This window comes from Hydra vulgaris, chromosome 14 (genome assembly GCF_038396675.1).
Source record: "Hydra vulgaris chromosome 14, alternate assembly HydraT2T_AEP".
In the NCBI taxonomy this organism is placed as follows: Eukaryota; Metazoa; Cnidaria; class Hydrozoa; order Anthoathecata; family Hydridae; genus Hydra; species Hydra vulgaris.
The window spans coordinates 38,066,503-38,190,246 of NC_088933.1; the positions used below are offsets into that span (position 1 = coordinate 38,066,503).

The following is a 123,744-nucleotide window of genomic DNA, read 5'->3' on the forward strand; positions in this document are numbered from 1 at the left end:
ATAATTCTTTTTTCAAAACGTAGCTCTGGTAGTAACTGTTTCACTATATAAAAGTGGTTTTCACAACTCTTAAGATACCTCCACAATTACAATGTTTCATGGTGCCCCACTCTCCCCTACATCTTTTATTACGTTAGAAGACGTCTTACAGTAATTTTTAATTCATTTGTAAAAGAGTTTGTTTTTACAGTTTTTTCTAACGGGTTTTTAATGTATTTAATAGCTGATGATTGCCATATACGGCACAAAACTTTAAGTACTATTAGTAATGTTGTTTTTCATTTAAACAAAATTTAAATATTTATTGCTCTATTATAGTAATATTAAGCATTGCTTTACGTTCGAGAGTTTTTGTTATAATTGATGAGATTATTTTAATATAATAAAATACATAAACAACCAATCGATATATATATATATATATATATATATATATATATATATATATATATATATATATATATATATATATATTTATATATACAATCCATTTTTTTCTACAACGTCAGGTTTTCTCACAAAAAAGGGATTATTTTTGGGTAAAATAACAAAATTCTACCAATTTTTCTCATTTTTCAAACGTTATAGAATTTTATTTTAAGCATAAATTATCGTCTAAACTATATTTCAAGAACACTTACATTTCTCTTTCAGCTTATAAGTCCTTATAATAACGTTTTTGCTTTCTGTCAAAGCTTCTTTTATTGCTTTTCTAGCTGTGGACTCGTTCAGGATAATCTTTCTTCAACATCCAGCAGTAGTCCGCTATTATGTTGACGTTCCATCTTCCCTGACATGGTCTTTCCATTTCCTTGATGTCTTGGTGAAATCTTTCGCCTTGCTCTTCACTTTACATCACCAAGGTTTGCAGGAAAGTAATCAAGATGTGAATGGAGGAAATGAACTTTAATGCTTATGTTACAGCCCAGCGTTGTCGAGCATGTCTGTGACAATGGTCTTGTAGTTTGGATCTTTGTTGTTTCCTAGGAAACCGGTAACAACCAATTTAAAGGATATCAATGCTGCCTTTTCTTTTGTTTCCATTTTGTCCACAAAATTAGGATCTCTCATAAGTTTTCTAATGTCTGGTCCGACAAAGATTCCTTCCTTTAGCTTTGCCTCGGATAAACCAAGAAACTGCCCACAAAGATATTTGAAAGTCTCCCGTTCTTTTGGCAATGCCTTAACAAATTGTTTCATTAGCCCCAACTTAATTTGAGGTGGTGGAAGTAACACCTTTATGGGATCCACAAGGCTTTTTCTCTCAACATTTTAAACCCCTGCTTTTAAGGTTTTTCTCAAGGGCCAAACTTTTTGTCTCGACTGTCCCATTCACAGAGAAAGCAAGGGAACTTTGTATAGCCACTTTGTTGACCAAGCAGCATTGAAACAACTTTTAAATCCCCGCACAGTGTACATTTGTGGTCTGAGTAGCTGAGTTTGTTTAAAACCAGTTCAAGGTTTTCGTAACATTCTTTTAAGCGCATTGAGTGCCCAACTGGCATAGAAGCATACTTATTGCCATTGTGCAGAAGTACTGCTTTGAGGCTTCTTTTTGATGAATCAATAAAAATTCTTCAAAATCAGGAGCATATTCTATTTTAAGACATGACATAAGTCCAGGAACATCACAGCAAAATACCAGGTACCTTCTTGAGAGAAGAAAGATACAAACTCCTTTTCCCTTGATCGATACTAAGAAAAGGATGTACCCGGAGCCAACATACTTTTATCTTTCAATCTAGATCCTAAAATTTCTTGCCGAGAACAATTCAGTTAGAGACCTAGGTCTCTAACTGAATTGTTCAGTTCAGATTGTGAGAATGGAATGGGATTGGTTGTGCCAGGATCGCAGCAATCACTGTCTTCTTCACTATCACCTTGCTAAGCCAATGTCTCGTGATCATCTAAAATATCATCCAAAGGCTGATCTAAAATATCAATCCGAATGGCTGATTGAATGTTAGGGTAAGAAATATCCTTTTTGTTTTTCAAATTGAAACCTTGTACATTGCAAGAACAAAAGTAACAGTCATCACAAAGATTTTTGGGCTCCCTCCAAACCATTGGTATTCCATAACGTAAGGACTGCTTTTTACCTTGAAACCATTGTCTCAGTTCTTTAACACATATTGAACAAACTTTGTGTGAAGCCCAAGACTTATCTTGATCGCCTAACTTTATACTAAAATAGGCAAAATATATCTTTTCAACAAAATCGGAGATGTTTCTTTGTCGCTTTTTTAATGGTATAGTTACCACAAATGTAGCAGAAGCAATCTGGTGAGTTTATACATCCTCTGGTAGCCATTGTCCATATAACAACTTGTACTTTAGGCTAAATAACAGTTTGTGGAGATCTTAAAAACCAAAATTCAAACTTACTAGAGTACTGAACTATTTATAAAAAATTTCGAAAAAGCTAAAACTAGACAAGCAGTTTGTGAAATAGCTGTACGTGGTGGAATTTTTTCACTATTTTTCCCGAAATCAGCGTTGAAAATGCTATAAAAATCAGTTATTAAATTTGAAACAATTTTTATGTCGCAGACCTGTGTAATTAGTAGAGCAAATATTATAGTGAAAACTAAGTAATTATTAAGATATGAAGAGCTTATTTTCAAAACGTGGTAAGCGCCAATTTCGAAAAAACTGCGTTAAGTGGATAATTTTGAAGGGAAAGTTAGATACTTTTAAGTCATGTTTGTAACTAATTAATTAGGTTTAATTTTTTTTTTTTAATTTAGGCTCTAAAAATTATTTATTTTCAAAACGCTGTATAATTTTTTTAGTTCATTTTCAATGTGCTGTATATTTTTTTGACCAATCCGTGCTTATATAAAGTTAACTCCACGCAAGCGCAATAGTCATATTTAAATAATAATAATAAAGATGGCTGATTTGGATGGTTTAGATCGTTAAAATCACGAGACGTTAAAATCACGAAAAAAACAAAAAAAACAATGCTCTGCAAGAGAGAAAAATAAGTTATTTGGACATTCAAGCGGAGGAAAAATTCCTACTATATCATGTAATCATGTTTCAGGTTACTGCAAAGTGAGTTTTTTTAATTTAATGATCTTCGTATGTTGAAATTATAATTTAGTTATGAGTTTAAAGTTTTATTATACACAATGTAAGATTACTTGGTATAATTTGTGTTTATGGCAAAATAATTATTTATTGATTGACTTATTTCAGGCTCGAGATATAACAAAGGATAATTTGCTAAAACATCATACAGAATTCTATAGTATTGCAAATAAAGATGCTACTATACTGTCAATGCTTAATATAATCAGTGTTAAAAGAGTCAGAGTGAAATATAATAATCGAATAAAGTTAAGAAATATGAGTATTAAGTGCTTTTTATGCTGCGAGGGAATTAAAGTACGAGTTTGCCAAGCTTCATTTTGTTCAGTATTGTGTAAGTATAAAATTACTTCACTTTTAATTCAGAAATAGAATTTATATTTTGTTAAAAAAAATTAATGAGTAAAAGTTAATATTTTATTAATTTATTCCAGCCATAAAACCTGATAGAGTTTTAAGAATTGAAAGACACTGGTATGAACATGGAACAACCAGACCTGAAAATAGAGGAGGAGACAGGAAGAAAATAGCTTTTTCTGAAAAGAAAAAAGTTATTAAAAACCATATTCAGTCTTTTAATTGCAGAGCAAGTCATTATGGAAGAAAAGGTGCTCCAGGACATAAATATTTGCCGTCTGATTTAAATGTAAAGCGGATGTTCGAACTTTTTTTGGATAAAAACAATGCTTATACTGTAGCTACTGTAGGCTACCATTATTATTATGGGGTATTTATGAATCATTTCAATTTAGCTTTTGGATACCCAGCAACAGATACATGCTCTACATGTCAAACATATAAGTTGGCTATGAAAAACCAAAATATTACTGATAACCAAAAAAAATTAAAAACTGCTCTTTTCATTCTTCATCGAAGGAAAGCCAGAAAATTTTATAGTCTTCTCAATGATATTCATCCCAATGAGATCACTATCTGTTTTGACGTGATGGAGAACCTTGTACTACCAAAATTATCAATTGGAGAAGCCTACTATTCTAGACAGCTTTATTTTTATGTCCTTGGTGTTGTTATTCATAAAGGTGATAAGTCTCAGTCTGTTAATGATATATATTTTTTTACTTGGATGGAGTGTGAAAATAGGAAAGATTCGAATATGATCTGTTCAGCTATAGAACATCTACTTAAAAATGTTTTAAAAGATAAATGTTTCAACGCCTCATCACTTTGATTGTTTTCTGATGCATGCTATGGCCAGAACAAAAACATAAATATGACATGTATGCTTCTAGCTCTAAGAAAACAATATTTTAATAAACTGCAGATTACACATACTTTTCCAGAACGAGGTCACTCATATCTGCCAGCTGATCGCGTGTTTGGTCGAGTTCAGCTAGATATTAAAAAAAGAGACCAAATTTTTGAGCCTAATGAATACATAAACATACTTAGCCGGCATGGAAAAGTCATGGTTTATGGGCAGAATTGGTCAGCACATGACTTCAAATCAGAAGTCAAAAAGTATGTCATGAGCAAAAAAACATTTAAAATCAGTGAAGCAAAAAAACTTCTTATAAATTCAGACAAGCTCGAAGTAGTTGCATTTAGTTACCATTCTGAGCCAAAATCGCACAGTATCCTTAAAAAACGGAAGAAATGGGAGACATTTAGACCGCAATGTTTGGAATTAAATAACTGTGTTAAACTTGCTAAGAAAGACGATGTTTTTCGTCTTCTCGGTCTTGTAGGAGCAGAAGGCAGAATACTTAGTATGTATAAAACACTACTCTGTAATGCCACTGAAAACAATACTAGCCTTAGTGAAGAAGATAGTTCATAATTTGATTTAAATGTTTTTTAGCTGTGAATTTTGTAAACATGTTTAATTTAAGATACAAATATTTAAAAAAATTTCCAGCATAACATGATTTATTTTGTTTTTTTTTTTATTAACGTTATTGAATACAAGATAAAATACTCATTAACACCTTATATATTTTTATAGTTGCACTTGTGAGTTGTTTAAAAAAAGTTGCTGATTTATATTAACGGAGAACAAAATTTTAAGGTAGATCTTAGAATGCATAATAAAATAATATTATGTTTCATTAATAGATATATTTTATTAATGAAATGGATATAAAGCGTTTTGTTAATAAATAATACTTGGATATACAGCGTTTTAAAACAAAACAAAAATAACCACTGAAAATATACATCGATTTCATACCGCTCGATTTCAGTAGACATTATAGTCTTATTAATAAAGTACATGTTTAACTAAATCAATAATAACTTATTCCAAAATACTTAATTTCTTTATGCAGGAGAAAAGTTCGATTTACTCAAAACCCAAAAAATGGATTTACAGCGTTTTGAAAATGAGCTCTTCATATATTTAAATTGCATAACTAAAAGTTTCACGCAAAAGCGATCATCAGAAGTAAGGTTACATCTGATGATCGCTATTGCAAATATCAGATGTAAGGTTACATCTGATGATCGCTTATGTATATATATATATATATATATATATATATATATATATATATATATATATATATATATATATATATATATATATATGTATATATATATATATATATATATATATATATATATATATATATATATATATATATATATATATATATATATATATATATATATATATATATATATATATAGATAAATATATAGATATAAATATTTCTTTTCTTATTGGAATTGTATGCATCAGATTGTAACCAAATTAATTTTATTTGCCTAAAAAATTACCTTTTCTTTTCCTTTAAAGTCCTTACGGTCTTATCACAGAGCACAGCGGAAGAGCATTTAACTAGGAAGTTCATGCCTCCTTCCTTACCAATGTTGCTTATTGGATTATAGTCGGCGTCGTTTTTAAATGTAATTAGTTTTTTTTTTCTTACTCTGCAGAAGAGTTCTGGTCTCCTTTCTACCCCTTTGACCAAAGGAATCGGTCAAATCCAATTTGTTTTTTTTTCTTTCCCTAACCAGTTTCTGTATATTCTTCTCTCCCGCACGTAACTGGGTACCGCGAGTTGTCTTAAACTTCGTCCATAAACGATTTCCTGGAGTCATATGAAAAATAACTTTTAAAAAGTATTCAAATCCACGAAGTAATGTATGCTTTACTTTGATGACTTACTTACACAGACCTAACATTAGATTTTGGATTTAGCTGTTGTATTTATTTGCCCATGATGCACATTATAATTATTTAACTTTCTAGATAAAAAACCATCGACTTGAACAAAACCCAGGAATATATCTGATGCACGGTTTCAGTTTATAACGAGTATATATTTAATTTAACGAGTATATGTTTAATTGTTTAAACAACGTCACATCTTTCCTTAAATAAATTACGAAAATCACAGTAAGGTCCTGATATGTATTTGATGCTTTTCTGTTCAAACTGTTTAACACAATTTTCACTTTGATATTTAAATAATGTTTGTTGTAGATAATAATGAAACCTTGCTTTTCCATTGTTTTGATATTGACATAAAAAAAAGTTAAAAACTGGATCACTTCATGTTTCTTTTCTGGTCAGGGTTATCAGAAACCACTTAGAAAAACAAGTTTTGACATTTTTATTTTCCTTATCGAGTAATTTATGAAGTTATTTCCATCAGTATCAAGATTAATAAGTTTCAGATGGAAAAAAAGTTGCCATTAATTTATTATCGGTGTTAAATTATGAAGCTGATTATACATTTTATGTTTTCTAGTGCCATCAATTTTTTGTCATTTTAATTGCCAACCAAATTTTATTTAAAGAATTAACTTTGATAGTTCTGACAATGATATTGGAGTTTACTTTAATGTATTGATCAGAAAAGGAAATTATTCACAGAGGAGTGATCAAACTTTCGAACTATTTTCCAATATGTGTAAACATCATGCTATTAGGTTTTAGCATTTTTTTTCAGCTGTCTGTGTGCAAGGAAATTACTTAAAATATTTTTGATTTCAACAAGTTTATTTACATTTTCCCGAAGTTTTTATGTTCTTTGAACTTTTGACTTTTGAGAGATCTCAAAAGTCAAAAGTTTAAATCTTTTTATTTATCTTCCTTTGCGTGTATATCCTCTGAACTGTAGTCATCATCTTGATCTAATTTAACTTCATTAAATGATAACAATACCTACATAAGCAAAGGTAACAGAGATGTATTATTGATATCAATAGTCTAGAAGACAGTCAGCTTTAAGTTATCTAAAATAATTGAAAGAGATTCTTTAATAGTTATGCTTGCTCGATTATTTATTCTATACATTTAAAGATTATGTATAGATTGATGCTTTAATAAGGTTAAAAAATATATTTATAGTAAATAAACTTATCCTTGTAAAACTCTTTTAATATAATACAATATTTCTAGCGGTTGTATATACTCTCGTTATTCAAGTAATATAAAAAACCATTAAAAAAAGTTATACTTAAACTTCAATGTAATGTAATAAAATAAAAACTTCCATTATGGATGTAACTTTTTATTTTTGAATTGATTTTATTACAATATTTCAAGGGAGTATAGATACCCTTGTTAAACTCTTTAAAGATGTTTTTAAAATTCAAAAAATGTTCTTGCATCTAATAAATTCTTGCATCAAAATAAGAAAAATAGGGTTTCCAAAGAGACGATGTGACGTAATCACCATCATATTATTCAAACCACCTTTCTCACTTTTCTCTTAAAATAATCTGCCTCTACTTTAATTGTATTGTTTTTATTATAGCCAAAGGCACCGTGGCAAATTCTAGAATGTCCCTCCACGGCTGAATTTTTCCATATTACCTCAAAAGTATGTTATTGGCAAATGGGTGTTGAAACTTTGAGCTTTGTTTCACCAACATAAAATTTTCAGCATTTTCCAGTTTGCAATTTATGTTTCTTTTCCCATCTGGGTTATCAGTGATTTGAAAAATGAGTTTTGGCATTTTTATTTTCCTTATCAAGTAATTTATTAAATTATTTCCATCAGTAACAGGATTAATAAGTTTCAGAGGGAAAAAGAGATGCCATTATTTTATTATTGGTGTTAATATTATGAAACTTATTATGCATTTTATATCTTCCATTAATTTTTTGTCAATTTAATTTTCAATCAAATTTGATTTAAGAATTAACTTTGATAGTTCTGACGATGATACAGGAGTTTATTCCATCTGTAAAGATAAACTCCAATATATTGCTCAGAAAATGGAATTGTTCTAAGAAGAGTGATCAAATTTTTAAACTTTTTTTTTAGTACTGGGGTCTACAAGCACAGAGTAAACATCTGTGCTTGTAGACCCCAGGATAAGAGTTGTTGGAAAGTCGAGGTTTGTTTTTTTAAATTATTAATTGCTGAAAGTTTTTTGGTGATTTGATAACTGCAGCATACCCTGCATTCTTAAATATCTTTTTTAATTAAATACTTAATTTTGGTACCCATGGTAGAGAAATATAAATTCTAAACTTTTGATGCCATTTGTTCTGTTAATTATTTTCCTTATTTTTTTAATATTTTTTGACAATGTTTTGAAGTAAGATGCATAAAACACATTACATTGAAGTTTTATAAAAAAAAAAAAATTTTTTTGTAGAAAAAAAAGAAGCTAAACATTACTTAATAACCAACATAAAAATATTCAGTACACCATGGAAATCAAAAATGAAAATAACACGCTAAATCTTCTTGACATAACTGTTATTAACAATAAAACTGGTACGTACCATTTTAAAGTTTACCGTAAAGATACTATAACTAACGTCGAATTTACCCCTAACTCATGCCATGATCCAAAAATTATAAACGAAGTTTTCAAAGGATTTTTTCATAGGAAACTATATTTATCCTCTGATAATAATATCGAACAAAAGTTATTATTTTTAATTGATGCTTTTGTAGAAAATGGTTATAAAAAAACAAGCCTGGAAATTATTATAAAAACCACTAAAGAAGTTTACATAATATAAAACAAAATTTTGAAACTCAGCATTTATTCATTTCATCAAAAAATGTTGTATCTTTACTGTGGATTCCAGGAACAGGCCCGAAGTTAGGAACAGTTTTCAAAAAAGCAGGTTACACACCAGTCTTTAAATCACCAAAAAATTTACAACAAATACTTACCGCAAAAAATAAACTTCCTTTTCCTATAAATTCTTACCCAGATGCGTACCAACTTGAATGCTCTTGCAAAAAATGTTATAAAGGTGAAACAAAATTTAAAATCTCATCTCGTATTTACTAACATCAGAAAAATACATACGAAGGAAAATGGGATTATTCAGCTATTGCGGAACATTCAAAAAATTGTCATAATAATTTTGCATGGAACAATAAAAATACTTTAAAAGTAGAGTTCAATAATTTTATCAGAAAAGTGAGGAAGAAACTCGAATGGACAACGGAGGTTACGTCAGGACTTCCATTTGGAAATCTATGTTTCGATATGTGAATCAATAGAAACTATTGCATTAAGGCTACCCACTATAAAAAGTCTAAAAAAAAATTTTTTTTTTTTTCTTTTTTTCGGAAGTTTTAACCTTTATAAACAATAAAATATATAACAATGGAAGAAAAATTTATAAGTTTGCTCTAATTTTGTTCCTTAAAAAGGGGTTAACATCCAAAAGTTCCTTAGCAACGGCCTTAGTGACAGTTGGAACTTTTTTTCTCCAGAACTAATATGCACTTTTCTCCTTATTTTTACTGTACCTTAACCAAGTTCTTATCTACACTGTTAAGTTATTCCCTAGCTAAATGACATTGGTCAAAAGTACTAAAATCAGACCATATTTGACTTTGTAGCTTTTTATTTTTGAATTTTTTTTTTCCAATGCGTTTTTCTTCATTTAAAGATTTTGTACCTTCTAACAAAGATATCTTTGGTTTTGTTCAATATTTTTCTTTGAAATTTTTTACAAAGATAAAACTTAGTTAGATGAATGTGCTGAGTCAAAAATATATACTATGGTATCTCATTCAAATTAAAATTTGTGTCAATGGGGTCATTTTTTAGGGATTTATACTAAATTGTAAATTTCAGAGAATTAAATAAAAATATTAGTTTTATTTTTGACTCAGCACACAGTTCATATAAGAAGCAAGGTTTTTGAAAAGATTTACTTAATTTGGAAAACTCTGCAACTAATTATCCTTGTTAGAAAATATGTTATTTTTGAGTTAATTATGCGCATAATTAATGACGTAATATTAAAATTATAAATTTTTTGTATTGTTTTGTCTTATTTGTTTATTATTATTATCCAATGCAATTGAAATGTTTAAATATGGAGGGATAAAAGGGTTCATTTGAAGATTTTATTTAAATAGTGGGTAGCCACCTTAAATTGTTTTTGTTTTCCTTTTAACGGTTTTTTATATTTATATTACAATTCATAACGAGGGTATCAATACTATATAGTATAATAGGTTATTTAAAAGTAAAGAGTTACATTCATAGTCGAACTTTTTATTTATTTAATAATAAAATTTCAATATGTTCTTGCATCTTGACTTTTTGATGACTTTTGACTTTTTTGATGACTTTAAATGACTTTTTGCGTTATAACCCCTCGAAATATTGTATTATATTAAAAAAAATATTATAAGGATAAGTTTATAGACTATAAACAGATATTTTAACCTTATCTAGTTGTGTAAAAAAAAAAAGACTTATCAAAGATTTTAAAAATTGTACAGATTGATACGTTTTTCAACAAATTTCGACCTTTTTTTTGCTGCTCAACTGCCTAAACGTAATTATAAAAACTAACTTGGAATATGCATCAAGACATTGATATTAAATTATAATTTTTACCATAAAATTGTTTTGAAAAGGTCTTGTTCTGTGAAGCGAAATTTTTTTTCATGAAAAGAGAAATGTTCAGAAACAAAGTAAAGTTATTTTTTTTTGCTAAAAAGTTTCTCCAAAAAAGTTTTTTTGTTTAAAGTTTATACTTGTTCGAAATGTAAATAAAATGTTTTGCAAATCAATATCAATATTTTTATTGTCTTCAAAATCATCCAAAGCATTCTTATTTAACATAAGCATGAATACATAAATGTTTGGAGTTCACTCCATGTCTAAATATTAGCCATTTTTTACACAATTGGCGACGCTACTCCTATATGTATGTATGTATGCATGCATGTATGTATATAGTGTTGACTATGTTTAGCTGTCTATAGATAATCTCTATCACACGCAGCAGACAAGATTTGTATAGCTTTCGAAGAAGTGTTTACAGAAGTTAATAAAAAAATAGTAGCAATCTACACAATAAATAGTTTATTCTTCTTTTAAATTATGTATCTATAGTAATATATTATCCACTTATAAAAAATACTTTACTCACGCTACAAAATTCCACAAGAAATTATTCAGCTAATAAAACTATTTGAGGAGGCCAGAAAGAGCATGTTACAAGAAATATATTTTTACCAGCATCAAGCATCTAGAGAAAATACAAGCAAACACACCTACAGCAAAAAGACAGAACTTGTTAAGGCTCTGAAACTAAGATTTGTTATGCAGGGTTGTTCCCTTCAGTGAAAATGAAAATGTTGAAATTACATCTTAAAGAAAAATAGTTTAACTTTATTTTAAGCCTTGTCTAGTGTAGAGTTGAAACTCAGAAGATGATTCGATGTCTTGATACACGTCTTCATCGTAATGATTCCCTGATCGAATCATTACGAAGAAGACATTTGTTACTTGCTTTAAAAAAGATGTTTATACTATATTTAATTTAAATAAATCACGCTTACTTTTATTTATTTTATTTTAGCAAAAGTAGAAATCAGCAGAAAAATACGTCATTTTCTCATTTAATTTATGCAAAATAAATATCACTTTCATATTTAAAAAACTTATTACTTATTTGATTGCGTTTGAAAAAACGCATTTTGAACTTTCTGATTACTTAAATATCTGACAATGCAACAAAATGTTGCATTTTTAATAAATAATAACTTAAAATAATTGGTTATTATGTAAAAATTTCTCAGCGCAACGACTTTGTTTAACAAGGTTCGTGTTTCGTATAATAAAAAAATTAAATTAAAAAAAATGAACTTTTTGAGTGAGAGCTTCAAACCTCTTAAGTGAGAGGCTTGGTAAATCTTAAAACTGTTATCTAGTACCTATCAATTTTTTCACATTTATTTCGTGTCCACCCTTTAAATATATTAGGGGCGAGCAGATATTTTTTAATCTATCATATTTTCCTAAATACAACTTTAAAAGTAAGATTAAATTTGCATAGCACTAAACAAGTAATCCAAACTTTAAAGTTTGATTAAAAAACCTGTTTTCTCAATTCTTGTTAAACAGGTGTTTTAGAGGACAAAAAAGATGCGCCTGAAAAAAAACAAAAAAAAAACAATTATTTAGAACTAAAAAACTTTTGTTTATAAAAATAGTATCAACTATATAGTGAACAAACATAGTGTGAACATGGAATTAAATTTGTATAAAACTATAATAACTCGGGTAAAAAACATAGAAAACAAACTGTTTATGTATGTGTATGTATGTATATATGTATTCATCAATGGGCATATGCGTGTGTGTATGAAACTTTATAATACGGACTCTATGAAACTTTAAATATATAAAACTTTAATGATAAATAAATAATCAAGAAAACGAAAAAAAAACAAAAAACTTTTAAACCCATAACGGAAAACATGCATGGTACACAAAAAAAAAAAAAAAAAAAAAAAACAAGAGAAGGAAAAAACTGAATCATTAAAAACATCTACAAATCTATATTTAAGTGTGCATGTATATATATATATATATATATATATATATATATATATATATATATATATATATATATATATATATATATATATATATATATATATATATATATATATACACATACATACATACATATATACATATATACAAATATTTGAATATAGATTAAATAGTACATTTAAAAAATACACGTTCTTTTTTTTAGATCGATTTGCTTCCATCGAGGAAGAAGACTAAAATCGCTTCTTGACACACCAAACAAGTTCTAAACATAAGATTTTTATTTTTTATTTGAAAAAAAAAATTAATTTTTTTAATGCAATTGTACAATTCCATTAAGCAATAACATAAAAAATATATATATTAACCCTCGGAATTAGGATCGGCATTCGGCAATGGCGACCTAAAAGTGTTTGAGATCGGCAATTTATTGCCGACCTTTTTTTTCTAATTCCGAGGGTTGATATATATATATATATATATATATATATATATATATATAAAGGTGGAGAAGTTAAGGCCATCGCTCTTGACATTTCAAAAGCTTTTGATAAAGTTTGGCATGCTGGTCTTCTCCATAAGCTTTCTTCTTATGGTGTATCCGGCAACATCTTTAAGATTATTGAATCCTTCCTTTCCAATCGTAGTATAAAAGTTGTCCTCGATGGACAGCACTCTTTTTCTTATTCTGTAACTTCAGAGGTTCCTCAAGGTTCTATCCTTGGCCCTATACTCTTTTTAATTTACATTCCAGATATTCTCACATCTAAGGTGGCATTGTTTGCTGATGATACTACCATTTATTCTTGTCGTGATAAAAAACCAACACCCTCTGATTGCTTGGAGGGGGCATTTGAGCTTGAAAAGGATCTCACTTATGCTACAGCATAGGGCTCACAGTGGCTGGTGAACTTTAATTCAGATAAAACTCAATTTTTTTCAGCCAATCGTTATCGCAATAATTTACATCTTCCTATATTTATGAACGGTGATGTACTCGATGAGTCATCTACTCTTCATCTTCTAGGATTAACTCTTACTTTCAATCTTTCTTGGAAACCATATATCAAATCAGTTGCAAAATTAGCATCTGCTAAGGTTGCATCTCTTTATCGAGCTCGTCACTTTCTTACTTAGGATTCTATTCTCTATCTCTATAAATCTCAAATCCGGCCTTGTATGGAATACTGTTGCCATATCTGGGGCGGTTCTTCTAATGATGCCCTTTCTTTTTTAGACAAGGTGCAAAAACGCATTGTAAACATAGTTGGACCTGCTCTTGCAGCCAACCTCCAACCATTGTCACATCGTTGTAATGTTGCTTCTCTTTCTCTTTTCTACAAATACTATAATGGGCACTGCTCTAAAGAGCTAGTGTCTCTTGTGCCATCTACTAAAATTCATTCTCGTGTTACTTGTCATTCAATTAAGTCTCATCCTTTTTCTGTGACTGTTCCTAAGTGCTCCAAAAACGCTTATTTATCTAGTTTTTTTTCCTCGAACATCAGCTCTTTGGAATTCGCTTCCTTTATCTTGCTTTCCTGATTCATATAATTTGCAAACCTTTAAGTTGTCCGTCAATCGTTATCTTGCTCTACAATCTTTATCTTTTCTCTTACAGTAACTTCCAACTTTAATTAGTGGCTGCTAGCAGCCTTGTTGGAAGTAAAGATGTTTAATAAGAAAAAAAAAAAAAAAAAAAAGAAAAAAAAAATATATATATATATATATATATATACACACATACATATACAGTTGAATTCATCTAATTCGAATCCTCAAGGGGTCTTGTATTATATTCGAATTACAGGAGTTCATTAAACCCTGACGGACCAAAGTATTTGTTAGATTTAAATGATCTTTTGTACTATAGGAGATCGAATAACAAGAGTTCAACTGTTTAATTTTCTTCAGTGACAAATTTTAAAGAAGTTTTAAAAAAGAAAAAAAATACTAGCTTCGTAAACATAAAAGTTTATCAAAAAAATGAAATCAAGCTAAGACTTATGTTCTTAGCAAATTTGAGACTTTAAGGACAGAGTTTTTTTTATCGGTATATCATGAGCCTGCACAGTATTACTTGCCATTTCTTCCGTTTTATACTTTTATTTATATAGCTACAAATAATAATGATACAAATATCTCTGATTATCTCAAATTTAATTTAGGCAAATGAAATCAAACAAAGTTTCGTAGAATTCCAGATCTCTTTTTCTAGCCTTAAATTGAATTAATCGGCAATTTAATATTAGGTTTTACATACTGTCTAAAATAGGTTTTGGTAACTAGGTAACTAAAATTTTTAAGTGAAATGTAGTAAAAAAAGAGAAGATTTTAATTGTATGGGCTAAAATTCAAAAACTTAGTTAAAACTACTATCCACTTTTTATTTTCACCAACTTTAATAAAACATTTCTCTATCCACTTTTTAGTTTTACATAAGTTAAGTATTTAGTAACGTTCTCTTGCTTTTTATGAAAAAAAGATAAAATTTTTAAAAATAATGGATATAACTGAATTGTTTTTTTGACATATTTGAATACTTTCTTTGATATATCCGAATAAATATAAAATATGACTATATTTATTACTTTTACTAAAGGAACCTTACCTTAAGGAACCTTAAAATAAATTTTAATATTCTTTTAAAGATTGGCCACTCAAACTACAAAAAGTCTTAGTTTAACTTGAACATTAAGTCAAATTATTTCCTCTGGATTTTTAACATATCTCATTCTGGCCATAACACTTTAACATATCACATGGTCAAGTGATTTTTAAAAAACTACTTTTAACATATCACACGGTCAAGTGATTTTAAAATATTATTAAGGTCAACATTATTTCACAACTTTATTACATTTGAGGAGGTTAAGAGAAAAATCGTTTTCTTATTTTTTCAGTGGATTATATCTATACAGTAATATTTTTATAAAATAATTTTTTTATCTTTTATAAAAAAAATTAGATAAAAAAAACTATAGATGCAAAACAGTAAAACAAAAAAATTTACCAAAAAATCAACATTACTCAAGTAGTCTTCAATTCGACTTGGGTCAACTCCTTCAGGTAAAGGAAAGCTGCTTAACTCTTCTAAGGTATATTCATTTCTGAAAAAAAAGAATTTTTTTTAGTTTAGACACCAAGTCATATACATAATCCATTGCTAATTCTACTTGTTCTATTTTATCTGAGTAGTTTTATGAATATAATAGTACCACCAACGTATGATCCCGACCTTCAGTGCTTGTATAATTATTATTGATTTGGGAAAGAATAGTTTACTTATTATTTGGATTAAGCCAAGTTTTAGTTAGACAGGCAATGTCAATGTTTGTATCAGCAAGAAATTGATGAAAAATCTTGATTTTTTGTAATGGCATGTATAATATTTAGGCAGGCCAAATCAACCAACACACCTATATAGATGGTAGTGAACTGCATGGTTCTACTGATGGTGCAGCTCAATCAATTGGTCGAAGCAAAGATAAAAAAAACAAAGTAAAGTTATTGCCCTTGTTAGCATAATTAGCAAATTTGATTCCAATTAAATCTATTAGGGCTTGAATGAACTTTAGTCAAAAAAAAGATTTAGTCAAAGTTTGAATAAAACCCATAAATAGCCTAAAGCAAGAACCAGATACTATTTAGAGAAGACACAATATAGATGCAATGATGCAATTTGATGACCGATTTTGTGACGCAACAGTTTACTTTTTTTTTTAGTTAAAAACTTTTGGTTATAAAAGTTCCTAGCCAAACATAAACTTTCAGTTGATCTAAATTTGCTGCGTAAATGTTTTTTTTTTTGCTGATGGTGGGTCAGTAAAGCATGATAATATATAAACACAAACATACACACATATACAAAATTTTTTTAATACATATAGTTTAAATTTATGTTTAAAACTATATTTATTAATTTTTTATTTTAATATAGTTTATCTATACGTATTAGACTTTTTTAATACATATAGATAAACATTATAGATTAAAAATAGTAAAAAATGAAAATCTAAAAATAAAAAAACTATTATAAAATAAAATCTTGTCAAAAAAACCTGCCATAATCTTAGCTGTTCTGTCAAAAAAATTATCTTTGATTGTACTGTCAACAACCTGTCTGAACCTTGACTGTTTTTGTCAAAAGATTGGCTTCATCTTTAATGTCCTTTTAAACATAGGCTGAGAGAATTTTAAAAACTTTTAAAAATTGCATTTTGTATCCAAAGATTTTAGCTGTTTATATTTGAAATTGTCAAAACATAACAAAATTTATCTATACTGTAGAGGTTTTCAATAACATTAAAAAACTACTACTATTCTATGAAATATATTAAAACAACATTATTCCAAAAAATGACTTTCAAGGTACTATAGTTAATTTAAAAAACTTTTGCAATGAGAAAAAAATCTTCTAAAAGGTAATATACAATAATAGCAAAATAAAATACTTAAATTACTTTTCAAGTTTTGAAAGGACTTCTTCCAGTTGTTTCATTTCTCCCATTTTGTAACCTGCTGATATCTGTATTTTACTTATTTCTTCATTTGGATTCCAAAAAGGAAACAAGTTTGTAAACTCTAAAGGTTCGCAGCCAGCATAAACAACATATGTCTTAGATAATGGACAGTTTTTTTCTAAACAATGAACAAAATAAACACTAAATGTATATGTATGCAGTAATTGTAAGTGGCCCTGGTTAAATATGGAGCATTTTACAACCTCAGCCCAGGCTAAATTTTTTTTTAACTTGTTATTTTTTCTTTACTGTTTTTTTTTATTTTTGTTAAGCTAAGCCCTTTTGTAAAAGTTAAAGGGAATAGGAAAACCACACAAATATAAGTATATACTAAGCATATATTTCAAAGTATATTATTTTTTACTTATAAAAAACACAATTCAAATAAAATTACAAATATATGAACTTGAGAGTAAACAGATTTTTTTAAAGTTGCTAGCAATTTTCCTAGTATTGGCAACTTGTATTTCATATTTTCAAATTCCAATATAATAATGGATCTTTTGTAGCAATTCGTTTTATTTGCTTCATTTTTGAATACCTTGGAAGCTCTATTGTAGCCGGTTTGGTTGCATTTAGATAAAACCCATCACTTTTTTTTGTTATCTGATTCATCTTCTTCTAAAAAATGTCCCACATTGATTTCTCTGGCAATGATTATTACATAAAAAATTTTTTAAATTTTACGTCATATATATATCATTCGATAAAAATATAACTTTATCTAACAATTCGAAACATATTTAGTTTTAGATTTATTCAATTTATACTTCCTAATCATCTTTATAAAAGATGTTTACGAATTTATTTTACAAAGCTGATTTATTTTCCTTGCTCTTCAGAATAAACTTCTCATTTGCTCTTCAGAATAAACATTCTCATTTCAGAATAAAACTACTTTTGAAAACCTGCAGTTTTGTATCTAGTATTAAGTAATGTACTCCCAATAGCTTATATGCATCAATATTTGGATAACTTGGACTATAGTCTTTTTCTCTAAGATAACTTTAATTTTTTTTTTTTGCTAAACCAAACCACTTACAGTATCTCTAATAACAATATGAATATTATTTAAACCAAAAATTTGATGTTTTTTAAAGCTTCTGAAATATTCACCTAGTATGAGATAGTAAATCATGGAATACATTGAAATGAATTACATCTTAATTGCAATTTTTTGTTAAAGTCCTTCATAATCCAATGAGCAATAAATGACATAAAAGATTCATTTTTAGATGAAGTCTAAATATAAGTAGTGAAAGCATATGATATGGCATTTAGTATTGCATATTGGAATCTTGATGATTTTATCAGCTTTGTCTAAATTTTTTTCTTCTAATTTTTAACTTTAAATTTTTTTGAGATGAAAAGATGATTTATAAATTTAAAGAACTGGTCATTTGCAACTTTCTACTGAACAAGAATACTATAATACTATAACTTTTTACCCAAACATTTCATTTTAATGCTCATTTTATGCCAGCTAAAAATTTAAGAAGTCAGACATTTAAAAAATTTAAAAAAATCTAAAAAGACAGACAAATAGGACACAATATTAGGCTGCAATAAAACAAATAAGAGATAAAAATGTTTTTCTGATAATTTTGAAAATAAAAATTTCTTTATTTATATTTTTAAATTAAATGCAACACTTCATCAAACATTTTGTTTTTGTTTTTATCTTTATTATTATTTTTTACAGGACCCAGATTGATAACAACTGTTATATATTTCATCAAAATATCAATCTTGTATAAATATTAAAAAAAAATCATTGTTGTTATCAGTTTATTTTTGTTGCTTTTCATTAGAAAATTTCAAAATTTTCAAAAATATATATTTTATATCATGAGATGTATTGGAACACAAGGAGCTCTTAGTATTGTTGGTTTTAGTGAATACAGAGAAGTCAAATTAGAGAAAAAAAATAAAATGTGCTGGAAAGATAAGGTGTGTTGGTAAATTTTGTTAACTTGGAGAAAAAAATGGATCAGCTAGTGGAGCAGAAGAGGTATCAAGAGCAGAAGTAAGATATGCCTGTGTCAAGTTCTGAGAATAACCTCGATGCCTAACAGCATAAGGCACAATAATTTTAAACAGAGATTAAGAATAATAAGTGTATATGTTAGTGTGTATCAAGATCTGTTAATGTGTATCAAGGAAGATTAAGGTAGTTTGATGATAATCATAGTAATGACAATGATGATTAAGATGATGAGATGATATATATATATATATATGTATTTAGTGACCTAGCCCGGGTATGTGACTGGGGTTGCATAAATGCAGATACATGCTAAAGAATATTTTTTTAATTCAAAACTCATGTTATATCTCGATATAACATAAATCTCAATATCTTTATATGCTGATACTTCTCTACATGCTAATACTCAAACCATTTTATTCTTCTGTGACAAACATTGCTATTTTTGTTCCTGTATCATTTTTCATAATTTTTCTAACAATCATAAACTTTCTTAAAATCTTTGCTGATAACTTAACTTTTAACTCAATTTTGATAACTTTATACTTTTGTCTTGACAAAAAATCTTCACTTTTTGAACACTTAGAAAAAGCAGCCAATCAATGAAAAGAAAAAGCAGCCAATCAATGAAAAGAAAAAGCAGCCAATCTTTGACCTGATCTCTCTTCTGTAACAGCTTGAGGAAACCAGTGGCTTGTAGATTTTAACTACAAATAAACTCATTATTTACTGCAACAAAAAGTTTACTGCAAATAACAATTGCAATATTGTTGATATTCCTACATTGATGAATAACTTGATAATAAGCTCTCACTCTCAGATAAGGTCCAAAAGCACATTGTAAATGTAGTTTGAAATGTTTGAGTCACTCTCCCATTTTTGTAAGGTTGCATCTCTTTCTTTTTTCTACAAATACAATCATGATTGCTGCTCAAAAGAGCTATCATCTCTAGTTTGATCAGCAAAAACTCATTCTCGCTTGGTTTGTCATTCAGCAAAGTAGCATCCTTTTACTATATCTGTCTGTCCATGCTATAACATTTTTTTATTTATCTAGTTTATTTCATTAACAAAATCTTAAAACTCTCACCCATCTTTATGTTTTCCTGACTCATACAACAATACAACCTAAATACCTTAATAATAGTATTTACAACTTTTTAAGTCTTTAGTTAACTGTTTTCTTTCTCTTTAACATTTTTATTTTCTAGTAACACAAAACATAATAGTGGTTATATATATATATATATATATATATATATATATATATATATATATATATATATATATATATATATATATATATATATATATATATATGAATATGACAGTGTTTAATAAATCGTAAATGTATGAATAAATTTATAATATTTAAAGTGTTATAAATTTTTTCCTAGCCCCAGCTACTAACACCCTGCTAAATCTTATGATTTTTCCAGGGCCGAACTGCGTTCGTAAAAAGTCCCATTTTTAGCTGCGGCTGGGGCCCAGTCACTTACCATGTATAATGGATTTTTTCAATACTTATTTCAGCCCTCGTCATAAACCCTACCCCAGATAAATTTTATCAAACCTAGCACAGGTCAAATATCAACATTGGTTGCTTACTAATATACAAGTATGCATATATATGCATGTACGTACAGTTTGGGAAAAAATAACGATAGTGTTAAATAATTATTTATAATAAAAATCTTTGTTTATTTTAAAAGTTAATTTTTTTACATAATTGTAATACAAATGTTGAGTAGGGAAATAATAACATTATTTGGTAGCATTGTGAGTTCTAACATTGGTAGCATTGTTCAAGTTACTGTAGGAATCCCCAAATTTTATGCTTAGATCTGTTTAAAAAAAATTACATATCTGTTGTTTGCTGCCGTTTTATTTGTATTAGGACATTATTGACATTCATCTAAGGTAAGATTACTATTAGTTCTCTCTTAAAAATTAAAAACACATAAAAATGGAAAAATGTTGTTGAAAGGGGATAAAAAAACACAAACAATAGAGCATACAAACTGATTATGAGACTGAACAGACAGTGCTGTTGTTTCCAATTCTTTGAGACTTCCTGCCAAAGATGCTTTAAATTAACCCATTTGGGACCAAATATATATATTTTTAATTTTTTTTAATTTTCTATAAGAATCCAGGTATGTGAACACAGGAAAAAATATATTTTCGCAAAACAAGAGTATTGATAATGTCTTTGGAGGATATAAATAAATGTTCTCATTTGGGAACACTAGTCTTTATAGCAAGTAAATAAAATTAACAGAATTAGCAAAACATCAAATTATTTATTTGCTCCCATTTGGGAATGCTGGATCGATATGGGTCAAAGAGTTTTCTCCAGAACAGTATGTAGGTGGTTATTAGCAAACAACTCCCCAGTCCAAGGAAAATTATCCTTTTGAAAAAAAAGCACATTGCAGCAAGAAAGAGTTTTGCAAAAGAACACACACAAACATAGATTTATGCTTAGTAAGGCAAAGGAACTTATGGTATCTTAATTGTAAATCTTATCATTTTAATATATGTATATATATATATATATATATATATATATATATATATATATATATATACATATATACACATATATACATATATATATATACATATATATATATATACATATATATATATATATATATATATATATATACATACATACATACATATATATATATATATATATATATACATATATATATATACATACATACATATATACATATATATATATATATATATATATATGTTCATAAATATATATATATATATATATGTTCATAAATATATATATATATATATATATATATATATATATATATATATATATATATATATATATATATATATATATATATATATAAAATACTTTCATATTAAAATTACTTTTATACATACCCAAAGCATAATATTTTATTGATTGAAGGGCCAGTTTTTTGTTGACATCAAATCTATGCTTCTCTGCTTTGGTATTTGGGCCAGTTGTATCAACAGTTTCATCAGTAACAGGCCACCACCCTTGCCATAAGAACATTTTAAAACCATTGTCAATAAAAACCAATCCTACATAAATAAAGCTAAAATAAGTGAATAACATTTTAAATAAAAAGTAAACAAAAATAAAATAAAACTGTCTATCTTGTAAATTAATAATCTAAAAATGAATACAAAGACATTAAAAACAATGTAAAAATAATATGTATAAAAAATTTTTTTTTTGTCATTATTTGTATTTTTATTTACTAGATTTCACCCATTGTAACACCAAAATGATACCTGAATCTTTCAGTTAAAGAGTTTATTATTTTATTGTTTATATAAAATAAATTGTTACTAATCTGAACTCAGTTAAGCACTAGTTTCTAAACTGATTGAACTCTTTGATCAGTTTCCTGTCTGATTGATAACAACTATTTTTTGACACCCACCACTTATTAAAATTATTTTCATTATAAATTTAATTATTTTAACTGTTTTTCATTATTATTATCATTATTTTTGTTATTATTATTATTATGATTATTATTATGATTATTATTATTATTATTATTAGCTAATTTAATAATTGTAAAGAAAATTAATTGCCAACAAAGACAAATGTTTTTTTGTGATGTTAAATAATGATAAATTAGTGTTTTGAATTGTAAGTATAACTTTTATTTGATTCTATAATTTTCATATGAATTTGAATATGTAAAGTGGAACCTTTGATTCAGTACTTGATACTGGTCAAACCACCCAAAAAATAATTTTTAAATTAAAAAAACTCATTTTGAAAAAATAAAAGTAAAAAAATACTTTCTCTAATACATTAATGGAAAAGACCAACATGACAAACTTTATAAAAACTAAAAAAAACTGGCAATGGCCTGTTTTTCAATTAAATAACCAAAACAATATATATATATATATATATATATATATATATATATATATATATATATATATATATATATATATATATATATATATATATATATATATATATATATATATATATATATATATATACACACACACACACACTTTTAAAGAGCATAAATATTTAAAAATGAAATTAAAAAAACTTTTTTTATCCATCATTTTTTTTCAATTTAGACTTAAAATTTTCATTTTTTGTCAATACAAGATTCAAGTTTAATTGCCAACCCTAAACTTCAAAGTATAATGTAAAACATACCTGGTTGGGAAAGCTCATACAAATGAGATTGTAGTATTGGAAAAGGGCATGTATGTTTTGGATGATATGAAGAGCTTGATAATTCTTTATACTGGAAACATCCATTCAAACTGTCAAATGCAAAGCAACGCATTGTAAAGTTGAATTCTTTTGAAACTAAAAGTAATTTTTATATAAAAGTTTTTTTTAGCCGTATCCACAATTCCAGTGCCGCAGAAACCACTACAGTTCACCTTTCCAATGCCGTAAAGACCACTACAGTCAAGACAGCTACTCAATTTTTTTTTTTGCATCACTGTTACAACCCTTAACCCGAAAGACAAGCCTTGATTAACAAGACTGTTGCCTGAAAAAACAAGTTGATAATAGCACTACCAGGGACATGATGGAGATCAAATTTGGAACTTCTTGTTTATGTAGCAAGTGCTCTACCACTACTTTACTAATAAAATTTAAAATATTTAAAAATTGAAAACAAAATCACTTTTCTACATACTGCCTAAATATGACATGTATTCTTCTTCATCTCCTAAAGCATCCCAAAATTCATCAGTCTCTTCTCCTTCATCATACTCAATAAGATGCAACTTTAAATGATTTAACCTATTAAATATAAAATAAATTAATATAAACTAACATTACTAACATATTTAATAAGGCACAAACTTTTAGCAACAAAAATTAAAACCTTTTAATAAATGATTGTGTAGCAGTTTGAGCTATTTCACGACTATTTCCGACAACCTTGCAACCATGCCATAAATATAATTTATGCCTACTTGTCACCAAAAATGAACCACGAGATCTCAATGAAGCAGACCTAATAAATTTGTAATAATAATAACAATAGTAATAATAACAAGAACAACAATAGCAATAAATAAAAATACTAAGTTTTTTTCAGGAACAAGAACTTAATATTAAAAAAACAACAACGTAAAATAAAAAATGAGTAAAAAGTAATTAACTTTAAATTGTTGTTAAATCCTCCTATTTTTTTCTCAACTTACAACAAAAAAAGTTTTTTATGTTTGTCGTGCTTTTACTTTAATAATTTAAAGTTGTACTTTTTACCATCCTAAAATATTTTAATACCGAATTTAATGCTGCTCTTGCTGTTGCTCCTGCTACTCATTTGTGCATATTTGCACAGATCTCACAGCAGCCATTACATCCAAGAAAGAATTGCAGCACTTTTTGTATAAGTAAATGTAAACCAAAGTGTATGCAAATCTAACTTATGTAAACTTCAATTTATGTAATCTTAAAACATATACCAAGTTGTACAGTTTTTTTTTTACTTCAAAATTGCATTGCGGTAACATCTTAATTTTGAGTTATTGAATTTATTGGTTTTATATAATCTTTTGTTTATTAAAAAGTGTTAAAAAATTCATTGAACAATACGCCTTAGTGACCGAAGTGGTTAGCTCGCAGCGTTTTTAAGTAAAATGCTGTGGTTTCCTTTTATTTTCACATTAAAATTTTTTTTTTCGATTTGCTAAAATAGAAAATTTTTGAAACTCTATAGATATTTTTACTTTTATTTAGAAATTGCAGCAAAATCTCCAAAACTTTCATTAATAGCATTTATTGCTGTTTCATAAAGTTATTCCATCTTTTGTTTATTAAATTTAAAATGTTTAATAATGTTAAAAAATTGTCAGATTAGTGTGCTTAAGTGGTTAGTTCGTTTTTTTAAGTAAAACGCAAGGATTCAATTTTTGTCAAATTTTAAGATTTTAAGTACATTAATTTTTTATTTTTAAATCATTTTCAACTTTCTAAAATACAAAATAAAATATTTTTAAAGCTCTATTGATGTTATATACATAAAATATACAAAGATGTTATATACTATAACAAACAAAAGTTAAAGAGTTTTTAAAAAAGTTTAAAATTTCAATAAACATTAAAACAGTGGTAGAAATATTTTGGGCATATGCCACAATAGAAATACTTGAGCTATTTATGTGCCAAGGAAATAAGTAAAGTCTGCGTGTTTAACACACATTAAAGAGACAACTCTTTTTCTTATAGGAAAAAAGATTTTACATTCGAACTTTTATATTCTTCAAAATTAATTAGCAAGGCAAGAGTCTTAATAAGTTGCTGATAGTCTGAAAAAAAATTATTAAAAACCTAATAGAAAATTAATAAAATAAAAAAAAGTATGTACCCATTTTTCTTTTTTAGAAGTTTACAATTTTACAACAAGAAGTTAAAAAGTATTAAACATTAATCATTAATTAAAACAAAGATTTGACAGAATTTTATTTTCTGCCACTTACTAAAAATTCTTGAAAAAAAATGACTATATAAAAAATAACTATATAAATGGTTGGTGTGAAATAGACCATGACCTGTGTTACACATGTAAGTTCATTACTCTACATACTTTTAAGTTTAGTTCCAAATGTTTTTAAAACTTTTTATACCAATTGTAATACCCAAATTTCAAGTGGATATTTTATATATTATTTAGAATACTTGTTTTACTGATATTCAAACCGCTGATAAATAGCGGTTTGCACGACTATCGAAGTATTTAAAAATTTTTAAAGTTAATTATTTTGTTAATTTTTTTTTATTACCTTAAAAGGTAGACAACATGTATGGTTGTCTACCTTTATTGCATAATAAAAAAACTAGAAGTAAGAAATAAGTATAGAAATGGTCAGTGTAAAATAGACACATATTTTACATAGACCAATACGCATATTTTACTTGAGTTTTATTATTTATTGCCAGAGATTCCACCAGAAAAAAAAAAGAAAAAATTAAAAAACCAAGACTTTACAAGATGTTTGCTTCATTATTTCTAAGATTTTCCTGAACTTACAAAAAAAAGTTATAAATTTCACAACAATCTTGAATTTAATTTTATTAAAGATAACCAAAAATAACATAATATACCAAAATGTTAGAATAACTAGACATATTTTTATGAACATTTTTTTTTTTCATTTTCTGCAATTCCTCAATCTCATTTTGTTTAGTTCATTTACTGCTTTTTTCTTATTCTCCAAAAGATTCTGCACTTAGCCAAATGCTTTTTTCTTATTCTACAAAATATTCTGTACTTAGCTTACTGCTTTTTCTTATTCTACAAAAGATTCTGCATTTAAATTACAGCTTTTCTTCTTATTTTAACTTATTTTTTCTCCAAGATATTTTGTCTCAAACTCATACTGTTACATTCTTTTTTGTATTTTTGTGATTCCAAACATTCTTTATAACACATGCTTACTCCACATGTTGCATGATTTCTTGATTGATTTTTATAATAACAGGGACTCTTTAAAGGAAAACTAATGATCATCAATAAGACACAATATAATGAGATTTTTCTTTTCAATTTTCTACAAGTAGTTGTTTATTAATACTAAAGCCATGTTCAGAGATTGTCTATGTGAAAGCACAAAAAATTTTTTGAAGACATTCCGAATAACTTGATAAGCTTCATTAGCAATAAAGTTAGAGAAGAATTTATCACGATTATTACTTTTAATAACCTTGAAATAAATTTTAATGATAATAAAATTATTAATGCAAGTATTCTTTTTATTCAGATTTTAAATAAAAAATATGTTCATGAATAATGAGGTGGGTAGTTTTTTAATGTTTGGAAGCTTCTCAAAAAACAATTCAACTTTTTAAAAATCATTTCAAAAAATTTCAATTTCAGGTTGTTTGGTTTTTAAAGATTACTAAAGTATGTTATAAACTTTTTTATGAAGGAGTGATTTAGTGTTTTTTTTACACGCGATGTTAAAGCCATTTTTTGCCATATTACCAAAACTAATATCTTCAGAATATTAACTAAAAATCACAACAGTGTCTGTTTTTTTCCTTCTTTATCAACCTTTAATTCTTACTCAAGCCATTTGATTTTTTAGTTACAATTATTTATTTTCTAATTATTTAATTGTTTTATTAAAAAATAAAAAGTCTTGCCTCATGCAACCAACACTTATTAGGATCTATTAAGAAAAAAAAAACATTTACTGGAAAGCATGAATTGAAATTTAAAATTTTCACAATAAACAATTGCAAGTAAGCAATTAATCAATTGTGAAAAAACTCAAAATATAATACCATTTTGGCTTTTTCTCAATTATCAACTTTATATTACAATAGTTCATGACAAACTTAAAGCAAGGATAATATGTTGAAGCAAGAATAACTTTTGAAAGGTATCAAAATATCAAATTTGTTTTGAGACAGGTTGAATTTTAATAAAGTAATTAATATTAATACTAAAATGATAACTTACGTTAATGGCACCTCAACTATACAAGCTTCACATTCTACTTCATTTTTAATCCAATACATATGACCATGACCTACTGCAGACACATCAAAGTCAAGTGCCCTTAACAATAATTATTTAAATGAAAAATATTTAAAAATCACTAAAACAAGTAAGCATAAAAATTCCATAAAAAGTCGTAACTAAATAATTACAATTAGTTACTCACTTGCCAGCATGTATAATCATTTCACCATTAAACAATTGATAAAAAGCTGGAGGCTCTTTTCCTTGTTCAACCATTATCTAATTAAAAAATAATTTTATAACAAAAATAATTTTAGGAAAGAACTTACACCCATCTATTTGTTCCTTAATTATCTCTACCTTATTTAGAAGAGAAACAAGCAAAAATATTATAAATATTGGTTCAATATTACATCTATGTACTTACTATTTACATATTACGTTCAAACTAAATTAAATTTTAGGCAAGTCATAAAACATTTTAATGGCAAAATAGTAAAAATTGTTTTCATTTAAATTTAAAATTTCTTTAAATAAAAATTAAAATTAAAAATGGAAAAATTAAAAATGGAAAAAAGTTTAAATTAAGCATATATATCATGATGCAGCATACTTGCCAAAGTGCAAACAAGTATGTCACAGTCATTGACATAGGAAGATTAGTCTTCTCAATGGAAATTTAAAATTTCAAAAAAGTATCAGTTTATTGCCCAGCAGGTAAACTAGACAACTATTAGTTACAAGAAACAACTTATTAATTAAACCATATTTAAAAAAAAAACTGCAAGAACTTTCTTTTATTGATTATTTTAATAAAAACTTTTTATATACTTATATAAAACGTAACATAAAGAGTCTACTGAATTGTTGAACGAAACTTAAAATTGTTAAACATAGCTCAAAATAAGACTTAATTGTTTTTATTTTATTTGCAACAAAAAAAAAGTTAAAAATGAATAATCCAGTGTTTTTAATTTTGTAAAAAAACACAGTACACCATGTGTTTATTTTTAAATTTTATCATTTAAAATTCACAGTACACTATGTGTTTGTTTTTAAATTTTGTCATTTAAAATTCACAGTACACCATGCGTTTTTAAATTTTGTCATTTAAAATTAGTTGTTAATTTAAGTTAATTAGCCATTTTAAGATAAAAGAATTAAAATCAAAACTTCTAAACGACAAAAATTTTAAATAATAACAAATTCTAAACAATAAATATATTTCATAATAATCAAAGTAAATTCTAAATAATAACAATGAACTTAAGTGGTAATATTAAAAACAATAGTGTTCCTGATTATATTAATTATGTCAAATGAAGTTAAATGTGAAAACACAAATAAAAAAAGCAAAACATTTAAAAATATTTAAAAACATTAAACTCCATTATCTTCATGTTATAAGTCAAGTCAATTTTCAGTAAGACTTATTTTATAAAAATAATTATTAAGGTAATATTTATTAGATATTACATGAAACAAACTATTACATATAAACTATATTGTTACATTATTTTATATTTAAAAAAATAGTTATTAATATTTAACATTTACAAATATTTATCATTATTTATATCTTTAATAATATTTTATTGTTAACATTCATTTTTAGAAAGTTTTTTTTATAACTATAAAAATAACTATTTTTTATAACTATAAAAAATACTTTATTTTTTATAACTAAAAAATATTATATTTTTTATAACTATAAAAAAATATTTTAAAAAAACTAATAAAAAAGAAATTTACTTGAGGTCCTTCTTCTGTATCAAGATCAATTGTCATTAAAGCAGCTGTCCCTTTGTCACTTGCAGAACAATCTCTGCCTTGCCAAAAAAAGAAAAAAACATGATCTTTGCCAGTATCATCCTGGCGAGATTTACCACCTTTCAAACTTTGTATACCTGAACGAAAGATCTGAAAGCACCACTTGACGATATATGCTATAATTAAATATAGTTAAATAAATATGAAATGAATAAATATAAAAATTTTAAATAAAGCTCTATTAAGAAATAGTCAATTAAAAATTCAAACATGGGTGACCATGCATATTTATTATTTGTTGTAAAGAAAAATTATCAGCGAAGCCTGAATTTTGTGAATTGAAATTTATGTTAAAAAAATAATTTGAAGTAAAAAACAAAGAAAAACAAGTTTTGTATGCATTTTTAAATTTCATTTATTTTCCTATATTTTATTACTTTTTTCTATTTCTTAATTTACTTTTTTAAAGAAATTTCATGATGCTCTATGAACACATAATTTTGTCAATAGAGTTTTGTCATGAAATAAAAAATTAAATTTTATAACACTATACACAAGTATATAATATAGTAAAAATAACAAAACAGCATATATAAGAATTTAATACTAATACATACTTAAAATGTACATCAAATACATTCTCACTGAACATTATTTCTTGAATAAATGAATCTCCTTGTCAATGAAACCCTCATTCTAAGTTTACTTTTACAAGTATGTTTACATTATTTTTAAGTTGAATTTTATCTATTTTTTAATCTTTATTACTTCTTTTCCAGAAAATGATTTTAAATAATTGTTGTGCAAAACTTGCTGCTACCGTTGCACAGGTGTAAACAATTTGTTGAACAATTTATTGAACTTTTAAAGTTATAATCACTTTCAAACAGAAATAAATAGGCTTTTTTTTAAAAAACAGAGCAAAACTAAAACTTAAAATACTTAAAAAAAAAAAAATTTCCATTCTATTGTAGTCTATTATTTTTGTTTAAAAAAAGAAGCATTTTAACTAATTATTGTAATGCTTGTTATGTGGGTCAAACCACTTGACATTTGAGTAAAAGAATTGTGGAACATTTAAAATTACAAAAAACTTCTCATATAAATCAACATATTTATTCAAAAACGAGTTGCTTTAATGTAGCCAATAAAGACTCTTTCTTAGTATCAGACTACGCCCAAACATCACAAAACTTAAAAATCAAAGAAGCATCACACATTATGTGGGAAAAACCTGATCTTAATAAACAGGTTTTTAATTACACGCTATCACTACAGCGCTAATCAACATTTTCTATTACTCTAGAATGTATGTATTACAATAATTATCTCCATTTTCCATTATTCAATGATGTAGTTTTCACATCTTTCATGTTTTCTTTTGTTTGACTAACAAATAAAATTAAATTAATGTTTGTTTTCACTATATATTAAATAGTTTTTGTATTTAACAGTTTTATACTTGAAAATGATTATTGTATAATCGAAACATGTTGTTGAAACTAAAATAAATTGTTATATTTATTAGATGTACTAATTAATATAAAACTACTATAACTAGAACTATTAGAGATTAGTATTTAGCAGAATAATATTGAACAGAATAATATTTAGAGATTAGTATTAAACAGAATAATATTTAACAGAATAATATTTAGAGATTAGTATTAAACAGAATAATATTTAACAGAAAATAGTCCTAGAACGTAGAATTTAAATTAAAATACAAAAAAAGTAAATACCTAACCACAGAAAAATATTATTCATACCTTCACCAGAAAAAAATACTCCTTTGTTTTCTAATGGCACTTCTAAATGAGCATTCCCAGATATTAGCCATACAGTAAGTTCATTTAATGTTACACCATAGTTAAAAAGAGTTTCATTGTCCCGCATTCCTTTGCCTCGCCCAATAAATAAACCTTTAGATAGAATTACATTATTATTTAAAAAATTTGAAAGTTATGCAATTGTTACCAAAGTTACCAATTGTGAATTATAGTGTAACAACTGTAAATTATATTGAAAAAATGCAATATTGAATTTTTTCACAAATTGAACAAACATTTAAGATGTATAAACTTCAATCAGCTTATAAAACGTATACTTCATTTTGTTTATTTTTACTCCATTTTTAGTTATTTAAAACTTTAAATTGATTTAGTCTTAATAGTTTTAAATAACAACTTTATCACTTTTTTAATTTTAAATAAATCATAATAGTAATGAAATAGTAATAGTAATACAAGCTGCTGTAACAACTATTGTCGCGGAGCATAAAGTTTAAAATTTATACTTTAACAGCCGTTAACAAATGTTTATCTAGTCTAGCTTTAAAAGAATTTACTGTCATTGCAGAAACCACTTTTTCAGGTAAAGCATTCCAATGAGGTATCACTCTGTTCATAAAAAAATTGTGTCTCAGAGTTGTTTTTGCAAATTCTCTTTCAAATTTCATTGAATGACCTCTTAGACTTTGGGAAGAAGCCTTATGAAGCTCTTTATCTTTAAATTAACATTTTTTTTCAAAACATTGCTAATTAATTTAAGCAATAATTTTTATCTTTCTCAATTTAACTTTTTTAATTTTCAAACATAAAAAAATATGTAACTATAAAATTTGATGTACTTGTTATCACTTATCACTTTCTCAAAAATAATCGAGTTATTAGTTAATGTTTGACTTCATTATATTATATTAATTATTTTCTTTAGTTTTACTATGTCTCTGTATAAACCACAAAATAATTTAACAAACTACAAAATAATTTAACAAACTACAAAATAATTTAACAAACTACAAAATAATTTAACAAACTACAAAATAATTTAACAAACTACAAAATAATTTAACAAACTACAAAATAATTTAACAAACTACAAAATAATTTAACAAACTACAAAATAATTTAACAAACTACAAAATAATTTGTTAAATCATGTTTGTTAAATCACACCTGGATTGTAGTTTGTTAAATCAGATGTAATGATTAAACAAAATACAAAATATAGTTTGTTAAATCATTATACATGATTATTAATATATAATGCTGGCCATGAAAACTTTGGTTATGTTGATGAATCAATAATTTAAAATAGTAGATTTTACAAAAAAAATTATAACAACACTTTTTATTTGAAAAAGAACATGATTAATTAAAAAAGAACTGACCATCATGCACCATGAGTGGCTCTGGAGTTGGTTCTAACAGTTGCTTAGCTGGTATTGGTAATAATAAAGAAGTTGATGGCTCAGATGAAAACTCTTTTGTTAACTGAAAAAAAGGCCAGAAAATAATTACATCGTATAAAAACAACAACTTTGTATTTGGCATATAAACTTTTTTCATATGAATTTGTTTTTTTAACCTTATATCATATCGAAACTGTTAATAAAAAAATATTATGAAGGTGTAGTAATATTAATTATTTTTGTATTTAAAAATTTAATGAAACCTAAAAAATACATATTTAAAAAGGCTAATTCACCTCTTGCATCGTTTATTAAAAGACATGTTAAAGTTTATAATTTATAAGAAATACCTTTTGTAACAACCTATCAACTTTAGGTAAAATAAACCTTCTAACTTGCCTTTTTTTTTTTTTTTTTTTATTTACCTTTTTTATTTAACTTTAGTGTTAACTAGTAAAACAACTTTTTTCAAAAATTTATCAACTTGTTCCAAAATCGTTATCAAATGCTGATTTGTGTCATTTCTATTGAATAAATTGTAAATCCTATTTCTATAGACGCTTTTTATGTTAAGTATATAAACAAAATTGCAAATCCATCATGGTTTAGAGTTATTTTGCTAATCTCTCATATTTTCTTGTAGATGAACTACCTTAAAATAAATAGTAAATTTTTTGTATTGAAAAATTTGAAATAGCTACATCTAAATTTTTTGTTTAGTTAAATTTAGTAAAGTAATAAATCATGTTATTGAGTGCCCATACTGCTCCAGCGGCATCAAAACAAGTCAAAGTTTGTTATGTGTTTATCTAAAGAAAAAATATAAAAGCTATCTCTGAAACTTAGGATCAAGAAATTATTTTTTGGGATATATTGCACAAAACTTAATTCTTGATACCTATCATTTGTTAATCGATGGAGAGTTGCCTAAAATGGATGAGTATTATTATTAACTTAATTGTAACATGTGGTCTTGTTTTTCTAACTTTTTTACATGTAACTGTTTTTTTTTATTTTTTATAAGATGTTTTTTATTTTGGAATGTAAATGAAGATATTTGTTTGCTGTACACCTGTATGTACACATTTAACAAGTAACTGTTATTAGCATTATTGTAGGGTCTTCCCCTTCTGAAGATACTATATATATACATATACATATATATATATATATATATATATATATATATATATATATATATATATATATATATATATATATATATATATATATATATATATATATATATACACACACACATATACATATAAATATATATATATTTCTATAAATTGTTGCATTTGGGAGTACGTTAAGGTAAAAAATGATTCTTTTGACAACAAATATCTCACTTTTAATTACTTTTGACTTTCGTCCAACATTTCTGTGTTGTCAGAAAGTTACAACCATTAATTTAATTACAAATTAATCATTTAAAAAAAACCCCGCAAAAGCGCAAATTTAATTGACCAGAATGTTTTTAATAATATAAACAATGTTTTTATTTTTATTATTTATTTTTTTACTGTAAATCATGCGCAGAGTGTTGCTACATCGACTATCTTATAGCCTGACTCGCAACGGAGTGCTGCTACATCGACTGAGGGTTTGGTTGGGGCAGGCAGTCTATCAAGTAATAAAAAAAAAATTACGGTCTTGCATTTTAATTTTTTTGTGTGTCAACAAAATACAAAAAAACTTTCTGACATCCAGTTAGGATATATATATATATATATATATATATATATATATATATATATATATATATATATATTTATATATATATATTTATATATATATATATATATATATATATATATATATATATATATATATATATATATATATATATATATATATTAACAAAGTCATTATTACTGCAGAATTCTATATCAGGTTCTGTTTTTGAATCTTTACTATGAATATATTCAGACTTATTATTTTTCCAAGCAGCAGCAAAAATATCATCCACAGTCACTACACTATTATTTACCATTTTTAAACAATCTAAAGCAACTTTCAATTTATTTCTATCTGATTGCTTTTACAGTTAGTTTATCACAGGCAAACTTAACATTAAAAAAGCTTTAAAAAAGAAACTTCACATCAAAAAAGCATCAAAAACATTATAAAAGCAGTTTTGATTAATAGCTTTGCTAGTCAAATCCCTTACTTTTAAGTTTATTGCATCAGGGTTGTTAAGAATTTGTTTGGAAGAGGAAAAGTTAAACAAAAAAAAAACTATATTATAGACTTTTTCAAATCAAGCTTGATTGTTCCTAGTAGAAAATAGAATTAGAAGTAAGAAAATGACTAGCACAACATAATAACACAATTTTATTATATTTTAATTTTAAATATAAGATTATAATAATAAAGATTAATTGACGATAAAAACTATTGTTAATTTTGAAATGGAATTAATATATAACTTTTAGTAAATGACTTCTAAAAACTTTTTAGTGTACGAAATCCAAGAAGGACAACTAAACAAAGATAATCTGAAAAAACATAAAGTAGAAGACTCAATGAGTATATTGGCATTCATAGATATGAGAATTTCAGTTTACAATATCAGTGTTACTGCAATAATGATTGAGTACTATAACTTGTTTTCAGACTTCAAAACAACTCAAATCATATTCAATAAAATTAAAATCTTTTTAAAACTATGTTTAAATTTTTAAATATTATTTTATTTAAGTATAGCACAAATAACTTATTACCTGAGCATGAACTTTTGCATCGATAGTTTGTACTTTTAAATCAACAGGATCAGGCCAGTCAAAAAACTTTCGTCGAAATGCTACATTTTCTGTCTTCTCTGCCATTCTACCATACACAGACCATTCTGGTCTGGGCATTGGTAAATTATTGTTATTATTATAACAATTTAGATTAAAAGGATGAACTTTGGAATCTGTTTGATAATCTAAAATGATATATAACAATAAACAACGCATATTATTTCAAAATAATTTATTTATAGCACTAAAAAAGTTTTCAATAATAATAAACTTTAGGGTTTTATTTCAAATTTTGATTTTTTTCCCCTTTATTTTGTTAAATTGCACAATACAATACAGTTTAATCAATAAAGTGCCAAAAAAATTGAGAATTACCTTTTTTGTAATAATCTAAACCAACTTCTGCAGCCTTTTTACGTGGGGCACCAGTTGCATATCTGCCAACCCAAGAGTAAACCTCAGTGCCAAAATCAAGAACATAAACCTATAATCAATTGTTCTTATTATGACTTCTTGTTATTTTGATGTGCTTTTAATAAACAATTAAAAATTTATAAATAAATAAGTAAATAGAAATTTTATTAATTATTGGATAAAAACAGTTTAATTTTTACTTTAAAAATTACTCAATAAGGGAGATGAAGTTTTTGCAAAAAAATGATATTTTACAAAATATAATACTTTCTTAGAATCAAGCCATTTTTTAGAAGGTATTTTCCCAGAATATTCTTCAATAGGTTTTAACCAACAATTAGCATCTTCATCATCTATCTTATCAGAACATATTTCAAAAAACTTGTTAGTTTCAAGAATGTACTGCTCAAACTCTTTGTCAGGTAAAACTTCATTAATTTCTAATGTAAAAAATAAACAAAAAAATAGTTGCATAGCTATAACAGTTAAAATAGCAATAAAAAAAAAATGAACTTGATTTTTTAAACTTTATAAAATAAAGAATATAAAGGAATTGATCACACAGTTCACAGTAGTCTTGGAATTAAATCCTTTTCATATAAACAAACATCTCACACCATTGGTGGTACTGTGTTTAACTTCTTAAATTTATTTTGTGATGCCAATTTGTCTAATAAATATTGTCGCTTTGTGTTATAATTGAAAAGTGCATAAAAAATTGCATCCTTCACTGTAATAAATTTATTCAACTAAGTTACAGGAAAGATGATATAATGTGATTAATCTTTAGTCAATTCATTTTTTTCTCAAAAGGTGGTACCTTTTGAGAACACAATTATTTTTCAAACAATTACAAAACTTCAATTTTTAAAAAATCAAATTTTGTGAATAGAGAAAAATAGGTATAACTAAACAACAAAAAAAGTTGAACAACTTTTAAATTTTTAGTATAATATGAACTATCTTTTAAAGATAACATTTTGAAATATTATTTAAAATTTGCTTTTGTTCTGGAAACAAAAGAAAAAACTGAAATATAAAGACTTCCCGTTTAATTGAAAACACTCAATTTAATTTAATTAATGTGATATAACATCTTATATAACATCTAGCCCTTATACAACTATGAGTCACTCATAATTTAATAACTTAATAAAAATCTCAGTCAATAAAGATTAACACAATAGCAGACAAAAAAAATATAATAGACAAATATTACATTAACTCACTATGTAGTAATTTATCTAAAAATGCTTTTGTTCAGCTTCAATCAAAACTCTTTAACTCCAGTAAATGTTTCGTGCATCTAGTGTTTCATGCCTCATGAAATGCTTCACGCCTATTTATATTATTGTGCGATTTCAAAAGAATTATGTCTGCTAGACAAACAATGTTGAAAAATCTAAATTGCACATTACCAAAATATTCCAACTACCTTTCAAGCTACACAAATTAATTAATGATTGGAGAGCCAACCCATATAACATTGGAGATTCAAAAAAAGCAAATAAAATCCAATAAAATTTCCATGACATTAAAAAAAAAATGCAACAAACAAAAATGGCAAATTGATTCAGTAATTTCTATTAACTGTATAACTTAAATTGTATGGCTAATTGACACGTTTAACTTAAAAAGACAGTGGTTTGGATTTTTGTTGGTCATTTAGAACATTTTTTTAAATTTTACTTTAAATGTTTGTACCTTTATAACTAAATAAAAATCTAAAACAAAAAATTTTTGTAGAGCAAATGTTTTTTGATAAGTATATACAAAAACCTTTTTCTGAAAACAAAAAAATTAATTTATTTGCAAAAATGTTTAAATCAAGGTTGCCAGTTAGCATTATTTTGGCATTTTACAACCAAATTTATTATTAATAACAAAATTAAAGCAAAAAAAAAAATTAAAAAAAAAAGGAAAAACTTTTAAAATATATTAATCTAACACAAATGGCGTTTTTTCATTTATTTCATTTACCAATAGCCATGATATTTCAATCACTCAAATCAATAACTCAAATACTTAAGAGCCACTTATCATTTGTAATTAAAGAGATTCAAAAGTTTAAAAAATTTTTGCTGACAGATATTGCAAAAGCCTATGAAAAAGACCAATATGCCAGATATTGTTGAAACTTTGATAGGGCCAATACAAACTACCCTTAAGGTTGAAAAAAAAAGAATATAAAAATATTGGGGCTTACTTGACATAAAATAACAAGTCTAGAATGTCAAAATGAACAACTTATTAACAGTAGCAGGCTACTTCAAACCTGACTAGTGTTTTGCTAGCAAATTATTTATAATTTGATACAACACAACATAATATAACACAATCAAATATAAACTTTGCATTTGTAACTTAATAATAATAATTACAACAACAAAAAACAACTTTAATTAAATGTAAATATATGTGCACATACTCTTAATATACTTTTTATCACCAAGAATTTTCCAGAAAGTAGTTGTCATTACTCCTGGTTTTTCTCTATCTTCATCCATAAGGTTAATACTAGCAGAGATACACCCCAATTCTTTCCATTGATGCACTACAGAGCTGATTTCACAACCCTATAAGATTTATTTAAAGAAAAGTAAAAGATTTTTTAAGTGGTCACATTGAAAATTATTATCAGGGTGTTATCCAGCCTGATGGCACCACGTATAATGTGAAATTCCTAATTAGTTTAAAATTTCCAAAGTTTCAAAAAATCACAGTTAAAAAAAACTTGAAAAAAACAAAAAAACAACATATAAACATATCAGGCTCAGATTTAATGTGTTATGCTAGACACGTAGAAAATGCAACACGCAATGTTGTATGCACTACATTTAGATTTACAATCAACTTAATTCATTTATGGAAATGAATTAAGTTGATTGATAACAATACTGTCAACCGGGGAAACTTTGGTCGCCGGGGTAACTTTGGTTAATTGTTGATTTTATTTTAAATTCCTAAAATTTAACAAAGATAGCATTTTGTTTAAATTTTGTTACAGATACTAACAATATATATCAACTATTATATCAACAATTTATATCAACAATTTTGGTATATCAACAATTTTTGTGAATATAGCACAGTTACTTCGTAGACTACATTGACATTATTTTGGCGTTTTTTGACATTTCTGAAACATTTATTAAACCATTTGGATTCTTAGCCGGTGAAAATACTGAGGAAATATAAGCGAAAGCCTGGTTCAAGAGCATATGCAACTAAATACAGCCAAGAAATGCTGTCCAATGCTATGAAAGAATGTTTAACTGGAAGCATGAGTGTGCGAAAGGCTAGTCAACAGTTTGGAATTCCATTGGGTACACTACAGAACAAGTGTAAAATTCGACATTCAAAGAAGGTAGGGACACCGTTGCCTCTGAGTAATGAGACTGAAACACATCTTGTAACTTCGATCAACACCCTCTCCCACTGGAAAATTCCATTGTCTTCAATAGATATCAAACTTCTATAGAAAGATTACTTGGATTGATCCGGTGTCCATGATTCATGGTTCAAAAACAACATTACCGGTGATGACTGGTTCAAATCTTATATAAAACGAAACAATTTGACCCAGAGGTTGGCAGACAATGTGAAACCAGCATGTGCCGAGATCAATGCATTGAATGTCAACCTTTACTTCGATGAATTGCAACATGTAGTTGAACATGGGCCTGCTAGTCATATATACAATTGTGATGAAACAAATGTGATGGATGATCCTGGTTCAAAAACAGTTGTATGTCAAAGAGGTCTTAAGCGTGTTGAGCGAAAAATAAAATATTCCAAAACCACAACAAGCATCATGTATTGTGGCAGTCCAGAAGGAACTTTTATCGCACCAATGGTGGTTTATTGTTGAATGGACAACTGGTGGCCCGGTAGGCTGCATTTACGATGCAACCAAGTCTGGCTGGTTTGACAGTAGATGTTTCAAAAGATGGTTCATAGAAGTTTTCTTAATGCATGTAAAGGATCAGCAAGGCATTAAAGTGGTAATTGGAGACAACCTAGCTTCACACTTTACAACCAAGGTTATACAGTTGTCCATTGAGAACAATATTTGTTTCCTATGCTTGCTGCCCAACGCTACCCATTTGCTTTAACCGCAGGACGCTGCTGTTTTCCGTCCGCTAAAGATAGAATGGTGCAGAATATTGGAAAATTGGCGAAAGGAATCGCGCATCAAAGGATCAATACCAAAAAATCAGTTTCCTGGTCTCCTTGCTCTACTGCAACGTCAATTGAAAAGCGATAATTTGAGATCTGGCTTCAAGGCTAGTGAAATATTTCCCTTAGATAGAGAAATAGTCATGAAGTGTTTGCAACAGGTTAACGAAGACATTGGAGGAGGTACCGGTAGTACTGCTAAGAAAGTATTTAATGAAGCTATAGCAGGTCTATTAGTAAAATATTGTAGACAGGATGGGAAAACAAAGCACAAAGAGGAAAAAAAATCACACCTGGCAAAGCGATAACACCGCAAGATCTGGCGAATAACACAACCCCTACCACATCAAAGAATAACAATAACACCAAGAATAACAAGAAAAGGGCAAGAGTTGAACAAGTGTCATCATCCTCAGATAACGATGATAATCTACTAAAAAATGACTTTTAATGACTTTTGCACAATAACAGGGAGCTAGTTACAAAATTTTTTGTTCAATTAAATGTTTATTTCATGTTTCTTTAAGTGTTTAAGGACTGATGATTTTCTAAAACTCCAAAAAGTGACCAATGTTACCCCATAGCAGGGGTATTATTGATCAAACATGATAAATAATAAATGACCAATGTTACCCCAAAACCCCGGGGTAACATTGGTCACTTTTCGATGTTTAAAAAAAAATTAAAAGAATAAACTATAGCCAAGACCTATAATGTACCACAAGAGAAAACTGTAAAAAAATTAATAAGATGTTTAAGAAAAACTGCCGAAACTGACCAAAGTTACCCCAGTTGACGGTAGTTTTTATTTTTATTTGAAAAAAAAAAGCATTTTCATTAACAAGCAAGCTCATTCATCCAAAAGTTAGAAAAAAAACTTCATTTTTTAATTAACATCAGTTCTCTAGTTCAGATTTTTCAATATGTTTTATTTATACTTTTCTTATTATTCTAAAACACTTTATTTACATTTTTATTGCTGTTTATCGTAAGTTACGAAAGTTAGAAAATCCTTTGCATAATAATAAATAATAAACAATATACTTCAAAATAATTAAAAATACTCTTGGTAATCAAAAATGAAATGTATCATTTACATTATATTTGCGTAAAAAATAAAAAGGAATAATTATATTTACATTAATTTTATTAATTTTTTAAAATTTTATTTACAAATGCAAATTACTTGCTGCCCTTGTGCAGCAATGAATCTCTTTCTGCCCCATGAATGCCATTGTTGCTTGTTAAAATTAATTCTAAAATAGCATATTGCAACAAAAGTTCTTTAAATTAACATTCTTTTTGACCAAAATTGGAGAGCAAATTGCTCATCTAAAAGCTATCGAGTTATCAATTTAAAGTTTTTTTACTTCTCGCTAATGACATTTTACAACACTATAAATTTTACAACACTATAAATTTATTTAAAACTTACACATAAAAATTTATTTAATGATAAAAATTATAATATAAAATTAGATGAACAAAAATACGAATATCTATGTAAATAAAGTTCAAAAAATTTAATTAAACTTTTAGTTTTAAAATACTTAAGTATTCAAAATTTTCCATACAATATATAGTTTTTATCGTCAGTTGTCAAATAAAAAATCTTTTCATATATTTAAAAAGTTACAAGAGGATCATGGAAACCATCAAAAAAGTTTTCTCATAAAAGTTTAATACTATTAAGAATATTCTTTTTTTTTTTATGTTTATATAAATGAAAATAAACATAAAAGAAGACAATATATGTAAAAAAGTGTTTAAACTTTTTAAAACTATATTTAAAAGCAATGTATGTAATTAAAATAGATGAAAGTACCAAACTCATTCATTCAAAGTTTAATTGCAAACAATTTTCTATTCTTAAAATATTTCAAATTTTTCTACTTATGTGGAACCGAACCATTGGTTGCCTTAAACTTTTTTTTTAAATTTCAAAATGCAATGACTTTTTTTTGTTGCTTTTTCATTCGCCAGCAAAACCTAATAAAATAGTTTTTTTTCTTTTTTGTGTAAATTTTCTTTGGTTTTTACAAAATCTTTTGTTTTGACTTTTGAATTTTTGTAAGTTTTTAACGCTCTAAATAATCAATTCTGTTAAAATTATTAAGATTCTATGTTAATCAAATATTATGTGTGAACAGGGAGAGTCAGGTAAGAGGGTTAATAGAAATTTTTTTTTGATTAGTAAAATAATAATCTATTCAAATTTTATTTATGCTTTCTTTCTACCTACAGTGTGACCACAGACTATATGACTAATATTAATGCTCATTATTAAGTTTTAAACCTAATAATTAAATATTAAGCATTCTTTGTTTAGAATTCTATTTAATGCTTACAGCACCTTTAACATGTTATACTCTAAAAAAGTTTCATAAATCAGTTATTAATGAAATTTCTGCTGCCTGAAAATTTATTTGCAATTACAGAAATAAAAAAACACAGCAACAACAACCTCTTGAAATAAAAAAAAACACAACAACAACCTCGTGAAATAAAAAAAACATAACAACAACCTCTTGAAATAAAAAAAACACAACAACAATAACAACAACAACCTCTTGAAAAAGTAAATAAATTTAATACTAAAAAACAACTCTATTTTTAAATTTTGCAATCCAGAGTTATACTCATAAAATAAAATCCAGTGTTATTACTTAACACTGGATTTTATTTTATTTTACTTAAAATTCCATTGTTTTTTTTTTAGCCCAAGAAAGCTGAAGCACAGGAGATTATATTTCCATAGTAACTCAAAAAGATCAAGAAAGACATCACATAGACTTGTGAACTTTAAATCATGTGCTGTAGCGCCCAGTGTATATGGTGATGGTAATTTAAAAATAATATTGAAGAATGATTTCAAAGAAGTCAAGGACAGCACAAACAGTTCAACAAACAAATGTTTCAGTTAAAATGAAATAAAAATGGTTAAGAATATAAATAACATAGTATATTGTGAACATACAATAATATGTAACCATTGAAAATGTAAAGTATCTGGAAATTGGTACAAAGTTTGTGGAAGTAAATCTTATATTCGAAAAACTGAAAAGCCTATTCATATCAAGTTATACAACATGAAATTAAAGCAGCAGTTCGTGCCTCAAATAGAAAATATTACGGCTGTTTTGACTATCAAAAAAATGTTAAAAAAGAAGACAATATCAAAAGAGTCTCTTCCAGTGACGCATAAGCTCTTGATACTTTTGTTTACACATGCCATGTCATGTGCAACTGATAAAGGGAGGTTTAGGCAAATCAAAATATGGCTATAAAGAAAATGAGAAAAGTTTGTATCAAAGTCTTCACAAAGAAATATTTACTTTGGAAACTTTTATAATTGTATATTGTTAGAAAAACTGAAACTAAATTACTATATTGTTAGAAAAACTGGAACTAAATTATTATATTGTGAGAAAAACTGAAACTAAATTATTATATTGTTAGAAAAACTGAAACTAAATTAATATATTGCTTTCTTTAAATGTACTACATTTGTGCTGGTTATTTATATTTTTGGCCAAAAAAAGAACAATAAATAAGTATTATTATAAAAAAAAACTATATGCCTTATAAGGTAACTTAAGTGTTACATTGGTGTCCAACATGTCTAGCACTGCCTTTGCCTAGGCTAAAATTATTTTTGAATAATGCAATAACTTTTGCCCTTTTATAAAAAGTTGCACCTGTCCTATACAAATTCTACCATCACATTTTTTTCATAGATTTTTTTTTATTGAACTTAATATATAGTAAGTAATTGTAGAAACAACTTGATGTTCATCCTGAATAGTTTAGCTAGAGTTATAGCAAAGAATTAGAGAGCTGTTTTTTCTAAAACAGAAAAAAAAAACATGTTCGAATCTACATAAATTTGTTACTTATAAAACAGGAATTATGAAGAATCAAAAAAAAATAAAAAAAATGGTGGTAAGTTGACAGTAATATAACTGAAATTGTCCATTTTGTTGTTGTTGACTTGCTGTTTTTATTTCCTTGGTAGTTTTATAAAATTTGATCCTAAATTTCAAAAATTTAGGATCAGATTTTGTTTATATTTTCATGAAAGTGAAAATATAACAATGCAAAATTTTTTCTAGAAATCTTTCTGAATAACCAAGGCAACCTCATAAAATAAAATTTGAGTGAAAAGTATAAGGAAAAAGTTTTTATTTAAAGGAAAAAAGTTTTTATTTAAAGGGGAAAAAAAAATGTTTTGCATATAATAATATATAACATAATATATTTTTTCTGTTAAGGGTCAACACTAAGTCAACCCTATGACAGACTCAATAACAGGTTTTATAAGATTTTACAAAACAACTTAACTAAAAACAATAGTTAGCTTGCAAAATTTGTCTATTTTTGTTTTAAACTTATTAATGGACTATGATTCAACAACTGAAGCAGACAATTTGTTTCATAACTTTAACACTCAATTTTGTAAAGAAATTTTCACAAAAACCATTTTTGAAATAGGTATCAGTAATCGTGCAATGATCTGGTCTTCTTAAATAAGCTACTTTATATTTTTTTTACAAAGAACCTGCCATTCATTTTTTTCTATATTTTTGTAGCATTTAAAAAATTGGATTAAATCCCCACTTTTATATATGATGAAAATTTTATACATGATGAAAATTTATAGTTATCTAATTTATGAGTAGATCATTAATGATTATTGATAAAAACTCTGAGATGACTAGAACAGTAACATTTTCACAAATAAGACATTTTGAAAATTTTACAAATTTGAAAATTGATGGTTTAAAAATATGTAATTACTAATTTATGAATATTCCAGAAATATGCCTTGTAAAAAAGATTGTGTCAAAAAAAAAAGTAAAAAATCATCTTAATTGTAAGGTCATCTTCTACAATATGAAATTTTTACTGATTTTAAAAGTAAATACCCTAATTTTAAAAAAGGTTTTTCAAAATTTTGTAGTTTGCGTCCAAAATAGTGAACCAGTGTGGACCCAAGTGGTACACAATGTATGTGTTTGTATACATTATCAAAACTCAATATTGCTTGTAAATGCTATCCAAAGGAATGTAAATGCTATCCAAAGGAATGTTTAGCTTCAAAATTTCTTTAGCTTAAAGAAATTTTAAGATAAGAAATTAAGTGAGATTGATAAAGAATAAGAAATTCAACTTAATCTATGGTAAAGCACTGAGAGATCACAATTAATTACTCAGACAGTTCCTTATTAAAATATAAAGAGCTAATTACTTCTCACTTTATTTAACTTGTTTTGCATTCATAAATTGCTAAATGCCAAACTTACTACTCGAAAGAGCTTCAAACTATTTTAGGGTACAATAAATGTATTATACTGGCAGATTTTGCAGGCAATTATCAGCTTTTAATACACGATAAACTAATAAGTTACCATTAGAATAAATAACAATGTACACCGAGTTGTTATTTATTTCAATAAAATTTCTAAACCAATAATTTAACATAAGTTGCTCTGTTTTTTAAGTGATGATAATAACCTTGACATATGCTTTGGATGAGTTTCAAAACAAAATTGTAGAGTACATTAAAGAATATTTAGCGCATATCAATAAAAAGGAATGATTGTTGCTCCATCCCAAATCTTCAGTCGATATAGCGATACTCCAATGCGGCAGCAGACTTTAAGATAGCCTATGTATGTACTGAAGCCCTTAGCAGCAGGCTATCTCAGTCATACTGCCACCTTGAATGTGAGAATTTCTGAAAGACTTAATTTTATATGAAATGCATATATTAAATAAAAATAAATAAGAATTTTCAATCTATAAAATAGGAATTATCGACCGATAAATTGGGAATTATTGACCGATAAAATGGTCTAAACTCACATATTATACATTTGTAATAATTGTTTGAATATAGAGAAAAGTTACCCTTGACTTTTCCATTATACTGCAATTTTTTCCATTCCATTGATGTATGTATTTTGGTGTTATCAGTACAAATACATCACCAGAATTCATAGAACTTGTTTTTGGCTCAACCAAACGAGTCTGAATGTGCCGATTTCCTAAAAAACAAGTAAAAATTTATTTCTGTTTTCATTTTTATATGAGGAAATTTATAAATATGTGGTAGAGTTATATGTTATAAATAAAAAAAGCATGAAAAGCTTTCTCTTTTACCTTTTATATGGAAAAGCATGACATCTTTGATACCATCATATATATTTGTTTTTTCTGTTCCAATACCAGTATTCTTATCCTTTTCAGTGGTTCGCAATGATCGACTTGCTTTTGTTATGTCTTCTTTGCTTTCCAAACCTTTTTTAGCATCATCTGTTAAAGCGTGTTCTCTTGCTAAAAATATAACATACTGTTTCATCAAATGTTTATAAATGTTTTATTTATGAAAAGTTATTAGTACACAACTATATTTCATAACTATTTTTCACTATTTTATATATATATATATATATATATATATATATATATATATATATATATATATATATATATATATATATATATATATATATTTATATATATACAGGGTTTGTGATAAAGCTGGCACAATTCTTTTCTTCACGGTAAACACAACTGTAGACAGAATATTCAAAACTTAAAGGTGCAATAGTTAAAGTTTAGCTTATAATGAGAGTATAAAATTATACTCATTCAAGAGTTAGTAAGAGAGGGGAGAGTCAGCAGGCTTTAAGATAGCAATTTGAATAAAAACAAGCGCAAATGAAATACGAATACAAAATTACTATACAAACGCAATGTGAATAGAAAATTACTATAGGAAAATAAACACTGCAGAATATTTTTAATTATGTAAAAACACAAGTAAGATTTATTTGATTGCTTGAAATATTCCACACATTGTTATAATAAAAATAAACATAATACAATTTTTTCAAGCTCATTTTTGTACACAGTACAAAATTTTAAATTAAATTAAAAAAAAAAAGTTATAATAATCTCTAAATTAAAAAAAAAAACAAAAAAAAAACATGAAATAAATATGAACTTATTTTAAAAAAATATTTTAAAAATTAAAAAAATAGAAACAAAAAAAAAATAAAAAAAAATACAAAACCATTATCCATTTCTTAATTAAGTTGTCAAAATATTAAGTCACTAACTTATTCTTCAATACTAGATCAATAAGAACATATAAGCACTTGCGTTTTTGTTTGGTAGCATTTTTGTTTTACCATAAATAGTTTTTATAAATAGTGAAAAAATCAGGTGCAAACAATATTCTAGGAAAAAAAGAACTGTTCTACTAGAAAAACAATCATTAGAAGATAACAGGAGGATACCAATCAAAACCCAAATTGTTGTTTACTATCTGTTCCTGGGGAGAATCCAGGGACAGAGACAAGAATGCATAAAGCAAATTGAGAAAGAAGTAACAAGTTTATAGAAAAAGAAATTAAATTTTCCACATTAATAAATTCAAGTTGAACAGGCAAAACTGGATCAAGTGCTGAAGACATTTGATAAATGTGTAAGACATAGAAAATACAACTCATTGAATAAAGTTTTTGACATCACAATAAAAGGTAGTGAATGGCACTGCAGTGAGGACACAAGATTGTATTATCTTTAGATTGAAAGCAAAAAACAGGTCACGTATAAAACTGGGAAGGTTGCTAGTTCAAAAACTATCCATTTATCCAAAAGAAGAAAAATCTCCTTGAAGCCCACTTCAACAACAGTAACAGCACCAACAACAGCGTCAAATTCGGAATCTAAACCTGAGGCATAATATCGAGAGTCTGAAGATTCAGAAGAACAGTCCGCAAGTACCAGCAAGAACTAAAGCAAAACCAAAACTGCAACCAAATTAGTAACATCTTCAAAGTAACCAACCAGCAAAGCAGCAACCAATTGTTGACAGTTATCTCAAGATGAGATTGACATTCAGACACCTTCACAGTCTGATATATTTGGATCAACTATTAAAGAAACTGTTAAACTTACAGGAGAAATGAAGAAAACACTACATTTAAATGTATTAGTCACCAAGAATATTGAGTGTTAATATTGAAGAATAAACAAAGAAAAGTTAAGTTATAAGCGCTAGATCTACCAGATAGAAAAACAGATACTGTTGTTAAAGGTATAACAGCTATTCTCTATGAATACAATTTATAAAAGAGCATGAAGATAATTGTAGCGGACACTGGAAATACAAACACTGGAAGAAAGAATGGGATTGTCAGTCAATTACAAAGACATTTAACTGAAAAGAAACTGAAAGAACCACAGTTCAATGGTTGTAAACATTATGTTTTTGACAGAGTCCTTTACCTAGTAATGGACGAAGAACTTGGAGGAAGCAACATGTTGCCTAATATTAAATATCCGCTTATCCCCCTTTTTTGAAAAATCAGAAGTATTTCCTAAAGTAAAGTTTCAGAAAATACCTAAATTAAATAATGCAAGATGGAATTCCTAGCTCTTTTGGCATTTATTCTTCTACCAAAGAGAAGAGACTCACTGCTCAACATTTGTAGATTCATCTCTTACAAATGGGTGGACCATTGGTTTACTGACCAAACATACAATGCAGATGGTTATCAGAAGCAGCTTGTACGATCAGGAAAAAGTGTATAACTCAGTGAAAAAAATTTGAAATCAGGAACCATTGGGACTGGAAATTTTCAGAGCAAATCAGTGTGCAGAACGAGCAATCAAGTGTCTTCAAGATCTTTTGTTACTGTAAAAAAAAAGAAAGAGAACCTCCAGCTTAGATTTATTATGTTTAACAAAGCATAAGAATAGTATATTATGCTTTAATTAAGCTGAATACTTAACAACATTTTTTTGATAAATACAGTAATTTTCATACTTGTAGAACTGTTATTTAAGTTTATAATTTTATATTTAATTTTAATTTAGAGTGTAATAATAAACTATTAAATGCTTAAAACTACTTAATAACTCTCCAATTAAAAAAATTAGAACTAAAAATAACTACCCTAAAATTGTTTGAAACTTTATTCATATGCAAATACGGTAAATTTGAATACATGTATGTATGTATGTATGTATGTATGTATGTATGTATGTATGTATGTATGTATGTATGTATGTATGTATGTATGTATCTATGTATGTATATATATATATATATATATATATATATATATATATATATATATATATATATATGTGAGTGTGTGTGTATATATATGTGAATATATACACACTAGGGTGGTTCAAAAAACAACATTTTTGAAAAATATCTGCAGCTCGCACCTTAATGTGTTCTATATGATAAAATAATACTGAATTTAAAAGTTTTTTGAATAAAAAATATTTTTAGAGGTGCCTCAAGACCCTTTGACATTTAATGGGTCCCTAATACTAATAAGAAAAAAGTTTTTCAAAAGTATGTCTAGTTGGGTCTCAAAATAAGCGAAATTGTATTAAAGCTTCAAAAATAATCATCATTTTGTAAAAAAATTATTATTTTAGGTTTTGGTGAACAGAAAATGGTGTTTTTTTTAAAAACTAAAAGCGAAAAATAGGGAATTTAACAAGATTTTTTAATTAAAATTTTTTTTAGCGATGTTTTATTGAAAAGACTTTTAAACTCAGTTGCAATATTATACTATATTATAAACATTAGCATTTAGGTAATTCCTGGTACTGCGGGTAACAGTAACATATATACTATAAATACATATATAGCTCTTTAAGTTGTTGGCTTTGAGAGTAGGGAAGGTAAAAAAATGTAATTTTGATTACTTTTAATTTTCAAAAAGCATTAAATTTATTGCAAACAAAGCATTTTTTAAATTATCACCGCAACCTTATTTGGATCCACATTTATTAACTTCGTAGTTTTTTTTTCTTGATTTCCAAAATTGCTTTAGGATTAATAAGTATGTATTTTGCTATTAAACCCTCGCTTTATTTTGTAAAAAGTTCTTCTTTAATTTAAATAAGTTTATATTATGCATTAAAAATGGAGATTAGGTTAATCTTAAGCCTCTCTTTAGTGTGTTCAACATGTATATACATGTAAAACTCCACTTTTTTTATCAATATTTTCATAAAGTCTAACACTATGTATTAGTTCATAACAATTGTTTATTTTTAGTTTTTGACTATGCATTAAGGATCACAGAAATTTTTGGAAGTTCATCTTTATTAGTATAATCTAAAAAACATTTTCAATGTTAATAGAACAGTAAAATCTGAAAAACATTTTCACTGTTTTTAAAAATAATTCACTTACACCTTATTTTCCCAGTGTTTAAACCATTGGTTCTCCCTATAATTTTGAAGTCTTTCTTATCATTTACCTTGAATACAAAATATATAATTAGTTTAATTAAATGCAACAACAATAAAATAATTAAAGTAAAACATTCAATACATAAAAATATTTATATATAGCAATAAAAAAAAGACTAAAGCTAGTTGCTACTCATTTCCCATAGTTATATGGATTGTGATATATAATTAATAAGTGTATATAAAATTAATTATATATTTTATAGTTATTTCTTTTAAATGAATATATGTGTTATGGCAGTTTCTGAGGGTACCTAAAGCCGGCTATTTAATTCCAGTACTTGGCACTGAGTACACTAATAGATGGACATAAAAAATAAGTTTACGGTAACTATTTGTTCTAGTGATACTTTTAATTGTCTGATGCAGTTGCTGGCCAAACTAAACAAGTGTAGACCCATGGCCATTAAATTTTAAAATAATTACATTAACAGTATTGTTTTTATTTTATTTATGTTTTATGTTTTATTATCTTAATTATAAGAATGTATATATAATTGTTATAGTATTTTAAAAAAACTTGATAATCTCAAAACATAATATAAAGGGCTTAAAACAGCAAATGGATAATAACGCCTATACAACTAGTCTTCTAATCCTCCTAAAAATGGGTTGGAACTCTCTATAATTTGGTCCAACAAAATAATCAATGCTTAGTTACCCTTTCAGGATGATCTTGAAAGGGTCCCAATGTCTGTAGCTATTTTGAGCCCTGCACATCTTTAACAATTTTATATATATTTTTCAAAGAAACCTCTTTAATTTCTTTGTTCACTTCTTTAGTTTCTTTATCTTCATTATCTTCATCTTCATCATCAGAAATGCTTCTCAATTCACGTCGATTATTTAAAATGCGTACAGGATTCTGGCTAGCTTCATTATTACGATTCGGTTTTAACTTTCTACGTTGATCAGAAAATTCCTTTAATCTAAAAATCAAACAGATCACTATTTATTAATTAGAATTAATAGATTAAACTAACCACTACTATTTTAAAATATGCATGGATAAATGTATAAATGCAGCATTAGATTCACACTAATGACATCATATTGAAGTAAGGGGCTATGGGGGTTTCAATACATACATTGATCAAGGGTTTGGAGTTGGGCAAGTCATTATTAGATAGGAAAGGCTTTTTAAAAAGAACAATGAAAGGAAAAAATTGTTTTTCATTTTGATAATTTTTGCTTTTTTTTGTGCCAATTTTGCAAATTTTAAGTAATAAAGTATATTAAGAAACTGCACATTTATATACAGCCTTTATACAGTTCATTTACTGGACCATTCTATTCCATTTACCAGACCATTGGATTGAATATATGATTACCATGAGTGGTTAATTGTGAAAAATGGATTGAATATATGATTTCCATGAGGGGTTAATAGTAGAAAATGGTGTATAAAAAATATTATCAATAGTTTATGCAATACGATAATTGCAAAAAGTGATCAATGAAGCCCTCCAATTATGTAGACCTAGGAGATGTCATAATAGAAATAGATTGTAGATGTCGTTGGGTAAGAATCAGAAATGAATGTAAAGACTTTTGTAGGAGGAACAAAATTTTCAAATATTTAAAAGAGTCTCCTGGATTTAGGCAGGTATGGAAGTTTTTATTCCTTCTCATAAATTTCAATTCTATTGTCAGGCCAGGTGTATGGACATCATGATCATCCTGCTACTGGTAACATGTAACCCAGTGCAACCTGTTCCATGTCCTGCTGCCTTATAGGATTCGCTTTCTAAGCAAGGGCTAAAAAAAGAACAAAAAGTATACCCAAGTTTTTCTAACATTAAAATTTAATGGATATAGATTATAAGTTTATCTTTATTGTGTTTTGCTATTTATGTTTGTATTGATAAAAAAGATTTAAAAAAATATTCACACATACTACACTACTTTTATAAAACTAATTGAACGAAGACGATGTATTTTACTGATGACATAAAAATTTAATCAAGTTAATTAATTATACATTTTTCACACTTCATAACTGATTATTATACTTAATTACCACTTTAAATGATAAGTATAGTGAGTACTCATGATTCTTAAATAAAAAAAAAATTTTAAAATTATAAAAAAATATTTTAATTGCTAAAAATTATATAAAGAATAACTGCAATATTTTAAATTTCAATTCGCTTGCAAATGGTTATAAAAGCATCAAATGAGCATCAAATGGCAAATTATTGGACTGGTCAAATCAAAGAATCATAACAACGTTGAAATTAGTAAACTTATGAATGTTTCTGAATTTAGCATGCAAAAAATAGTCAAAACCTGGGAGCTGACAGGTAACTTTGTTGACATGTCTTTTTCTGGAAGACCACTGAAGCTTAGAAACAAGCATATTCAGAACCAGTAGAGAAAATCCTAGTTTCAGCAACAAAAAGCTAGCTTAAATATTCAACCAATCATTTTTTAATCGAAATGTAAACAGAGAACTTGTTTACATTAGCAAAAAAAGGTACTGGGTCTTACATTTCAATAAGTAAGCTTATCCTGTCAATTAAGGATTGACGCAAAAGACAAAAATAGCGCAAGGAACATTTGCCACAAAAAGTAATACATGATATGTGCATGAAATCGGTTGAATCAATGCAGAGATGAGTTCTTTGCTATAGAACCAAAGGAGGACACTTTATATATTAAATTTGTATTTTTTATGTTCTAAACCTTAACTCAATTAAACTTTTATGCAACTCATTTTAGGATTATATAATTATTTAACTTTTTAAATTATTTTTTTTTAACTTATCTTTTTTAACTTATCTTATCTTATTAATGTTAATTGTATAGCTAATCGATTGTTCTTTTAAAAATAAAAATAAATTAATTTAATTCATTTTCTTGGTTTTTTTTAGTTGAAAAAATCCTTAAAATTTTGATTATAATTAAACTTTTGTGCATAGCTATAAATAAATATACTTTTTTTTAGTCTTTTATTTAGTTGGAGGTGTCTTAGCTACTGTGTTAGCTCAACTGTTAATCCGAGATTTATAAACATACATATATTTACAACATATGTATGTTTGTGTTCTGTTTAAGCCTCTGGCACAGTGTTCACTCACCCTTAAGTTGCTATTTGTATGTTTGTTTTCTGTATGTACCTATGGCGCGGTGTTCACTCACTCATAAGTTACTAAAAGTATATATGTGTTCTGTTTAAATCTCTGATGCAGTGTGAGCTCAGTAACCAACAAGTGACTCCAACTACACCCACCTTATTTCTAGTATTCTGTTAGATATAATGCTTTTCAAAAATATTTCCATTAATATTTTAAAGTACTGCTAACAAGAATTTATTTCTTTTAACTACTCCAAGTCAGGTAAGGTTCAGGATTATCCAGCGAAATTTGCATGCCTTGGAGCTCTTGGTTAATTAAATGGTAGAGAATGTGTCTCAATAAAAACATTCATCTTGGGCAAATGTTAACTGCATTCAGCTACTTTCTTGTAGAAGACCTCCTAGGCAAAAACTTTAAGGGTAAACAGAATAATTCTGTTGACCAGCCCTGAACACCTTCTTCATCTATTAGGCTGGCGTAGATGTAAATCTGTGTTACATTATTTCCTGCCTAGAATGGTAAATCATCTTCTTGACTCTACTTATGGATTTTTTTTTGCCCCTCCTTTACAGTGGCTATGTAATTCTTCCTGTTATCTCCTAATGATGGTACAGCTCTAAACTCAGTTTAATGGTTTTGAGGCTGGCTGGTAGTAAGGTTTCCTGAACTATGTGGTAACTCTCAGAAAGACTGATTCCATCAACAGCTGTAAAATATCAGAGTATTAACAGTGTTATTTTGCCCATGGATGGAGTCCCTGTTAATGCTTTTGGTGTGTATTATTGAAGCCACGTAAAGAGCCCTATGTTACAACTTTGAGTTAATTGTTTCAATATATCTTTCACAAATATTCATAGTCTTCAAAGTACCTTTCCATCAGTTGAATTTTACCTTTTGAAAATACCACCAGATTTGCTTGCTCTTTGTAAGACTAATTTAAATTCTTTCTTCAGATCTCAGTATTGATAGGTACTACCAATTGATTTGCAAAGACTCCAATAGTCACATGCTTGGCTTGGGGGTATACTTAAGCATTAATTCACCTATTTGTTGAGAAAACAGGTTTGAATCCTTTGACCATTCTTTTACATGCTTCTGCTTAGCACTTCTTCACTCTACCACTTTTCTCTTTGTTCTTCATTATTCTCCTTCTTCTTAAGACTGCACTCTTTTAGATGTAAATTCTAATCAAATTGACCATGCCTTTTCTCTTTACCACTCTGCCAATATTGTTGTTATTGTTGACTTTAATGCTTATCACACTGAACGGCTTAGCTCTCACACCACTGACCCTAGTGGCACTTAAGCCCATAGTTTCTGTATTTCCCAATCTTTTTCTCAGATAGGTCTCTTTGTGACTCGTTTCCCAGACAACCCTAATCACTTACCTTTACTCCTTAATTTGTGTGTTGTCTCTGACTCAAGCTTGTGTTCAGTTTCTCCTTGTTCTCCTTAAGGTGGTTCCAACCATGCAATAATCTTTATAAATCTTTCATCTCGCACTTCTTCTTTAGACTCACCCTACCATCGTACTACTTACTACTATCCTAAAGCTGACAGGGATTTTTTTGTGGTGTTCTTTGTAACAGTCTTTGGGCTGATACCTTTTCTCTCTGGTGATAAATGCCCCTCCTGCATAACCTCCGGATCCAAGCAGGAATGGAGGCTTTTATTCCTTCTTGTCAGTTCCAAATCAAACCTCATTCTTCTCCATGATTTTTACCTTTTTGTGCAGCTGCAATATCTAATCGTTATCATTTTATTCATCTTTTTCAAAAGAACAACTCTCTTGACAACAAACGCCATTTATTATTGGAAGAAATCAATGTAAAAAGGTGCTGATGCATTGATGTAACCAGCGATAGTTTGGGCAGTACAAGTCCAAAAAAAAAGAAAAAAAAGTCCTTTAAAAAGAAGGCTGGGGCCCCTTTGCTGAATACTAACCTCCCATCCCTCCGGTGAATTTATGAAGTTATTAATATATAGTTATGAAGCATTATAAAGTACACATTTTACATACGATTTCACCTATATGTTCAGCAATTTACGTTTAACAAAATGTCTAGTTATTTGGAATATTTAAATTGTTTTTTTAATTGTTTATGCAGCGTTTATTTACATTAAATTAATCATTGTAAAATAAATTTTATTTAGATGCATTAGTTTGGGCGCCCATACTGGTCAAATGGTATGGAATTATGTCTGGGTATGGCACTGGTCTAATGCTAAGCTCCATTAATAATATAATCTTATTACCTCTCTCAAGGATGAGGCAGAACTATTTGAAAAGAACTTTTCTTCTAATTTGACTTCGGTTGCTTATATCATAACTTAATTAGGTTCTTCTACAGCTTGTGGTTCAGACGATAATCCTGACATAGTCTTGCAAAAGTATTCTTCAGGACTCTCTTCTCTAAACTATTTAATACCTTTCTGACTGTTTCATGCCAGCTGGAAAATGGCATCTGTGGTTCTAATTTTTAAAAACTCTAAAGAACATTTTAACCCCTCCAACTATTGTTCAATCAGTCTTCTATCTGTTATTAGCAAGGTCTTTGATCAACAAATTTCTAAAATCTTATCTCGAGTCTAATAACTTAATCTCTGACAACCAATCTGATTTCCAATCTTCTTGTTCTATGGCTGACTTGCCAACTGCTGTGACTGAAAGATTTTACAGTGCATTAGATGGAGACAGCAAGGCTATGGCTGATGCTCTTGAAATATCTAAAGCTTTTAAAAAAGTTTGGCATGCTGGTCTTCTAGATAAGCTTGCTTCTTATGATGTATATGGGAAAGTTTATGAGATTATTAAATCATTTCTTTTTAACCACTTTATTTAAGTCATTCTTAAAGGTCAACTCTTTTTATTTCCAGTAACTTTTGAATCTGATCTCTCTTCTTTAACAGATTGGGGCTTGCAATAGTTTGTAAATTTTAAATCCAACAAAACTCAGTTATTTACTGCAAACAACTATCACAATATTGTCAACATTCCTATATTGATGAATGGTAATTCTCTCACTTAGCCTCACTTACTTAACATCTTCTTGGATTATTATTCACTACTGACCTCTAAGGGAAACCATATATTCAATCAATTGCAAAGTTAACATCTGCTAAAGTTGCTTCTCTTTATCGTGCTTGCCATTTTCTTACTCCTGATTACATTTTCTACCTCTTTACAAATCTTTTAGTAGCCCCTGTATGGAATACTGTTGTCATATTTGGGTTGGATCTTCTAATGGTGCTCTTTCTCTTTTAGACTAAGTCCAAAAACTCATTGTAAACGTTGTTGGACCCGCTCTATCTGCTAAGCTTAAGACTCTCTCCTACCATCATAAAGTTGTATTTTTTTCTGTTTTCTACAAATATTATCATGGTTGCTGCTTAAAAGAGCTATTATATCTAGTTCTGCTAACCAAAACTCTTTCTTGTTTGACTTTTCATTCAGCTAAGTCTCATTCTTTTACTGTATTTGTCTCTGCAAGTTCTAAAAACTTTTATCTTCATGTTTTCCTGACTCGTACAACCTTATTTTTCAAATCTTCTGTTACTCACTTCTTTGGTATTTAACTTTATCCTTTCTTTTTTAGTAATTCTTAGTAAAACTTAATAGTGGTTGTAACTTAATAGTGTAACTCAATAATAATTATTAAAACTTAATGGTCTAGTAAAACTAGTGGTCTAGTAAAACTTAATAGTGGTTGCTTGCAGCCTTGTTCGGGCGGATTCAGAATTAAAAAAAAAAGTCTCAGTTTACCCATTGTTTTTCTCCTTGTGCATCTGTTATTTCTAATCAAAATTATGAAAACCAAGGTGCTGATCTCAAGAAACTTTCTTGAAATCAGGTACCTTAATCATTGCAGGATATTTATTAAAGGGTATCAAGTAAACCAAGAGCATTTTTTTTTAATTCATATTTTTTGCTTGATTAACTCTCTTTTTTAACTGTTCTTTGTAACCCTGACTAGCCTCTCTTTTTGTAAAGTTAAGAAGTGTGGAAAAAAATTAAAAAAAACTATAAAAGTGGGTAGACTAATATTTTTTTTAAAAATATTTTGAAAGGTTTATCGGCTTCATATATGCTTATGTATAATAATTTAGCGTTATATACTGCATTTAAATTTGTTTATGATAATTCTTTATGTTTATATACAAAACAGAAACACAAAAGTAAAAAAAAAAAATGTTTGGCAACAGAAATCAATCTGGTTTCTGTTGCTAAAGTTTTTCTCAACTTTTCTTTATAAAGAAAATTTTTCAATTTTTTAACAGCATTTGGTCCTCAAAACATTTCTGCCACAATATTACAAAAGTGTTTTTCAAAACTTTAAAAGCTATTTAAAAGTTAACTGAATCTTGTATTCCTGTCTGGAAAATGGTATCAGTGATTACAGCTTTTTTTTTAATCTGGAGATTACACTGACCTCTTTAACTATCGCCTAGTCATCTTACTATTATTAGCAATGTTAGAGTGTCTTTAATTATAAAAGTTTCTAATATCTCATCTTGAGTCTAACAACTTTTTGACAAAAAAAACTTTTTGACAATACAGATTATCTTGTTCTACTGCTGACTTGTTAACAGTAAGAACAGAAAGTAGAGCATTAGATGAAAGTGACAAGGGCTATTACATTTGACATATCAAAGACTAATAATAAAGTCTAGCAAGCTGGTCTTCTCTATAAACTCTGTTCGTATGGCATATCTGGGAATATCATAACATTATTAAATCTGTTTTAATCTTTAAATCTAAAATTTAATTCTAATTTAAGTCATACTGAATGGACAACTTCATTTCCAGTAGCCTCTGAAGTATCACAAGATTCAAACTTTGCATTACTTTTCATTTATATTAATGATATACTTCATTAAATGCTACTTGGTAGACAGTGTTTAGTGACAATAGTATTAGATTTTCTTTATGTTTTGTCTTTCAAAAGTTAATTTCAATTTATGTCAAAATAATGTAAAAATAAAAAAAAAGGTACAGCTAAAGTAATTTACTTCAGGATATATAGTCTGCCACATATTTTAACCATTACAATTATGTTTAATGATATATATTAATGGTAGTAAAAACATATATTTGCCCCAGTAAGGTTACTACAGTCGAGGCTTCCTTGACTGTAGTAGCCAACTCTTTACTCTATTTAAACTTAACATTTCAAAATCAGTATGTTATAAATTGCAACTTATTAAAACAAAAATTTTAAAAATATAACATTCAAAACATAATACCTGACTGCTTGAGATGAGTTTTTAGTTATTTTTATGCTATCAAAGTCAAGACTATCCATCTTATTTTCACTCTAAGTCATGCATTTTTATCTTAAAAGAAAATTATATATATTTAACTTCTATTTGCTTATCTAGACATGTTTAACTAAAAAAACAAACAGAAAGATAAAAAAAATCAATGAGAGGTAACCTAGAAAAATAAATCTAGAAACCTTTAAAATTTATATCTGTATTATTTCAATACATCCAGCATTAACTATAAAAATAAATTTTTGTAAAAAAATTTACAAAAAGCAAACTTTAGATAAATATTTGTTTCAGTTGTTTTTGAATACATTGTTAAAGAATTTGATTGCTGGTAGCAACAATCTCTTTTGTTAACTACATTCAATCTTGAATGTAGATTCACATTATTTATTACAATTTTCTTTGTGTAAACCTTTAAAAAGTCAGTTATGCATTCAACATCTATACTGTTTATGCCATACTAAATTTATTATTTAAAATAGACAAGTTTTCATAACTTAACACTCCTTTGAAATTAAAAAAAAAAAATCTGTTTTCAAATGCAGTTATTTAGAAATATGCAAATAAACTATGTGCAGAAAATAAACTATGTGTAGAAAATATACAAATAAACTATGTGTAGAAAATGCAAATAAGTTCTAACAATAATAACTAACAAAGCAATTCTAAACAGCAATATCAAACAAACAAAAAAAAAAAGCAAGAAAAGCGTTTACAAGTTTAAAAAAAAAAAATTAATGTTGCAAAAGTGTATTAAACATATAAAGTATTCTTTAAAAAAATTAAATGAATAACAATAACAACTAAAATTTAGGAAATAATCAAACCTAAAGAGATATACAAAGTTCACCACTTTGATCACAAATTGTTATTTAAAATATTTCAAATAATCATTAGTATCAACCAGTTAATCATAAATTATAAGTATTTTAATAAACTTTTAATAGCTTGGCATGTTCCTCATTTGCATTTCCAAAAGTGGCAAAAAAATGTACTTACTCTCTTTTGTTCCTAATTTTATTGAAAAAGAGATTTTTATTTCAAAAAGTCAAAAAGCATTATCAATATTAAATTCAGTAATTTTAGCTTATATAATTTATACTTCTAAATTTTTGTTCTCTAAAAATAAATGTTTTTTTAAACTACGTTAAATATTGTGCTAATACATGTTCCTTTTTTAAAATACTAAAAAGGTTATAACAGAAGTTTTTAATTTTCAATTTGCTACCTAACCTCTTTAAGCCAACTTCAAAATTGCTAGTCACTTATTGTTGTCAAAAAAGTTAAGATTATAACTTTTGTTAAATTTACCACAAACAAATTTTTAACATGAGGCCCATTATTTCAAAAACATGCAAAAAACACAGATTTTAAATCAGTGCAAAACTGTAGGTGGGTTTAAAATCAAGTCTGATAAAAATTGCTATTGCTAATAAAAAGTAAATCAGAATTTAGATTCAGTCTTGAATCAGATGCAGCCTCCAGGTGGAAAAATTTTTTATATTAAAAATATATTAAAAAGGAGAAACACAGCTTAAACTCATTGATTTTTAACAGAATCTCTCATTTTTTGATTTTTAACAGTATCTTTCCATTTGTAAACCATGTAGAACTAAAAACAAGGTTTTCAGTAATACATGGTTTACAAAAAAAAAATTCATAGGAGCTAAATTAAGTTTAATGAAATCATGAAGTTGTGAAACAATGAACTTATCTTTTTACATATGAAAATTACGTTATACTTTGATTGAACTTTTTTATATAGATCTCTCAATTTGACTAAATACAACTATTCCAGAAAAAGAACACAGAAATCAAAATATTCCATATTATTCTGGGCTTGAAATTTCTCTACAAGATCCTGCTCATTCTGTCCACAAATTAAATACCTGTTGCATAAAAAAAACAAAAGTCTTAATAAAAAAGCAAAAAGCTTAAGAAGATCAACAGAAGTTTTTAGTTAAAATACAAAATTCTAGTATTGAACTAGAAAATAAAAATTATCTATATTTAATAAAAGTAATAACAAAGTTCAACATTTTTAAAATAGGAATAAAATCTTTCAAGTATGTTGGAAGAGATATCAAAAATAGATATTAAAATTGTTGTCTGTCAGTTAATACCTTCTGTGTCAAAGATACAGGATTTTTTTTAAGTGCTCATATATGCGCATATTTTAGTAAAATATCACATATACTGACAGACATTAAGTACTGGTATTAGCAGCACATTTCAATTAAGAGATATTTGTAAAATCCACTAATATCTCTTATCTAGATACTACTCTATTCCATTAAAACTTAAAAATTTATTAAAACTATTTTGTTTATTATTTTGTTATTATTATTATTATTTTGTTATTATGTTTATTGAAACAAGACTCATTTTTTGTTTGTTGATTTTTTTTTTTTTTGAGTTGCTTAAGGTTGATAATTTAATCAGTTTAAGCTTCTTTGAAAAATTGCTTTTTACACATAAGAGATATAGTTTTACGTTAAATTACCAGACAGACAACAATATACTCTGATATGTATCTTTGTAAACTTATCTTCAATATTTAGAAAAGTGGAATAGTAAATAGAGTTTACAAAAAGGTGCACTGAAGATTTTTATCTACATATGCAATTATATTGAGCATTATATGATAAAAGTTCTAAAAATTAATGCATTTTAGATTTTCTTTTCTCAAACATAAAAAACACTGCACCTGCTATCGTAGGTAGGAGTTGAAAATATTTGTTTGTAGATAAACTCCTAATACTGCCAATAAATTTTTTTTTCTAAAGTATACCTTAGATAAAGTATATCTGGGTCTCATAAGAAACAAAATTATATAAAAATTTCAGTATAAAAAACAATTATGCTGAAATATTTTGAAGCTTTGAGGGACCCTTAGGACAATTATTGAAATTCGAAAAAATATTTTTTTGAATCATATGATAGAAGAAAGGGAAAAACTATAACTGTGCAGCGTTCTGAAAAAGTTTAGCATGGTAAACAACCATACAGGGCACCTTAAATTTTATAAAAATAGCTCAGTGGCTATGTTTTTTATTTTTATGCGACAAAATTTGAAATAGATCTAATATATTACACTATAGTTTCAGTTCTTTTTACTGCAAACAGTTAAAAAAAAGTAATTTTGATGCATAAAAACAAAATTAGTAAAATTGCACATTTAACTCCTTATATTTTACCTTCTGTAATTTAAAATAAGAGGAGTTAAATGACCTTTATAATTAATTATTTTAGGTGGTACTTGCATAGGATTATAAAGTTTTTTTTTACTTTGGTATTCTAAATAAATTTCACATGTATGGTATCATTTAATTATATTCATTTGATTATATTAAAAATATAAAAAAATAACCTGTAATAAACCGAAAATTGATTCTGATTACATTTGATTCTTTTTCAAACAGTTTTTTTTTTCCAAGCAAAATCTGGTAACCATATACCTGTGAAAGCAATAAAAGCAGTAAAAGCAATCTATAGAAACATTCTTAAATTAAATAAATCTTTATTAAGTTATTTAAACTAATCTTTATTCAGTTATAAAAACTGTATAAGCCAGTCATATAAACTGTATATAGTTTCAAAGCAAGAATTGTTGTTATATTAATTTCTTTCCTTTGAAAATGCTTGTCTAAAATAATTCAAAATTTTGAAAAAAACTGGAAACATTACACTGTTTTCTTGTCATTTTAAATATAAAGCGCAAATTTAAAATGTTTTAAAAAACAAACACTATATGTAAATTTAAAGTTTTAGCGCCTATTGTTTCTTTAACTTGACGTCATTAATTCGTTCATTATTTTTTGATGGTTTTTCGAAATAACGTTTTTCTCTTTGTCTAACTCATCAATTAAGCTTAGTTTAAATCACACAAATACATACTACTTAATCTTTTTTTATCGGTTACAATCATAGTAACTGATAAAAATGAGATTAGAAAATCAAAATTTTCAAATCAAGAAAATAGTTTGCATTGTACTGTCAAAATTAAAGTCAAAAAATTAAAAGGTTTATATTAAAAAACAAATTTAAAAATAGCTTCTTATTATTTACTAAGCAACACTTTTAATAAGAAAAAGAATAGCAACTTCTAAAAGAAAACCGCAATCAAATCTTGAAATTTAACGTGCAAAGAAATCTATTATTAATTTAAACATATCAACTAATCCTAGCGAGTGCTTCACAAAGAATGAAGCGGATATAAATATTAACATAGATACTTCCTTAAAATATTGACTTCATACACAAACTTTGCTTTTTTAAAAAACCAAATCTTATGTACAACGTGAATTTAAAACAATAAATAAAGCCTTTAATATATATATATATATATATATATATATATATATATATATACATATATATATATATATATATATATATATATATATATATATATATATATATATATATATATATATATATATATATATATGTATATATATATATATATATATACATATATATATATACATATATATATATATATATATATATATATATATATATATATATATATATATATATATATATATATATATATATGTATATGTATATATGTATATATATATATATATATATGTATATGTGTATATATATATATATATATATATATATATATATATATATATATATATATATATATATATATGTATATATATTTTTTTTTCGCTAGTTAAAATTAAGAAACTTTTTAACGAGTAAAAAGTTAATAAATAATTTAATCAATAAAATTTCTATTAAAAGTAATAAAATAATTCGCAATGATAATTAAAAAAAAAATGAAAATTATAGTATAAAAACAAAATAAAACCACGGTATTATATTACAAAGCACGGCTGCTTTTTCAACTTTAATAAAGGAGGAGGCGGTTTACAAACGAAAGAACAAACGAAAAGTAAAAAAAATAAGCAAGAAACAAGAATTTTTTTCCACGCTAGCAGTCAGCTTTTCTGCAAACAATTTATGATTTTCGATGGTTAATCAAAGTTTTTATTCTTAAACGTAAGCATTAACTAAGAAAATTACTTCTTGATAGATACTGTTAAAAATAACTTGATCAAAGAAATGTATTTTACATTTTTAGTAAAAGCGATACATTAGGCAATTTAAATAAAAAAAAATCAATGATATAAAATTTTCACATAAAATTTATGTAAACATTTCCTGGGAAACATTTTATTAAACCTTCATTAATCAAAGATTTTATTTTAAGAGTTTCCAATAAAATTATCTTTTATTGATACGGGGCCCCCAAAACTGCGGGACTCGGGGCTGCAACCCGCCATCTTAATCCAGCACCGCTCAACGTAGTTAAGGCGAATTAGTAAACCTTAAATCGAAAATTAAAAAAAAATTTATTTTGGACATTCTATAACTTAAGTTTGAAGTATAATGAAATGATATAAGGAAATTATATATATATATATATATATATATATATATATATATATATATATATATATATATATATATATATATATATATATATATATATATATATATATAATGATATAATGAATAAATTTTTGTTTAATACAACTACTTTTGTTTGCGTTTTTAAAAGAAGGGTCTTTTTTTTGTTATTGTTTTTTTGTTTATGGGCAATTCTACCGTTACTAACAGGACATTTTGGTTCTTGTCAATTCACATTTTTAGATATATATTTTTTATTTTAACAGATTAGATGTTTATATATTTATGAATCATCCCAAAATCATTTATTTGTTTTCCTGTATATTGAAATTTCGTTCAATTATTATAAGTTTAGGAATTATAGTTGATTATATGCTGTGTTACTTACGAGACGCGAAAAAATATTGCATTAAACCTGCTGTTTTTAGTTGAATATTTCAAGCCAAATATTTAACCTACATAAACTGGCTTCTTAAATTAAATTAATTAGTTATTATTCTGCGTAAAATTATTCAAAAGATTGTTTTACCTATTCATTTATATCTTAAATCAAATTATCGTTACATACGGGGACAATTCTACGCTTTTATGAAAATGTAGTTTAGCTACCATTTATATAGAAAGTATGACGCATGACTTTAACAGGTTCGCTGCAAACTACGAGTATACTCGTAGTAAGTTGGCGTCACTTATTTGCCAATTACGAGAGTAGTTGTAGTGAGCCGGCGTCATGAGTTTGCCAACTACGAGTAAACTCGAAGTTATACTAACTTATTTCAAATAATATTTGTGCATGACTGGCTTTCTCTATTCACTTTTTTTCTTTTTTCTTTTTAGCTTGACATTTGATTTCATAACGAAGGTCTATTTTCACAAACAGCACATTCATATCGTGTTTCTTTACGTTTTATTTTAGAGCAGACTCGACATGGTTTTGTTGGGAATTTTTTCTTTTCATTTGGTGGTATTGAAGTAGTGGAAGCTATTATTGGTGATTCGAGGTACAATTTCATTCCAACGTTTACCCAATAAATCCGTAACAATTAATTCTCTAAACTTAAGCAAGGAAATTGTTTTATCTAGTTCATATTTGCTGTTTAGATGGTATAAAAAAGTAAGAAAGACAATTAGATGGTATAAAAAAGTGGCACTTCATCAAAGAGATGAAGTGCTACTTTTTTATACCATCTAATTGTCTTTCTTAGGCAATCATAATATGATACCATCTGATTCGCAAAGCTCAAAGAACTTGATACCATACTTATGTCTTTTATTTTTCACATAAGGCCTGAATACAAGATGTCCCTTCCAAAGCATCATTGACTCATCGATTGATATATTTTTATTAGGATAGTAGATGTTATCCATTGTATTATTTATGTGATCGAGAAGTCCAATAATTTTACACAAGCGTCCACTACCTGAATCTTCATTGTTAATAAAATGCCAAAACCGTAACATAAGTTGGAATTTATTTCGTGGCATTATAGAGACTGTTTTTAGGCCAATAGTGTATAACTCTATAGAGACTGTTCTTAGGCCAATAGTGTTCTAAAGATGGCATTTTGACACACCCCATATGAAGAAGAACTCCAAGAAACTGCCGCATATCTTCTGAATTTATTAGTTTCTAATCTTTAAAACGTGAACTTCTTTTGAGGAGACGCTGCTTATTTATTTCTTGCGTTGCGTAGCAATTAGTTCAACTATTATAGTATTTATAAGCTCTTCTGTAACAAACAGTCTAAAGAAATCTAATGGTTTCTTGGTCTCCATGTTTATCTTCAGCTTGGTCTCCATGTTTATCGGCAGTAAATTGAATTTGTTTTACAATACTCGGTTCATCTTTCCATTGGCTTGAATTTCTAGATGGATTTGTTTCAGAAGTTGTTTTGTCAGGCAAAATATTACTTATAAGATCTACCTGTTGAGCTTTGTTTTGATTTTGTTTATAAGCAAGACCACCCGTTGTTCTAGCTCTTTTCGGCGGCATTATAAAATCTTCTGAAGTGGCTGCTAGATGAACGTCTGTAAATTGATTTCCATCACTTTCTTCAGTGTTATTATCTTCAGAACCTGATTCTGATACAGTCAAGCTCGAAGACGTAGTAGTATAAGCAAAAAATGAATCCGAATCTTCAATATCATCATCTTCACTATCCTCACAACCTTCCATAATCATATGCGCTGATCCAATTGTGGAATATCTGTGTTGAGCTAATCTGAGATTTATAAATTATCTATTTATAAAAATATTACTTATCTTTAAAACACATTAATTAGTATACTGTGTAAAAAAATTCGAAGTGCACACTAAAGTATTTTTGAATATATTAAAAAACATTTTGTAAACGTTTTGTAAATCAAATTTTTTTCACATTTTTAATAACATGCAGTATAATGTAGTTATCAAATATATTTTAGCTTCTAGTCTAAAAAACACAACAATTTAGAATTAAGAAAACAAAATATAAATTACCTTTTTTACTCATGATAACTCCCAATGTACATGTGCATGTGGAAAAAAATTGAAACACTATTTATAATAATATTGCATCAAATAAGCTACATTACTATACCTTTTCAAGATCTAATTGAGAACTTGAAAGTTGTAATTAAGAAAAGTAAGATACAATTGAGAAACACAACATGTAATTTAGAAGTCACAATATGTAATTAAGAAACACAAAATGTAATTTAGAAATTTTAAAATGTAATTGAGAAACCCAACATGTAAATAAGAAATCGCTATAGTTAATTTGAAAAACAAAAGTTCTAATTAAGAAATCGTAATATGGAAATAAGAGTACATTATTTGTAATTGCAAATTCACTATGTAAGCTTAAAGATCATTATAAAAAGTCTTCTTGTACATGCATCTTAATAAGTTAATAATATCAAATTTAGCATTTGTATGCACCAGCAATACAGTAATACAGTAATGGAATTGAAAGGTCATTGTGTTATTTGTCAATACACTATAAACAGAAAGTCTGTTATTAAATTGAATCCGTGCATTTATTTCACTAAATTTGTTTACTTTTTGGAACAACCAGAACCACCTTGTCCAATTTGTAGACATGAAATACATACAACCAAATAAGTTGAAAGAAAACATTATGTTTTATCTTCATCGAATGAGTTATTGAATGTGCTGAGCGAAATGACGACCCAATCGTCATTTTGCGACTCTGGCGCAAACTTTAGGTGTCAAATATAAGACAGCATACAACTGGGTCCTTAGCGGAAATTTAAATTTCCTTGGAAGATATGGAGTTACCGCCAACCACAAATCCCTTTTACATTACTTTTTTATTTTATTGATAATATATTATTATTTATTGGAAACCAATAAATATGGCCACCTTGGCCAAATTAGGATCAAACCTAATATTACAAGGTAAACTAAGGCAACAAAATTAAAAATACAAATAACTTCTTTCTGATAATCTATGTTATAAACATTTCTCAATTACAACTTTTATCTTCTCAATTACATCTTACGATTTCTTATTTATAACTTTCACGTTCTAAATACATCTTGCGTTTCTCAATTACAACTTTCATCTTCAAAATTACATCTAACGTTTCTTAATTACAACTTTCAAGTTCTCAATTGCATCTTGATAAGGTGTTGTCACCGCAATCAGTTATACTCATTACAATGTTACGAGTAAACTTGTACTTCGGTACATACTTGTACATTATTAACCGAAATTTAAAATTTTTAAACATATGGCAATGATGACTTGGTTTTATTTGAATTTTATTTATTTATTTTAATCAAAATAACTCACTTGAGCGCGGAATTGTCTTTATACAGAATTTAAGACATTTAAAATGTCTCTTTTTAAACTTCATTAAAATTTTTCTCAGTTGGTTTGCTTCAAAAAAATTTTTAAATGAAATTAAAAAATGTCCTTAATCAGGACATGATTATAGATCAAAAGAGCTTAAACTTTTTCAAAGTGTTTAAACTAGAGATGTCACGAATAGAGATTTTGCCAAATACCAATTATTCGTATAGACGCTCGATCGAAGCAATAAATATATGGCTGCTTTATATTCGGTGAGACAGTTGTTTTATTATTGTATTTAGTTATTATACATCAAAATGTTTTAACTATAGTTATGTATAAAAGTCATACTCTTCAAACTATTCAAAAAGATTAAACTTATTTAAAATGTTATTTTCACAACAATCTCAACTTAAAGCATGGTTTAACTTTAATGAGAATGTCGATTATACGGTTATTTGTTTTATTGCGAGGCTGAATAAGTGCAAATTTCATAAGTGCGAACTGTATTAGTATAAGTGCGCCGAAAAAACTTGAAAACATTTGAAATAGCATAAGTGCGAATTCGCATAAGTGTGAAGCAGTTGCAAAGTTGGCATATGTTCAAATTTGCATAAGTGCGAATCCTATGCCAATGTTTTCGAATTCTTAATTTACTTATGCCAGTTTTTGCAAATTTTTTGGCTCACATATGTCAGCTCACCTAGTTTATGCTTTATACTTATGATAGTTTACACTTATGCCAGTTTGCACTTATGCCAGTTTTTGCGATTGCTTCATATTCTATAATACATCGTAATAATATTAAATTATGTTATATATAAAGTTATGATAAGCATATATACATTTTAAATATACTTTATTTCTTCTTACCAGTTTATTAAATTCATCCTTGAAGGCCAACACTCTTCTCCATTTCCATTAACTTCTGGGGTACCTCAAAGTTTAATCTTTGGTTCTGTTTTGTTCCTTATCTACATTATTGGTCTTCCTCACTTCTGTAAAATCTTAGGGCTTGTTGGGGCTTGTGAATTTTAACATCAAAAAAACTCAGCTTTTTACTGCAAACAACTATTGCAATATTGCCGACATTACTATATTAATTATCGGCAATCCACTCACTGAGTTCTCCTCACTACGTCTCCTTGGATTATCACTCACTACTGACCTCTCAAAGTAAACGTATATGCAATCTATGGCAAAGTTGCATCTGCTTAGGTTTCTCCTCTTTATCTTGCTCACTCTTATATTACTCTTGATTCCATTTTTTACCTTTACAAATCTCTTATTCGTCCCTGTATGGAATACTGTGATCATGTTTGGGTTGGTTCTTCTAATGATACTCTTTCTCTTTTGACAAGATCTAAAATCGCATTGTAAATGCAGTTGGACCTGATTTATCTACCAAGCTTGGGCCTCTCTCCCATCATTGCATTTTTTCTATTTTCTATCATGGTTGCTGCACAAAGGATCAATGAGCTCTAGTTCTATTAACCAAAACTCTTTCTGGCTTGACTAGTCATTGAGCACTTTTTTTATCGTGTCTGTCCCTGTATGCTCTAAAAACTTTTATTCGTCTTGTTTTTTCCCCCGCATTTCAATGCTTTAGAACTCTCTCGAAGCTTTGAGTAGTCTTAAACTTATTCATAACATCTATTACATTACATTTTGGGACGTACGTTTAGCAATCAAGTGATATAAAGTCGATTAATTTTTGCATAAAAAAATTCACAACTTTTTTACGCACCTCAATTAGTTTCCAAAACATTTTGCAAGTCATTGATTTGTAAACAAAAGTCTATCAACACAATTAAAATTAAGGAAGTAATGTTTAACTAAAAAAAGAAAGAAATTAAAAGCATTAACGGTTTTAGAGAAATCTCAACTTAAAGTTGACCGGATTTTTCCGTGGCCACCAGATATACTTACACTTTAATTCATCAATTTGACGTGAAATCAGTATTTTGACCATTTTTTTATATGTTTTATTTAGTACCTCTAACTCACCTTAGCGTTCTTCTTTTTCTCAAGACTACACTCTTTTTGATGTTATTTCGAATCAAATCGACCGAGCTTTTTCTCTATATTTCTCAGCCAATAATGTTGTTTCCGGTGATTTTAATGTTTATTACACTGAATGTTGGCTCTATTAAAATTAAAAACCTTTGGCTCATTAAATCTAAAAACTGGAGTTGCAATGTTTTTGCAGTGATAGACATTTTGAGCGGTTCATTGGAGTATTTCTCATTGGTTACTTAGTGGACCATTAGTGGGATCTGCCATAAGTGGCCAGCCAATAACTTTCAAACAATTTATATAGTGGTTAGTTATCAGCTAGCTACTTTTATCGGCTGCATCACAGACAATTTATTAAACAGTGTTTCAACTTCATTCTAAATTTAAATGGAGTAGATTTAAACATGTAGAAGAGTATACTCAACATTGAGAGTAACTCTGTAGATAAGTTCAATATTATAGTCCGCGCAAAACAAATAGCACACACTATAAATAAAATATATTTTATTCATTTTATACTGTTTTAAACATTAAAATATCTAAAAATAGTCATTACCAGTGCAGTAATAAGAAGCATATTGTTTTTGGCGCCGAATGTTTTCCCGCGTCAAAATATGATAGACCATATGATATTTTCTGGTGACAAACAGATAACACCCGTCAGTCATTCAACATTTGACTGCAACAAACGAATTGCTAACGCTAGGTAATGGTACATATATTAATGTAGACCAAAGGGCCATCATATGTGAACTAATCATATGTGTTACAGAGGACTAAAATGGGACCTGGAACTAAGTTAAATGCTTAAGAAGTTGCTATGATCAAGACATTCAAGGCTGCCAATGTATTAACCCCTGAGATATCGAAAAATATTCAGCGAAGTCGGAAGGTGATCGAGAATATTTTAAAAACAAAATCCAACCAAAATGCTTCAAAAATAACCAACCGTGACAAACGTCACATACTACAAGTGGCTTCAAACACCGGCTGTAGTGCCCGATTGATACGCGCCCACTTGGATATTGATGTGTCATTGAGTACAACTGATACAAAAAACGTTACATGAACCCAAACGTCTGAGGTATAAGAAACGTATGCCAACTCTGGCGATGCAGAAACATCACATGGAGAAACGTATGGCGTATGTGAACAAATATTTGTCTTGTCCACCTGATTGGGGCTCAATTATTTTGTCTGATGAGAAGGAATTTAATTGGATATCAATATTATTGGTATGACGAAAAGAGCCCGAGACTTTCTTGTCCAGAAAAAATGTTGCCGGCGATGTCATGATTTGGAATGCATTTTCCAACGGCGGATTATTATGCATTGAAGTTCATAGAAGGGAAACAAGCAGCTAAAGACTATATTATTACACTCTCAAATTAATTAACGCCATATGGGCATGCCAACTATGGACATAAGTTTATTAACGCTTAGACATAGAGGAAACGCTCATTTCCTCTATGTCTAAGCGTTGCATTCAGGTTATTATAAAAAAAGGTAAGAAGATGGACTATTAGGTACGTTTTTACGTCTTAGTAATCTCTAAAACCCGCTGAAATGGTGTGTGTGCTATTGGTTTGGCACATAATGTATTTTTCATTTTATTCATTTTTTGTTTTTTACATGTTTTAAACAAAAACAAAGACAATATTCTCCATTTTATTGTATTTCATTTCTTGTATTAAATTGTGTTAAATATGTATTAATTATTGTGTTAAATTTAATACGCTCATACACCTGTTTTTATTACTAAATTATTGCATGTGCTATTCGTTTGGCGCGGGCTGTAGAAGAGTTTAATTTAACATTAACTTTCACTTGCTGCTTTAGAGCAGGATAAAAAATTACTTGATTTTTGTTGGATTATGTACCATATTGATCATACAGATCATTTGCCAATACCGATTGTAATTGGACCCAGCGGGCAATCTCTCGGAGAAAATGTTAACAAAGTTATAGAAAATAATAGCATTCCTAATTGCCTGGAGTAATCAAAGTTTTATACAATTATATAAGTGTGTGAATAACAATTTTAAAAGTTTTCACTTTGCGAATAGCTGTTACGATAAAAAACTTATTGTAATCTATTCTTTTATTACAAAAAGTGCATCTGAGGCTCTAAGCAACAACACTTATTCTTGAAAAAACAATCTTTATCAACAAAATCTTGGTGGACTCCCGAATTAAGTAGAAGCAAAAAAGTTCTTAGATTACATTTATTTTCATTAGAGATGGCGTGAGATGGGTTTCGAAAAAGATTTAAGCTCGCTCACTTTTAATCGATATCGAATGGCACGAAAAAATTTCCGCAACGTTGTCAAAAAAGCTCAAAATTAAAACTAAAATTAAATTGCTTTGTGTTTAAACATTTTTCGAAACTATCGACAAGTTCTCTAGTGATTGATTCCTTGTCCTTTTTACTATTTATAGTAAATAGTTTTTGAGTTTGTATTAGACTTTATATATTAAGGTATTCCAGATGTTTTTTGAGTTGGCATTTCTTAGTTTCTCGATTTTTATGTAATGCTTTTTCAAGCAATATGTATTGCTTTTTATGCATAGCTTTTCAAGCAATACATAAAAGTCGAGAAGCTAAAAAAACCAACCCAATAAACTTCTGGAATACCTTCAGATATATAAAGTCTGATACAAACTCAAAACTATTTACTATAAATAATAAAAAGGACAAGGAATCAATTACTAAAGAATTTGCCGATTGTTTTAAAAAACGTTTAAACACAAAGCAATAACGCATACCGCTTTGAATTTTCAAGTTCCACCTTGTACCAAACTTGATGTGGTAATAATATCAGATGAAAATACTAAAACGGCTCGCCTAAAATTAAACAAGACCAAAGATGCGTTTGAAGAGATTTCAACATTTAAAACGTGCAGAACATTTAAAACGTGCAGGTTGCAAAGCCCTACCAGAGTAGCTAAGTAAATTCTTTAACTTTACATCACTTATTATACCTCTTGCTAAATCTTATAAAAAATCGTTAACTGATCCGAATAACAACCGTGGTATTAGCATCATTAAAATCTTTACAAAACTAATAGTATATCTTATTTTAATAATCTATCCAGAGATAAAAGAAATTCATCCTCTTCAATTCAGTTTTACAAAGAATAGCTTAACCTTACATGCCGAATTTGTTATAAGTGAAACAATAAAACATTATTACAACAACAACTCACCTGTCTATCTCTGTTCCCTTGATGCTGAAAAAGCATTTGACAACTGTAGCTGTGACATTCTTTTTGAGAAACTATACGACAATAAAAAATTACCGCTTTATATAATTAATACTATATTGTCATTGTACAATGAAAGCAGTGCTTCTGTCACTTATCTAGGATGCAAATCATATCCATTTTATCTGACACAAGGAGTGAAACAAGGATTGATTCTGTTTTCTTACCTGTATAACATATATACTCAAAGCCTACTTGAAACCATACAAAATGAAAGTATCGTAGGGACATCAATTTATGGAAACTACGCAGGTGTTGTAGCATAAGTTGATGACACATACTTTTAAGTTCTACCCCGCCTGGAATTAAAAAGTTTATAGCAGCTTGTAATATATTTACTAATGCAAACTGTATAAAGTTGAATGCTGACAAGATCGAATTCTTGTTCACAGCAAAAAAACAAATTTCAAACTGCACGATAACAGCCGACCTCCAACAAATAAAACTGGAAGATAAACTAATCATCTAGGTTTTATGTGGGATGCTAAAAGCTCTACTTTTGTCTGACTTAATCCTTCAAATATTGATAATAGAATATCAAAATTCAGGGCAATATTCCAAACTCATATTCAGTCTGGAATCCGCTTTGCTCATCCAAGCTCTATTGTCCAGCTGTATAAAATATTGGCGGTTTCGGTACTTACGTATGGTCTAGAACTTTGCGATTATAAAGACGTATTATTGCAAAAGCTTGATATAGTAAGAAGGAATGCACTTAAGTAACTCTTCAATGTTTCCAAACACAGCAAAAATTATATTCATTCTTTGTATTACATCCAAGATGTATCAAGAATCATTCAGCAAAACAAGTTAAACTTATTTATTCGCATATTGAGCAATAAAACAACCTTGAGTATTGTAAATTAGCGGTTACCTCCCAGCTGGCACAAATACGTCTTTTAGACGTTTTTTTTCGCATCTAAATGTTAACACTTTTAGATGTCTATATTCAGATAAATATAAGACATCTATTAGTAGTCATCTTTTAGACGGCTTGAGACAGCTATTTTTCGTCATATCAAAGATAATTACAATTAGATGTCTTATAGTTTTTTGAATTTAGACGTCTAAAGGTGTTAACATTTTAGATTCTAAAAACACGTGTTTGTGCTGGCTGGGCTATGAAATCTAAAAAAGGGTGCCAAGCGGTTTGGTTAAAAACCAAACCGCTAGGCCCCTTTTTTTAGATGTCATAGGTTTATGCAATCGAAATGAACTTAATGTAAAGAACTTAATGCAAAACAAAAAAAAAAGTAAAATTATTGTATTAAAAAATATAATTCCTAAAAAAGATCTTCAAAGGTTAAACTATGCAATTGAGTTCTGGAACTCATTGGAGCAAAGGAAAATCTTTAAAGATATTATTGAAGTAAATATTCCAAGATGAACTTATTTCTTTTCAAAAATGTAACTTTATAATAATTTTACCGTGTATTATATACAGTGGGTGAATAATAAATATAAATATAAATATAACAAATATATATACATTAATATTGTAAATATTCTTGTTGTTTTAAACTTTAAACTATTTGAAATTTAATTTATATATTTTTTTTGTAATGAACATCGAAAATGCGTCTTTTTTTTAATTTATTGTTTTTTGTTAGTCTTTTTATCTCTCCGTTTTAACATAAAATAAAACTTTTACAACTTAAAAAATAATAGTTAAACAGACAGGGACTCAAAGAAGATGAGGATGGCCATACATCATCGCAATCTTTTTAGAGCCCCTATGGCAAAATTTCAAAAGAATATCGTTATTTGTTATAATATAATTTAAAATTTCAAAAGAATATTGTAATGTTTTAAAGTGCGTAATAAAATTTCAATAAAATGTCGTAATAGAAAGCGTAGTGCGCTAATAAGATTATTACGCAACAAAGAAAATGTCGTAATAAAAAGCGTAGTGCGCTAATAAGATTATTATGCAACAAAGAAAATGTCGTAATAAAAAGCGTAGTGCGCTAATAAAATTATTATGCAACAAAGAAAATGTCGTAATAAAAAGCGTAGTGCGCTAATAAGATTATTATGCAACAAAGAAAATGTCGTAATAAAAAGCGTAGTGCGCTAATAAGATTATTATGCAACAAAGAAAATGTCGTAATAAAAAGCGTAGTGCGCTATAAAATTATTATGCAACAAAGAAAAAGTAAAAATAAAATAAGAATTGATTTAACAACAATTATTCAGAGTAACTTTGACCAAAAAATTTTCTCAAGTTTAAAAAATTTATTTTTTTGTTGGACGAACTTAACGAATTTACCATACTCCTGAATGTTTTTTGAAAGGTATTTTATACTTTTGGCCCTCGATATTAAATGCTATATATATTAATTACAAATATTTAATGCTGAATATTTATGAACTATCCGAGGAAGTTTATATGTGTTCATCATATTTGCTCTTAGATAAAAATTTTCATTTTTATTTAATTCAAACTAGGCATTTAAGCTTGCATGAGAGATATTGTTATTGTAACGATACATAAAAACCAGATGTTGATAGATATTTATTTCATATACATTCATCATTTTCATATCTTCTATTAAGATTTTAGCGTGTTTACATCTATTTTTAGAGTAAATGATTCTTGCCCATGAAATGTTTGCAAAGCAAATGAAGCTATGAATACGCCCAAAGTAGATTAATTAAAGATTTTGTGTCGGACGTTCCTCGGAAGACGTTTGCCCACTGGGTCATTTAGGAATAGGTCATGCAGCTTGAGAGGAAAATTTTCTTCTTGTGTTTCTTTATAGAATAGTATAAATTTTGTTTTCTCTGCATTAAGTGAGATTTTATTAGCCTTAAACCAATTATTTACTTTATTTAGTTCAATATTCATATCGCATACAGTTTTTTGATATCATCGTTAGTAATATACAGATAAATGTCATCCACAAACATGACTTAATTCAGTTTTAAAGATGCTTTACAGAAGTCACTTATATATTAAAAAATAGGAGAATGGACCGAGAATCAATTTTTGCAGGACTTCACACAAAAGATTTATTACTCCAGATTGGACATTGTGCAAATATTTCTTTCTGTTGAAAAAATAGCTTTTAATCTAATAATAAATTTTATTAATTATCCTGTCTTAATTTATCTAATAGGATGCAATCCACTGTATCAAATGCTTTTGATAAATCAAGAAATGCTCCTAAATTTATCTTTTGCAAAGATAAATTTAGGAGCAAAGTAAATTTATCTTTTGCAAAGTTATTAGTTATACGGTTTACTATTTTAATGATTGCATGCTCAGTCGAAATATTTTTTGAAAACCAAACTGATTGTGGTAAAAAAAATTATTTTTAATGAGTTTATCATAAATTCTATTATAAGCCACACGTTTAAAGAGTTTTGAAAATGTAGAAAGTATTGATATAGGCCAGTAGTTCGAAATGTCAGAATGGTCATTACATTTGTATAATGGAGTTACTTTTATGTCATTACATTTGTATAATGGAGTTACTTTTTCGGATGTATTTAGATTAGTTAGCTAATCTAAATACATCCGAAAAAATCCCAGAACTTAATGAGAGTTGAAATATATGAATCAGAGGTCTATTAAGAATGCGTTTGTTTGTAAAACTATATAACTAGATATCTCATCAAATCCTGATGCTTTATTTTGTTGATGAGCTTATTTTATTAATGAGCTCAGGCCCCCTCTATTTTACCATTCAGCCCATTTGCATGGGCGTCAATTTACAACCCCCCAAAATGAGGGGAGTAGTAAACTTTGCATAGTCATAACTTTTGTAACTTAAAATATTTTTCTACGAAATTTAAAATCTGTTGATAAATTTTAATTTAGTTTACGATAGTAAGGTTGAAAATTTTACTACATTAGTGCCTTACGTTTGGGCAGGGGGCTATCGTTTTAGGGGCCTCCTCATTTGGCATAGGTATGAACATACTTAAGTTTGGACTATGCACAATGTGTGAAAGTGTCCTATCTGAAACATCAAAAATTCATGCCGACGCCCATGATTTGTGACCCTTATCATTTTTTCCCCAATTTATAAACAGTTTTTATAGAACAAATACTCTTAAATAACTTTAAAAAAATTTAACGTGTATTTAAAATGCTTAAATGGGCTAAATTTTACCCTTTTGCCTCAATTATGGCTCACTTCATTTTTTGTTCGGATTTAAAAAAAAACTCTTTTGTTACAAAGACAAATATTCTTGAATAACAAAGACTTCATCGGAGTGATACAACATAAAACCCGGTGGTCTCTTTAGCCACCGGTGACTAAAAACCTTTCAAATGCAACGTTGCTAAATATATTAAGAAAACCTTTTTCGAAGTAGAAAAAAGTGCTACGAACTTTCTCCTTAAATATAAACATACTAAAACTTTTAATTGGTTTATAAAATTGACTGGGCTAACCTATTCTAATGGTCATTGTCTATTCCAATGATTAACCCTACAGTATAGCTTGTTACTTATTTTCTATTACTTACACATTGTAACGCATTATTTCGTCTATTGCGGCAAATCTTTTTTGATTTTTAGTGGTAGCGAATTTTATTTTTTAATCAATTGCGTCAAGTTACGTTTAAGCTGAATTCGTTTTGCAGCATTTCTTACTCTTTCCATTATTTTTGATTGAATAAGAGTTTTGCTTATAATTCTTCTTACTTTTTATATTTCTTTTTTGTATCATTATTATAAGGTTTAAGTTGTTTAACCATGGCTTTGTTGTTGTCAGAGGCAAGTTTAGTATCAAAAACTAAAGTTAGTAAATTTGATTTTAAATTACACCTATCGCTAATAATACTAAATTGGAAAACAATAAATTAACTGAAAAAGAATTATATAATGCTGCCTCTTTTTTTAAGCCAAACAAAGGTGTAGGCGTTGACGTTCGCAGTAATTTAATGATAAAATCAGTTTCTTATTTAAAACTTCTGCTCATGCCTATTTTTAAGTTGTCTCAGTAACCAAAAAATCTTTCCTGATAAACTTAAAATTGCAAGGGTGGAACCAGTTTTAAAATCTGGAGATGTTACAAGCGTCTCCAATATCAGACCAATTTCAATACTACCATGTTTTTCAAAACTATTAGAATACAATATTTATCACAGACTATTTATCTTTCTTGAAAATAACAATATTCTTTATAATAAACAATTTGGATTTAAAAAGAATCACTCCACTGATCAAGAAATCATCATCTTGTTCAAAATATTTTTTATGCATTCGATGAAAATAAATATACTTTAAGTGTATTTATTGATCTTAGCAAAGCATTTGACTGTATTGATTATTATATTCTCTTAAAAAAACTAGAATATTACGGGATTAAACATTCAAATATTAAATAGTTTCAAAGCTATTTGTCAAATAGATAACAATACATTTCTTTTAGCTGCGGAGAAACTAATTGTATGAATATAAACTGCGGGTTTCCCAAAAGGTCAATTTTAAACCACTCTTATTTTTGATTTATATTAATAATTTAAGCAAATTTTGCAATTCACTAGACGTTATTTTTATGCTGATGATACAAGTTTGTTTCATGCTCATCATGATAATAAAAATTCGTTTAATTTAGTTAACATTGAACTCTTAAAACTTGCAGTACGGTTTAATACAAATAAATTATCAATTATAATTTAACTAAAACAAAGTATACTTTTTTCAATCGCTTTCATGAACGCGGTAAAATCCCCTTAAAACTTCCAATACTTTGTATTGGCAGTCAATCTATAAAAAGAAAACACTCATTAAAATTTCTAGAAGTACTCCTTGACGAAAACGTAACTTGGACAAATCATATACATTATCTTGAAGGTAAAATCTCAAGAAATATTGACTTACTTTATAAAGCGAGGTCTTTATTAAATCAAACTTGTTTAAAATAGCATTACTTCTCCTTTATTCATTGTTATCTGAATTACGTAAACATAGCTTGGTGTAGCACAAACCAAAACAAAATTAAAAAACTCTTTAATAAACAAAAACATAATATTATCTAATGTAGGCCGATTTACACACTCCAAAAAACTATTTATAAAGCTGAATATACTATATGTTTACCAACTAAGCGTTTATCATCTTTTAATTTTTAAGTTCAAAGCTAATACAAAAAAAAACTTAATTTTTTATATACATTTATTAACATATTTCAATTCGTTGTTCATAATAAATACGCACAGATGCTTAACCAGATACTCAAACAACACTTATATTCAGCCCAAAAGTTTTTGCCGCAACTGAGTTTTTAATATCTATTTCAATTAAAGGACCAAAAGTATGGAAGTAAGGAAAAAAGTATGGAATTCTTTCTAATAAACTTAAAATTCTTAACGAATTCAAAGCAAAATTAAAGCAAATTCTGGTTAGTGACTCTTTCCGTTATGGGACTCTTTACGTGATATTCTTCGTGATGGCTTTTGGGTAGAGATCTTTCGTCTTCCTGCTGAAAAATGTGTTTCTTACATAACTTCGTGGGTTCAGGCTGGCATGGAATATTTTTTTTCCTCACATTGTGCTGCTGCAATTTCTAATCGAAACCGTTACTTCCATATCTATCAGCAAAACAATTCTCCAGAAAACAGACGTCTGTTTATTACTGCTATTACGCCAAAGGCCGCTATTCTCAGGTCATAAAATCTCGTATTTCATCGCAAAAATTAGGCTCTCGTGACTTCTGGAGAATCTTAAAAAGCGTCTATAATAAAGGCAAATCTGTTATTCCACCACTCTTGTACGGTTCAGATTTTGTCACCTCACCTAAAGACAAAGCTGAATTGTTTGCTAAGAATTTTTCATCAGTATCATCTCTAAGTTTCACTAGTTGCGTTCTACCTGATGTTGCCAACAAACATCTAAAGTGATTTCCTGCCTAGCTTTTTCTACAGCTTGTGTTCCGGACAACACACCTGTTGTAGTCTTGCAGAAGTGTTCTCCAGAGTTGTCGTTTAAATTTTCAATTTCATGACAATAATAACCGATAGGTTATATCATATATGAGATAGATGTGGAGAGATTAAGACAATCGCTCTTGACATTTCTAAAGCTTATGATAAAGTTTGGCACGCTGGTTTTCTCCATAAGCATATAAAAACAAGCAGTGATAAATTCTTGTCAAGAAGCACACCAAGAAATTTAGATGATTGAGTTCGTTCAATAATTGCGTTGACTATGTTTGTGTTATGCTTCATGCTTAATATCGCGACTAATTACTGGGAATGGCACTTTTACTTATTTTGATTTAAAAACGCAAATTACGCGTAATTTAAGCGTAAATTACTTTACATAACTCATATAAAAATACATAATTTACTTACATTTAAAAGTAATTCTTTTTTTTTTACAAAAATTATATGACGTGTAAAACTTAATTACTTAAGATGAGTTTTTTAAATGAGCAACTATTACTTGAAAAAGTAATTTTACTTTTGCAAGTAAAATTTGTTTGCATTTTTACTTTTACTTGTAAACGTAACTTACTTTTAATGGTAAGTCGTGTAAAGTAATTTGCTTTGAAAAGCAATTTTGGTTATAATTATGTAAAAAATTTACATGGAAATGTTATTTACTTTTTATATGTAAAAAAAGTAATTTATGAAGTAAACTTACGTAAATATAATATTTAAAAAACATAACACTTACTTTACAAAGTAAAATAAAACTACATCATAACAACAAATTACTTTTACGTGTAAAAGTAACTAATTAGCAATAACAGCTTACATTAAAGTAATTTGAAAAAAATTGTTATTTACTTTTACAAATAAAAGTAAATTTTTTCTTTGAAATTTTATACTTTACTATGTAAGTAAGTAAAATATAAGTTATATTATTTACTTTCTCAAAGAGCAGTCATTTCATGTTGATTTAACATAAATTTTGAGATAGGTAGCATATTCAAATCCATCGCCTGTTTGAGGGCAATACTTATTCTGGGTAATACTTCAGGAAATACTCTGAGGTATGTGGGCAGTGTTTGTGGTTGGCATCGGGAAAGGATTTTTTTTCATGTATATCTTAAAGGGTACTTCTATTATAATTAAGGGCAAATACAGTCAACATGCAACTAAGCGATGGGCAATTCATATGAAAACCTTGTCTAAGTCACTGTTCGCTAGAGCGCGCTTTTTCTCCAGTTTTTTTTTTGTATTTGCCTTTTCAATCTAGTATTTTGTTAAGATAATATAACGCAATATAACATTTTTGGTATCCGCAAGAACATCGACTGCTAAAACAGTATTCAAAAAATTTTAAGTCATTTAAACTATCTGATATAATTTATATGATTAAAGGAGTGTTTATCAGGTACAATCTTTTATTGTGTTTTATCATATACAATCTATTATATTATAATTATATCATAATTTTATCTTTATATCATATATAACAGCTTGGGGAGGGGAAGGGATACCCTTCACCCCCCGTTCGAGACGGCCCTAGTCAGCCCTGGTCGTAACAACCACTCTAACAGAATTGAAATTTTTTTTGTTTGTTTGTTTATTAATTCATAAAACTGTTAATTCATAAAACTGTTAATTCATAAAACCGTTGTCTGGAATGAACCAATTTCAGTTAATCTATTCCAGACAACAATTATTCCTTTATCATTCTATTATCTAACAATTATTCTAGTTAGTCATTTCCAGAAATAACTTTCATTTTGGTTAGATTGGTGTTTAACAACAACTACGCTAAATAAAAGAATCCAAAATACAAAACTTGCAAATTGCAGAGCCATTTCCAAAGCAAGAACAATAAACCAGACAGTCTTTTAAAAAAAACTTTTAAATAACTGATTTGTAAATAAAAAAAGTTTTAAATAAAAAAAAAAAAAAATTAAAGTTAAAAAAGTAAAAGTAATTAACTTATAAAAAATTTATAACTTTTCATAACCGCAACAACCGCATATTTTAATTTATTTAATATAGCGAATTTACTCGGACGGTACAAAAAAGCACATTTTCTAATTTAAAATTTAATAGTCAATTGTGAAGAAAAGTGTCTTGATTTTATTTTATCATACAGATGAAATAATATCAAGTTCTTTTTTTTTCAGTAAATTTTTGTTACTTTTTTTACTTTAAAAAAGTAAAAAAAAACTTTCAAAAATTTAAAGTAAAAAAGTTAACTAAAGTTGTAAATCACAATATTTAAACGATCAGATTTCAATCACATATTTAAAATCAGCAAACTTTTTGTTTTTGCTAGAGAATTTAACTTTATGTAACGACATGGAGCAAACTCCAAACATTTATATATTCATGTTTATGTAAAGCTTTTCAAAAGTATTGCGATAATCGGAGTCTGTTAACAATAAACCCCTAAAATGTTAACTTCCCTTTTATGCCATTAGTGTGAGAGCGATGAGTTTATAACATTTATATATACATTTTTTTAACATTTTAAACTAAATTTAAGTTCATTAACAAGTCTTTAATATCATGCAATAATCTCTTAGTGTTTAAAAACTATGACCATATAAATTTTGAGCAACCTCCCCAATCATTTAGGGGATTTTACAATATTATCTTTAATTAAGTTATATGTTTGTCTGACAATCAAATTCTGTTCCTCATTCAAAAGTTCGGAGCGAAAGTTAATTTAACACTTTTTTCGCGAATAAGTAATCTAATGACGCGGACTTCTTCGTTAAAATTTTGTCGAAGAATAAGGAAGAAAATTAAGTTTTTATAAGTGATTTTAGTCTACAAGATAATTCGTATTTTTCAAACAATATTATCAAAATAATTTTTTTTTCAAATTTAGTTTGGTCATTGATTATTGTTTTTTTTATTACATAAAGACATTCTTTAATGCAGTGGCTGATTTTTAATCTTATAAGTTTTTAATTTTTCTAAATTTGCCGTTACAAATAATTACTTTTCTTTTGTAAAATATACAAATGACGGGGGCAAGAAGAAGACAAAAATAGTCTTATTACCAAGCCCCTAAATGTCCGCACATAACAAACTGGTTATTAAAAATTGATGATCATGTGTTTTTCTGAAGTTTGAGTTTAATAAGTTTATTTTAGTTGACAATTATAGTTTTGTATTTTTTGGGAGTATATCTAAAAAATTAAAATATATGTAGCTGAAATAACAAGTTCTCCTGTTTTAGTATGTTATTTTAGAAAAAGAGAAATCTTTTTTTGAAAAAATATACTAAAATTTGTCAAAATATACTAAAATATTGCATAAATAACAGAAATTTTGAATAATTTTATTTTTTTAACAAATAAATAAAATGATTTAAAAAAATATTATCCATGAAAATATAAATTAAAATACAAGATTTAATTTTAAATTGATTTAAATACAAATATTGCGTGGTATTATACCACGTCAAAAGCAATGTAAAAAGGTTTCATAATTTGAAAATGCGGAGGTTCCTTTATCACCAAGCCTATTATAATTACTTAATCAATAGCATTTTTAACTAATAGTATTATTAGTAGTTACGTACAAATGAGGTCTTTTAATGTGTTGTTAATAATCATATTAAACTCATTTAAAGACTTTATGGTAACCGATAATATAATGATGTCTACTTGCGTAAATTTTGAGATGTAGTATTAATATAATTATGAAAAACCAATGATTTTAGTTAATAAATATACTTTTGGTAAATAAAACATACTTAAGTGCCAAACTTAAGTATGTTCTTGTTTATATCATATTAGAATGTTTTGGAAAATGTTGAAACAACCACCTTATTCTGTTTGGGTGTAAACTTTACATAATCATAATTTTTGAATTTTGAATTTTAAAACCTTTCAACTTAAATTTAGTGTAAGAAAACAAAAATGATAAAAATTACTAACTTGTTGTCCTCACATTTAGAGAAGGGATGGTAAATGTTTTATGGTATTTTTGTATCCAGGCTCCAATCACCACAATTTTTATTTCTTAATCTACTTATAAATCGTTTCTACGCTATAGCTCGGGTTATAGGTATATTACACAGTGGTGTAGCAAAGTATTTTTGTTCAGTAGACATACGTGGTCGAGTTGTCCAATTTCTGTTTCTCACAAACAATAACTTTTCTAAAAAAACATAAAAAAACTCTTTAAGTATATCTTAGGGCTCCTAAACCTTGTGGCTCTCGGTTCAGTTGCTTGTGGGACCGTAAGTTTTGCTTATACTGGCTTTGCGGCAGCCAGGCCACTGATACTACACGCAGATAAAGATATTTACGTGAAAAGTTCTAAATTTTTCATGCCCGTATAAAATTACCGTAGTTGCTTAAACCAAGACTTTAGAGTCAAAGGATCTTCTTGAGCAGGTGGAATTTTTTTGTATCAAAGTGTCAAAAAATCTTTACAAAAATAAAGCATCCTCTTAAAAAAATTTGGGGCTCCTTAATCTTCAGAGCATGGTGTTATAGCCCCCATATTTCAGGACAGGTTTAAACTTTCTCTCCATAGTTTTTGAATGTTAAATATATTTGCGGAAAAAACTTGTAAAAAAAGAACTAACAATTATGCCAATTATTTTCCTTTCAAATAAACTACCCTTTCTGAGTCTCCCATTGGTATATGCGCCTTCTGCTAACTGCCTTGTTTCAGCTTTGTCTAAATTTCAGACCTTTTGAAGGGTTGGTCAAAGAGTGAATATTTTTGAGATGGTTTGATTCAGAGAATGGTTAATATACCTAAAACTATGATGGACCGGAACTAGAGAGGGTTCTAATCATGGGCAGAAACCCATTGTTGATATTTTCAAACTTTACAAGGAAGAAATTCCTAAAACCGCGCAAATCATATGTTGCGGCAAACTAAATGTGAGCGACTTAAAGTTTTACTTTTTTGCATTACTTTTGTACAAGATCCTGTCAAAGTTATTGTAAAATATAAGTAAACTTACTTACTTTATATAAATTACTTTTAATTTACTTTACAAATTATACAAAATGTAAGCTTATGCAATTTAAATTTTATTTTATATAATTTATTCTTAATAAAGATTTGTTATTACTTTTAAAATAAAAAATTTCTACTTAAAAAATATTATTTTATTTGTAAATTTAATTTACATTTGGTAGCATATTACTTTTATGTAATTTACTTTCATATGCAAGTTATTTTTTAATATAATTTTATTTTAATTAGGTTACTTTTATTGGTAAATGTAAATTACAGTTTGAGGAACTTTTATATTATGTAATGTGAATTTCAAAATAATTAACTTATAAATGTAAAAGTAAACAGATTTTTATGTGACTTACTTTTACATGAAAAAGTAAATTACTTTTTGATGTAATCTTCTCTTACATGCCTTACGTTTGAAAGTAAAAAAACTTACATTATAAAGTAAAAGTCGTTTCAAAAAAATTAATTACTTATACAAAAATGTAAATTTACATAAAACGTTTAAAATTTCTTAAGTAAATTACTTTTTGATAAAAATTAATTTACTCGTGTAAGTAACAAAAAAGTAAGTAAAAGAGCCATCCCTACTAATTAAACTGCCCAAAAGTGATTTTGTTTCGGAACCAAAATTAGTTACTTCTTATGTATTTCCATCTGCTGAATTCAAAAATGACATTAAAAGCACATATTAGCTTTAGTTTAAGAAATAAAAGCAAAAATTTTCTCTCAAGGGTATAAATTTTCATTTTTTGAAAAAAAAAATTTTGTTTGCTTTTGACTATCCATAATGTTTTATTCATGCTTAAAACTTGTGATATTATGTGTGTTTGCTAAAGTTTCTGGCCTTATCTATTTTTAGTTTTTTTTTTTTCATTTACTAGTGTGAAATTTGACAAATCAACATGCCAAAGAAGTGTGTAAACTTAAGTTTTTGTTTCATTTGTGGTGAAATAACATTTTCCTCTCAGAAAAGAACTATGAAACCTCTTGTGAAGACTGCTTACCAGCATTACTTCGATAAGAAGGTAGGGGACCAGGATAAGTCATGGGCTCCACATATATGCTGCAGCTCTTGTTTGGTTACACTGCGAGAATGGTTGAAATATAAAAAAAAGATCTTTGGCTTTTGCTGTTCCTATGGTATGGAGGGAGCCTAAAAACCATACAGATGACTGCTTTTTCTGGTTGACCCCACCCATTAAAGCAGGTTTGTCAATGAAGAAAATAGGAACAGTTAAATATTCGAATCTTCCATCTACCATTTGACCTATTCCAAATTTAGATTTACCAGCTCCTACTCCACCACCAAGTTGTAAGTAGAAGCAGAAAATGAAGGCAGAAATGAAGTAGAAATAGAAGAAAAAGAAGAAAAGAAGCCTTCCACATCAAATGATCCTGATTTTGTGTTAACATATGATGTGCCACACAGATTGAGTCAAGCAGAATTAAGTGATCTTGTTCGAGATCTAGACTTGTCACAGGGAAAGCAGAGCTTCTAGTTTCAAGACTAAAGGAGTGGAATCTTCTCCAATTTGATGTCACATTACAAAATGTCACATTACAGGTTTCACATTACAAAAAAAGGCACCAGAGTCTGCTTTCTTTTTTTGAAAAGAAAAATAATCTTGTTGTTTGCATTGATGTCTTTGGATTAGTGTACTTTCTTAATTTAAATTATGATCGAACTGAATGGAGATTAATTATAGACTCATCTAAGCTAAGCTTGAAAGCTGTATTACTGCTCAATTGAAACCGTCTTTCTTCTGTTCCTATTGACCATGCAGTTCACATGAAAGAGACTTATATAAACATGAAAGTTCTTCTCAACTTAATTAATTAGAATATACACAAATGGAAAATATGTAGTGATATAAAAGTCATTGCTATATTTTTAGGAATGCAGTTAAGGTATACTAAGTACTGCTGCTTTTTGTGAACGCAGGACAGTAGAGACAGAAATTCACATTATATAAAAGAAGACTGACCAGCAAGAAATCTTAACACAGATGGAAAAAATGTTATCGCTGAACCACTTGTGGATCCAGAAGATGTTCTTCTTAACCAGTACATATTAAGTTGGATTTAATGAAAAATTTTGTTAAAGATGTGAACAAAGAAGGACAGGCTTTTAGGTATTTAAGAAACAACTTTCAAAAAATAAGTGATGCAAAAGTATTTTTGTTGGGCCACAAATGCGTCAACTTATGAAGGATTCTGCATTTGACGAAGTTTTGAAGGGGCAAGAAAAGCAAACTTGGGAAGCTCTTATAGGAATGATTTGTGGATTTTTTGGCATCAAAAGAGATGATAACTTCATTCAATTGGTAGCAGAACTCCTGAAAAAAAAAATTCTACACTGTGTGTAGAGATGCTCCAGAACTGGTCTACAAAAGGAAAGCAAAAGATCACGATCTTGCGACGATGATCTTGATTTCTTTTTTTTAAACTGTTAGAATATATCTGTTATTAAAAAAACTAAATGTAGGGGAGATGGGGGCGCATTGATCGCCGTAGCAGTGTTTTGAAAATTGCGCAGAACCTGAAAGAGATGTAAAAACTTATTAACTACGAAACACATGTAGAACTATCTGGCTTTTGGAATATATAAATATTTTGATTTAAAAAAATGATAAACATGAATAATTTTAACTTTTAAACAACCCTCTCAAAAGATCAATGTACCCCAAACTATGGGGTACTATGATCTTCGACTTGGGGCACATTGATCTTATATGCGTAATATTATCTAAACGTTTAACACTTCTATAACTAAATCTTGTAAATAATTTAGTCAAAGGGTAATATTGTATAACATATAATACATCTAAATTTTTTAATTATTTTTTAAATATAGCAGTTAAACCCACTAGTCTAATTTTTAATTAACAAATGTATAAATCACAGCAGCTATAAGCTACCCGCTTTATATACGTTTAAAACTTTACAATAACTTGAAATTTATAAGAACTGAAATATAAAGACTGAAATAAGAATACAACTTTTAAGTTTACAAAACTTGTTAAAAGTACAATATTTTGATTAAGAATATTTCATCATTTGTGAAAGTCAAGTTGTGAAGCAGCTTTTGGTTTACATTGTTTTTTATTTCTAAGCAAGTAATTCTTAGTTTCTTTCTTATCTTTTGTGGAGACTTTTTGTTGATTTTTGGTTTGCTTCAAAATTTTATTTTCTTTTGACAAACGAATTTCATTTCTGACAGGAGTATCAGTCAAGATCCTTGTTTTTAACTGCCTACTTTTAACATTTTTTTTTCTGGCAGATGCTTTTGGGTAAGGTTTTAAAACCTCAGGTGAGATTATAGAAGCAACACTTGTTGACACTTTGTTTAAAATACTTGTTTCAATATTTACTATAGTTATTTCAGACTTTATGTGATTAACATGTGCTGGTATCATTTCAGATTCCATGTTGTTGACAGGAGTGATAGTAACTGTATCTGGAGCAGCTCTATCTGTAACTGATGATGGTAAATATTCGTCATCTTTGAAAATTTCAGAATTGAATGGCTCAATGCCAGCTACTCTAAATCCTGTGTGTATATTAGATGGTGAGAAAGCTCATATATTAGATGGTGATAAAGCTCATATCATAAATGGTCATTGGTCTTGGGTTTGAAACCATCCAATTATCACATGCAGAATTGTAAAACCTTTTCAATGGTCCAAAAACAGTTCTATCTAATGGCTGCAATTTATGGTTGCAATGGGGAGGAAAACTTATCATTGTAATTCCGTGTTGAATTGCAAGCTCCAAGCCTTTAACAGAAATATGACTTTCATGACTGTCGAGAAGTAACAAAACTGGAGATTCCTGAGAACAGTTTGAATATTTAACAAAATGTTTAATCCATTCTATGAAAATTTCTGAGTTCATCCAACCAGAAGGATTTGTAAATCCCACACATCCAGGAGGTCCTTCCTTAATCATGTAATCATGAAACTTTACCCTAGGAAAATAAATAATGGAGGAATGGAATTTCCAATAGCATTAGAGGCACAACATGCAGTTACCAATGTTCCTCGTTCTGCAGATGTGATTCTTCCAACTTGTTTGCTTCCTCTACCAGCTAAAACCTTTACCGGCTTTTGAACGGTTGTTAAACCAGTTTCATCAACATTATATATACAGTTAGGATTATATTTATATCGATTTCTTACCGTTTTAAGATTTTGAAAAAACTCTCTTACAGTGTGTTTGTTAAAAGCTGTTGATCGAGCGAAGCTCGTTGCTTCAGGTGTTCGTAGAGACAACTCTGGTTGTCTTTTCATAAAACCTTGCAACCAATCAATGCCTGCAATTTTATTTTTGATCCATGATGATGGGCATATCTTATTGTTTTTTAAAGCAAATTCATATGCCAATAATCGCGTTGACCTAGTTGAAAGGCCATAGTTCATTTTTGATGCAATTAGTAAATAACTTGATAAACTTTTTTCATCTTCTGCTGTAAAAACTTGTCTATTGTTGTAGTTAGGCTTGAAAGCTTCATTTGGATTAAGCCTCTTTTTACGACAATATCTTTTTAAAGTCATTCTATCTATGTTAAACTGACGTGCTACAACATTCAGTTGTGTTCCTTCTAAAACTTTATTAACAGCTACTTTCATTGTTTCACTTGGTATAGCAACTTTATTTGTTTTTTTAATTCTATTTCTAACCATTTTAAGATCTGTAAAAAAATATATCAATAAAAACATATGTTTTTAATAAATGCTAATATTTAACATAATAATATTATGTTAAATATTTTTTAATTATTATGTTAAATATTATTCTTTTGATATCATAAAATAATAGTATTATTATTACTAGCTAATAACATAAGTAAATTTAAAAAATGAAATGCTAAAAGCTATTGTTTGTTTATATATAGTTTTTTTTTAAATTATAAATACAATTCCATTCGTTTAACTGTATTGCTTATAAACAAAAACATGGGGCACTTCGTCTTCTATGGGGCACTTTGATCCTCCGATCAATGGGCCCCGCATAGTCAAAGATCAATGTACCCCAATAGGTATAGGTAACATATTGATAGCAATATCTACTGTATAAATTGCAGCCAAATAAAAATTATATATTATATTATACACCTAACACTTACAAATTTAAAATAAAATTGTTGTTAACCCATACAGACATCTAAATAAAAATATATTTGAATTATAGTACGATTTAAAAAAATCACTTTTTATGACGAAAAACAATATTTTCTTTATTTTTTTTGACGCTGATAACCTTATGAAAAAATATTACGAATAATCAATTAGGGAAGCATAATGGTTAATTAAATTGCAACCTCACTTCTAGTAAGGCAAAAATGAACGAGTAAAAGCCAAAAGATCATACTGCCCCGGCGATCAATGCGCCCCCATCTCCCCTACTTTAAATATTATTAGAAAATGTAAATTATATGTCATATTTCTTTGTTGCAAATTAACTGAATTACAAATTTATTGCTATTGTATATCTCAGAAACAAGAGCTAATAAAAAATTTTTGTTGCCATTTTCTTTTTTCTCAGTCCAAAATTAGTATAATTTGAATAAAATAGCTATTGCTAAAGATACCAAAAAAAAAACTTTTTTTGTTACCCAGTGTTAAATTGAAAAATATAATAAGTCATTAATGAATTATGAATCTCATAAAATTATTAAAAAAAAAGGCTCCTCGAAGACAAGACTTCACACAGTTTTCTGCGAGTTTCCCTTGACTACATAACTAAAGGTTTATTTTTTCTTTTTTTATATTTATCTTGACTTCTCAAAATATAAATTGTAATACTATTTTACTTTATTATATTACTTTGTAATCAAATATATCTTAATATTATTTCAGTTTTGAAGCATTTTGATTGTATTTGAAGTAAAAGTATATACTGCTAAAACTATGCTGGTGTAAAAATATATGAAAAAAAAAATTATCGGGGCTTAGCGATAGGACAAATAGTACAAATATAATCTGTCTTCTTCTTGCTCTGGCCATTTGTATTTGTATTAAAATATCGATTGTATTTATATATTTTTCGCAAAACATTTTCCACTGGATAATATATACCAACATTAAGTCGTTGGAAGATGTTTACTGGTAACAAAATATTGTTGTCCAAACATTTTTTACCAAAATGTATGCTGTGATATTGCGATCATAATAACTTAGTCTTAGCATACTGAATACTTTTTTTTTATTTTTTGTATAACTTTGTGTTTTTTACAAACAGTTTAATCAGAAATGGATCGATCAAAATTGTCATTGTAAGAAGGGAGATCAACAAAAATGTTTTAAACAAGGTTGACAAACAGAAGTAAAAATTAAATAGTATAATGGTAATTCCCAATTTTTAAAGATCAGAACTTTGGAAATTTTGATAACGCTAAATTTAACATTTTAGTTACTTCACTTTTAAAACTAGACAGTTCAGTTGGTTAGAGCATCAAACAAATTTTTAAAACCTGGGCTGTTATACAATACGAGTTCAAATTTGGCAACTTCCAGCTCAGCGCTTGAGTAGCACTTTGATACACAAAAATGTTGGTCAATAACAGACGCTGCTTTAGATTATTCATAACAACTTTTTGTGATCCTATGTTGAGCCAACAATTTCTTCGGATATAAGAGAACTGTATAAAAAAATATAACATGAAATTAAAAAAAAAAATTATAATAAAACTAACTGTCACTTTAAAAATGACAAATTTTTGTAAAGCAAAATAAAATTCTAATTTAATAATATGAATAATTTAATAATAATCATTAATTTAAAAAATGTTTTATTTAATATTATTTTTCAAATATTGTTTAAAGGAATGTTTCCGATATGCACATTTTCACTGAAATGAATTTGTGGGCAAAATAACGGTAGGGGCAGAGTTGGACTACGTCACCTGGAAAACGGGAAATTTTCCAAAATGCCACGCCTGTAGGCATGTGGCACTGACATCAGCCTATTACTGTACAAGGTAAAAAAAATGTTTTTGAAATTCCGTTTTATCATTTTAATAATGAATATAAACCGTTATAACAGAGTAATATTATTGAAAACATGAACTAAAATAATCAAAAAAAGTTTCAAACTAAAACTTATCCCAATAAATAATTACGAGTATTACAAAAGTGATGAAATGATGATGAAATTATATGATATTTCTCCATCAAGCATAAATTACACGATTTGCCACTAGTTTTAAACGGCTGAGCTAAAATCCACGAAAGAACAGGATTTAAATCCATCCTTTCAACGCTCCACATAAATTTAGAAAGCTCGTTGGAATTAGCTTTACTTTCATAAAGAAAAGAATTTTTATGCTTGTAAAAACAATCCATAAAAGTTTTTTTCTGTACAAAATTTAATAGACGCCCTTTATCTTGTGGGTTTAGACCAAGGCTAGAGGAATTTGATAAAATTTTATTGTTGTGTAAAGTGACGATGTTGCAAGTATTTGAAAGACAGCTATAACTTTTAGGTTATTTTGGTTAAACATTTTAAGGAATTTAAGATTTTAAGGAAAGCTTTTATCGATTGGATTAAGGAAAAATTTGTCCAAGTTTGTCTTGACGTTAATAGAAAACGGAGGGTTAAACCAAATAATGTTTTGTTCTCATAGTTTTGTGATTTTTATAGAGTTGTTGGAAATGGCAGCAATACATTCTTTGAATCCAATGGACTTAAAGGTACTGTTATAATAAAGAGCAGCTCTATTAAATACTTCTTTACTTGAGGAAATAAAACTTATACAGTCAGATTGTCACCTGGTTTTCTATACGGTTGAAAAGACAGGTTGAGCGAAATGTCAAGAAAGTTAACAGTTTTTAAATTAATTTTTATTGTTATAATTAGCTTGAATTTTTGCTTTTATTTTTTCAAAGTAAAACTTAAATTAATCTAAGTAAACAATTCCCGTTACCCTTTACTTGCCGCTCTTTGCTCGTCATACTCCTTGATTCTGCGTAAACCCGTAAGCTCTTACGAGAACGTAACTAAATTAACCGTATATAATAACCAACACAACAAACTTTACTCTACGATATCGTAACAAGCTCCGGATTTAGGCTACCCTTTTTATTAAGTTAAAAAAAAATAATACTTACAGAAATTTCCTGCCCAAAAAAATTTGCCGGCCTTGGCTATAGCCTACCAAGCCTATAGGTAAATCTAACCCTGCTACATATAGAAAGGTGTCTGTTTGTGAGTTCTGTATCTCTTCCAAAACAAATTTTGAAATAGAAAATGAGTCACTTAGAGGCATTGTCTGCAAGAACTGGATACCCACAAAACTCAAAGCCACCGATTCCCTTTTTATTTATTACAAATTAGCTATGATGATAGATGATAGATGGAAAATAAAAAAATACATTTTGTCCTAACTTTTTGTGACTTAGTCGAGGTGGGTTAAAAAAAATCGAAGAAATTTGGTTTAAAGACTGCTTTCATACAAATGAAAAAAACATACAAAATTTTCAAACCTTTTTCTAAATAAATACATAAAGAACGTTTGCATAAAATAAAATGAGTTTTTAAATATTGTCAGAAACTGGTAAAACTGTAAACAAGTTCTAAATATTTATTATCTATATTTAATCTTACTAATAGCAAAAACTTATAATACTAAATGCATGTATAGTTTATATTTTTAGTATTATTTAAACGTTGTAGACGGTAATAGTACTACCAAGTTTTTAAAAAAAGTTTTTTATTTGTTAAAAACATGATAAATGAAGATGTGATAAATAAAAGAAGTTACTGGCAGCAAAACAAAACACTCGCACTCTTTTTCAAATAAGGTAAAGCTTAAAAATACATTTTATTTGGTAAAGATTGAAACTTAATAAATATTTCGTGTCTGTAGGACCAAATAAAAGTATTGAAGCTAACATTAATTTTATTTTTATTAATTTACATTAATTTTATTTGGTATTAACTTTTACTCTTCCACCTTTTCATTAAATTTTTCAAATAATGCATTTTCTAAAGAAGTTCACAACAAATGTAAAAAATGGAGTAAAAAAGGACCAATTTTGAATATTGAAAAGAAACTATTGATTTTAATGTAGAAGGTTCAGTGGTTTTGCTTGCAATTACTAAAATGTTAAAACACAAGACATTTATTTAGAAAACTATAGACAATATTTACACGAGTTAACAACACAAAAAACTCAACCATTTGATTGACAAACTTCCTAAGAATCAAAAACACCCTATTAAAAACAAACTTCATTACAATTTTAATATAAATAGTAGAGCGGGACTAGTTGAGCAGTTTTTACTAAATCTAACAAATCTCATGTCGGATTTACATAATTTTTTCACTATTTGAAAATTAATTTAACCTGTGTCGTACAAATTTATTTCCCCCATAAATTTATTTCCGTGGCGCAAGTTTTGGTTACTAAGGATATTACGCGGCTTACGCATAAAATTGTCTCCCGACATAAATTTATTTCCGATGTGGAAATAAATTCGCAGAACATTCTACGACAACAGAACATACAATAGTAATCAAAAATTTGGAATCAGAATAAAACTTACAGTTTCTAAGTGATTTGTGATCTAAAAAAATTCCTTTTTATTACTTTTATTTTTTTTTTAATACTTTATTTATGAAATTCTTTTTAATATTTATAAAAGACAAGAAAAAAAAAAAAAAACCCAGTTTAAAGTATTTTATTTTGAAAATAACAAAATTATGTAAAAAGATATCTACGATCATCTTGATCGTAAGTTTAGACTCACTATTTTTTATTTTAAACTGAAAGTCAAGTTAATATGGTATGTGACCGCCTGGTTATCTATGCAAAGCCTACATATTCTTTTATTAGATTCAAAAAGATTTCGGCAATATTCAAAGGATAAACCATCATATAACTCTTCTAAAGTTTTGTATGATTTGATTCATCGCTAAATACTATTTTTTTAAATATCCTTATCACTCATCTTAGAATTTTTTTGCAAAATTGAAGCCGTTTGAGCCGATCTGATTGTTTAAGCATCGGTTTTTTAGCAGCAATATACAAGCATAGTTTACGATCAATTAATCTTCTATTTATTGTCTGTCTTGAGATGTCATTTTTAAGAGTTAGATTTATTTCTTGAGAAATTTGTTTGGCACTATACTTAGGATTTTTTCTGGCAATTCTGTATATACTATTCCTCTGAACTAGAATTCTAACTTGCATCTTTTGTTTGATAAAAGCTACTGTAAAAAGTATTTTTACAGAAGCTTTTATCAAACACACACACATTTTTATGTGTTGCGTGTGTGTTTGATTATTATATATATATATATATATATATATATATATATATATATATATATATATATATATATATATATATATATATATATATATATATATATATATGTATATATATTTAATGGATTCTAGTAAAATAACTAATAATAAAATATGAAATTTACCTTGGCTATTCTGTTCGTAAATTAGACATACAATGTCTAACTTACTTAACAAAGTGCACCAACAAGAAGGTAAGCCATAGGACTTTGCACCTCATATCTAAGTTGTAATGCTGCTTAAGGTTTGATCTCCAATTCTAAATTCTTTCCAATGTTTATTAGGCGTAAAAGTATTGTTAAACTGTAAAAGTATTGTTATTAACAAAAAAAAAAGCCCTTCAATTCTGGATTCTTTACTTATATTTTTGTTACTAATTGCATAACTGCAATTATTATTGCAATAACAATATAATAATATAGTAATATATTCAAAAATATCATGATATTATTATATTGTATTATTCAAAAAAATATTTTCTTATTTTATACTACTATATATAATAAATAAAAAATGATTTGAACAGTCTCACTATCTATAGGATCCACAAGAAGCTAATTTATTACATTTTTGTTTTTTATGAAAATCAAGCACTCTTTTTGTAGCATACACTAACAAAATTTACACATATTTAAATTTTTTTTATTTAGTAGCTAAAATTGTATTCTCCATCAGTAGGTTCATCAGGAAGCCATGCTTCCTGATGAACCTACTGATGGAGAAACATTATGTTGAAGAAATCTAAAAATTAGATAAGTGTTTTTACTAATTTAAACACACACACACACACACACAAATATATATATATATATATATATATATATATATATATATATATATATATATATATATATATATATATATATATAAATTAGTAAAAACTGGAACTTTTAATGTCAGTTTTTTTTTCAGCAGGATTATCAGGAAGCTACTTGATGATCCAGCTGAAGGAAATCCAGCTGAAACTGACAGTAAAATATTTGACATAAATGTGAATCAGAAATTCAGAAAAAACAAATAAAAACAAATAAAAAAAATATTACTCATCAGCTCGTTTATAGCATGAAAAACTACCATTATGAACATTAGAGGACTAGTTAAAATACAATTTTTGAGGTGTATTGCACATAGTTAATTCAAACAGCTAAAGTACACAAAATAAAAGATAAGAAAAGCGTAAACAATACAAGAAGTTTTTTGAAAATGGTTCAAGTAAAAAATAAAGGACATGATAAAACAACATAACAAAATTTTTAAAAATGTAACTAAATTAAACTTCAATACAAACTGTTTAAGTTTAAAGCATAAACTGTAAAAAAAAAATTTTCAATTTAAATCAAAAACCTAGTAAATAAAATAGTAGATTCTCATAAAATATACTAGAATGTCTAAATAAAAAAAAGAGAAAAAAATGATCTTTTGAGAAAACCATAAATAAATCATAAATAACTCATTTAACTAACAAAAAAAAAAGGAAAACTAAAACAAAAATAAAAACAACTAAAATAAATCAAAGCTATACTAAAAGTAAACTATTAGATAATACACAACAGACATTTTCATGCATTAACTTTATCTGAATATGTTTGTGACTGCTTCACAAAAAATGTGAAAACAATTTTTAAAGCTATTAAACTGAATAATTTTTCAAATCCAATATAAGAGGAACATTAACAAACATTAAAAATTGCAGATATCAATCGTACTTTCTGAATATGATCTTGGAAATGATGTAAAATGCTTAGCTTTGAAGCAATTGTGTAAATGCTGGCGCATTGCAGATTGATTGTACGAAATGGATGCAACATATTGTCCCATACTAATATCTACTGCAAATGCAATTGCAAACAAACCACAGTCAATTCCTCCAACTTGTTGCTGACATAATTGGTATTGACACATAACTGTATTTTTAGAACATGATATAATTGAAGCAATTTGTTTTTGTACATGCAAAGTTGGCATTTCTGTCTTCATTGAGTCATAAATTTGAACGACTCCATCGCTGCAACCAAGTGTGCTAATCAACAACCAGTGAAGGGATCTGTCATGCAAAATTTGTAGCATCTTCTGTGACTGTATACAGAACATAAGATTTGTTCCTAATAAGGTGTCTTGCATACCTTGAATATCAGGAAATTGATTTTTTAATATTACTTGAGCAGCATTAATTTCAATATCTCCTAACATGTTTTGATTCAGTATACTCTCAAATGCAGATATTGGTACACTAAATGTAATGCTATTTTTGGATGAATAAGTATCAATAGAGTCAATGTTTTTTATATAAATTTATTTTGTGATGACGTTATTTGACCAGATTTTTTCAGGTTCAGATTTTTTGACTGTATTTGTTGCAGGATAACTACTGTATGACAAATCTAAATGAGTTGCTTCTAAATGTTGAATATTAGTTTCTATGTCTTGACATGGATAATAAGGTTTAAGCTGAGAAACGTTTACTTTTGTTTTTAAAATTTCACCATTAAGGTTTTTTAAAGTGCATTGACCTTTTATGTTTAAATCAGCTAGAGTATATGGTCCCATCCACTCCTTAGATAAAGGCTCACCTTTGCGACCTCGTTTTCTTGCATTTAACTTCATCACTTGATCATTTATTTTAAATGTAAATGTCTTTATACCCTTTTTTGCAACTTTTTTCATATGTTGCTTACACTGCTTTTCTTGAGCAATTTTTATATTTTCCCTAACTTTTTTCTCAACAGCCTCACAATCATTAACTAACTTTTCTACTGTAAAGTCAGATATTTTTTCAAGAAAACTACTATTTAAAGAATCATCAGTCTCATTTAGAACATTAATCATCTCAATACCTGGAGGATGTCTTAAATACATTAGATAAAACGGAGTCATCTTTGTAGATTTCTGGCATGATATGTTCAGTCCATAAGCAATTGCAGATGTGTAACTAATACAAATCGTATAAAAAAATTATTGTAATAATAAATTATAGTGTATATATAAGGAAAATGAAATAAGAATATACACTACTAAACCTATCCCAGTCATTCATCTCATTATTAGTATACTTGCTTAAAGCACGTTTAAAAGTTTGATTTGTACGTTCATCTTGACCATTACTTTGAGGATGGTATGCTGATGTCACAGAATGTTTAATACCCATTATTTGAAAAATTTTATTGTTAAGCTATACATAAAAAATAATAAAAAAAACTAATAAAATAAATTTTCAATAACACAAAGAAAACAAAAAGTTTTAGAAACCTTTTTAGTCTTTACCTCATTCACAAATTCTCTTCCTTAGTAATTACTTTTTTTGGTGGACCATAAGTATGAATAGTGTTAACCAAAGCAGTAGCTACAGCAGCAGCAGATTTTTCAGGCAATACTCTAGCAACAACCCATTTTGTAAAAAATCTGTTATTGTTAAAACATATTTATTGCCATTCACTGTTTCAGGTAATGGACCAATTAGATCTACTCCTAAAACTGCCCATCTTTCAGTAACCTGAATTGGGTGTAGTTGTGGCGCAATTGTTTTTATTTTTTCAAATGATTGACATTGTTTGCATGTCTTGATCTATAATAGACTATATATTATTTAATTAGAGAAATACAATTTATAGTGTATATTATAGTTGCAAGTATAATTTAAATTTTATATTAATAATGAAAGTTACATGTTTATTATCTTTATATTATTAAGAAAATAAACATATAGCCTTCGTAAAAAGCAAATAGTACTTAACCCATCCTTCCACATCAGATGTAATTGACATCCAATAGCACAAATTTTTAATTTTATTTTGAGTTCTTACTATTCCCTGGTGTGCCCCACCAGCATCATTTTGAAATTCTTTAAGAACCCTTTTTCTTTCTTCTTGACTATACAAAACAAGTCGTAGAGATTCATCTCAAATATATTACAAACGTCCATCTAAATATTCAACCAAATTTTAAAACTTAGTTCAAACATATGCTAAAAGCCTAAACTTAAAACAAAATATTTAAAACTAAGTGGATAGTATTAGATACTGTGATATTGTGTTATTGCAATATTGTTATTATATTTAGATTATGTATATTGTGTTCCATTTTATTTTAGATAATATAATAAAAACCTTACTACTAAATTACTAGTATTAGTCTTGATCGGGTCTACTACAGATACCAAATAATTAAAATTCACTTGCCTATTCTTTTAAAATTTTTTGCAGCTATTCTGAGCCCACGTTTTTCACTGTTCAAAACAGTATTTGCATACTTTCCTTCTAATACGTATTGTCTTATCTCTTCGAGACGTAGCTCTTCAGATTTTGCATTGATCTTAGGCATTGCTTAAGAATAAATATAAAAATAATATATCATACTTGGGATGAAAGTTATTAATTTATTTATTAAAACCTAATGTAAATTTAAATTCACTTCTAATCAGGATAGGAAGAAAATTTATGGGTGTTGTTGTTTAGTTTGTATGGCGTTGTTTAGTTATTTCGGGTGGTCTCTTTAACCAATCGGCGTGCGACTCGGAAATAAATTTATGGGGGAAATAAATTTGTACGCCAGGGGAAATAAATTTGTACGACACCGGCGAAAAATTTGTTTGGAAAAAAAGTATACTTTTTGATTTTATTTCAAAAGATAATGCCTAAAGTTTGAACAATAGCATAAGGTAAGTTGAGCTATTAACAAGTTACTGAATACACATGGTACGAAACTTGCGTGAATCATCAATAAAACTTTCACTAACAGTAAGCGTGTGCTTAATTTATAAACTTTTTATTTTATACACTTATTTTATGACGTAAATATGAGAAGAAAAATTAATAGTAAGAAAGCATCATTTCATCCATTAGATTTTTTGTCATGTGATGCGTAGTTTTTGAGATATTTTAATGGGCCAACTTGCCCCTATGCTCAACTAGCCCCGCTCTACCCTATTTTAAATATTTTTAATTAATATTAAAATAAAACATTATTTTCTAAAAGTATTTAAAATAATATTTTCTATTTTTAATAGACTTGCATTTTTTAAAGTAAGAGTTACGCATGTCAATTACATGACTAACAAAAATCTATATTCAAAAAAACATGGAAAAAAAAAAAAAAAAAGACAGAAATACGGTGAACGAGTTCGTGAGTCAGTATGACACCTCTAGTATTGGGTACAAACGAAAGAATGGGTACGGAATGTCATAAGCTTGTTAAAAGATTGGCAAAGAAACCAACTGGAAAACACAGTGAAAAGTACTCGATCTTAATGACCTGGATAAGAAAGAAGTTATCTTTCGAGAAAAAAAAAGTAAGTATAGCCTACTTGCGCGTAAAAAATATGCGAATAAACACTCTGAAAAGACTTTTAAAACACTTTGACATTAATATTATTTCTATCCGGCGCAAAGCGCAAAATAAACATTTCAGTTATTATAATTCTTGACCTAATATTTAAAATCGAAAATGAAACACACAATGTTAAATAATATTATGAACGAAACACTTATACTACTCGCAAAGATTGTGCTCGAATTTTTAATTTTTTTGTATATATACCGAATATAAACCGAATATTTACATTTTCTGTTTATATTTGAGTTGAGTGTGTTCTTTGTTTATGTTTCTTTAACATTTTTATTCTTTGATTGTCATTAAACACAATTTAAAAGTTACAATAAATCGTTCTAAGCGCGATCATTAAATGTATGTTATAAGCTCGACCATTAAATGTTCGAGGCGTTCTAAGCGCAATCGTTAAATGACAAAAAAAAAAAATGCTATAAACATTAAAACAAAATGAAATGTATTTTCATTTTGTTTTAGGCTGATTTTTTTCTAAAATTGTGTTTTGGAATAAAATAACGAATTAGAAGTTTGAAATAAAATTATAAATTAATAAACATAATCTTGTTTTATTTTTAATAGGTATAAAGAAATTACATAATTGTTCTTGTTTTTCTTTCTCTGCCCTCAAGTAAACCTGTTTATCACGGTTCGATAGTTTTGAATGCAACACGCCAACCAAAAAGTTTCAATCTTTTCAAAACAAACAAAGTAGAACTTGAGAACTTTGTAAAAAAACAAACATCAAAAAAAGAAGAAGAAAAAATAATAAAAAGAAATAATGTTAAAAAAAAAAAGAATTTGAAATATGTTTGTCAGTTGTTTTAAATTTTTTCTTCAATACCCAGGTAAGAAAAATACCTATTGTTTAGGCGCATAAGCCGCGCTTAAAAAATAAGTTGCTTGTATCCAGCCGCGGCTTGCGTGCAATTAGCAGGAGAAATTGCAGGTAAGAAATTGGTCTCTTATTTAATGGTTCTTAATTACCTTTCAAAAGTTACATTGAAAAAAAAAAAAAAAAAAAATTAAATATGAGAATTATAAAAAACTTTATTAATGGTAGTCAAAAAACTTATTTAACATTGCCAAACTTGGTAAAGGATTGGTTCATTTAGTCGTGAAACTACAGATTAAATAAACCTAAGAATAAACAATAATAATAACAAAAGTTTTTTAATCTATAATTTAGAATCTTAAAAAATTTTTAAATTTAATATTTAGTAGACCTTTAGGTCTACTAGATATTGGATTTTAAAATTTCATTAATAGCATATATATGAAGAAAACTTACTTCAAAATATTCTACTGAATATAACTGTTTCGGCCGAGCATAAATAATAATTTATGCTCCCTTATTTTAAAAAACCGTCTCATCGGCCCTGTAAAATCATTTAAAATATATGAAGTATTAAGTTGATAGATTACATATGTAACTATGGTGACATTTGCGTGTTAACTAATTTCATCGAACTACTACCCAGTGGGCACAGGACCTAAATAAGATGTCTTTTGAACGTTTAAAAGACGTCCAAAACGTTCAAAAGACGTTTAAAAGACGTCTTTTTTACGTCCTGTGCCCAATGGGTAACTTTTGTGTCTTAATTGACGAAGAAAAAAAATTATATTAAGACACTTAAAAAGGATAAAAATATTACCGTCAAAAATAATAATTAAAAAAAATTAATTTATTATTTGACATTTTCATTAAATTAAGATTTAAGTTGTATTTACATATTTGAAATAAAAATGCTCAAGTCTTATTTTAAGGTGTGGTAAAGCTTTTATTTATTTTATTTTTTAATTATTATGCTGTTTATTGGTCATATTTGCGTTCACAAATCCGTCTCTTATTTGTCATCTTTGCTTTTACAAATCTATCTCTTATGTCAAAACATTAAACGAAAGCAGCTGCTTCAGTAACCTGTTAAACTGTTTTGAAAAAGAGTAACCAAGAGTGACTAAAAATTTGTAAAATTTTGATATTATTTTCTTCTTCTCTTCTATCTTCTTCTCCTTTTCTTTTCTATCATGAAGATCTTTATGAAGAAAATGATGGAAAAAGAAGATAAAAGAAGCTTTTGCGTTGAGTAAAACCTCTACTAACTGAAAACTTTTCTTTATATTTTCTATTGATTTTATCCAGAAAATGTCTCGATCTAACTGATTATTAGGATTGGTAGTTATTTGACTAGATATTATTAGATTAGTGTTAATTTTATATTCTAAACGTTTTCAGTAGTTCAAAATTCAAAACTGAAAATTTACGATGTGAAAAAGGCATCACTTCTCGGATAAAATAATGGCTTTCAATTGTTGAGATTTAGAGGAAAAAAATTAATTTCATCCTAATGTTTAAATATCTAAAAAATGCACGAAAATAAAATTTAAAAAAAAAAAAAAAAATGATGAAAAAAAATGTTAATATAATAAATTATCAAAAAATAATTTATTAATAAAAAATAAAACTTTGTTTTAGATGTCATATTAAAAGGCATTTTTAACATGACGTTTTATGTTTTAACATAAATTTATTATTTACAGAATTGGTTTAAAGTTTGGTTAAATTGCAGTTTGTTAAAAAAAAAGTGTCCATCAAATGGTTACTTCTACAGACACCTCACATTTTAAAGACATTTTACATGGTATAAGCACATGAAGATATTTTATTTCCTCGCTTTTGCTTCAACTGCAGCATTTTTTGGTAAGAGTTTGTTAAATTTTATAACTCAAACTTATCATACGTTTAAAAAATAATAATATTCAATAAAAACTAATAAAAATAAAATTTAATATTAATATTAAGGAAAATTGAAAAATTTTTATAACAAATTTTTTGACCGTTTTAGATTCACATCTCACTTGCCCACAATATCCCCCTCCAAACAATGGTCGAATGATATGCGATCATCTTTTGGGAAAATACTGCACCCCATCGTGTAATTTTGGGTTTGTACCAAATGGACCTCAAGCTTGGGCCTATGTTTGCAATCCAGTTACACAAAGATGGGGAACTTACCCTGACTCCTATCCATTACCATGGCCCGACTGTGTTACTCCAAAGTAAGATAAGTTGATCAAATTAATTTAACATTTGTAAATTTTATTCGGATTGTATATATGTATATATGTATATATATATATATATATATATATATATATATATATATATATATATATATATATATATATATATATATATATATATACATATATATATATATATATATATATATATATATATTATGTTATATAAATATTGTCTATCATAGGGGAGAATAGGATAAAAAAGGGTCTCTTTACAAAATATTACATAGACATATATCACATATTATGTGATTGCTGAAAAGTATATTTATTAAGAAGCACTATTAGTGCTCAAAACATTTCATTAAGTAGTTATGTCATTTGACATGAAAATGTAATAGAAACCATTTCACCATGCAACACACCCATAAAGTGCCTCAAGTAACACTAAGTTGTTGCAAAACGCATTAAACTTCTTGTTTGCCTTGTTATCAAAACAATTTTAATTTTATTTGTGCTGCTTTAATTACATACAAACATCTTGCTTTCGCACTGTCTAATAGTTTTAGAAAGAGCTTTTTTTATATTTTCATTTATGTTGCAAATACCAGGGAAAGGTTGCAAAAGTTGATCATGTTAACAGCGTATTATTCTTTGCAGCCGAAATATCATAATTTAAATAGCATGGCAACAGCTTATGTATTGTCACATACAACCAATGGAATTAGCAGTAGATAAGCATAAAGTATTGAGGATGTAATAAATCTTTGATGATCTTGTTTCGTTCTGATGTAAATACAAAATATTGAATAATAAAAAATTATAACAGGTATGGTAATTATTTTTAACAATAAAAAAATTAAAGAATATTAACTATACAACCAAGTAATTAAAATAAATAACACCATTGAACTTGTATGAATATACTTAACCAAAAAATTCGCAAAAAAATCAGTAGCTTACCCATTAAAGAGGTTATACCATCTTAGGAATCCGCTCATCTTGTGCAACCTTCCCCTATATTTGATGTAACTTTTACACAAAGCTATTATATTTAATCAAACATAAATTAAAATTAATATAGCATGCACGAAAGAAAAAAACAGAAAGCAAAACAAAAATCTATTTTAAATGCAATTTTTTTAAATGGAATTATCATTTGATCCCAAGTCACCGTCAAAAGGCTATTAATTTTTTTTTTAATTAGAAACTCTGATTGACAATTTGAATCAAAAAGTTAGGGCTATTGTAAGCTATAACATACAGAAAAAAAATAACAGTTTTTCTAAATGTTTATAATCTGCCTCACAATATTTTACAATAACGTTTACAATAACTGTTGTCTAAGTAAAGTGTAGGAAAGGGTCAATCTCGCCCTAAGGGATTGTTTTACCCTACTCTCTCCTAAGTTACGTAAAAAAATATATATTTACCTTATATCTTTTCTAATAGAGATCAAACATGGAATCCGAAATCTTTTTACATTTTAAATAAGACAAAAGAACCGGACCTAGAAAATGTTAATGGCGACAAAAGTATGACAAGTGTAGGTGACGTTGAAAAATCATATGAAGAAGACAAACAAATCAAAGGAGAGAAAAACACTCAAACTGAATTTTATAAAAAGAATATTATGGATGCAGCTTACGATATATTAAAAGTAACTCCAAAGAATCAGTTAAAAAATAAAGTCCAAAAACAGTTCGAAGTTTTAAACGATACTCCAACTGATAACCGTAGTACAAGCAAAACCTCGAACAAGTTAACAGATAAGTTAAGTCAACCACCATCTCAAAAAAATAACTCAAATAAATCTTCAAATACTAGAGATAACAAAAGTTATGTGCCAATGTTAACTTCTTTTAACGAAAATGAATCTTATGAAGCTGTTGATAAACTAGTCAATAATAAAACAAATGAAAGACAAATTGATATTACCAAAGTAACCAAAACACGCAATTTTGGCACAAAAGAGATTGATATTGAAGACCTAAAAATAACCACAACTAGAGACAACGTAGCTAAATTTGATAACGGAAAAAGTTTAAATGAAACAACAGCTTTTGTTCACAGTTTACCAAAAGATAATTTTGACCAAAAAAATATTGTTTTAGACAATATCACAACACACGCTATCAACAGTATTACACCACAAGCCACCAATATTTCAATTATTACGCAACAATTCAATGAAGAAAATACAAAAGATGAAAACCTTACAGTTAAAACTACAAAAAACAACACAAAGCAGGTATTTGATTTACAAACGCGAACTCTTGATTCTTTAAATGTTGAGCAAGAATTGCGTAACATAACCGATACTTTAAGAGAAATAGGACAAAGTATTAAAAGCAGCATTGTTGCTAAAACTTTACCATTGTTGCCAACAACATCAACTATTTCTAAGTTAAATAACACAATAATTAATAACACAAAAGAATGGAATAAAAATAGTACTCCTCAGACCGCAGATAAAAGTTATTATGCTGCAAACCACACTGTTCGTAAAACAAATAACTTATCTAAAAAAACTTCAGCAATGAAAGATAAAAAAAAGCATACAGCTTTAAAAAAGTTAAGTTATGAAACAAAGCAAATAAAAGCTAATCAATTTAACAACATAAAATCTTTCATAAAAGATTCTGAAGACAAACAGACTAACAATGATAAAGAGGCTAATAATGAACCTCCTCTTGTACCAGTATTTTCCAATAAAGATCTTAGCTTGTTACGTCATATGGTTTCTACTAATAACAAAAGGTCAGAAATGAGGCATTCTTCTCCATCTCTTTGGTCAAAAATGATGACTCTAACATCAACTAAAGACGATCATCAATTAAGAAGAGTGAAGCTTGCGTCTCGTAAAAAACTTGCAACAGAAGATTTAAATTTGGCAAAACTGATAATGACTGGTATTAATAATAAAGACAACTATCATTTTAAAGATAAACCAAACCCATTTTTATATAGTGGGAAAAGTCTCGGTCCAATGAATCAGTCTAAATTAAAAACAGACAAAGCTTCTACTCGACAGTACGTTTGGAATGGGGCAACATTTGTACCTTTGTCAGAAAACGAACCGTCAACATCATATTTGCATAGTAACGAAGGTGGAGGTTTATCAAGTACTTCTCGATACCGTTGGAACGGAGCAACATTTGTGCCCACTGATTTATCTGAAGAACTGTCCCTAATTCAATCTCAAAATTCCCAATTAAGTTCACTTCAAAGTCAATCACAAAATTTCCAAACGGAATTTCATCCAGCTGCAGTAGATACATTTCCAGAATCAGCTGCTGTACCGACTCAAACCGACCGGCTAGGAGAAATTATAAAAACAGATCTTGCGAAGGAAGAACCAGTTGTTACTAGAACACCTGCAATAGTAACAAACAAAGAGGTGCAAAAAATTCTCGATATTTGGAATGGATCACCTGAAATTTTAACTGAAAAGACACCATTAGAATTTAAATCAACGGAATCGACACCAATAGAATTTAAATCAAAAGAATCAATTAATTCCCAAATATTAAATAAAGAAAAGATAATATTTTTTCCAACACAACAACCTAAATATATGGAAACAACTCAACAATTTCCTCTGGTTCCTGTGACAATAAAAACAACAACTTTTAAAACGGAATTTTTTTCAAAACCAATAGAAATTAATGGACAAACTTATGTTCCTCTAACTCCAAATGCGCAAATAGATCCAGAAAATAAAGAAGATGATTTGTTATATTGGGATGGGAAACATTATGTTCCAATAAAATACCAAAAAGTGACTGTTCCAGGAACTATTTTATACAAGTTGGAAAATGGTATATACATGCCTACTTATTACAACGGTGGTAATATGCTTGATAACTTAGTACAAACTAATTTTCCTGGTGCTGAAACTAAACTAAAGGCTGAATCATTTGAGACTAAATTGCAAAATGAACCGTCTAATACTATGGGGGTAATTCAACATGCTGAAAACACCGAAAAGGTTATTTATCCTGAACGACCTCCATCATTAAGTCAGGCACGGGATTTTAATGATAGAGCCGTTGCTGGTCCTCCTCCGACTAACCCTCCACCAACTTCTAAAGATAAATTGAGTTCATCAAATTTTTACGCAAGCAATATGACACAATGGGAAAAAACAACGTCAACAAAATTTAAACCTACATCTTTTAATCTGATAACCTCTACAACGACAACAATACCGTTAACTGAAACAACTCACACTGTATTAACTACTGAAACAACAATGACACCTTATACCACATCAACTGAACTCAAACACGATATTCTACAAGAGTATTTAAAGCAACCTCATCAAGTAAATTATGCTGCAGATGATAGCCTTCGTGAGTATACAAAGCAACTCCCACCTATAAATCCATCTCCAGATGATCCATTTAGAGAAGATGTCGAAGATCTTGGCAACATTATTAAAACAGATCTAGGAATTAAAAATGAAATTGAGTCACTCACAAAACTTTTTGAAGCAGATTCGAAAGAAACTCCAGTAACAATACCAATAACTCATGCTAAAACCATTTCAGATATAAGGTTCGGTTTTTTATGTTTTTATTTACAAAATAATTTGTATTAACACACTTATTTTTACTTTTAAGTTAAACCATTTTTAAGTTAAAGGTAGCAAAATTAAAATTAGAAAACTTAAAAAATCAAAGCATGCTCAATAATTTATTTTTTAATAACCGACCAAACGACATCAAATTAACATTATATACTTAATAGTAACTAATAAACCCAATAATAACTATGTGTAACTCAGGATGCTGCTTTATCTCAAACTACGACAAAGGTGACCATATCAAATAAAATGTTAAAGTTTAACAAATGTATATAGAGTCGCCTAAAAACATTTTATTCAATATGGCCACCTTTGCCGTATTTTAAAATGAAGCATCATTTTAAGATACACATAGTTATTATTAGGATTCAGTTCACCTTCAGCCATGGAAAAATTATGTACCATAGGGCCCTAAAAAAAAACATTAGCTTCTTTTTTTTTTCATCAGGTTTTTAAAAATCAAGAAGCTTTTATCTGTAGCTACAACTCCCTCATGAATTGAAATAAGTATTTGACTCAAATGACTATTTTTACCTTAGACCGTGACCAGTTGTTAGGATACTTTAATACCACGTCAGCCATTTTTATGGTTTGTGGGCTAAATTTACAATATTTGATGTTTATTTCATGGAATCTGTTGGATGTTTTAGTATTTTGGCTTTAAAACAAACACAATAAATATTTCTGCGTTTTTCGTTGCTTTCACCCTTTAAAATGTTGACCTTAACAATGTAGGTAGTGTCTTAAGACACTCCAGCTTTTTTTGCAATTTGTTTTTCTTTAAGTATCTGGTACTATCCATGGTAGTTGTTTTAAGTATTGGTGTCACGAATATTCGGCAACTTAATAAAAAAGGCTATCGTTTAATTATCTTTCCCATTAAAGTTAAACCATGCTTTAAGTTCGGGTAGTCGTGAAATTAATATTTTAAATAAGTTTAGAGTTTTCTATACTAATTCAATCTATAGTATTTTCTGAAATTACCTCAGAAGTGCAAGATATAAGATACCAGCTCAGGTGGTTATTTTTGAACTTTTCTAAATGGTTTGAATAGTATGAAAGTTTTAGGCATAAATGTAGTTGAAATATTTTGTGTATCAGCCAACAAATAATGCATGCTTTGACACAACCTATTTATAAATGCCCACAGAGTAGTTGACTTATGCACTACAACGAAGCAAAAATTTTATAGATATAAGTTTAAATGCAAAGTTTAGCATTTTGCATTGGTAAGAACGTTTAAAAAAAAAAATCAAATCACATCACTTTGTCATGACGTTTTAAACTTCTGATATTTTAGATAGATGACAAAATATTATTCTCTGATATTTTTGGATATGACAAAATACATCCTGATGTCGTTCGTGTAAATTTTATCAGTAAACAACCCATAATAAGTTTTTTTTTTTAGATTACTAATGCCAAGTTTGTTTGGTCAAGAAGAATCATTAATTAGCCACAGTAAACCAGAAATGTCTTTAGCAGAAAAAGATCTTCAAATGGCTGATCAGTTTTTGAAAAAAGAAGAAGAAGAAAGAAAGTTTCCAATTCCTTCCACTGTTATTAAAGGAAATGACGAAGAGGCAATTAAATCCGGACAATTAAAAGAACTCATTGAAAAGAAAGAGCGTACAGCTCTTGAAAACCTAAGCAACAAAGAAAAGTACGATCTTGAAAAAACCTTATCTTCCGATATTCAAAAATTACAATCATCATTTGATAAAGATCATACAGTTTTGCTTCCGTCAATAAGACTCGATAAAGATCCACCTAACCTTTTGGCAGCAAGTGATCTCAATGTCGGTGACATAAGAGATTTATTGAAGATAACTAAGCTAGCAGAAAAATCTGCAAGCAAAAAGCACGGTTTACTTAAGCCTACCTTAACTCGTTCACAAGCGCGCAAGGTGTTAGAAAAAGGGGGTGTTCAACAGCTGTTGAAATATCTAATTTTATCGGGTACATCTCCGTCGACTATTGCTGCACTGCGAGAAAAAAATTTGCATAAGAAAATTTTGCCTGAATTAAAATTCAGTGATCAAGCTAAAGAAGAGTCTAATGTAAATGTCAAAGACACTGAAGAACTTAGAAAAGTAAACGAACAATGGGATAGGCGTTACAAAGGATTACAAAAAACAATTGATCACAAAGCTAAAAATCCCTTACCCAAATTCGGTAGAAAAAAAAGGTCAGAAAAAAAACGAAAAAAACGAGATAGGTTATAAAATCTTAAATACGAAACTAATAGCAACTAACATTTTTTATTAAATTGTTTTATAACTTTAGAAAGTGAAAATTTTTTTGAAAATTCTCAATTTTTTTAGCATAAAAACATGCACATTTATTTTTAAGAACAACCTCTAAAAATTTTATTTTTAAGAACAACACAAAAATCTTATTATTAAGAACGACACAGATTTTTTTTTTTAAGAAAAACGAAAACGGTGACTTAATCGATTTTATTGAATAAAAATAACAAAAAGAATTTTGGATAATTCGCTTTACGATTAGTAGGAGACAATTGCGTTTTGAGAGAAACAAAAAGAATCAATAATAATGATTTAAGAAATAAAATCTTTATTTTGTTCTTATATGCCGTATACTTATGTCCATTAAATATTAAAACTTATAAGAAGTCACTTAGAAAGTGACTTTTCATTAGTTTTAAATGAACTTTAGGACCTAGAAAAGTTCCATAGTAATAAATAGATCTTTAAAGTTAAAGATTTAAAATTTTTTCTGTAAACTTATCGAAAATGGACACTCGAATTTTTTTTTGCTAATATAAGCAACCTCTAATACATAATGATTTAAGAAATAAAGTTTTACTAGTAGGGAAGAGTCGTAAGAAGTGGGACATTCAAATATATTTCTAGAATAATTTTATTATCTTTTTTACATAATGTATGTATTGTACTAAACAAGTTTTAATAAATAAAGCATCATTTTGGCCACTAATTCCATCCTCTAAGATTGACTGCAGGTTATAATAAAGTATATATTTGTTTAATTTAAGAAGAACCATTCCGTTGGGGTAAAATGGGAAAGGTATGGGTTGAAGTGGGACAAGCGAGTAATTAACAACATAATAACATAAATTATTCGTTAAAAACTATTAAAATTGTAAACTAAGTATACTTCGTCAAAATACTTGAAAAGTTTTCACAATATAATTACAAAAAAGTAATCTGGGAGAAATAGGAATCAAATAATTTTTGTCCGACTTCATCCCTCAAAAAATTGTTCTTTAGGGGTAAGTTTCAAAAATGTGGTTTTTACCACACGCAGGAAGACAAAGCGGTGTCTACTAAAAAGAGGGAAAGAAATCTCATTGTTTATATTAGTTAAGGTTGATAAGAGACCTCTTCTAATTGGAATTTTTGGAATGTTCCGCTTCTCTCCACTCTTCCCTATATAATTTAAACAAAATCATTACAATGTATATTTTGTTCTTTGTTCTTTTGTTCTTTCTAAAATTTTTGTTCTGCCTTCTGTTTACTTTTAAAAAATGAATAATTTTTTGATGTGTTTGTCTTATTGGGGAAAAAGATCAATTTTAATATACCACTTTTAAATAAAATCTCTACATTATTGTTTATGATTATTAATGAGAGTTTATGAAAATAATCTTAATACTTTATGAATTTTTTGAAAATTAAAAAAAAAAAAACTTAAATCTGATGCTAAGGCATAACAAGTAAAAACGAACAAAGTATAAAACTCAAACATAATATATCTTTTTCTCAGTTTTGCACAGGTAACATCGTTAACAATATCTAGTTCCTAAATTAAAATAAAGTTCATTGCTTACTTCATAAGTTTTTGCAACACTGAGACCAAAATTTGCAACACTGAGACCAAAATTTGAAACACTGAAACAAAAATTTAAAACACTGAGACCAAAATTTGATTTCTTCATAATAGTTTTGCTCTTTGAACTACTTTTTAATTATTCGTCATACTTAAAATTATTAAAGTTAATATAATAGACTCATTAAAATTTACCATTACTTATTTTACTTTTTTAAAAAAAGGGTTGAAAAAATAAAAAAAATTGAGCAATGTAAAGTTAGAGTCTTGATTTTAGTTCAGTCTATAAATCTAAGTGATTATTGCAAATGCTGAGAATTTTAACACAATATTTCAAACCAATCTGAAAATATCAATTTAAAGTAAGTATAAACAGTTTAATATAAGTAAAAAATTTTGAGAACTTCCTGAACTTTTTAGCCACAAATTCGTTGTCAAGCCAACCTTTAGATAACCCCCTTAACCGAACTCTTCGTTTTTAATTGGAAGTTTCTCTAGTTTCTTGATATTATCAACCCAACGATTTTGAACCATTTTTAAACCGTTAAGAGTCTTGCAGATATTTGCTAAACTAACTCTTTATGGCATAATATTGAGGCAACATACCGAAGAAAAATCTCTTTTGATGTATCTAACATTATTGTCATTGAAAAAATAATCACCTTATGTCCAGCAGATACATAGCGAGTATTTGATCAAAAAGATTTTTTAAATAGTTTATTGGTACTCATTATAACTGTTATAAATCACCAGAAAATTATATATATATATATATATATATATATATATATATATATAATTTTCTATATATATAATAATATATATAAAGTCTGGTCCGTGTCAACGTCACGGAAATTTTTTAATAATTAAAGGAAGTATCCAGAAGTTTCCAGAAGCATGCAGAAGCTTCCAGAAGTTTCCAGAAGAAGCATCTGGAAGCATCCAGTAGCATCCAGTAGCATCCAGAAGTATCCAGAAACATTCAGAAGCATTTAGACGCATCCAGAAGCTTCCAGAAGCATCGAAAAGAAGCATCTAGAATCTTCCAGAACAGGTTCACACAGGTTCATTTTACTATATAAGAGACATGTAAATCGACATGTAATTCAGTCAGTATATGGAAGTCAATCAGTCAGTATTATCAAGACAGTTTATCGAAGTGAGTTTTATCAAAGTGCTTTATCGAAGAACATCAATACAAGAAGTGAAATACAACAAGTGTTTCATTACATCAATACAGTCCACATCCAACCAAGACGTTGTGTTCCACAGAGCATTATTGTATCATCACAAGGAAAATGTAACACGGTAAGCCTTGAGAAGCGTGATTATTTATTTTTATTATTTTTATGACTTCAAGTGCAAAAATGGCTCCCGACAGTCTTGGATTGGAACTAAGAAAGAAAATTATTGGCGATTACGTAAGTGGAATGTCACAAAAAATTATTTGTGATAAATATCGCGTGAAAAAATGGACCGTACCAAGACTATGTTCCAAATATCGTTCTACGGGGAAGTTGGCAGCAGATAACAAAGGTGGAAGACCGCGTTCCACCACTTCTAGAGAGGATTCTATGATCGTCAGATCCGTCAAGAAGGATCCCTGGATATCATCAGTCGAGATACAAAAGCAATTAGAGCTGCCTGTATCGGACCGAACAATCAGACGACATGCTGTTGAAGCCGGATTGTTTTCTCGACGCCCTGCAAAGAAACCGCTGATTTCACTAAAAAACCAGAAGAAAAGGCTCCTGTTTGCTACATCTCATATTGACTGGAATGTGCAGAAATGGCGAACTGTCCTGTTCAGTGATGAATCGAAGTTCAACATCATTGGGAGCGATGGCATTTGCCGTGTACGTCGACCGGCCGGTAAACGCCTCGATTTACGTTACTGCCATAAGACCGTGAAGCATGGTGGAGGCAATGTAATGGTCTGGGGGTGTTTTTCTTCTAACGGTGTAGGTCCAATACATCGAAACGATGGAATAATGGACCGTTTCATGTATAAAAATATTCTGAAAGATGTTATGTTACCTCATGCTGAATGGAATATGCCAATAAAATGGGTTTTTCAGCAAGACAACGATCCGAAACACACTGCAAAAGTAGTCAAACAGTGGTTTCAAGACAACCACCTATCGGTGATCGATTGGCCGCCTCAATCTCCGGATCTCAACCCTAATAATGTTCGTAATAAGGATCAACTGTTTGAACAAATCCAAAAGGCCTGGGCAGCGATTCCACAAAGTTTCATTGATCACCTGATCGAATCTATGCCTCGAAGATGCATAGAAGAAACTTGAAGAACTTTGTCTCTAAACAGTTACATAGTTATTTCTCTAAATTGAAAAAATGCAGCACGTTTATATAAAGAAACTAAATTAGCATTACTCGTTTTGTCCGAAACTGTATATATTATAACTGTTATGAATCACAAGAAAATTTTATATATATATATATATATATATATATATATATATATATATATATATATATATATATATATATATATATATATATATATATATATACAGTGGCGGCGTTAGGGTAGGGCCTGGTTGGGTGATGGCCCGGGGTACCGAATATAAAGGGGCAAAATTTAGCGCAAAATCATTATATTGGTCGAGATCGGATCTCATTTTATTTATTTAATAGTACTATTATTTTACTTAAAAACTTATTATTGTCTTTTATTATTGTCTACGAACGAAAAGAAAAGTTACATAGTTGTAAGTACTTATTTATACTTGTTAAAAATATACCATATTAAAAAAAAAGTCAAGAAAACTCTACAAATAAATTTTACGAGTTAAACTAAAAACATTAAATTAGTAATTAACCAATCGATGTTGAGTTTTTAACACTAATAGGGGTCATAAACCATTAAGCGTTGCGCTGCAATTACGCAATTAAAAAATTCTCTTGCTCAAATAGCGTTTTAACGAAGTTTAATTGTGGTAATATATGTTTAAATATATTTGGATTTACAGAGATGTACTTAATTTTTTGCAAAATGTCTGAATACGTTGATCTTATTAAAAGAAAACCATTTGGGTCAGAATATAGAAAACGGAAGGCAGAAAAAGAAAAAGAATTTCAAAAAACAAAAAAGTTTATGAATATAGAGAAATATATCACAACGAAAAATCAAGACCAGAATGTGACATCTACATCTGGAATAGCAACGAATGCATCAGTATATCAGATAGTTATTGAAGATATTGTGGACGAAGTTTCTTGTAGTGATGAGATAAGTTGCGCTAAAACTACAATTTCTATTTGCGATGGCGATGTGCAACAAACTCCGTTGGCGATGTGCATACAAATTCCAGATGACTTAAGCACTGTTTTCATAAATATATCGGATCCAGCCTTATGAACTTCATTCGAAAAATCAAAGTTATTGATCATGTAATATCTAACTGCCAAGTACAAGCTCACATTGATAATTATCCAAAGAATGATACAGGCCGGCATTTCTCTAATTGTCATTTCACAAAAAACTTGCAAACAACGAAACAATTCAGCGTCGTTGGTTTATCTATTCCGTTTCTAAGGATCGAGTTTATTGTTTTTGTTGCCGGCTATTTGATAGTAAATCAACGTCGAGTTTAGTATCTGAAGGATATAACAACTGGAAACACTTGTCAGAAATGTTAAAAATTCATGAGAATAGCATTTCTCATAAGAAGTTTTACCTTTCATTGATCGACACTGAACTACGATCAAAAACAGAGAAAACAATAGACTGCCAAGAGCAACATTTGATTTGAAAAGAAACAACAAGATGGAATAATGTTTTGTCTAGATTGATGCATATTACACTTTATTTTGTTGAAAACAATATGGCGTTCAGAGGTACGTCCGATAAACTATATACGCCTAACAATGGAAAGTTCTTGGGCTCAGTGCAACTTTTAGCCAAATTTGATCCAGTTATGCTGGAGCGCTTGCGGTTAGCTACGAAAGGTAATGTTTCAGACCACTACTGCGGAATAGATATACATAATGAATTAATAGAGCTGATAGGTACAAAATGAAGTCAGAGATTGTATCGCGCACAAAGAAACCGAAATATTATTCCATTATAGTTGACTGTACTCAGGACATTACTCATTTAGAGCAACTTTCACTGACAATACGATTTGTTGATTTTCATCAAATGACGATAACATATCAGTGAAAGAACATTTCATAGAATTTTTGTCTGTCAATGAGTCAACTGGTGAAAGACTCACTAATGTTGTTATAGATGTTTTAAATAAATACGGACTGGAATTGAACAATTGTAGGGGTCAGGATTATGACAACGGGGCGAACATGAATAGAAAAAATATTGGGGTTCAAAGGAGAATTTTGGAAACAAATCTCTTAGCTGTTTATGCACCGTATGCCATTTATACATTTTCATATATTCGTATGGAATATATGAAAATGTATAAATGAATAATATTAAATTGTGTTAAATAGTGTTTACAAATTATATATTTTTTGCTTTATAGAGAATTCTGATGCATTTAGCAATTTTATTGTAGGTATTATCAATATGATTTATCCAAGATTTTCATCAATATATACTCCGATTTTTTCCATAATTTTTTCTCTTTTTATTACTATACTATCAGTTAAAATGGTCTGGCAATTTCTGTTTTTTGGGGGCAGTTTATGTTTTTTAAAAAACATTTAGTTTTTTCTATATTAAGAGATAAGGTATTTTATACCAAACAGCAACATTTTTAAATTCATTTGTCGTATTAGTAAAAAGTATATTAATATCTTTAAGAGACAAAAACAAACTTGTATGATCTGCAAAACTTATTGTTGTTAAGTTTGATGATTTAAGATCATTTATATATTTATAAAAATGAGTGGACCAAGTATGGATCCTTGTGGAACCCCACATGTTATAATCATTAATAGGTGAGATACAGAAACTTTATTTTAAACAAACTGTTTTCGGTTAGTAAGATAACTTTTGAACCACAACAGGGTTTTATCTTTTATACCATAAGGCATTAGTTTTTTTTAACAGGAGTTGATGATTGACGGTATCAAGTGCTTTAGACAAATCAATGAACACTTCTAGTGTAAAACAAGAGTTTTAAAAGAGTCAGTTATTTTGCGCGTAAGTTGAAAAATGGCATGCTCGGTTGAATTATTATTTTTAAATCCCAAATGGTTTTTGTATGAAAACCAATGAAATACATTTTCAATATGATAAGAGGAGGTTTGGTTATACATTATTCTTTTTAAAAGTTTTGAAAAAACTGGATGAACTGAAATTTGGCGATAATTTGTTATATTTGTACCCTGTCTTAAAGATTGGAATTAGTTTTGCAATTTTTAGTTTCTGGAAAATAACCTTGTGCAATAGATGCTCTGCAGATTTCATAAAAATTATCTTTTATAACATCGTAGGAATCAACTCACAATATCATCATACTCAGTTACTTTATTTCGTTTTAATGACTTAAAAGTAACTTCGTTGAACAAACGTGCTTAAATTTTTTAATACAATTCAAGCACGGCTTTAAAATGAGACTATTATGAACCTTCTAGTACATTTCTTTGGAAAGATGACTTAACATTAACTCTAGTCCAAAAACTTATTCATAATATGTTCAAAGTAATTAAGACACAGCAAAAATGAGTTTGATTTTCAAAAAATTATGCAAGTTTTCCAGACAAAAACTTATAAATCCTTTCTTAATCATGAACATTAAGAAAGGATTTATGGACATTTGAAATGAAAAAGAAGTAGCAAGTTTATGAAAAAGAAATTTATGAAATAAAAAAGATGTAGCAAATTTATACTTTTCTGGTCGATATTAAACTTTAAATGATGTTTTTTATAAATATAGTTTTTATTTTGCTTTTTTCTTAAGGTTTTCTTTTAATGACTTAAAAGCAACTTCAAATTCATTAAAAGTTAACTCAGTAAAATTTAGATTAGAATTTATTGGTGTTTCAAACTCATCAACTGATTTATTTTGTATGGAAATGTATGGAAAACTATAGCTTAATTTTGGTTTGATTGTTGTGAAAACCTTGTTTAATTCAAATACAATATTATTTAAGTCATTTATTAATTTGTCGTCAATTTTTATAAAATTTAGTAGCGAACTTTTATTTGGTTTAAGTTTTCCAGACATCTTCTTTAAGATTTGCTAGACGCGTTTTGAGTTATGCTTATATTTATTAAGCAAGTTTGGGTAGTAACTTTTTTTTGCATTTGCGAAGCTTTTTAAATAAGTTTTTATAAGTTTTAGAATTTTATTTATGTTTTTCTGATTTCGATTTTAAGTATTTAATGCATAGCTTCTGCCTAATTTTTGACAATTTTTAAAGACCTCTTGTAAACCAAGGAGATGATATTCCTTTGTCGTTTAAGACTTTTTCACCTAAAAGAAAATTAAAATCATTCACTTTGTAAAATGTTAAAAAAAAAATTTGTTGTTGATTGTGTTAATATTATCATTAAAGTTAATATAGTCCCGATCTATAAGCGATAATTGTTTTCTGAAAGAATTTAAATTATTATTTTTGATTAGTCATTTTTTATTAAAAACTTTCCGTGCTTTTCTTTTTTTATTCACAAAATATTAGGAAATTATCGGAAACATCGGTTTTTATGATTACCTTTTTTACTTATTAAAAAAATCGGTTGTTAAAAGTGTTATCAATTAATGATGATGAGTGGCTTGTGATTCTTGTTGGTTGAATAATTATTGGGTATTGAATAATTAATAAGGTATTTTTCCAGTTTCGAATAAACCATTAACAAATTTTCTCGAACTTTTGTTTTCATAATAATCAAAGGAGTTTATGTTAAAATTTATATGAAATTAAGTACATATGAAATTACAAACTTTGGGATAAAGAAATTTATGAATTATTATGATAAATGTTCCAAAACCAGACTATTTCGTCTGTGGAGGAAAAATTGATTTTAAATAAGAAATTTTCTTACGGACAAACATAAAATTCAAATCTAAAGCATGTTTTACAAAAAATAACAAAAAGTTGTTTCAAAACAAAAAATACGTTATTGTTAAGTTTTATTAAACAAAAAACTAACAGAGTATGTGCAATTTAATGAACTCTTAACATAACATTCTATTTTTAATGAATTAAAAATGAACTTTAAATAATCATAAAACAAAAAATGAATATCATTTCGTCCAAAAGTTTCAGAAGGAAGTTAAAATAAAAAAAAACACGAATTTTTGGAGTGTTTAATTAAATACCAATGTTTTGATGAAAGTTATTTGCATCATGATTTAACAATCCACTTATTATAAAATAATGAAATTATTCAAAGTAATCTTATGTTGACTACTTGATGGTTAAGGATATAGAGAAGCAATTTTATCTTAACCTCTCCTTCCGATTGGCAGAACCTTTTTGAAAATATTAGTTGGCGCTCAAAGATCTTTGAAGCCAATTTGATTTTTATCCGCAAGTATTTATCCACGCACTTCAATGCTAATGGATGTGTTTTTAGCTGCTATAGTAAAAAGGAAAAAAAATTAATTAACAAAATATTTTATACTTTCATAATAATGAGATTGAAAATGAGTGAACATGCTCGCATTTGGTTACTTATATTTTTAAATATTTTTTACAAAAAACCACCAAAGCCATATCTTTTAACTCTAATAAAAGAAATCTTTTTCAAACTCTAATTTGTTACAGTTTTTCTTATATAATATTACATCTGCTTTTATCATTTCTGTAAACTACTAAAAAGCTAAAAAATATTCCCTGAAATATATTACGTTCTGTGAACTTGTTAAAGTATAAAGCAGTTAGAGCCCTTGCTTTATTTTAATAGAAGATTTATGCAAATTAAATTAGATTTTAAAATTTTTATAAATATATATTTGAAAGTATTTGGTAATCTAAATAATTTTCAAACAAAGTGAAAATAACGGGTTATGAATAAGTTTTTGGACTAGAATAAAAGCCTTATAGGAAAAAACTTTTATTTAAAACACAAAAACTAAAAATAATAATTAAAAAATGTCTTTTTTTAGTATTTAAAGAGAAAAAGTAAGTTAAACACCGTGTCTTCTTATATGGTCAAGTCTTTTCCTAAGACACAAAATATGGTTTTGTACAAGTTCAAGATCCATTTTGCCAAAACAGTAGATAATTCTAGATTTCAACTCATCAAGATTCTTTTCTGTCCAATCGCCTTCATAAACTTTATTTTTTAAGTTCCCCCAAAAGTCTTCTATTAGCCATGCTTTAGGGACATTTGCAGGATTGATTAATCTTGGTATAAGATTAATTTTTTGCTTCTTTAGGTAATTACCGTTTTTTTTTGCATGATGAGCAGATGCCAAGTTTGGCCAATACTTTGCCAAGTACTGTCCTGTACTATAAAATTTACTATAAAAGGTACCAAATACTCTTTAATAATAGTTTCGAGGTAGACTGTTTGGTTCACTGCCATTCCTGAAGGAATTAAAAACTACTTTGATACACCTTTTGGTAAAATTCAAAGCCAAACCAATAATTTTTTTTCTTTTTTGACTATAAAATCAAACTTTACATGCGAGGGAGTCTGATTAATATCACTTGAATAAAAACTAGAGTTGCCAGGCTGTGACGAATTAGTTAAGGTAAAAAAACGATTCATTATCTATAACAAAATCGATATTTTTATATTCTTTTTACATATTTCGAAACTTTGGGCTCACTTGCTTCTTCTGATTTTCAGTTAGAAGTGTTCTCTTTTTTTTTTTTACAATATTTAATCTTAGTTATTTTATACAAAATCTTTGAAACGTAACTTTAATGATAATAGCTGATTTTTAAGAACCATTGCGTGATAATATGCTGTTTTCGCAAAGGGTACCAATTATCATTTTGGTGGCAGTTGCTTTCATTCTTAGCCTGATTCAACAAATAACGCTCATTTAAGATCTACAAGTGATTCAAACTTCTCAGCGGACTGAGGCGTTCGTGAGACGTCTATACAAAGTTTAATAAACGTCACGATTTCGTTGAACGTCCTTAAGACGTCCCAACGGACGTTCAATATCCGCTGCGTTATTATTTTCTCTTCATTATATAAACAAAGCAAGGTTATTACTGCAAGTATTTTTGGATCAAATACCGTCAACAGTACAAATACCTCTGTGTCAAGTGAGTATACAACAAGGATTGTTTCAGTGTCATTTCGTGCAATATCGTGCAATTTAAAAGAAATTTGTCTATAGCTTGATATAGAAATAGAGTATAAATGTGTAAAACAAAGATGGGACTATCTCCTAAAATATTTCATTCCTATTTTGAAAAAGTTGTGCATAAATACCCGAAAAAATTTTCAAATAATAATTACATTGTTCCTAAATAATATTTAGGGACAGTGTAGTTATTATCTGAAAATTTTGTCGGGTATTAATGCACTACTTTTTCAAAATAGGACTGAAATATTTTAGGCGATAGTCCCATCTTTGTTTTATACATTTATACATTATTTCTGTTTATGCTTATACTTTATATACTATTTATACTATACTTTCTTTTTATACTTTATATCAAACCTTATTTAGTAAATATAATTGAAAACAAATTACATATTCAATTCAAAATCGTGAATCTTATTTGTGGGAAAAGTTTCCTATTATTGCAAATACGAAATAAGTTAGTATATAACAGTTTGAAAATGTATCGAAACAGGTGTTATTACTTATGGAGTTTAACATATCCGATTTTGAATGCTTCTTTTAAACTAAAATTCAATTATATAAAATATGTCACAGAATGTATCACCTTTTTTTCATTAATTCAGCTATGGTGTTTCCTCTAATCTTAAAAACTATTGCTGAAATCTAATCTGAATTCTTGAATATTTTTTTTTTTAACTATCAATGAACTGTTATTTATTTTACTTTTATACAAATTGGTTTTAAAATAATCATCTTTATTACGGTTTTTGTAAATTAAGTACTCATATTTTTAATTTTTCGTTCTTTATTTAAATATTATATTATCATAAACTGATATTTATTTTATTTTTATATTTTTCAATATATAAGTTTATAGCGTACGTATATAATACGGCTCTTGTAAATACGCGCTCTTTAATTAATATATTTATTTTTTGTTTATCTTTTTTTTCTTTTCTTTCTTTTTCTTGTTTACATGATTATTACTCTTAACATGAATGTTGTTCTTGAAGTGTTTCTTTTACTAATTATTATTTATTTTACATTTAAAATTTTCAATAAATTATTTGTAAAGTCTAAATATATTATACGATTATTGCAATACGTACGATTGGGGCTCGGTGATGAGACAAAATAATGTCTTCTACTTGCCCCGTCAGTGTTTTTATTTATAAACTTTTAAATTGTAAAAGTTATTAAATGGCGAAAATAAACAAACAAGCTTAAATAAGGGATTGGTTCCTCCTTTAAAAATAGTTGTAATGCGGGCAGTTTTTGAATTATCAGGAACAATACTTGATTTTAAAGAAAGTTTAAATATATGAAATAACGATGGCTCAATGACATCAAATACAACATTGACACTAATTTTATCAAAACTTGCGTTTTTATTTTTTAAGGCTGTTAAAAGCATCTCGCAATTCGCAAATTGTATGATTAATTTTGTCCATTTTTGTACTGAACCTTTTAAAATAAGAATTAAAACTTGATACGCTCAGCGGAATTGTTTCAGCTAAATTTGGCTCAATATTAACAAAGAAGCTGGCAAGTATCTCAGCAATGCACTACGGCACAGCGGGACAGAGTGCGCCAAAATACCAAAAAATCAATGTCGGCATTGCACGGTGAAAATTTGTCATAATGGTGAAGACATGCTCATTAGAGGAAATATCTAGTTCAAAAAACATTAGATAATAATTTAAGGGCAATTTTAAGCGATTATTTACACGTTAATTTGACATGCGTTCCAAAATGCTATTTTGCATTTTTTATTTATCAACCTTCTTACGCTACTATTGTTTTAAATTAACTTTATTGACTTTCATTTTAAAAATATATTAGTTTAATTAACAATGTTTTTTTTGCTCAGGCTTTTAAAAACAATTTAACGTAAGCGTAATTATTATTTTTTATGCATCGAAAACAGACAGTTTTCGATATTTTTTTTGCTACTACCTTTACTATTAGGTATCAGATAAACTATCCTCCAATATCCACCAAACATTTGACTATGTAAATCTCGTGCTAAATGCATGTAAATATCCATGCTACTTTTTGCAATAAAAAAGTTATAACAAAAGATTGGTTTTCGGTTAATGGTCAGTTGATGAGAAATACTGAACATGTAAAAAAGATGTTTTTTACACAAAGAATACCTACAAAATCTTTCATTAATGTTATAATATATAAGTTCTGTAAATTTAAATCTAAAAAATTTACTTTATGACAAATACATGCATTGGAAAGTAATATTTTTAATGCTTACACTCATAAAAGTCTTGTCCATTAAAAATATTTCAAATTTTTTACCAAAATTTAATTTTTTTAATATGTTTTTTTTTTATCATATAATTACATGTTTATTACTTTA

General features: G+C 27.7%; 3 protein-coding genes across 5 annotated transcripts; 2 read left to right on the forward strand and 1 right to left on the reverse strand.

Annotated features, from left to right (window-relative positions):
- The first annotated feature begins 2,804 nt into the window (after positions 1-2,804).
- On the forward strand, positions 2,805-4,979 carry LOC136090800 (uncharacterized). 2 transcript variants are annotated; one of them, XM_065817772.1, is made up of 3 exons: positions 2,805-3,057; positions 3,202-3,427; positions 3,528-4,979. In XM_065817772.1, the coding sequence occupies exons 2-3, from the start codon at positions 3,286-3,288 to the stop codon at positions 4,280-4,282; spliced, it is 897 nt and encodes a 298-aa protein (XP_065673844.1). In that variant the 5' UTR covers positions 2,805-3,057; positions 3,202-3,285; the 3' UTR covers positions 4,283-4,979. The 2 variants fall into 2 exon arrangements, with proteins under 2 accessions (XP_065673844.1, XP_065673843.1); XM_065817771.1 differs by lacking the exon at positions 2,805-3,057 and having other exon boundaries at positions 3,065-3,427.
- Positions 4,980-12,948: 7,969 nt separating this feature from the next.
- Positions 12,949-71,775, reverse strand: LOC100215621 (supervillin). Of its 2 annotated transcripts, none has more exons than XM_065817553.1 (23): positions 68,872-71,775; positions 62,142-62,229; positions 58,745-58,834; positions 51,178-51,352; positions 50,365-50,431; positions 46,293-46,466; positions 46,041-46,177; positions 38,380-38,527; positions 36,219-36,391; positions 35,913-36,021; positions 35,517-35,722; positions 32,770-32,872; positions 31,367-31,519; positions 29,580-29,773; positions 28,030-28,106; positions 27,825-27,923; positions 24,237-24,368; positions 24,045-24,151; positions 23,549-23,704; positions 22,267-22,431; positions 17,304-17,481; positions 15,854-15,950; positions 12,949-13,105 (listed from the first exon to the last, which is right to left on the reverse strand). In XM_065817553.1, exons 3-23 carry the CDS (start codon positions 58,801-58,803, stop codon positions 13,019-13,021), a joined length of 2,796 nt encoding a protein of 931 aa, XP_065673625.1. In that variant the 5' UTR covers positions 58,804-58,834; positions 62,142-62,229; positions 68,872-71,775; the 3' UTR covers positions 12,949-13,018. The 2 variants fall into 2 exon arrangements, with proteins under 2 accessions (XP_065673625.1, XP_065673624.1); XM_065817552.1 differs by lacking the exon at positions 68,872-71,775 and adding an exon at positions 62,459-62,515.
- Positions 71,776-101,412: 29,637 nt separating this feature from the next.
- LOC124806039 (uncharacterized) lies at positions 101,413-110,713 on the forward strand. Its single transcript, XM_065818476.1, has 5 exons — positions 101,413-101,617; positions 103,311-103,470; positions 103,616-103,829; positions 105,246-108,353; positions 109,793-110,713. The coding sequence occupies exons 2-5, from the start codon at positions 103,422-103,424 to the stop codon at positions 110,604-110,606; spliced, it is 4,185 nt and encodes a 1,394-aa protein (XP_065674548.1). The 5' UTR covers positions 101,413-101,617; positions 103,311-103,421; the 3' UTR covers positions 110,607-110,713.
- Positions 110,714-123,744: the final 13,031 nt, after the last annotated feature.

What these genes read in the sequence shown, in the direction of transcription:
- LOC136090800 (XM_065817771.1), top strand. Translation starts at nt 3,109, where the DNA reads ATGAGTTTAAAGTTTTATTATACACAATGTAAGATTACTTGGTATAAT. An exon ending in TTCATTTTGTTCAGTATTGT is followed by an intron (nt 3,428 to 3,527) that starts GTAAGTATAAAA and finishes AATTTATTCCAG; the next exon opens with CCATAAAACCTGATAGAGTT.
- LOC100215621 (XM_065817553.1), bottom strand. Translation starts at nt 58,803, where the DNA reads ATGGATAGTCTTGACTTTGATAGCATAAAAATAACTAAAAACTCATCT. An exon ending in AGTATTTTTTTCTGGTGAAG is followed by an intron (nt 29,774 to 31,366) that starts GTATGAATAATA and finishes ATTTAATTATAG; the next exon opens with CATATATCGTCAAGTGGTGC. An exon ending in GTCCTTTCAAAACTTGAAAA is followed by an intron (nt 15,951 to 17,303) that starts GTAATTTAAGTA and finishes CTTTTTTTTCAG; the next exon opens with AAATGAATATACCTTAGAAG.
- LOC124806039 (XM_065818476.1), top strand. Translation starts at nt 103,422, where the DNA reads ATGAAGATATTTTATTTCCTCGCTTTTGCTTCAACTGCAGCATTTTTT. An exon ending in CCCGACTGTGTTACTCCAAA is followed by an intron (nt 103,830 to 105,245) that starts GTAAGATAAGTT and finishes CTTTTCTAATAG; the next exon opens with AGATCAAACATGGAATCCGA. An exon ending in AAAACCATTTCAGATATAAG is followed by an intron (nt 108,354 to 109,792) that starts GTTCGGTTTTTT and finishes TTTTTTTTTTAG; the next exon opens with ATTACTAATGCCAAGTTTGT.